The following is a 144,179-nucleotide window of genomic DNA, read 5'->3' on the forward strand; positions in this document are numbered from 1 at the left end:
TGTTCACTACCAAAGGCATCAGACCAAACGATCACAAGAAAATGATCAATGTATAGTTCCCTCTAGTGAAATGCTTACATCTTGTCGAGCTACATATTGATGGTAACAGCTTCGTGTTGATTTATTGATGTGATATCTCTTCACCATTAACAATGTGATATCTCTTCACCATTAACAATGTGATATCTCTTCACCATTAACAATGTGATATCTCTTCACCATTAACAATGTGATATCTCTTCACCATTAACAATGTGATATCTCTTCGCCATTAACAATGTGATATATCTTCATCATTAACAATGTGATATCTCTTCACCATTAACAATGTGATATCTCTTCGCCATTAACAATGTGATATATCTTCGCCATTAACAATGTGATATCTCTTCGCCATTAACAATGTGATATCTCTTCGCCATTAACAATGTGATATCTCTTCGCCATTAACAATGTGATATCTCTTCGCCATTAACAATGTGATATCTCTTCGCCATTAACAATGTGATATCTTTTCGCCATTAACAATGTGATATCTCTTCACCATTAACAATGTGATATCTCTTCACCATTAACAATGTGATATCTCTTCACCATTAACAATGTGATATCTCTTCACCATTAACAATGTGGTATCTCTTCACCATTAACAATGTGATATCTCTTCACCATTAACAATGTGATATCTCTTCACCATTAACAATGTGATATCTCTTCACCATTAACAATGTGGTATCTCTTCACCATTAACAATGTGATATCTCTTCACCATTAACAATGTGATATATCTTCACCATTAACAATGTGATATCTCTTCACCATTAACAATGTGATATCTCTTTACCATTAACGATGTGGTATCTCTTCACCATTAACAATGTGATATATCTTCACTATTAACAATGTGATATCTCTTCACCATTAACAATGTGATATCTCTTCACCATTAACAATGTGGTATCTCTTCACCATTAACAATGTGATATCTCTTCACCATTAACAATGTGATATCTCTTCGCCATTAACAATGTGATATCTCTTCACCATTAACAATGTGATATCTCTTCACCATTAACGATGTGGTATCTCTTCACCATTAACAAAATGTGATATCTCTTCACCATTAACAATGTGATATCTCTTCACCATTAACAACTGTCTGTCTCACAAGTCGTCTGGAGTTTATATTTAGAGGATACGACAATAAATGCCAAGAGACAATTTGACGAGCTGAATCAAAATATGACACTGGATTGTCGGGGTCATATAACCGTTTCACAAATAAAGTCTTTGCAACATTTCTGAGATATTTTCTTGCATCATTCTCATTTATTTTGATGTAAGGGAAAATAATTTGAAATCGTTTAGCAACATCACGTGATACGAGATAAACTTAAGATTATCTGTATGTTGATTCGTTTGAATATGACCACGAAACAAACCTGCCGGTGAATCGGATATTAGTCTCTGATGTATCCGATTTCACGCGCAAAGTCTCTTCAAGGCTGAGGATGACGTCAGCTGAATGACAACAATTAATTCCCTAATTATCTTAAAAGTTTTATTCCGATGTGAATCTTTAAAATCCTCTTGAAGAACATCTCCATATTGATAACTTTCGTCTTCAACGACAAACTGGACGTCCTCCAAAAGTCCTAGCAAGAAAACAAGTTGTACATTTTGATCTCTCAACTCTCTCCTCGTTTGTCTTATGATTATCCTGTTTTTCCAGGACGAGAATACATCATCATAAATATCTTGGAACTGTCTCCGTGGAAATTGTAGGTAAATACGATTACATGGATGTGGGTTCGTCCGGGGTGCACTAGCCAACAACGTATCTACAAGAAGATTATCTATGGTCAAATTAACAAAAGAATTGTTTAGTTCCTTGTTTGTAATAATATCTATCATAGATTGGTTGAGATTTAAACTTTTCGTCGTAGTCTCCGACTTTCTAGTTGAACCAGTTATATCAAGCTGACTATCGTTAACAGAACATATTTCAGGTTGCGACGATTTTCCTAGAAAATAACAATCCACGCCAGGGTTTCTCATTTTACTTTGCGCATGCTCAAACATTCGAGGACAAGCACAAGCAGGAACCCGAATACTTCCATAGTTAAACATGTCCTGATAAACAGGACTATCACCGGAAACTGTCTATTCCAGGTCTATTGAAACTTCGATGGAACAGACACTATACTCGAACGTGTCCTTCTGGATTCAAACAAAAATGAAAATCCATCAAATAAATGCTTTTCATTCCTGCTACAAAGTCCTAATTTTTTTTTCTTTTCGGACGAAAATCTTAAAAATACGCTTCTTAACTAAACATTATTTTAAAACAAAATACAAAAACATAAAATGCTTGTCCGTTTACATATCTGAAAATGGACTTGTATATAATTCAGCTACAGAGCACGCGCAGCCATCATATGGATTCAACTTGCGCTGTTAATTTGTTTAACGTTTTATTTTTACTCCTTAGTTATTCATTTACTTATTTCTACCAGCTGAACACGACCTAAGATGTAAAATATGCCTTCGGCGAATTAATTATCGACAAAGAGAATCCTTAACACCAACATAACGATATTGTTCATTGTTTTCTACTAAAACTTGTGTAACTGTTCCATGTTCTATATCTATATGTGATTGTTTGTAATTTACTTGTCTGTACTGTCGTTATTACTACATGTCCAATTATATATTTCCAGTAATACGCAACAAGTGGACCAAACTGTCCATATTACTTACTAGACCCTATATATACATATATGTATCATAAATAGTAAATCTAAGTATGGTAAGATGTGTTAGCATATTCGATCAATTAGTAGGGAACTTATACGTTTGATAGCATTAAATATAGACTATGTATTCAACACTGTAATAATGTTATAACGCAATTGATCAACCAAAACTATCTCGAGTTCTTTGTGTATGGTTTAAATCTTTATTAATTTGATATCAAACCGAGATATAGATATGTCAATGCTTGTCTTAATACTATCAATGCTAATTAAACTATCATAAATATACCACTTACCTTTCTCACTTGTAATGGCGAGAGAAAATTTCTTAAAGACGGTAAAATATGTCATCAATATTTTAGAAAGAAAAAAAAAAATCACCGTGAAAAATACAATTTTTTTTTCGCAAAATCACTCAGTGTATATTGATTTACAATTATTGTATTTCTATATATATATATATATACCCTAAACGTAAGCTATATACACACAAGACTATCAAAAGATTCTTGTGGAGTTATCAAATATTCAATCATACTTAAGTATTCAATGAACTCGGTGAGTCCAAAATTTATCACCACCATCTGGGTATTTGTCAATATTACTGTATTGTCCCCCGATGTCTTGAATCAGTGCACATTGTAACGCAGTGAGGAGTAAGAATCATGTGTTATGTTAAAACAATTTGATTCTGAGTGCCGTTCCGCCTGGGTTCTACGTAGTTATTCGATTGGAGGATAAACAATAGCTTAATACCACATCAAATATATTAACCCCTACACCTAAGTACACGTTATGTCAGATAAATATATTCAGAACGATTATGTTTTTATGTTAACCTCTACACCTAAGTACACATCAGGTCAGATAAATATATTCAGAACGGATAGGTTTTCATGTTAACCTCTACACCTAAGTACACATTAGGCCAGATAAATATATTCAGAACGGATAGGTTTTCATGTTAACCTCTACAACTAGTACACATCAGGTCAGATAAATATATTCAGAACGGATAGGTTTTCATGTTAACCCCTACACCTAAGTACACATTAGGTCAGATAAATATATTCAGAACGGATAGGTTTGCATACATGTCATCAGACATCGTTATAGACTTTCCTTTCCCTCTCTTACTGTAAACCTTCAAATTTTAGTGCCTATCTTATTTTAAACTTTATTCTCGCTAAAATAATTCCACTAATTAATGATAACGCTAATTACACTTTATTAATATTGTTACTGTTAATACGTATTTTGGTTGTATTGATTCACCATTGTCTTGATCTGCTAAAGTTCAATTATGTTTCGGAAAAAGATACTGCATTTGACTATTTGGGAAGTATCACAAATCAATCGTTCCACCTAAAATTAGTTTTAGACATGTTCCCTTGGACGTCAAGGTTACGTGTTAAATGAGAGGACTGTAACTAAACTAAAAGTTTACAGTTTTTTCCTGTCAGGCAACCAAATAGATGTACCATAAATGATCGGCCATGAAATAAGAAATAGAGGATATCTAACAGTGTCTTCAGTAATACCAAATATATTTCACGAGTGGGGCTAATATTTTGATATTTTTCACGAGTGCGCAGCACGAGTGAAAAATATCAAAATATTAGCCGCACGAGTGAAATATATTTGGTATTACTGAAGACACTGTTAGATATTCTGTTTGTTACATTTTTTTACCAACGAAAAACCTACCCCGTATGCTAACTAGGCCTAATGTAAACAAAAAAAGTAGTTTCCCCTGTCCAGGTGCTGACATATATGTCGGGTTTTCTGATTGGTCAATTATTTTGGTATTTTCTAATCATTAATTTGATTGGTCAAATCAGCAAAAGTGATATTTTTCACTAGATAGTGAAAAATATCACTTTTATAGAATGAATAATTTTTTATATTTCACTGGTAAAAAGGTAATAAAATTATATCTTCATATCAACGAAATATAACACTAACTCTTTAACAGAATATAGATTTGGAGGTCCTCGAAAGCAAAAGAATAATGAGAAGAAGTGTTCATATTTATGTATATTTATGTCAAAACTTGCCAGTTTTACGTTCTCGTGATTTGAGAATGGGTAACTAGATTAAGCATGTGACTAAATTAATTAGCAAATGATGTATTTTTCATATCAAGGTAACTACATCATAGAAGCCATGCAGATGAACCATTTCTGTGAAAAAAAAATAAAACAAAATACTAACCATTATTCTATTATTCTATTTATTCATTTATTTGACGTAAAAATGTGATTTATACGCAAATTAATCCAACTTCTATCATTCAAACCTGCATATGTAGTATCCGAGTCACTATAGAACATGTTCGTACCCTCTAGTTGTCCATAGTATCATCATGATGTCCCCACAGTATGGGATGATTGTATTTTAGCTTTTCTTATTACTTTTATTCTTTCTTTGGTAATATTACTTTTAAGTAGTTCCTTAGAGGATATGCAGTATTTTGTGATAATCTTCGCAAATGATTTATCCGGGCATTCTGTCACAACATCAAGTTGTGGAGGATCAACAAATATCTGGTCTTCCTTTGGCTTTATTTGTAACTTCCGCGCTACAAACCCTAAATACACATCACTTCGTCCAAAATACTGAACGAATGGAAAGGCAGCTTGGAACTTCCACGCTACGTCCGCGGATACTACGAAAACCCTTTCATTGAGAAATGATGGGAAACTTTCCATGGGGTAAATTTTACGTGACATGAATAATCTGGAGTCCGAATCACGTGTTGGATAGGCATTTTTAACCAACTTCCCGCGAAATATATCTGATGATTGCTTGCTTGGCAAAATTGTCCGTAAATATGTTAATGTCTTGTTAATGTCTACATTATATCCGTCTTTCACTACGACTAGAAAGTCTGCTCCACTACAGAACTTGGCTGCCCAATTAAAACCCATTATAGTTTTCACTGTGTCGTTCATGTAATCGTCCCGAAAGTCCTCCTGAATAATGTCCCGATACTTCCGGCTTTCTTCGTCGACCAAAGACTGTTTGGAGCTCCCCATCCCCAAGAGAAACACTTTCCTAAAGTTAAAATCTCGATGAATGCCCCATAGTTTTCTTAGGTACAATCGTTCTTTAACGTTGATCGCGTGTGACTTAAACAACATCAGTACATTTTTAATGATCTTATCAGAGTGACGAAAGGAACATTTGTTCGGACGGTGGATGTAATTGTAGCGATGAAAATTGATCGGAAGAATGGTGGGATCTTTATGACGAAGAAGTACATCATTGACCAGTTTTGTCATGTTCACCATCAAAGGATAGGTGAAAGTTACGTTGTCAACTAGGAATTTTCCATTGGACAAAGCTGGTTTCAGAAGAAGTAACCTACGTTTCCTGTCGGCGATTTGACAATTCCGGACACAAGTTCCGCCGGGTCGTGTGAACATTCCTTTGCTAATGATATGTTCGAGGTGCTTGAAAAATGGGGATCGTATTTCGGATGAATAGACAGTTTTTTAGCCACTATACCTAAATACACATCGTCAATTCCCAAATACTTTACATATGGAAAAGCTACTTTAAACTTCCTTGACACATCTTTGGAAAGTAAATATGCCCCGCCTCCAATATATGTCGGGAAATAATCGTATGGATATTCATGAAAGCTCGTTCTCCATTTAGACTTTATATTCCGCTCCGGCTGGGCCGCTACAGCTGTTGTCCCAAGGTAAACGCCAGTTTTATTTGTCTTAGAAATGTCCCTTATGTACTTAATCAGTGCGTGCGGCTGCACGTGATAGTCGTCATCCAGGAAGAACAACATGTCTGCTTCCCAACAATACTTCGTTGCCCAGTTATATGACATGACGGTTTTTAAAGTGTTGTTCATGTAAGCGTCCAGAAAATTCTCTTGGACAATGTCATTGTATTGTCGTACCTCCTCGTCCACCAGAGCCTGGTATGACCCGTTATAACCTAGCATGAACACGCGCCACACGAACGGGTCATGTAAATCTCTCCACATTGCCCTTGCGGCAGCCCTCAGCTCCATATTGGACACGGCCGATTTTATGAGCACTAATACTGTCCTTGTGCTTTTGTTATGTGGCGGAAAATGACATTTTGGAGGAGGATTGATGAAAGTGTATGGGTGAGGATTAATCTGCCTGTACGGTATTCGCTGTTTGAACAAAATGAGATTATGTACTAGGCGTTCCAAATCTATATCCATAGGATAGGAAAAACTGTCGTTGTACGGTAAATATTGACGATATGTTTCGTTAAATACTTCATCGTCATCTGACTTTTCAAACATCGTTGGCAGCGGCAGAGTCATGTCATCAAACCTTTCATCATAAAAACTTTCATCCAGATAGTCGCCTGTCTCTTTCTCTAATACAATATCTGTATCGTTATTTTCTTTTTCACTTGTTTCTAATGTTTTTCTAAATTCTTTTTTGATAGTTGTTTTTCCGGTTACTATTATGATATCGGTTTTTTGAATCATATAAGAAAAATTAAGTAGTAATCCGAGAAATCCAAATAATAAAACGGCAAAGAATACACCAAAGAGGTTTCGAATGTTGAACTGTTGTACTAGCAACACTGAACGTTTTAGCTTGTTGCTGACCGCCTTGATCATGTTTGTCCTCTTCGGTATTTCTTACTTTGAACACTTATTTCAGCAAGTGTTTAAATATCTGAAATCAGCATATCCCTCTTACCAATAATATAACCTTGGCCATTCGACTGCATCTGTAAAAACAATATCATAAAAGTCTTGTTATTGTTGATGATTTTAGATTTAATGTTGACTAACGTCTGTAAAGTCGATTTTGTGAAAAGCATATGGAAACAACATTTTTACCAGAACTCAAGTAGATGAAGCTACGGCAAAATTTGAACAATGTATATGTACACAGATACCACTGAGCGCTAAAAGGATAAGATATAAGTACAGATCTGGAAGAGTAAGTGTCTTCTGTTTTCATGACAAAACCTGGCGGATAAATCTTGGGTTAAGGAAAAGTAACTTGTCATACTAACGAAAATGTCGGTATACATTATATACTGAAAACCTAAAATAACTGAATAAGAAATGATACTATAATTCAATGATGAAAACAATTTAATGGTTTAATGAATGAATAAATCCACACATTTTAAACACTACTATTCAGTGTAACACGACCAGTAGAGTGATAATGGAGTTATGTTTACAAGCCAATATTTAATGGACAAGCCGGTATGTCGTGGTAATTACCTATACACCAGGCCAACAATGAGTTTATGTGCTATACTTTAAGGCGAGATAAGCAGTCGCTTAACTATTACAAACACATTGCCTTAAAATCACATTCAAGTAATAACCAAGATTTGTAAACAAATCCCTTCAATTTTTATTATAACGAGACATGAAACTGGTACATGCTTTTAATATACTGTGATAATTTTACACATGGTGAAATGAGTTATATTCCTTTAACACTTCAGAACATAGAATATATTAATTATATATTACTAGTAGTAACTGTTTCCTTTATTCAATATTTCAAAACATCAGAAACACATAAGTCATGTAATTACACTTAAAGATATATGACTCTGCCCCCCCCCCCCCCCCAACGACAAATATTACCCTGTCAAAAACTAAATAGAAAATATATATACTAATTAAACTCATGTCAACACTAACACTTGTCTTTTACGTTTATAACGAAGTATTTCTTACCGTTTTTTGTACTTGTTGTCGTTGTTCCCATTAGGTAGTAAACAGTTGTCAGCACTGGACTACCTATTTACGTACATAGGTTGTATGTGAGTCGTGACATGGGTATTGTTATTAGAACGGTATCTGTTGAATATCTTTGCTTCCATACAAAAACAGATCCTTGCTTAATCACTCGAAAGATTATAGAACACAAAGTTATACCTGATTGTAGCCCGAGTGTCCTTTGGCCCTGACACCAGATATGGTGTCAGAGCCACAGGAAACTCGAGATAACCTTAATGTAGTTTCCGAAGACAAAAGCACATGTGATACATTAAAACATCCTTAATCAAATTTCGTTTTCTCAGTCTCTGATTAATGAAGACCCTGACTAACTCGAAGTGAAAAAATCATTGCGGACCAAATTTAGTATCTTGTAACATCCATTGTAGTTTTAGGAAGGTACTCCAACATGACAAAAACTAACTCTCCTCTCTACCCACAGTTGTCGTCCCTTGTACTCTCTACCCACAGTTGTCGTCCCTTGTACTCTCTACCCACAGTTGTCGTCCCTTATACTCCCTACCCACATTTGTCGTCCCTTGTACTCCCTACCCACAGTTGTCGTCTCTTGTACTCTCAACCAACAGTTGTCGTCCCTTGTACTCTCTACCCACAGTCGTCGTCCCTTTTACTCCCTACCCACAGTTGTCGTCCCTTGTACTCTCAACCAACAGTTGTCGTCCCTTGTACTCTCTACCCACAGTTGTCGTCCATTGTACTCCCTACCCACAGTTGTCGTCCCTTGTACTCTCTACCCACAGTCGTCGTCCCTTGTACTCTCTACCCACAGTTGTGGTCCCTTGTACTCTCTACCCACAGTGGTCATCTCTTGTACTCTCTACCCACAGTTGTCGTCCCTTTTACTCCCTACCCACAGTTGTCGTCTCTTGTACTCTCAACCAACAGTTGTCGTCCCTTTTAAACCCTACCCACAGTCGTCGTCCCTTTTACTCCCTACCCACAGTCGTCGTCCCTTTTACTCTCTACCCACAGTTGTGGTCCCTTGTACTCCCTACCCACAGTTGTCGTCTCTTGTACTCTCAACCAACAGTTATCGTCCCTTTTACTCCCTACCCACAGTTGTCGTCCCTTTTACTCCCTACCCACAGTTGTCGTCCCTTGCACTCTCTCACATCAGGACACAATCGGAGAAAACCCCTCGAACGTTTTCGTCATTCTTAGGAATAGCAAAGATGGCAATTTCCTGAAGAATGACATAAAGCCCTTAATATTGATACACTGGCTAAGACAGGCGTACACATGAACACACTGTCCTATTTTCTCAATATATTATACTGGATTTATTTTCCAGCCTTGCGATTCACTTATGTATGCTATATTTAGACGAATTCTCTGGAATGCAATGAAAGATGTCACACTGCCGATAACGTGTACACATTTTGTCACAGGAATTCAGAAAATGACACCCACGGAACGAAATAATAATAAACACCAACAAACGAAAAGATTACTAGCGTCCTAAAATGATCGCTTATCAGACAGAATATAGAAGTAGAAAACGGTAGAAAAATTTCGGGTGCAATTAATTATTGATTCACTTTGAATTTAAAAGACTAGCACTTTACAACCCTCCGTAAGTTTGAGTTTCTCCTTTAGTAAGGTGTGATAGGTAAGGTATACAAATATTTTATAGTTAAGGATTGAATAATGTTATGTTGAAGTGTATGGGGGTATAAACCTCAATAGGTCTTGAGACAAATTTTATGAACTGTTTCGCAGTTCATAAATTTGTCTCAAGACCTATTGAGGTTTATACCCCCATACACCTCAACATAACTTTATTCAATCCTTATATTTATATATTTTTGATATTTTGTACAATATTTTGTCTTTGAAAAATAGGCACTTGTGCAAGTTTACCCACAGAACTTACCGAAATGTACGTCATCACTCTTCGTCTACATATGGTTAATACTTTCAGGATTTCTTTCGTGAACAAACTTAATAGCGAATTAAAACAAATATTAGTTTTAAAGGAATTTATTTCATATAAATATGATCACTTTTGAAAAGGAATTAAAAAAATATAGTCCAAGCTTGACAAATGTATTCCTACGCCGGACTTGATATAGTTCATTGAAAAATGACTCGAGTTAACTGTGGTAGGTTCATTGAGTCTGAATTGAGTGGAAATATAAATATATAACAATGAACAATGTATATAGATCCTATTCTTGTAATGATCATAATCACTCCTTTGTCGGAGACGTGACACTTTTAAAATTTATTCACTCGGCATTTTCTAGGTAGTATCTGTATGTGTGTTTTAATCCAGAAAATCTTATCATTAATGCTCGGAATGGAGGATATTTTCATAAAGGATTTAAATAAAGGAACCTATGATCAAGGTCGAATGTGAAATCGGAGGTGTGCAATAGAAAAAAAATAGCAAAGTTGGACGAAATACTTACATGCAGCTTTCGTCCTTTTTCGGGTGCTTCAGTTAAGGTTATTTTTCCAAGGATGTCATAAATGCACAGTATCTGGTGACTGTGTAATTAATATATGGGTAAAAAACATTAAACTGATCACAAGCACAATCATGAGTATGCTTATCCTCATAGAAATTTCGTAAGGAATCAGCTTTAGTTTGTTGTCTATGTAAAGTTCATTTATAGATTGACCAATATGTCAATTAAAAAAACTAATTATAGCATACATCACACACTTTGACTTAAAAATCATATTTGCTTTTACTGCGAAATCTAAACCATTTTAAAGAAATACCTACTACATACAATAATCATTGGACATGTACCACACCTATAGGTGGCTTACATTTGGACACTCTGGGTTTACACCAGAATTCAATCAGCGCAGCTACAACCTACACAGTTTTACTGAGCTACAACCTACACAGTTTTACTGAGCTACAAACTACACAGACAAAACTATTAGCGAACTGATCACTTGAATTAAACTTGTTAATATATTCACATCCGTTAAGGGAAATAAATATTTACTGTTCAGTTTCCGCCTGATAATGCATAACTAATTAAAATAAACATTTTTCCACTCTGTGAATTATGGGGCGCCGTTTTACTATTTATTCCCATTTGGTGATATCACCTATTCAATCAGTGATATCACCTATTCGAATAGGTGATATCACTTAATGAAACGAATAGGTGATATCACTTATTCGAATAGGTGATATCACTTAATGAAACGAATAGGTGATATCACTTATTCGAATAGGTGATATCACTGATTGAATATTCTTAAGTGATATCACCTATTCGAATAGGTGATATCACCAATTCGAATAGGTGATATCACTTATAAAGTTCTTAAGTGATATCACCTATTCGAATAGGTAATATCACCTATACGAAAAGGTGATATCACTTATGAAATTTTATAAGTGATATCACCTATTCCAATTGGTGATATCACCTATTCGAATGAGTGATATCACTATGGGGCGCCGTTTTACTATTTATTCCCATTTGGTGATATCACCTATTCGAATAGGTGATATCACCTATTCAATCAGTGATATCACCTATTCGAATAGGTGATATCATCAATTCATTTTTCAAATAAGTGATATCACTTATTCGAAATGGTGATATCACCTATTCGAATTGGTGATATCACCTATTCGTTTCATTAAGTGATATCACCTATTCGAATGAGTGATATCACCTATTCGAATGGGTGATATCACTTAATGAAACGAATAGGTGATATCACTTATTCGAATAGGTGATATCACCTATTCGAATAGGTGATATCACTTAAAAAAGTTCTTAAGTGATATCACTCATTTGAATAGGTGATATCACCAAATGGGAATAAATAGTAAAACGGCGCCCCATAGTGAATTGGTCATTTCATGATTAATAAATCAAAATTTGAAATTAATAAATGGAAACCGTACCACTGTCCAACTTAGCAGACTTTAAATACGCTAAAGTAACGTTGCTGTTACACCACAAGCTAGTTACCTCGCTGTTGGTCACGCTATCTGGTTTACAATGGAGGTCGATCTATATCACCACGGGTCGCTGGACAGGTCAGGATAAGGTGATGATATAGCAGTCGAATACATGTCCAATAGAATATACTGGCTTAGTGTCCTAGCTAAAAGCCCAGAGCACTAAGGAAACTGGCACTACTTACGTAGAGATATACTGGCTCCGTTAAAAACAGAGGACGTCTAACACACGTGTGGTCCCGCGGCCGACCAGGTGTGAAGAGACGCTTACACGGTTCACGGGGTTGATCTTTACCTGACACGGGCCAGTTGACCGTCACGCACTTCCGGCGGCGTAAACAATGTGGTCAACTCGGCCCGAGACACTACATTCCTCCCAACTTTATAATGAAAGTCCTTGATGGTCGGAGGCTTCGTAATGGTAATATAAAGATCTTCCGAGTCCTGATCAAATTCCTATATAAATTGACTCTGCACACTAAAAGCGTTGCCATGAAGTCACTCGGGGTACTACTGTTGTTTGGTTCCTCCAAAATGGAGGAATAAGTAGGGATAAAATCCCTTTTGACAGTAAAATCCTAGGTTAAGGTTTGGATTGTCTCGAAAAAGACACACCACCCTGTAAAATACATGGGTGTAATCCTGACCTTGATGGCAATGATATGATAAAACACCATCTGAGTTTACCAACTTTTCTATTCCACCAGTAGTACTTAGCTTCTCCTTGTCCAGGTTCTGATCCATCCAGTAGATATTTCCGGATAAACTGGAGGTCTGCATCTTTTCCTAATCTGGAGCTGGTTGTCTAGAAGCGCTATATCGAAACTTGATCCATCCGTGTGATCTGTCATCTTTAAGTCCACTGTCATGTCTACCACAATCAGGATGTGGATAGTCAAGGAAAACCGAGGAAGCCGTATTTACCTGATGACTCCCCGGAGTTTGACTCGCAGAAGGTGTTTGGCCAATACAAATGGCCCTGTCATCTTTAAGCCGACTGTCATGGCTACCACAATCAGGGTGTGGATAACCAAGGAAAACCGGAGTAGCCCTATTTACCTGATGACTACCCGGAGTTGACTTGCAGAAGGGGGTTGGGTCGAACTGGCATCTTTAAGTCCACTGTCATGGCTACCACAATCAGGGTGAGGATAGCCAAGGAAAACCGGAGTAGCCCTATTTACCTGATGACTACCCGGAGTTTGACTCTCAGAAGATATACTGGCATGCATGTTCAGGGGACACTCAAGGAAACTGGTAGGCTTATTTTCTTTACCGGCAGAGTTACACACGGAACCAGCCGTGGCACTTTCGTACGGGCGTTGATCGCTAGCAGGAAAACTGTCATGAGTGCCTTGACATGCAAGATAACTGTCATGTTCACCTGGAGGGTGAGCAAGGTAACTCGAACAACTCAAGAATGAATTGACCCCTGGCATGAGTGTCGAGTTGATTGTCCATTTAGGAGGCTCTATAGGGCTAGAGTCCCCTAACCGGTCTTGCGGATCTAATGTGGCCACATTGTTGGTACCTACAAGGTACCCCTTATCACCGCAAGTCTTACTTCCCGTCAGGGCGGTTACGTCGTCTACTTCCAGTGAGAATTCGCCCCACTGTCTGTCAGCACGCTTACAATAATTGCAGCCTTCACAGGGCAAGTTTTCAGGCTTGATTCCAGCTATGTACGATGGGCATGGAGTCAGTTCATCCGGGATTCTGGAAAGCGCGTCCGCATTTCCATGTTTGGTTCCGGGTCTGTGTTTCACAATCATATGGTATTGAGAAAGTTCTTCCATACATCGTGCGAGCTGTCCCTGCGGCTCCTTAAATCGTAACAGCCATGTTAGACTTGTATGGTCCGTCCCGACGGTAAACTGTCTACCTAAAAGGTAGTATTTAAACTGTCATGTAAATCTCACAATACTAAGCAGTTCCTTCCGAGTGGTGTAGTATCCTTTGTTCGGTTGTAAGAGGGAAACTGCTAAAAGCAATGACTCTCTCAACCCTGTCTTGTACTTGATTAAACACCCCTCCAATTGCTACATCCGAGGCATCTCTATCTAAGATGAATGGATCCTTACTTAGTATCGGGCAACAATAAGATGGGAGGTTCTGTCAGCGCCGCCTTCTGTCTCTTGAAGGCCTGTTGCTGTTCCAAGTCCCAATGAAATTTGTTCTTTCCTGTGAGATTATACAAGGGTTGAGCTAACTCGGCGAAATCCTTGAGTAAGGTACAGTGATAATTCACCTATCCGAGAATCCGCTCCATATCTTTAGAGGACGCTGGTAAAGGGCAATTAGCTACCGTATTGGTGTCTGTGTCAGACATCGCTATCTGGTCCTTTCCGGCTATTCGACCTTAAAACTTGACTTCCGGTTGGAAAAGTAGACACTTTTTTGGTAATGTCTGAATCTTTCCAACGTTTCTCTCAAATTATCGAGGTGTTCCCTGAAGGTGTGTCCTAATGCTAGGATGTCGTCCAAAAAGACTGTTTTCCAGGGGAGACCCCATAATGCGAGATTCATTGCACGAGAAAATGTGGCGGGAGCGTTAGTCAGACCAAAACCTATACGAACATGTTCAAATAATCCGTATTTTGTAAGAAACGCTGTTTTCTTTCGGTCCGTGTCCTTAACCTTGATCTGCCAATACGCGTTTTTGGCGTCCAGTTTTGAGAACCACGAACTTCCAGCTAGAGTGTCCAAACAATCCTCTACTAGTGGTAATGGAAAGGTGTCCTTAACAGTGACATCATTGAGCAACGCATGGAGCTGTCCTTTTATCTAACGAATACAGGTGCCGACGCCCACTCCTCCTCCCCAGCGAATGATGCTGGCGTACGCCGCATTCGCTGCTTTACAGGCTTGGCGTCGCTGGTGTCTACTGCATGCTCAATTTTGTCCAAAAAAAACTCCCAGATCAAATTCATTCTTAGCGAAAACGTCCGAATAATGACGGAGAAGTTCAACTAAGTCCTTATACTGTGGAGATGCTCGGGTACCTTCCCAGTATCAGTTGAGGTTTTGGTTTAGTCTGACTCGCCAACATCACGATGTTATTATATCATTTGCATGCCTCTGAATATGTCTGGCGCTTATATCGGAGCGAATAAAATCCGCTGTTTCGGGTTAAAATAACCCCGAACCTCAAAAGCGTTAGCTAGTATTTCCCCTTTATTATAATGATCCTAAAACTGTCGCCTAAATTTACCAAACAAACGACGGCTTAGTATTGGCATTACGAACTGTACGGGGTACTAGAAGATCCAAGTTCCCATTAGACTTATTAGAAAACAATTGGGTTGGATTTGTTTTTATTCAAAAAATAGGCATACAATAATCACAAAATTCCACCGTAAAAAATACTCCGTATTATAAAATAACACTGGAATATGTGGTTAAGAATAATGTTGTGCAATAAAAATGATACAAATTTAATCCTCGTATTATAAAATAACACACAGGAACGGTATCATGAATTTGTGAAACCACGTGACTGCTGGCTGAGGAACAATTCGATAAAATCGTAATTGAAACCACAGAAAAATCAGGAAAACTGCGCAAAAATTGATAAACACATGATTAAAAGAATATAATGCATTAATTTATCAATTGCTAGCCAATACTTCTGACACCATTAAAGTAACGTTGCTGTTACACCACAAGCTAGTTACCTCGCTGTTGGTCACGCTATCTGGTTTACAATGGAGGTCGATCTATATCACCACGGGTCGCTGGACAGGTCAGGATAAGGTGATGATATAGCAGTCGAATACATGTCCAATAGAATATACTGGCTTAGTGTCCTAGCTAAAAGCCCAGAGCACTAAGGAAACTGGCACTACTTACGTAGAGATATACTGGCTCCGTTAAAAACAGAGGACGTCTAACACACGTGTGGTCCCGCGGCCGACCAGGTGTGAAGAGACGCTTACACGGTTCACGGGGTTGATCTTTACCTGACACGGGCCAGTTGACCGTCACGCACTTCCGGCGGCGTAAACAATGTGGTCAACTCGGCCCGAGACACTACAACGCTATAGGCCCTATAAAGTATGTTACCGAAACAACATGGTTACCAGGGAAACACAATTAGAATAACTAGGCCTAAGTCTCATACTGTACATGTAACTAAAAATGACTTGAGACGAATTTCGACGTAGATTATTTACTCTCTGGTATTGGTTATAGATGTTTACTTCATTAATATTTCGTTGTTTTAAGTCATTCTTCTTTCAATTTTGTTTGTAAATATGTCTAAATTATTGAAACTTTCCATTTGATACTTATTTAAACAAACAAAATAGCATTAACTCAGGTTTTAATTTTAAGATTGAAATCAGGTTAATAAAGTCGATAAATTGGGTCTTTGACTTTATGGTATTTAACTCCTTTAGCTGGATGTTAAATCATAGACTTTCCGCCCCAAAACCATTTCGCCCTATACCATTACCAGCACTTTCGTTTGATTTTATTGTTGTTTTGGGACGAATCGTCTGAAAATGGCGGATTTCGTGCATGTGCGACTTCCGGTTATTGTTGAAATGGAACTGTAAACTGTTATTTACTTTGATCTACAGGTCACGCAAACATCGTCATGGCACACTGGACACCAAACCAATATTTTCAGTCTGTAAGTAAAACAACATAAATGTGTCGGCGATAATTTAGCCTAAGTTGATCTGATTAGATTGTACCATCAGACAACCCTCACACAACGTTTAATATTTTCATTTTTCATATTTGCATGTTTTTTTTTCTGCCGACAAGTGCATTATATGTACTGTTCAGTATCGATTTATCTACCTACATATATCAATCATTGGCTGAATTTCAACTCCAAACATGTAGTAAAAAAAAATGTGCATATGGACGGAGGAAATCTAGTAGTAATTATTTTAAACCATATACTAATTTAGTATATATAAGTCTCTGACCAGAGTGATTATAATGTGACATTTGGTAATGCTTTACACTGACCACAAGGGTATGTCTAGTCTTATATTGAAAAATAGCCAGAAATACCTATATATTAATACTTAATATAACTGTATCAATGATTATGTATCATTTTGAGTCTGGTATAGAGGACTTGAACCAGAAATAAACTTGACTTAACTTATAATAGGTATTTCTGGCAATATTTAATATAAGACTAGCCCTGTGCACTGACGGTTGATGTTCACCAAGAACCGCCTCCAATCGTATTTATAATACACTGCAACCATTTATATTTCAGATGGACGATGCACTCTCAGAAAAGGATGGTGTTGTGTGTGCAGTAAGTGTTGGAGTCTTCATGAAACAAATGTAAACAAATGTAAATTAGATCACAGAAAAGTAAAAACCAGTGTATCAATCCTAGGCCTCTTAAGTAATCAAATCATATCAAAGTTTTATTCATAGTCATTAAAAAAACAAATCAACATCAGCACTAGTGAGCTATTAAAACCGACTTGTACAGTAAAATACATACACAGTTACATAATAAATTGAAACATGAAAACATTCAAGTATGGCATACTCAAATCAAATTATGATAATAATTTTTAGATAAAACATTCATTTAAATAAAAACATGTAATAATTTACACTATTAAAACCCTTAGCTCGATCACCTTACCAATTAAATAAATTTGACTGATATTATAATGATAATTTTTTTTCACAAAAATTTTATTGAATCAATTAAATCAATGGGTATTGGGCAACAGGCAAATGCTGATATGAAGACCTCTCCCAAATAACTATATAATGTTATAATGATAATGTTTGTTTATGTAAAAGGAAGCAACTTAAATGATAAGTTTTATAAAATGGATGTAAAAGACATGTTTTAGACAATGTGGCACAGCCAGAGTTTTCTAAGGGTTGGGGATAGCCCTATCAGCGAAGTCTGTTCTGGCTGTCAACACTTAACTCATTAATTGAAATATTTTCTAATAAAATAGTGTGATGGTTCATGGATATTGGCATTTCAGCTGCATACATGTATATAGTCCAATAGCTAGCTTTTATGGCTGTGCGGTTGAGTGTCGTGTCTGTGTACCGAAGTTAAGCAACGTCGAGCGTGGTCAGCTCTTGGATGGGTGATGATGACTACTCCACTGTCTGTACTCCCGGTGCACGTTACATTTGGTAGCAGCGAACAGGTCTGGTATCCTGTAGGGTGCCCTCGGACAGCACGGGAAGCACAATGTTCCTGGAGACTTGTTGGTGACTGGGGGGGTCTGGTCATGAGGTGGCACCACTATACCCTTGTGGATTTGCAGTATGCTGGCAGCATGTTTCAAATGTTTAATTTATGCTGCCAGTACGCTGCAGGCTATAGCAGCATGCCAGCAGCAAGGTCAGGGGTGCTGCAATGGCCATGCTCCCAGTATGCTGCAACCAAATCTCACTTCTGGTTAATGCAATCTGTTGCAGACTAAATCCAGTCGATGATATTCGTGTTTAACATTTTCTATTGCATGTTTTTATTGCCTTATATTGTAAACAGATTACTTATACAAATATATAAACTTAGTATAGGCCTACTTGTACACTGCACATTATACATTATGTTACATACATGTTTTCCTAAGCAGCCCGAAAGACCAGCTGCTTATGTGCTTGCAAATTTTGCATGAGGGCTGTGTACAAGCGAGTGTCACTGATGTACACAAAAAAAAAAAGTCATGTACATGATGGAGGTAATTGATGTTGATGCTGTCCAGTTTGGTGATACAATAACATTCGTCTGTTACTAATTAATTAATGCTCCTGGTACGAGGTATTACATTTTTAGTATGTGGACACACATCTAGACACTTCCACATTGTATTGTTTTAGCATGTGTAGTCCTACTGTACAATAGTTTCTCAATCGGTCTGACTGACGTCACGGATACGCTTATATCAATTAAATGATGTTAAATCAGTTTCAGATGTTGTGTTTGATATTTCTATTGATACAGTTTCACTATATTTTTTTTTTTTTTCATTATTTTTGATAGATTTTTTTTATATCATCACACCTAACTTGAAACAAAAAGTATTTCTGGTACGTTTGAACAATATGATCTTGCTTATGTTTTAGGCGCATGTCAAAAATACCAGTGAGAAGGATCGAGGTACATCTGTGTAGCTGCTTTGATACCTGGTGCCTCTAATTATGAAAATAACGAACTGAAATTCATCTTTTAGCGACAATATGTGTATATCCTAAAGTACAATGCAATTAATACAAGGTTCTTTTATGTGAACATAGACCATAAATACTTGATCATAGTATGCTGCTTGCACAGAATATTGAAAAAGTTTTGACATTTGAGACATATAATTACAACTACGAATGTCATGCAGCCCATGAGCTTTACAAAAGCACATAATCATGAGCTTTCAATATACTGGCAGCATGATCAGATTCCTGGCAAAGTTTTAGCAGCATACTGGCAGCATTGTCCGTCATGACCTAAAATGATCTATGTATATGCAGCACATTAGCAGCATGCATAGATTTTGGCCAAGTTTTAACTGTTTCAGGAGTGTTTCCTAGTAAGTAACTATTGGTGTCTTGTTTTAGGAGTGTTTACTAGTAAGTAACTATTGGTGTCTTGTTTTAGTGGTGTTTTCTAGTAAGTAACTATTGGTGTCTTGTTTTAGTAGTGTTTACTAGTAAGTAACTATTGGTGTCTTGTTTTAGGAGTGTTTACTAGTAAGTAACTATTGGTGTCTTGTTTTAGTAGTGTTTACTAGTAAGTAACTATTGGTGTCTTGTTTCAGGAGTGTTTACTAGTAAGTAACTATTGGTGTCTTGTTTCAGGAGTGTTTACTAGTAAGTAACTATTGGTGTCTTGTTTCAGGAGTGTTTACTAGTAAGTAACTATTGGTGTCTTGTTTCAGGAGTGTTTACTAGTAAGTAACTATTGGTGTCTTGTTTTAGTAGTGTTTACTAGTAAGTAACTATTGGTGTCTTGTTTTAGTAGTGTTTACTAGTAAGTAACTATTGGTGTCTTGTTTTAGGAGTGTTTACTAGTAAGTAACTATTGGTGTTTTGTTTTAGTAGTGTTTACTAGTAAGTAACTATTGGCGCTTGTTTTAGGAGTTACTGTCCTTTAACCATCCTCACATTGCCAACCCGCGCCTACAGATAGAACATCCTGAGTCGGCTGTTCAACGAGTGTTTGATCCTCCATGTGATGAGCTTATTGCAGCTCATTTACGGTAACTTGAACTTTGTATTTACTCACATTGGAAGACATTAGAATTATATACCCAGATTATATATAGTTATTATAATTATATACATGTAATATAATTATGTACATGTTTTCATATACATGTATATTCTTCATGTTAGAAAGTATTTAAGTCGTAATCACATCCAGTGTTGCTTAACTTACAAATTAAATCTAATATTGTTACACAAGGTCTTTTCACTTAAATGTACAGGTGTATATATAAGTACACCTATAGCTGTAAATTTAAAACAAAAAATCATATAGTAAATTAATATACCGTATTTATTCTAATAAACGCCCCCACCCTAATAAACGCCCCCCCACCCCCCACCCTTTTTTTGGAAAGAAAAATTCCTCAATTCGAGAAAAAGAACTTACCGTGGCACAGTTATATATCCATCCACATGTGTCCAGAGGTAATTATTTAAAGGATATCCAACATAAAACTAACACAAACCACAAAACAAAGTTTGTCACTTAGTTTTACAATGTTTTGGATACATATACACATGTTTCATGGTGTGAAATGGGTACATACAACAGATCTCACAACTTACCGACTCTGAAATTTTGATCTCCATTAAACGCCCCCCCCTTGGAAAAATGTCACGCCCCTGGGGCGTTTATTAGAATAAATACGGTACCAATGTAGTTTAACATTTTCATGTAGCATTATCTGGTGCATACATGGTATTTAAAATATGATGATGTGTAAAAATCTTTGATATTTATAACACATTTAGGTGTCATAATGTCTATTCTTACGATATTTGTTTCATTGTGAATGTTAATCTATAATAGAATAAATAACCTTTTGTGTTGTGTTTTTGCCAGGTGTTGCTGGGCTGTGTCGAATCATGACTTCATTGAGGCTTATGGTTGCCAATCCATAGTGGTGCAATATCCTTTATACCCAGGAAACATAATTACAAAGTGAACGTTTGAGATCAAACCTTTTTAATTAGAGTTTCAGAAGAAAATACACTCATCAAGGTCATAGTTTGTTTTAATTTGTGGTGGATACTTTTACCTGTAGGCTTTTTATTACCTTCCAACTTGGTCCAGTCTTTGTGTAAGGTCAAGGGTCAGGAGAACTTAAGATATCACCTAATTCATTCAAATTTGCAAATTCTTTACTCATGAAGACCATTTTAATGAAACGTGTCATATTATGCCTGAATTTAAATTTAATGAAATATCAACCTTCAGGAAGATTGATTCTGTCTGAATTATACATTTAAATCTATAAATTTCATTACTAGTTACATTTTCCATGAAAATATGTTTATGAATCTTTTTAAAAGATGGGTATGATTTGGGTACCTTACACAATGTAAACTAATTATATAAGGCTTTGTATGTGAAATGTGATGCCTGTAGGCTTACATAAAACTAGTCCTCTAAAACCCAGGTTATGTTTTTTTTTCTTTTATTTTTATGTCATGGCATCTTTTATTACAATATTCTATTTGTATTTACAATTTCTGGAAAGATATTCACTTAACTATTGCACAGCATTTGTTAAGCTGTTTCAAAGTGTGAAAGAAGAGAACTGGCCACTTTCCATTATGTTTTCTGTTTGTCTCGACCTCAGACTATTCGCTAATAGCGTAAGTTGTATAGGAAATTATACTGTATATGAGTTCTAAATGGAATTTGAGGACCATGATTGTGACTCTAGATTGATTTCCTTATTTCTCTTTACTTAACCTGTAAGTTAAAGTGTTTGTTTTTAAAATATCATTGACTTGACATGCAATGGGTACTATGGGTATTCCCTGTCCTTGTAAGATGTGAAAACTTGACACAGGGCAATATGTGTGTATATGATAGATAACACTATTGATACCTATGACAATTCATTCCAAGCTGTCCTGAGAGGTTAATTCCAAATTCATTGGAGACTAATTTTTTTCAATTAAACTGATATTAAGTAAAATATTCTTTTAGTATAACGGTTTTGTGATATTTTCATACAGGCAGATCTTCAGGCAGTGAGGAAAGGGAAAGGAAAACCTGGTGAGAGATTGGAGAAGTCTGCCGAGCTCCTCATGTCATGTTTCAGGGTGTGTGCTAGTGATAAGTATGTGTGATTTCACAGCCATTTTGGTATACAGTCTAATCTGTCTAAACGACCATCTCTATTTAGCGACCCTCTGTTCTAAGCGACCATTTCAATTCCTCCCGAGCGTTTTCGCTATATATTTTAACTCTATTAAGCGACCCTCTGCTTACGCGACCAGCGACCACAATTTTTCGTTCCCGTGATAAAAATAACTCTCCAATAAGCGACCAAAAGTCTCCAAAATGCCTTACATTACCATTTTCGCCTTAATAACACCCAAGTAGTTTTACTTTTCTTGCAAAAGGACGGGAGATGAGGCGAAGTGACCGTCTGGAATTCTGACGAATATGTATTTGTGAGGTATAAGTAGCAATCTTTGGAGGGGTGCCATATTGGGTATTTCTGTGCCCAATCAGTGATGACGCTAATATTTTGCAAGAAGATACTTCAAGGTCAGCTACATATGGTATGATATTCAAAACATCAGATTTTTTCTCGGCTCATAGAAATTTCAGAGGTCAAAAGTCACAGGGTGTAAAATGCAAGTTTCATTTTTTGGGCTGATACAAATTCAATATTGAAGCAAAAATGATATTTTTGATGTTTCTGTTAAATATTGTGTCAGGTTCAGAAACACAATTTGACAAAAATGTAAAAATACCTAAACAAAATAGGTCACAGTGATATGATTTTACATCTTGTCGGTTTTGGTGGCAAATACTTTAGAAAAATTACCAAGACACTTCCAAAAAATCGCCCAGTAGTAAATTTTCAACAGTAATTTTGCCCAGCATCGGTATCAAAATCTATATTTGGCAAGTTGCTGACCCTTCAGAGCCCTGATGGTCTAATGAAGAGGCCTCAAACGGCCTGAGGGCTGAGGCGGGTCGGATCACATAGTGCATTTTTAGCATCACTAAGTATTGATCCTGAAAGGGCGATGCTGTGTGGATATACCCAGTAATCTGGTTAAACCCGACCCCAGGGTCTGAGGAGGCCGGGGTCACAGAGTGCATTTTTAGCAACATTTCAGCTTATAAGCCACATAAGTTTGATTCTGATTGTAGTAACAATCAACAATTGGTGGGATTATCATCTATACTCAGCAGATTTAATTGATAATGATGGTAATGTTACAACTTTTTAAACGAGTTGAGAAGTCTTAAACATATCACAAAGTCAGCAAATTAAGTTCTATGGCAATTTCAGATGTATGGAAAAGGTCTATACGTAACTATGGTAACAATACATTTCAAGAAACATATAATAGTACTAGACTTATCAGATCTCTTGTTAACCCAACTACGACTTTTTATTCAAAATTCTGTTCACCTGTTCTCTCTATAAACCTAAAAGCTATCGAAAAGTGGTCTCAATGCTTACAAAATCTAGATATTGATTGGAAATTTATCTATTTGATACCAGGAAGCTGTACACATGATGTAATTTTAAGAAATTTTCAGTTCGAGGTAAATCATATAATGTTTGTTACAATTATACTTTTCTTTATAAATAAGGAGTAAAAGATAATAAGAGGTGTACTTTCTGTAATTGTGATGATGAAGACTTGTATCATTTAATGTGGCAATGTATTCTATCAGGTTAATGTGATTTGGAGAGTTTTCAAACCTGCTTCATGAAACATGTAATATTGCAATTGAAATTGACAAAAAGGATGCCATTTTACATTTTTGTAGGTTGTTCTAGCAATTATAACAATCTATTAAATTGTTGTTTTTTTATAATAAAATGCTACATATAATATATAATTATGTAGATGCTTTCCTACCATTCCTTTGATAACAGCTGCTCTATAATATTTGAAACGTCAGAGAGAAATAGAAATAACATTTTTTCAGCATTATAGATACAATAAAATTCATATTATAACTCAAATGGTAACCAATTGAAAATTTATTAAGTTGAACATGTATCAACAACAAGATACATGCTTTAACAATGATTAATATAATACAGTGGACCCTCGATAATCCGGACGCCGATAGTCAGGAAAACTCACAGTCCGGACGGAAATGCACGGGAACGGATTTCCGTAACTTTTTTTTGGACTGGGTACGAAGGTGTTCGGATTATCGAGGGTCCACTGTAATACTTTTATGTTTTGTAGTAAATTACAGATGTATGAATATGTGTGAATCAAAAGAAGTAATTGAAGAATATACATTGCAAAAAGAAAATTCTGAAAATTTGGTTAATGCGTCATAGTACATTTTACTTTATATTGAATGTTGTAATGTCAGTTTATTTCAGTTGTTTAATGGGTCCATTTTGTCTCGTCTTGGTGAGAAAATTGGTGAACTGGGAAGGACATTTTCATGCAACTTTTTGGAATTTAGCTTTAATAGGAAATAATTTCAATTGGGAACTGTCAACGGCCCAAAAAGGCACTCAGAAAAAGACATATTTACTTAATACATTTATTGTGAAAGGCTCTGTTCTTGATGCAGAATATATTCTGTAGAGTTTTGTTTATCGTACTGCTACTAAAGATGTGACCTAGACATGCTCTTTAGTTTTCAACAATTTTGAAGTGCCTTATCATTTTATGTAAATTTTACCACTTCTAAAAAATTAATTCTTCACAAAACCTTTCTTGTCGTGGCAAACTATTTTAGATGTTAGCTACTGATGATTGTTTATTTCTGTCTGTTTTACAGCCGAGCTTCAGTGGAGGACACAAAAAAGTGGGGAATGCTGAATCTTGTGAACCAGTTGTTTAAGATATATTTTAAGGTGTGTTAATCAGTATATAGATCTTTTATATAAATTAACACATTAAGGTTAAAATTTGCATTCAGTACAACACCAGTCTTGATTTATGAGTGAAAGTTTGCCCATTAAAAAAAATATTGTAAATAATGTATGCGAAATTCTGAACTAATTGATAAAAATAGATTTTTAATTTGCACTTCTCTTCAATTGTCTTAAAAGATACCCCAATATGAAGTATTGAAAGTGTGTTGCAGGGGATTAGAAATTACAATAAGTCAGGGCGTTAGATTTTATCCACCTGTCGTTCTAAAGATAGTTGATGTTATGTTGTTGGTTTATACAATTTATTCATTGTTACAATGTAGTAGACGAAAGATTTACAACACCTTTGATTATTGTTTGTAGATTAACAAGCTTCACTTATGTAAACCATTGGTGCGGGCCATAGACAGTTTACCTATCAAGGACAGGTTCCCTCTGTCACAGCAGGTCACGTACAGGTAAATACAGATATATACTGTATCGGACACGTTACTCCCAATTCATTAAGTCTATAAAGCCAACACCCCAAAGCTATGGTTTTAACGACAATTTTAAAGTTGAATGATAGGAATACTGATCTTCTTATCCTCTAACTCTGATGATGGCCTAACCATCCAAAACATGTACAAAATCCTTTATATTGAGACTGCATCACTTAAAAACACTGCATCACTATCAGTATATTTACTGACTTTATATTTGTACTTTCCTTTGCCAAAGTTACAATAGTGTAGTTAAGTATCTTGGATTTCTCATCAGTATAGAGTTTCACTATGTTGTTTGATTCTGTTTTAAGTAAAGATTCCTTACCCAGATGAACAATCACTTCGCTGATTATCTTTATTGAAAACGCAAAAGAGACCGTCTGTTCGGGTTGTATTTCTGGTTTTTGTTGGGTTCTTTTTTTTCTGTAGAACCACAGACTTCACTGACTTGTCCAAGTCTATGTAGCTGAGCTTTATAAAATACCTGTGGTTTATTGAAAACATTGCACATCAAACTCCAAGTAACCCAAAACTTGTGTGTTAGATAAAATATGGACACCATGAACTAATAATTATATATGATTATGTAAATATGTGTCACCATATCGATAGATGCAAAGAATTCATTTTACAGAAATGAAAGGGCTATTTTTCTTGCATATTGATATTTAACTGATGTATTGTGTGGAAAATCAGCAAGGGAAACAATGTTTTTGTATTGTATTCATAGTTTTTTCATGGTCAAATGATTGCTGTTTTCAATTGGTATGTTCATAAAAAGAATCAACACTCAGAATATAAATATAACATAGTAATACAGTGAAAAAGGAACTCACCATCTGAAGCACCTAATCACCTAGCCAGAATACCAGCAGCTTATACCACTGCATCACATCCATCTTTTTAAAAAAAGAAAGTTTCAAATGTGCATGATGGTTGGCCTGATGCCCTTACATATACATGTGTATATATAAATATATATAGATAATAAATTGTTTTTATCCTTACGGACGAAATATAAAAGTAAAATAAAAAAAACAACTCTCCGTTAGCGCTTTCGTCGCGTCATGGCGACTCTTCAGAATTTCCTTTAGCGCTTTCATCGCGTCATGGCGACTCTTCAGAATTCTGAAGAGTCGCCATGACGCGGCGAAAGCGCTAACGGAGAGTTTTTTTGTTTTATTTTACTTATATATATATATATGATAAATTAAGTATATTACTTGCCCTACTTTCATTATTGTAAATGTCAAATCAAACTTTTATGATATAATGCTGTTTTATTTTGTAGATACTATGTTGGAAGGAAGGCTATGTTTGATAGTGATTTTAAGGGTGGTAAGTCATCAGAATACAGACTGATAGTAAGATTATTTCAGCCTCTGGGGATGAGATAGAAATAAGTCACAAGTAATCTGTTGTGATCTCATTTTGTCCTGCATTGTCTGTCATACATCATAAACTATATACATTTTTGACTCATGATATTGGGCCAGAAGCATGCTTGGATAAAAGACGACAAAATTTGTTCAGCTGAATGACCTTGACCTACTTTCAAGGTCACATGGGTAAAATATGTGAAAATCTTGAAGCAACTTCTTCTCAGTAACCAAGAGGCCCATAGCCTTGATATTTGGCTAGTTTCATGCTGGGATGACACACAGGTCAAATAGGTTAAACTCAACTTCTCAATAAGCAAGAGGTCACTGCCATGATATAGAGCAATGGCAGGCTTTGATAACACACTGAAAAGATTGTTCATTTGAATGACCTTGACCTGCCTTCAAGGTCACATTGTCAAATGTATTAAATTCTTAATTTTAAAACAAGAACAACTATCTGTATGTATTTCAGAATTCAGGTGACTGACCATAAAGGCCTATGGGCCACTTGTTTTCAAAAACAATGTAATATGTATTCATACAGTATGTATTAATTTTTGGGCATGATGGGTGTGGCCAAATAGGGAAATTATAGCAATTCTTTTAATTATATGGTCATAAAATCTGCTTTAACCATTCTATAATGTCCGAGAGGAAAGCATTGTGGCGTTGGACATTGTCACATCAGAACAGGAAAATATTACACGTCTGAGGACATTTTTACATGTTACAGCGGATGAATTCCTTTCCTATGCTTTTGAGCGCTGCCATCGAGCCAGTAAGAGAAACAAGAGGATGACTCTGATCTATCTGTTACCTGTCAAGATGTTGTTGGTAGGTTTAATGATGTGATTAAGTAAAGGGCAGAACAAATGGGATATAGCATGTTATCCCCATATATACATATATACCTATGTTATCCCCCATATATACCTATGTTATACCCTAAATATACATATATACCCCGGTACCTAATATGTTATCCCCATATATACCTATGTTATCCCCATATATACCTATGTTATACCCCATATATACATATATACCTATGTTATACCCTATATATACATATATACCTATGTTATAGTGTTGAACATGATACAGTCACGCTAGTATCCGCCTTTGGCCCACGTTTGCCGAAGGGTTCATTGTGGTTTCTCCAGTTACTAAAACATTATTCTTATTGTATTTTATTGTATTTCCAGTACTTCTTATATATATTATGTGATTGTATTTGTAATTTTTTGTGTTTTGATAAAGGGGCGGATTGCCTCGAAAATTTAACAAACTTTATTGTTTACACTGTTTGAATTACTTCTTTGCCCCATATAATCATTACAAGTAATTCGTATCCTCCATACATTTATGTGAGGATCCAGTGTTATCTGGATTATACTGTTCATATTACTTCTTTGACACCTATGTTATACCCTTTATATACCTATGTTATCCCCCATATATTTACATTCTGTGTTGCATTTGTCTATATGTGAGAAAGCTATCGACAGATAGTGCCTATTTTTGCATATTTTAGGTTGGGGAATGAGAGAAAAATACTCAATCATATGTGGTTTATGTAGGATAGGGATATTTCACCCTCTGGGTCACAAAATGTGGTAAAACCCTCGGCAGAGCCTCGGGTTTTACCACATTTTGTGACCCCTCGGGTGGAATATCCCTATCCTACATGACCACATATGATAGAGTCTTATATTATATATGGGGATAACATACCCATATATACATATATACCTATGCTATCCCCCGTATATACGTATATACCTATGTTTTCCCCCATATTTACATATATACCCTTGTTAAACTTTGATAAAATCAGTTATCAGGAACCGGGACAGTTTCACCCATGAGTATATATATGAACAGTAAATTTGTTTACTTCATTGTAAACTTAAATGATTGATACATGTAACATATATCAGGCTGTCAAGACTCGATAAATTACTTGTATGTTCTGTAATTCAATAGGGTCACATGCCAAAGCAATCCCTGCTCCAGAAATACGACTTAATGCAGTTCTACGACGTAGCCAAGGCAGTCAGGTAAGACAGTATTTAGATATCTAGTAGTTACAGTACTAGTGACCATGTCACCCAGACAGTATTTAGATATCTAGTAGTTACAGTACTAGTGATCATGTCACCCAGACAGTATTTAGATATCTAGTAGTTACAGTACTAGGGATCATGTTACCCAGACAGTAGTTAGATATCTAGTAGTTACAGTACTAGTGACCATGTCACCCAGACAGTATTCAGATATCTAGTAGTTACAGTACTAGGGATCATGTCACCCAGACAGTATTTAGATATCTAGTAGTTACAGTACTAGTGACCATGTCACCCAGACAGTATTTAGATATCTAGTAGTTACAGTACTAGGGATCATGTCACCCAGACAGTATTCAGATATCTAGTAGTTACAGTACTAGTGATAATGTCACCCAGACAGTATTCAAATATCTAGTAGTTACAGTACTAGGGATCATGTCACCCAGACAGTAGTTAGATATCTAGTAGTTACAGTACTAGTGACCATGTCACCCAGACAGTATTTAGATATCTAGTAGTTACAGTACTAGGGATCATGTCACCCAGACAGTATTTAGATATCTAGTAGTTACAGTACTAGTGACCATGTCACCCAGACAGTATTTAGATATCTAGTAGTTACAGTACTAGTGATCATGTCACCCAGACAGTATTTAGATATCTAGTAGTTACAGTACTAGGGATCATGTCACCCAGACAGTATTTAGATATCTAGTAGTTACAGTACTAGTGACCATGTCACCCAGACAGTTTTCAGATATCTAGTAGTTACAGTACTAGTGATCATGTCACCCAGACAGTATTTAGATATCTAGTAGTTACAGTACTAGTGACCATGTCACCCAGACAGTATTTAGATATCTAGTAGTTACAGTACTAGTGACAGTGTCACCCAGACAGTATTTAGATATCTATAGTTACAGTACTAGTGAACATGTCACCCAGACAGTATTTAGATATCTAGTAGTTACAGTACTAGTGAACATGTCACCCAGACAGTATTTAGATATCTAGTAGTTACAGTACTAGTGAACATATCACCCAGACAGTATTCAGATATCTAGTAGTTACAGTACTAGTGATCATGTAACCCAGACAGTATTCAGATATCTAGTAGTTACAGTACTAGTGACCATGTCACCCAGACAGTATTTAGATATCTAGTAGTTACAGTACTAGTGACAGTGTCACCCAGACAGTATTTAGATATCTAGTAGTTACAGTACTAGTGACCATGTCACCCAGACAGTATTTAGATATCTAGTAGTTACAGTACTAGTGACAGTGTCACCCAGACAGTATTTAGATATCTAGTAGTTACAGTACTAGGGATCATGTCACCCAGACAGTATTTAGATATCTAGTAGTTACAGTACTAGTGGAACATGTCACCCAGACAGTATTTAGATATCTAGTAGTTACAGTACTAGTGACAGTGTCACCCAGACAGTATTTAGATATCTAGTAGTTACAGTACTAGTGACCATGTCACCCAGACAGTATTTAGATATCTAGTAGTTACAGTACTAGTGATCATGTCACCCAGACAGTATTTAGATATCTAGTAGTTACAGTACTAGTGGAACAAGTCACCCAGACAGTATTTAGATATCTAGTAGTTACAGTACTAGGGATCATGTCACCCAGATAGTATTCAGATATCTAGTAGTTACAGTACTAGTGACCATGTCACCCAGACAGTATTTAGATGTCTAGTAGTTACAGTACTAGTGATCATGTCACCCAGACAGTATTCAGATATCTAGTAGTTACAGTACTAGTGATAATGTCACCCAGACAGTATTTAGATATCTAGTAGTTACAGTACTAGTGGAACATGTCACCCAGACAGTATTTAGATATCTAGTAGTTACAGTACTAGTGACCATGTCACCCAGACAGTATTCAGATATCTAGTAGTTACAGTACAAGTGACCATATCACCCAGACAGTATTTAGATATCTAGTAGTTACAGTACTAGTGGAACATGTCACCCAGACAGTATTTAGATATCTAGTAGTTACAGTACTAGTGACCATGTCACCCAGACAGTATTTAGATATCTAGTAGTTACAGTACTAGTGAACATGTCACCCAGACAGTATTTAGATATCTAGTAGTTACAGTACTAGTGAACATGTCACCCAGACAGTATTTAGATATCTAGTAGTTACAGTACTAGTGACCATGTCACCCAGACAGTATTTAGATATCTAGTAGTTACATTACTAGTGAACATGTCACCCAGACAGTATTCAGATATCTAGTAGTTACAGCACTAGTGATCATGCCACCCAGACAGTATTCAGATATCTAGTAGTTACAGTACTAGTGACAGTGTCACCCAGACAGTATTCAGATATCTAGTAGTTACAGTACTAGTGACCATGTCACACAGACAGAATTTAGATATCTAGTAGTAACAGTACAAGTGATCATGTCACCCAGACAGTATTCAGATATCTAGTAGTTACAGTACTAGTGACCATGTCACCCAGACAGTATTTAGATATCTAGTAGTTACAGTACTAGTGACCATGTCACCCAGACACTTTTCAGATATCTAGTAGTTACAGTACTAGTGGAACATGTCACCCAGACAGTATTCAGATATCTAGTAGTTACAGTACTAGTGGAACACGTCACCCAGACAGTATTTAGATATCTAGTAGTTACAATACTAGTGACCATGTCACCCAGACAGTATTTAGGTATCTAGTAGTTACAGTACTAGGGATCATGTCACCCAGACAGTATTTAGATATCTAGTAGTTACAATACTAGTGACCATGTCACCCAGACAGTATTTAGATATCTAGTAGTTACAGTACTAGTGGAACATGTCACCCAGACAGTATTTAGATATCTAGTAGATACAGTACAAGTGAGCATGTCACCCAGACAGTATTCAGATATCTAGTAGTTACAGTACTAGTGAACATGTCACCCAGACAGTATTAGATATCTAGTAGTTACAGTACTAGTGGAACCATGTCACCCAGACAGTATTTAGATATCTAGTAGTTACAATACTAGTGACCATGTCACCCAGACAGTATTTAGGTATCTAGTAGTTACAGTACTAGTGACCATGTCACCCAGACAGTATTTAGATATCTAGTAGTTACAGTACTAGTGGAACATGCCACCCAGACAGTTTGTAGATATCTAGTAGTTACAGTACTAGGGATCATGTCACCCAGACAGTATTTAGATATCTAGTAGTTACAGTACTAGTGACCAGTGTCACCCAGACAGTATTTAGATATCTAGTAGTTACAGTACTAGTGATCATGTCACCCAGACAGTATTTAGATATCTAGTAGTTACAGTACTAGGGACCATGTCACCCAGACAGTATTTAGATATCTAGTAGTTACAGTACTAGTGACCATGTCACCCAGACAGTATTTAGATATCTAGTAGTTACAGTACTAGTGGAACATGTCACCCAGACAGTATTCAGATATCTAGTAGTTACAGTACTAGTGAACATGTCACCCAGACAGTATTCAGATATCTAGTAGTTACAGTACTAGTGGAACCTGTCACCCAGACAGTATTTAGATATCTAGTAGTTACAATACTAGTGACCATGTCACCCAGACAGTATTTAGGTATCTAGTAGTTACAGTACTAGGGATCATGTCACCCAGACAGTATTTAGATATCTAGTAGTTACAGTACTAGTGACCATGTCACCCAGACAGTATTTAGATATCTAGTAGTTACAGTACTAGTAGAACATGCCACCCAGACAGTTTGTAGATATCTAGTAGTTACAGTACTAGGGATCATGTCACCCAGACAGTATTTAGATATCTAGTAGTTACAGTACTAGTGACAGTGTCACCCAGACAGTATTTAGATATCTAGTAGTTACAGTACTAGTGATCATGTCACCCAGACAGTATTTAGATATCTAGTAGTTACAGTACTAGGGATCATGTCACCCAGACAGTATTTAGATATCTAGTAGTTACAGTACTAGTGACCATGTCACCCAGACAGTATTTAGATATCTAGTAGTTACAGTACTAGTGGAACATGTCACCCAGACAGTATTTAGATATCTTGTAGTTACAGTACTAGTGGAACATGTCACCCAGACAGTATTTAGATATCTTGTAGTTACAGTACTAGTGATCATGTCACCCAGACAGTATTCAGATATCTAGTAGTTACACTACTAGTGGAACATGTCACCCGGACAGTATTTAGATATCTAGTAGTTACAGTACTAGTGATCAAATGGAGTAGCCTATTTAAATCATCTTTCTTTGTAAATTAACTTTGATAATAAATGTATATATATCAAGAATGTGTAAATTTGTACCAAGATTTGTAAGGAACAATAAATTTGTATTCATTACGTAGGTATTGAAATGTGAAAAAGGAAAGTTTATATTTTCTTTTCTGAAGTGAATGTTTTCTGAAGTTTTGCTCAAATAGAGAATAAGAATCAGCAGCAATTATAATTATAAAATGGATTATAAATTGGGGAGTTTGACTTCATATTGCTATCTTGATTCTGTTGTTTGTAAGATACAGAGAAAGCTTATATCTATCACCCACACATATGTAGAGGAATATAATCACAATATTGATAAATATCATTTCTGAACAGTAATTCAAAAAAGAATCTAAATGCCAAAAATTCTACACTTTGATATGATGGTATACTGTTATATGTACAGTAGTTAAGGGGATAACCAAAATCCCTGCAGTCAAAATCAAGGTAACTGTGTGTTTGATAGAATAGGAAAATAAAGTATATACTGCCTATAATTGTAAGATAATTTCTGGGTCTTGTTGACCAGTCATTACTCTCATTCACATACTAATTGGCTTAAAAAAAGATAATCAACTTCTCGTCCCATCTACTGTCCAGGTTTTAGGGATGTATTCATGTTTAGCCTAACAGGACAAAGTCTTAGTTTTAAAAACAAATCCATCAACTACGACTTTGTGTTATTAAATGAAGCCATCCTTAAATGATCATAGTTGTTGATAGGATGTTAAGAACTGAAAAACCAAAAACTAATCTGCTAATGCCAACTCCTGAATCCAGGTATCTAAATGTAGTATTGAAAAGGAATGCTGGTTGCCGACATGTTTCGGCCTTAGGTAGGCCGTCCTCAGAGCCCCACTCGATTTGCACTCTTCTAAGAAGAGAAGCCTTCTAAGAAGATCGTATTCTGTTATATGTGAATCGAGTAAACCGGGAGAATATAACCCGGAATAAACAAGTTTTTAAGTTTTCTCAAACACTATGACACAAACACATGCATGTATGTGCCATATATACTTCTCTAGTGAAACTCATCACTCGCACACTTAAAACAAGGTCGCCGCCATCTTGGAAGATAAATCTTCCAGCTTCGAGACGGAAGAAGTAGAAGATCTTCCTGAAGCAGTAGAGCTTCAAATCGAGTGACCGGAAGACATATTCTAGAATGAGAAGAGTGCAAATCGAACGGGGCTCCGGGCACAGCTTACATAGTACAGTGTTACATGATGTACAGGTAGTGGTAAGTCTTATAGTGGTAAGTCTTACCACTAACTTGACATCATGTAACACTGGATTTAGGAGTTAGCACTCTTCTTTTTATTTTGTTATTTACCTGGATTGTTTAAGAGGCCTCTGTATCTACTATGGATCCTCCTGGAACCAAGCGATGAAACAAAGCATCTTTTTGAACTCTGCAGGACGTTGGTTCTTGGAGAATTTCTCCTTAGGGAGAATTTTCTCTTCTGATTTTATTAATCTGCTAATGTTTCAGCTCTGGGAACCTGTTACTTCTAAATGAAGCACTGGAGAGGAATGAAGCTTTTTTTATCAAGTGTGGCATTTTTCTCATCCTGGAGAAACTCAAAATCATCACATATAGGAATCTCTTTAAGAAAATGTAAGTTAGCAGTTTTAATGTTCATAGTTATGTTTATCTGGGAAGCAGTTAAAACCATGAGCTGAAATGAATTCGGGTACTAAATTTAAACTATGACATCTACAATTAGTATTTCTACATTGTTTTTTCATTACAACAGATGCAATTTTTATTAAGTATTTTTGTTTTTCATTACATATTTAAAGAAGATGCAAGTTTTATTTTGTATATTATACTCCAAATATATACATGTATACTAATGAGATCCAACTCAAATTTGTGATAAGTTTTTTGCTGGTTTTTGTATATTTTCTCAATTGATTTGGATTTCAGTTACCTACTCCTAAACACTCATCAGATACCAGTAAAGGCCTTTACAGCTGCTCTTAGGATGATGGAGGTAAGTATGGTCTACAGTCAGGACCGGGATTGGTAAGTATGGTCTCCAGTCAGGACCGGGATTGGTAAGTATGGTCTCCAGTCAGGACCGGGATTGGTAAGTATGGTCTCCAGTCAGGACCGGGATTGGTAAGTATGGTCTCCAGTCAGGACGGGGATTGGTAAGTATGGTCTCCAGTCAGGACGGGGATTGGTAAGTATGGTCTCCAGTCAGGACCGGGATTGGTAAGTATGGTCTACAGTCAGGACCGGGATTGGTAAGTATGGTCTCCAGTCAGGACCGGGATTGGTAAGTATGGTCTCCAGTCAGGACCGGGATTGGTAAGTATGGTCTCCAGTCAGGACCGGGATTGGTAAGTATGGTCTCCAGTCAGGACCGGGATTGGTAAGTATGGTCTCCAGTCAGGACCGGGATTGGTAAGTATGGTCTACAGTCAGGACCGGGATTGGTAAGTATGGTCTCCAGTCAGGGCCGGGATTGGTAAGTATGGTCTCCAGTCAGGACCGGGATTGGTAAGTATGGTCTCCAATCAGGATCAGGATTGGTAAGTATGGTCTACAGTCAGGACCGGGATTGGTAAGTATGGTCTCCAGTCAGGACCGGGATTGGTAAGTATGGTCTCCAGTCAGGACCGGGATTGGTAAGTATGGTCTCCAGTCAGGAACTGGATTGCAGTGTTAGTACACTGTACCTAGAATTACTTTATTCCACGAGTCTTCCTGTAAAAGAGGTACTTCAAACACCCTCTTTCAATCCTACATATATATTCATAAAATATTTACTTGTCTTAAGTAAAAAAAGAAATAGAGCAATTCTAGTGAATTTGGCCTCAATGTGACCTTGACATTGCACATACAGATAAGCAATTACATAATGCTTTTGTCATCCTACATATACCGGTACATATAATTCAATGCCCTACTTACTTTACTTAAAGAAAGTCAGAACTTAAGCTTCATAGACAAATAACCTTTCACATTGTCGATTACTTAATTCCATTTGAGGATGACCTAATTTCAAAATCCTGTAAAAGGTAAACGTGTTTGCAATAGACCTGCTATAACTGTCAATAGACCTGCTATGACTGTCAATAGACCTGCTATGACTGTCAATAGACCTGCTATGACTATCAATAGACCTGCTATGACTATCAATAGACCTGCTATGACTGTCAATAGACCTGCTATGACTGTCAATAGACCTGCTATGACTGTCAATAGACCTGCTATGACTATCAATAGACATGCTATGACTGTCAATAGACCTGCTACATTGTATGACTATCAATAGACCTGCTATGACTGTCAATAGACCTGCTATGACTATCAATAGACATGCTATGACTGTCAATAGACATGCTATGACTGTCAGTAGACCTGCTATGACTGTCAATAGACCTGCTATGACTGTCAATATATTGCAAATCTATATTTTTACAGGTTACAGATATTGATGATGACGAAACATCATGCATCATCGCAAATCTCATCTATGAGGTATGTGTCCAAAATTTAACCACTACTAATGAGAACTGTGATATATCTTCATAACATTTAATTGAAAATCCAGTGTAGAAAGAAATATGCTAAATCAAAATGGGAAATAAAAAATGTTAGTATGAACTTCTTAATTACATGTAATTTCTTTCCTATTAGGGTTTTTTTCCAAGTGTGTTAAAGAATTTCTTTCAATAATGTACAAATTGCCCATAATAAACATACCGTATTAATTATTGCTTAATATGTTTTATTTTCAGAACAAGATAAAGGGCTACATTTCTCATCAACATCAGAAACTTGTGGTCAGCAAGCAGAATGCATTCCCTGTTCTAGCATCAGTGTTGTCATAGTTATGCAGACAAATAAATCATCACTATAAGCAGCACTGCTTACAAACAGCAACATAGCTTGACAGGTCATTGTTGTTATTATGGAGACCCAGCCAACATCTTAATTCCATGTTCTCGGAGGAAGCCATCTTGTTCAAACCTGGAATAGTTACAAGTTTAAAAGTGCCACATAATATTCTGACTGACATGCGCTATAGTATCATTGTATAGCTAAACTACCTTTGCTAATGTGATAGTCTGAAGCTAATTAAGCTGAATCTTAGATGGATGACCAGGCAACTGCAATAGTGAACACGAACTATTGACTTTTGTTGTATCTTCATGACAATCAGGGCTGAAGTTGTAGGACACATTTGAAGCAATGTGTCGCGTTTGTGTGAAGATGGTATACGTACAGATATACAGTGTACATGTATCAAAAGTTCTAGTACAATGTATTAGAATATAAAGAGTGGGCGTCAATGGATGGTATCACTTGTATGGTGGAAGTCGGTTACGAATGTTTGTATGTCTTTACATTGAGGATGTATATGCTATTTGATTTACATGTAGTGTACAATGTAAATGTAATAAAATTTGATTAAAATTAATATTATAATTCAGTGTTTTCATTTATTTCTAAATAATATTCATGAGAGTAATCAAAGGTAAATTTATGCATGATAAATTTCATTTCGTTCGTGTATGGAATGAAGGCAAATTATCAATGCCATATTTTGTTTGGAGTCGATCATGATGCAGTTTATGACGAGAATAAACTCGTCCACAAAGTTATAAGTTAACCTGTGCATGAGCAGAGTTAGTTAGTTTGCTGTGTTTATCACTCCATGAACAGTCCGAGCCCCACTCGTTTTGCACTCTTCTAAGAAGAGAAGCCTTCTAAGAAGATCGTATTCCGTTATATGTAAATCGAGTAAACCGGGAGAATAAAACAAAAAATAAACAAGTTTTTAAGTTTTCTCAAACACGGTGACACAAACATGTGCATGTATGTGTTATAAATCCTTCTCTTGTGAAACTCATCACTCGCACACTTAAAACATGGTCGCCGCCATCTTGGAAGATAAATATTCCAGCTTCGAGACGGAAGAAGTAGAAGATCTTCCAGAAGCAGAAGAGCTACAAATCGAGTGACCGGAAGATATATTCTAGAATGAGAAGAGTGCAAATCGAACGGGGCTCAGTCATTTTTAGGCAGAATCTCCTTGAAGTAGTTGGTGACTACTTCCCTGAACAACACACAGAAGGCCTGTTACATCAATAAGGGTAAATTGTCTTGCCCAAGGACACAACCATGACAACACAGGCCGGCCCACAGGGGCTTGGCACGATTTTCCAAATGATATATATATATGTATTATAGTGTTATATATATGGACCATCATTTGGAAAATCGTGCCAAGCCCCTGTGGGCCGGCCCGTCTCTCAAACCAATACAGGTAGGAAGTGTTGAACCATTCACCTCGGATCTTCACCTGAGGTCAATGCAGCCAGTACTTTAGCCGGCCAAGCTAGCATGGCCCTTGCATCACTCACAGGGGCTAGTAACGATATAAATGGGGAAAAAATGAAAAATAAGAAAAAAAAGTACGCAATACATAGCGTACGTTTTTTTCTTATGTATTGCGTACGTTTTTTTCTTATTTTTCATTTTTCCGCATTTATATCGTTACTAGCCCCTGTGCATCACTAGAGAAAATATGCTCAAAAAGAGAATTAGGTTGGTGAAAGTGGAACCACTAAATAAGCCTATCAACAAGCATTAAACATGTCTGACTTAATATCACACATGGACATGGAATGTTTCCAAATGAGATCATCATGCTTACCATATTAGATTGGCCCCCTGTTTCTAGAATATTGAAATTATATATAAAATTGACTATTATGATTTTGGTATCTAGGATATGTCTGATTCTGGAGACTGGTCAATGCTGATGAAGTTTACAATTTTCTACTCGGGACTGTAAAACCACAAACTCGGCATGAGTCTCACCTTAGGAACATCACGCCCCTGATTATCACTGACTGGTCAGTATCTGATGACATGTATTCCACTCCCTTTACTGACCAAACAGCTGGCGTAAACTGGTAAATGGTCGAAAAATAATGAAAGATTTAAAATGCCGGATAACCACTCTCTGAAGGCAGACAACAACGTCTAATTTTATTTTTTTTAAGTTACTCACGGCCTAGTGGCCATACCCGAAGACTCGCTGATCCAGTATAACACCAGACAAACTAGAAGACAACACCGCCAGACCATCAAAGTACCTAGTCGCAACACCGATACATATAGAAAGAAACATCTTTAAAAAAATATAAACGGCATAGTTTAAATGCTGGTGTTTATAAATATAAAACTGCTGGTGAAATAAATGAACGAACTAATGTGTTTCAGCACAGATAACAAAACGATATCAGTTTGAATCATTTTGATGATAATACTATGCGCGTAGCCAAGTTATTTTGTATGTGTATGCAGAGAAATGCAATGAGCGTATTATGATATACAGTTACGTGTTTGGACAATTTACACAAGTCCGTCATTTAACGATGTCCGAATAGTTACGTTGTTCTGTTTTCTGGAAACAACGAGCCTTGTACAGCATTTAGAATGATAATTTGTGTTGACTTTACCTTATTTTGCACGCTTTGAATACGTTTACATAATGTCCGAATATGTGTTCAATAACCATACGTACATAACCATAAACCATTCATATTCAAATATGTAAATGAGATATTATCTCCAATTTTCACTATTCGCTTATTCACTACATGTACGTTTAATAATAGAAGATATAGGCGCTTATTTTACTTTTCTTAATTGAGAAAGTATCAGATTATTTTTTCTACAAGTTTCATGCAATTTGTGCCGAAATACACACACACACACATATTTGAAAAAAAAAATGTCTCGTTGTGTATAATTGTTAAAATGGAATGAGTTAAATTATAATTCTATGTTGTATTGTGTTTCGGCATATTATTATCGTGATAACATATCTTATATAAGATAATACGTTTTAAGGGATAGGAGATCTAACAATGCTATATAGTTTACATTCAGCACGTATCTGAATAAAGCTGTTAGATTGTCTGACATGTGTAAAAGAGCTTTCAGATCCCCATTTTCTTCGTAGAATCAATTGTAATCTACTTTAACCTGAAATGATTTTACATGTACGTCTAACTGCAAAAAAGCAAATACGTGTACTTGAGACATATTTAAAAATATAATCTGTTTAGTATAAAAAGAGATAATCTGAATTGTATATAAAATAAATATGTATTGTAAAAAGGAATGGTAGGAGAGATAAACAGAAGAAAATTAGGAGAATTTAGAAAGTAATTGTCTCTATTTTGAAGGTACAATACCAAATAGACTGATTGATCAAGACAAGAGAGGTGAGGGACGCCAAACCGGAATCAAGTTAATAATCATTTAGTAGAGTAGAGTAAAGTTACAAAAAAATATTATTGAATTATTCTATTTTTTTCTTTTAATTTAAGTTTCCTATGTTTATTACTTAACGTTTTTGTGAAAACTTAATGTAATAACAACATAATTGTACTGACTATTACTTACGCTTAGTGTAATGAAACTTTTTTTTATTACATTAAGCGTTTAAACAGCAATATTTATCGAGTGAGCATTCCCGTATTAACTATCGGACGGGTATCCCCGTATCAACTACAGGACGGGTATCCCCGTATCAACTATAGGACGGATATCCTCGTATTAACTATAGGACGGGTATCCCCGTATCAACTACAGAACGGGTATCCCCGTATTAACTATAGGACGGGTATCCCCGTATTAACTATAGGACGGGTATCCCCGTATTAACTATAGGACGGGTATCCCCGTATTAACTATAGGACGGGTATCCCCGTATTAACTATAGGACGGGTATCCCCGTATTAACTATAGGACGGGTATCCCCGTATTAACTATAGGACGGGTATCCCCGTATTAACTATAGGACGGGTATCCCCGTATTAACTATAGGACGGGTATCCCCGTATTAACTATAGGACGGGTATCCCCGTATTAACTATAGGACTGGTATCCCCGTATTAACTATAGGACGGGTATCCCCGTATTAACTATAGGACGGGTATCCCCGTATTAACTATAGGACGGGTATCCCCGTATTAACTATAGGACGGGTATCCCCGTATTAACTATAGGACGGGTATCCCTGTATAAACTATAGGACGGGTATCCCCGTATTAACTATAGGACGGGTATCCCTTATTAACTATAGGACGGGTATCCCTGTATTAACTATAGGACGGGTATCCCTGTATTAAATATAGAACGGTGTCCCTGTATTAACTATAGGACGGGTATCCCTGTATTAAATATAGGACGGGTATCCCCGTATTAACTATAGGACGGGTATCCCTGTATTAACTATAGGACGGGTATCCCTGTATTAACTATAGGACGGGTATCCATGTATTAACTATAGGACGGGTATCCATGTATTAACTATTTCCGTTTTTAACTGCATATCTGCATTTACCGCTACATTGACCAATCACATACTTCATCTTGACCAGTAACGCCACCTGTCGCGTCATTTCCGGGGACAAAAGATACGGCTATGCCGAAAAATTCATTTGTACCATCGACTATAAATGACTGGAATTGTGTTACCACCAAATGTACACAGCAGGATAAACCAGGGACTCTTATTATACGTCCCTGGATAAACGAACAATTTTAAATTAAGGCTGCCCTCGTAGCTATATATAAAGCTACTAAAGAACATATGCACACTCGCCACCCTGTATAAATTTTACTCGGAGTCAATATCCAGTACAGATACAGATACAGATACAGATGAAGCTGCAATGTAGATAAGTGATGAGAACAGGATGATTGTTGAGAAATTTATTGAAATATGTTTTCTTTATTAAGTCGGGAGGATGAAGGGAATTGAAATTTCTTGTTGTGAAAAAGAAAACAAAAGAGAGAATAAGTCTGTGCAACTCCAGGCAATTGTATTTTATATTTAAATTTCCCGCCAAAACACAATTCTATAATATATATCAACAGTTCATTAATTTGGCGTATATATCTCTTACCGTTATCGCTCCTATTAATGTTCGTATGTATTGACATTAAACACAGATCCCCTTTATGTAAATTAGCCTTGCGATTTCCATTATGTAAGTGGAAATCTAATAACTATAGGGGCCTAGTGCGTCCCGTTGAAATTATCCCCATTCCGTAAATTCAACAAAACTTATCAATGATGGCGGACACGTCGGCCCTTCTTGTCAACCAGAGAGTGATACGGGACCGTTTGCATGCGTGGGAATCTACCACTGACTCTAAAGCTCCACTCACAGGCACACAGAAGGATGTTTTGGTGGAACTGACATCAAAAACTTCAGAAAGACATTTCCCTAAAGATGTCAGTACTTTCAGTCTGACCGAGACTAACCGGCCCTCATACTTGTAACTGCTCAATATACTGTCGCGTCCACATCGCGGAACAATAGATCTAGATTTTACTCTTTGATTACTCGTTTATCTGTCAATGTTGATGGATAAGAGTGTGATAATATTTTTGCATGTGTTTAATATTTCCTGGAAATCTGTGCAAATGCTTGGACTGTGCAAGTCTGGTACATGTACCGTACGTCCATGCGCAATATAAAAATTCCATCACAGTGAAACTCACCAATAGCAAATGCAAATCCATCAACATCACTAAAATATAATTATCTTCACCACCACCACCACCACCACCCCCCCCCCCCCCCCCTTCCAGTATTAATTATAGACTGTAAGTCTTGACCACGGATCCTTTGTGGATGTTTATAGAGCTGTACAATGTAGCAGGACTGGACTGGGTCGATTATCGGTGACCAGGTAGCTCAATTGGTAGAGCATCCGGCTACTGTTCGGAGCTCCCGGGTTCGAACCCTGGTCTGGCCGCTACATTTTCTCCTCTCCTGTTACAAAATTGGCGCCCAACTAAAATACCCACGGTGGTGGTATATATGAAATACCCACGGTGTGTGTCTTCGAGGGCGAAGACTTGAAAAAAAGGAGGGAGGTGTGTAGCAGGACTGGACTGGGTCGATCATCGGTGACCAGGTAGCTCAATTGGTAGAGCATCCAGCTAGTGTTCGGAGGTCCCGGGTTTGAACCCCGGTCTGGCCACTACATTTTCTCCTCTCCTGTTACAGAGCCTTATGTTTCACTGCTTGACTAGGATATTTAACATTCTTGTTATAATTGCAGGCATATCAATTCTTATATCAAACCACATTTTTGTATTATCAGCTGCCGGAGGATGAAGTTTCATTTTCAATGTCCAAAACCCCTCCTTCCCAGCTGACTAATGACTCCCAGGGACCTAAGAAAAGTGCCTTGTCAAATGATGCAGAAAAAATTGACACAGCTCAACAGGTAATAGGAAAATAGTGATATGTGTATAGCAGAACTGGACTAGTTAGGGTAGAACCCAGAAGGCAGGGGTAGCTCAAATGGCCAGAGCTTCAATCTACAGTAGATGTCATCCTTGCATTCTTTTCTGTCTTACTGCATATGTACTGAATATATTTTGATTAATTTTAACTTTTTCTGTGAATAGAAAATTCTTTACTGGTAAAAAGCATTCGCAGTTGATTATGTTTCAGTTTTTCTCCTGGTTCTCCACTGTTGAAGAGGACATAGAGAGAGATGAGGAGATACCATACAGGTGAGAAAAACTGTTACTTACCATTGATAATTTGGTAACTGAGGGTTGGAAGAATGTGGGTGTGAGAGTCATTTAATTTACAGACATTACAAACAGTGTATACGGTAAACCTCCGGTTAGTTCGAACAAAATTAAATAAATATTGACGAACCTGTTCGAATTATTCGAAATTATGCTTCAGAAAATAAGCGTGAGTTCGAACTATTCGAGTCAATATCGGCGAAAATCTCGGCAGAGTAAAATCATTAGACACAAACACATCCATCGTAAATCTGATACGTAATAACGGCGGCCTGAACAATGGCACATTTATAAGTAAGTAAAATGATAGTATTTTATTTAATTCAATGTTAATTGATCGTTAAACATTCTTCATTCCGTGATACTTATGATGGTTATTGCACGAAGCCGCTTGGTTAATGTGTAGCTACAGTAGGCCCCAAAACAGTACAGTACACGTTTCATTTGTGACACTAAAGTTAAACATTTGAACAGTATAATCTTTGCATGGTTATATTTTTTATCTGAATCAGAAACTATCGCAATATTATTGTAATAAATGGTCTCTTTAATACATCAAAAGCAGTCTACATATAACCTGTTGTGTTTACGAAAACACTACTGTAAAAATAGGCAATATTATATGTTGGTAAATTTAGGTCAGAACATCAACATTTCTTCTTTTAAATATGCCCAGTCGTATTATCTACCAAACATAGTTGATACCTGCAAAATTATCCATCACTAATTAGGACACCTGTGGATTGTTTTGACTGGATATAAATACTTTTCACGTCACTCAGCACGATCGGTCAGCCGATCCTTTAAAACTTTATCGCAAGCGACACCTCGCGTGGCCTGCTTACCTAGCGTGAGGTCGCAGGTTTTCAGGTAATACCTTGATTGGCAATACTTAAGAGATGTCCAGTCACAATTAAATAATCATAATGCTAACTAAAGATAACACTAGTTATATGTGAAAATACACGGACGATTTCTCAGTTTGCCATATAGCGCGAATACAAATATCGCATGTTATTTATACATTGTCGGGGCCTAAATTTGCAATTGGCTCTCTCGTGTGTGGTGTATTTTGCAATGTAAAAAAACTGAATTAACGCTAAAAAATATGTGGCATATATTAAATCACAGACACATTCTAAGCTAATGATCACGCATACAATCTAATAACCTAAATGTGCTTGCTGATCAAATTTAAATCTTGTCATTTTTTCTGGGCCAGTCATCGGGGCTGAGTCGTCGCGAGCTTTCAATGGAGTTTGCCGAAAAAAATGTTACTTTACGTTCTTCATTTGACAAGTTCGAACTATCCGAAATGGTGTCAGTCATAAACTGCCAGAGTTCGAACTATTGATAGCTAAAAAAATATTGTTTTTCTAGGAAAAAATGTGTGTTCGAACTATCCGCGTGTTCGAATTAATCGGAGGTTTACCGTACATTATTCTGTAATACAATGATGTCAGTTTAACTCAACTGTAAAAATGTGATGTAAAATTTACAGACGTTACATAGAGGAGTTAAGGGAGTATCAGAAGCAGTGTGATTCAGTCTTGGAAGAAGTAGGAACTGCTCTAGACTACCTTTGCAGTCTCCAGGCCCACTATATCCACGTATCCACAAAGACAAATGCTCTCCATGACGCCTGTGAACATCTGTTGGCTGAACAGGTAAGTCAATATGCATTCATCATGTACGTACATGTATTTCAAAAAAGAAACTGCTTCATAATTTCGGAGAAAGTAATCCTACAATAATGTATACGTAAATGCTTAGAAAACAAGATATATATTTATAGCCAATAGTCACCATCACCGTGTATAAGCCAGCTGTTGGGGGGGGGGGGGGGGGGGGGGGGGATTAATGCCATAGAGGGGTAAACATTTCCAATGGAGGCAGACACCAGGCAATGGCAAAGTAAATATTTCTCCAGATATTCAACTTATATCATTGATTTAACTAGCGCACAGACCGCAGCAAGGAAAGCACTTTCACCAGAACCAGATGTTTCATCTTTTCTCAAATATTTCAACAATATCCATTTGGGATGAAATGTCCTGTTCCGGTGAAAGTGCATATATATTGAATATCTGGAGAATTACTTACTTTGCCACTGCCGGGTGCCTTCCTCCCCCCTCCCCCCTCCCCCTATGGAACTCAGTTGGTTTATACACAGTGTACATGTACCAGCATATATTATTTTTGTTTTCCATTAGATTATAAATCTACATTATTATTATCAATACAAATGTGTTGGGTATTTAGAGACAACTGTGTTAAATGTACCTCGTATTTACTTGGATATCCAATCATAAGACAACATTACCCATGTTTCATAATTTGTGCTTGCAGACAAGACTTATCAACACAGCAGAAAACATTAGCAATAAATTGTCATACTTCAATGAACTGGACCGAATATCTTCAGTAAGTGATTTTAGAATTGTGTTTCAGGTTTGATTATGAATTGTGTTTTAATACATGAATACAACTCTAAATCCTTGATTAATTATTTTTTTTTGAAAGTTTTTCCTGACTTTGAGGGGAAATTGTCACCTGAAGGAATTAAGGAATTTTTTGTGCTGGAAATGTGTAAAATGAGGGGAAATGGTGCTCATAGATTGATGGATTTCATGTCTGTACAGGAAAACATAACCAGATTTACAATAAAGATTTCAGGAATTTTGATGACTTTTTCATTAAGGTGTGTGGGGGGGCATACACAACTGGGAATGGTGCTTTAGGCAGGAAAAACAATTCAAGGCATAAGATAAATTGGTCTTGTCATCATGAAGTGTATGCCCCCTCACATATTGTCATACTGTAAAAGTAATTGTAGTGTACTTTAGTGGAAACAGATTATGGTGGAAGGACACATTGACACACCATGTTACTTATCATAGATAGCTATGACAAATGTGCTGAAATCAAAGTTAGAGCATCATGCAATCAATACCAAGAGTGACTAAAAATACGTACATTGATTATTATTTTACAGTTACTATGTTCAATTGATTAACCTGCAATGTATTTCAATATGAAACATGATAATATTAGGTTTTCCCTTGTTTCTACATATATTATTATAATATTGAAACTTTTTCAATGTATAGACAATGGCTTTATTTCTTGTTTCAGAAACTTGGTTCACCCACCCTGACTGTCACCAATGAATCATTTGTGCCCATGTTGTCTCGGCTAGATGAGTGCATTTTATATATCTCCAATAATGTAAGTAGAAAATATTCCACAATATCATACTACATCAGTTATACATATATACTGCATCAGTAATACATTTATACTGCATCAGTTATACATATATACTGCATCAATAATACATTTATACTGCATCAATAATACATTTTATACTGTCCAACAGTAGTACATTAAAATTTGTATACTGCATCAGTAGTACATTTATACTGTCAATCAGTTATACATTTATACTGCATCAGTAGTACATTTATACTGTCCATCAGTTATACATTTATACTGCATCAGTTATACATTTATACTGCATCAGTAATACATTTATACTGCATCAGTAATACATTTATACTGCATCAATAATACATTTATACTGTCCATCAGTTATACATTTATACTGTCCATCAGTTATACATTCATACATGTATCAGTAATACATTTATACTGTCCATCAATAATACATTTATACTGCATCAGTTATACATTTATAAAGCATCAGTAAAACATTTATACTGTCCATCAGTAATACATTTATACTGTCCATCAGTAATACATTTCAAAAATATTCTTCTCTCCTCTCAGGTATGGTAGAATCAAACATTCTTCATAGAGTCTTAAGATGCTTAACCAAAATTGTGAATTTCATCACCCTGGGGTCTCTTGTTTGCCCCTGGGGAGGGGGTAAACTTTACTATAGTTTATATAGGGAAATCACATTTGAGACTTTTATTTGTTAGATTTGTATTGGAATTCCTTCTAATTTAGTTAACATTATCAGCATGGGATGACAGTTTGATGGTATGCACATGTTGGCCCTGACTGACCGCCAGGGGCTGATGGGTGGGGCTAAAAAGGGTCAAATTGACTAAAATTTAAAAAATCTTCTTCTCAAAACCCACATAAAATAAAATGTAATACTCTTCATAGATTGAAGAGTCTTAAGGTGCTTTACTTAAATTGTGAATTTCATGACCCTGGGGTCACATGTTTGCCCCTGGGGAGGGGGTAAACTTTACTATAGTTTATATAGGGAAATCACATTTTTGACTATTATTTGTTGGATTTGTATTGGAATTCATTCTTTCTTGATTAACATTATCAGCATGGAATGACAGCTGAATGGTATGCACATTGTTAACCCTGACTGACGACCCCTTGGACTGATGGGTGGGGCCCAAAAGGGTCAATTAAATTGACTGAAATATTCAAATCTCAGGTGACTGTTAAGGCCCATGGGCCTCTTGTTCTTTTATTCAGACATTAGTTTTCACCTCTTATTATATTTTCAGGCACGCTGTAAGGAATCAGCAATTTACCTCGCCAAGTTTAGACACTGCCTTGCTCGGGCTTTGAACCTGATTAAGTGTCATGTGGTTCACATATTACAAGTGGCTACACAGCAAGTCCAACCCACTAAGGTCAGTGTAAGTTTAGACTTGGATATTGTTATTATCTCACTGGTTACGAGTAACCGTGAGCTAATGCTGTACCCCCGGTGTCCGTGTCGGCGTCTGCGTCCCACCCTACTTTAAAGATTTTGGGATCAGTTTTTGTAAAAAAAGTATACACCTCACACCCTTCTAATTTGGTTCATACATTCATTAGAGGTCTAGGAGTGACGTTTTTGCAAAATCATGCTGAAAAAAATTGTGATTTTTTCGCATTTTACCATTTTGTGGACTTAACTTTTTTAGCACCAAAATCCACTTTAAAGTTACCAAAATCCACTTCAAAGTTTTTGGGGGTAAGTCCAAAAGTATGCATCTCATACCCTTCTAATTTGTTTTATACATTCATTAGAGTTCCAGGAGTGATGTTATGGCAAAATCATGCAGAAAAAAATTGTGATTTTTTTTGGCATTTTACCATTTAGTGGACTTTTTGGCACCAAAACCCACTTTAAAGAATTTGGGGGTAAGTTTTGGAAAGCTTGTAAGTCCACACCCTTCTTATTTAGTTTATACATCCATTAGAGGTCTAGGAGCGATATTATGTGACATACAATTTCAAAATGACATGCTTATGCATACATAAAAAATGAATGTATAGTGTGATTGCTGCCACCGGTGAGCTTTCGCAATCATTGATTGCACTTGTTTTTAAGTTGTTTCGTTGGTTTGCATAGTTACTTCAAAAAATATTTTGATATATTTACAGGATTCCGTCAGTATTGGTGATAATGCTTTTACATTATTCTATGGAAAGTTTCGAGCTAATGCTCCTCGTGTGAAATCGCTGATGGAGGAGCTGGAACAGAGAGTAGATAAAAGTTCCGAGTAAGTTGCTACTAGGTGATTCTCATTGAAAATGTAACATTTGAATGTAAGATTGAAACCCCTTGAAGTCCACTTTTTTTTACATGCAATAAAAGAAAGCATAAAATTTGAATGCAGCAGAATTTGAAAATTAAAATATTATCTGCGTTCTTGAAGCTCTGTTTATCACACAATGTAGGGGTGACAATGTCTGATGTTCAATCTTTGAAACCTGTATGATTTTGAAACCAATATGAACTATTCACATGATTGACAGATATGTACAGATACTGGCTGACTGTCATCAGTGCTACTTCCAACAAAGAGAGGTGTTACTGGGACCGAGTGTCGCATCAACTGTCACCGATCTGGCCACCAAACATACCCGTGACCACTGTGCTCTGGTTAGTGTGTACAATATCTAATAAGACAATAAGACCACTCATATCTATCACAGTTCAGTAAAAATTCAACAACATATTCCACATACTTATAAATGGTCATGCAATAAACCCACCTCTCCTTAGAGACAAATGTGTTGTGTTCCTGTGGTTATTTAAGCATTGAACGGCTTTCAAGCGCGCTTCATGGAATTTGCCTCTGTCCAGTTGGCATTCATATTGACTATGAATGCCAACTGAAAGCCGTTCAATGCTTATATTTACCATCTGCGATTTTTTATTTGTCGTGCGATTTTTTTTTTGAAATTTTCAAATTCAAATTTCAGTTGGCAGTTCATAAGCTGGTGAACTCGCAACTGAATTGGTAGGGTTATATAGTGGCAGTGCCATACAATGGTAAATATAACAGGATAGATACAATATGTAATGGCAATGGTGGTCATGTCTTTGATCAGTAAAACTCAATCATGATATATATATACTGCTACATACAGTAGGAACGTCGTTAACTTGAACTCGGAAAACTTGAATACCCCGTTTAACTCGAAGTACTTGGTCATTCCCGACCGAATTCTGTCTTTATCCTTATAAAAAGAACTCGAAAAACACAGATAATACGAAGTGAAAATTAGGTCCCAACAATAAAAATCTTATTTGAAATAATCCAATAACTAAAATTATCGTTTTTGAGTCTAACAATGTGATCGATGGTTTGCTCCAAAAATGACAACTCGCTTAATTTGAAAACTTTAAATTTTCTCTTAGTCCTGTCGAGTTGAAGTTAACGAAGTTCCACTGTATCTAAAAAAATCTTAGATTGTCTCCATCCTAATTGATTAAACAAAACAAATAGACCAGTGACTTTTGCTGAGTTCATGCATTTTCTGAAATCTGGTTCACTTTGCCGATGATTTGTGATATCAGTACTAACATTCATTGACCTTTCATATCAGCTAAAATTATTGTTCATGATGTGCCAGGGTGAGTATTGTCGTTTACAGTTACCATTTGTGTGAACATTATATCTCGCATTACACTTCTACAATTATATTCTGAATTCTTGAAGGAAGAATGTTTTTGCTCCTGATATTGTTGTTTACATGGTTTATTCATGGTCTTTATTGTTTTCTCTGCAGATGAGAAGTGGATGTGCCTTTATGGTCCATGTATGTGAGGATGAACATCAGCTCTACTTTAACTTCTTTTCCAAACCAACTCCTCGGCTAGAGTAAGTAGTCAAGAATTTCACCTCTGAAAAAAAACCTTCAGAATCCCATTTAAAAATTTATTCTATTTTTCATTCATCAAAACATGTTGATCATTATTATGTGTGAAATCAGGTTTACTATTGTGACTACTCTGTCTCCCACAAATAGTGATTGTTTGTAATGTTTTGTTGTGCTGCCTTTGATGTGGAGCAATTTTTTTCACTGATTTGCTAATGCATTCATATGCCATTTAAATGCCAATGTGTTGCTAATTGGTATTGGTATAATCATACTAAAACCTCTACAGTTTGTTTTGGCATTATCCAAACATAAATAAAAGTTATTTTCTTTTAAGTTATTATTTTGATATCTAAAATTACTTTTACACTGTGAAGAAAGAAAGAAAGCAGAAAAGAAAATGTTAAGCAAAGAGAAAATCTAAAATTACTTAATTTTCATTCCTTTACTGGCTTCTGCTACCATGCAAGGTGAAAGGGCTTGTGGACATAATAACTGAAAAATGAGGGATCTGCTGATGTTCATTAAATGTTCTCCTTTACCATAAACAATGTATATGTATATATGTATGTAAACATTTTGTTTTTATAGTGTAGGGCTTGATAAGTAAAATAATTTCATTATCAATTCTGTTGTTTGGGGCCGCGGTGGCCGAGTGGTTAAGGTGTCCCGACACTTTAACACTAGCCCTCCACCGCTGGGTTGCGAGTTCGAAACCTACGTGGGGCAGTTGCCAGGTACTGACCGTAGACCGGCGGTTTTTCTCCGGGTACTCCGGCTTTCCTCCACCTCCAAAACCTGGCACGTCCTTAAATGACCCTGGCTGTTAATAGGACGTTAAATAAAAACAAACCAAACTGTTGTTTCAATAAAACCAAACAATCATAGACTGCTTATTTACTACAAATGGAATAGTAAAACTTCTAAAAGTGTTTCAAAGTTTGCCACAAAAACTTTGTACTTCGTAACATTCCCATAAAATATGATTAATTGTCTCCCTTTCTGTAATGCAAAACGTACAGAGAGGGTTATTTGTATAAGATTTATCTTGTAAATATAAGAGTATTTGTTATAATGTGATGGTCTATTCAAAACTGTAAGCCATTGAAGTTTTGTACTATTAGTTACCCTGAATGGAAGACAGTTTATCTTTTACCATGTATCATTATTGAATTCAAATATAGTTCCCCATTTAATTTGAGCAGATATATTGGTATTTTTTCTAATGAGCACTTTATAAAAGTCTTGAGATCCTTTTTTTTCATTTTCAAAATGATTTCAAGACCATGATGGTATGATTGGATATTGCAGAACTTTGTTTGGAATCTGATCATTTTTAAGATAATTTAAAAAGGCCTTTGTACTTTTTAATAATCCATGGTACTGGAGATCATTGGATATATGTCGCCATGTAATTCAGAAAATTCATTCAAAAAAAGAATGAAATGATTTAACCTCGACTAGATCATCAATTATCACGGTTCCTTTTTCTTAATAAGCCAATTGTGAAAAACAATTTTTTTTTCACCTACAATTACATAATTGTACCATAAAGGTGATTTAAGCACAGAATTAATCATCAATCTTATATAGCTCCTCTCATCTAAGTTTGCTTGAAAAATTTGTTTATTACAGCTGATGTAAATTTGTTTGAAGTATTCGCTACCAGAATTAACCACATATAGGAATATTAACTTGACTTTTCAGGTCACCTTAGACGATAAGTCTCAACTGACCTATATATTCTAATCGCCTTTTGTCCGTCATTGTGCGTCGTCCGTCCTGGATTGTCCGCCTGTTAACAATTTACATTTTCAACTTAGCTTCTTCTCAAAAACAGCTGAACCAAATTTAAAGAAATTTGACAGGAAGCTTCCATGGCCAAAGGTCAACCAAAAGTGTAAATTATATGGTCCCAGTTCCCCAGTGGCCTGAGGGGCGGGACCAAAAAGGGTAAAATTGTCTAAATTCCAAAAATCTTCTTCTGATCTCCTAGATATGGTAGAATCAAATACTCGTCATAGATAGAAAGATAGAAAGCTAATTACAACGACAATATTGACCCTTGTTGCTTCAGCAAAAGTAACCATCTCCATGATGACATGATATGTACAGTTAAGATGCACACATGCTATTGTAGGAATTCCTACTCGAAATGGTTACTTGCTTCCAGTCCTCCATGTAGCGTATGTAATATAAGGGAGGTAACTGGGAAGGGTACAGAACCAGTCTAAGAAACTGGATTTTCCTCCCAATTTTCAAAATCATTAATATAAATTGTTCACTAACCCAGCAAAAATATCTTATTGCTTTGTAGGCATGCAGCCATTGTACTCCCCTGTTTTTACATTTTTATGTTGTTATATGTTTGTTTTCAGTGAGATGTTAGAGCACCTGTGCAACAGTCTTTATGACATGTTCCGGCCACTTATTATCCACATCAACCATTTAGAAACACTCTCCGAGTTATGTTCCATTCTCAAGATAGAGATGTTGGAGGAGCATGTACAGAATAATGGTAAGGAATCCAATATGTCCCAGTAATGTACCATCCTCAAGATAGAAATGTTGGAGGAGCATGTACAGGATACTGGTAAGGAATCCAATATGTCCCTGTTATGTACCATCCTCAAGATAGAAATGTTGGAGGAGCATGTACAGAATAATGGTAAGGAATCCAATATGTCCCTGTTATGTTCTGTCCTCAAGATAGAGATGTTGGAGGAGCATGTACAGGATAATGGGGAAAGGGGTAATCTTTTTCTGCTTCTTATCAAAAGCACTTAATAGAACATGATAATGTAAAAATGAAAGCACTTCATAGACCATGATAATATAAAAATAAAAACACTTCAAAGACCATGATAATGTAAAACTTTCAGAACTCCAGAATTATTTAAGCTTCAAGCATGCATAACAGAACCAATAATATACTGCAATGATGACTAAATTACAATTACATGTATTTGATACTGGCTAATCTAGTTAATCTTAGTAATTCAAAGCAGTCTTACACATCAGACAAGTAAGAGTTGACCACTGAATTGGATTCAAGTCAAAGTCGAATGGTGCTCCCTATTAATGGTGCATCGCCATTGGATACCTATACTTTGCGACCTATGACAGAAAATAGAATTTTTAAAAATCTGGATAATAACCCCAGGCACTGCTCCCTAACTGTCCCAATAAGTCGTGATATAGTCCTCTCATAGCCAAATAAATAAGTAAACGCACTTCATTAAAATCTATTGCAGTCCAAGAGCTGGGAGCATTTGAGACGATTTGTAAACAGATGTTGATGGACGTACAAGAGAGACTCGTGTACAGGACGTATATCTGTATCAAGGCAGACATCCTCAACTATAAAGCTGCTCAGGGAGACCTGGCCTACCCAGAGAAGCTGGAGATGATGGAGGTTTTAATAGATTTTTATATAAACATGATGTTTGACATGTACATCAAGTTTGCTGGTATAAGCATGCTTGACACAGTAATAATTCACAACAGTGGTGTCCTTATAGATGGCGAGACAGATAAAAAATAGCAAGCTTTGAGAAAATTATGTCTGTAAGTTAGTCCTCTACTAGAATGTCCAAAGGGCTGTATATTGTTAGTCTGGTACTACTGGATAGGAGTGTGGTATTTTATTGTCAGTCTGGTAATACTGGATAGGAGTGTGGTATTTTATTGTCAGTCTGGTACTACTGGATAGGAGTGTGGTATTTTATTGTCAGTCTGGTAATACTGGATAGGAGTGTGGTATTTTATTGTCAGTCTGGTAACACTGTATAGGAGTGTGGTATTTTATTGTCAGCCTGGTACTACTGGATAGGAGTGTGGTATTTTATTGTCAGTCTGGTAATACTGGATAGGAGTGTGGTATTTTATTGTTAGTCTGGTACTACTGGATAGGAGTGTGGTATTTTATTGTCAGTCTGGTACTACTGGATAGGAGTGTGGTATTTTATTGTCAGTCTGGTACTACTGGATAGGAGTGTGGTATTTTATTGTCAGTTTGGTACTACTGGATAGGAGTGTGATATTTTATTGTCAGTCTGGTACTACTGGATAGGAGTGTGGTATTTTATTGTCAGTCTGGTACTACTGGATAGGAGTGTGGTATTTTATTGTCAGTCTGGTATTACTGGATAGGAGTGTGGTATTTTATTGTCAGTCTGGTACAACTGGATAGGAGTGTGGTATTTTATTGTCTGTCTGGTAATACTGGATAGGAGTGTGGTATTTTATTGTCAGTCTGGTAATACTGGATAGGAGTGTGGTATTTTATTGTCAGTCTGGTAACACTGGATAGGAGTGTGGTATTTTATTGTTAGTCTGGTACTACTGGATAGGAGTGTGGTATTTTATTGTCAGTCTGGTACTACTGGATAGGAGTGTGGTATTTTATTGTTAGTCTGGTACTACTGGATAGGAGTGTGGTATTTTATTGTCAGTCTGGTACTACTGGATAGGAGTGTGGTATTTTATTGTCAGTCTGGTAACACTGGATAGGAGTGTGGTATTTTATTGTCAGTCTGGTAACACTGGATAGGAGTGTGGTATTTTATTGTCAGTCTGTTACTACTGGATAGGAGTGTGGTATTTTATTGTCAGTCTGGTACTACTGGATAGGAGTGTGGTATTTTATTGTCAGTCTGGTACTACTGGATAGGAGTGTATTTTATTGTCAGTCTGGTAATACTGGATAGGAGTGTGGTATTTTATTGTCAGTCTGGTACTACTGGATAGGAGTGTGGTATTTTATTGTTAGTCTGGTACTACTGGATAGGAGTGTGGTATTTTATTGTCAGTCTGGTACTACTGGATAGAAGTGTGGTATTTTATTGTCAGTCTGGTACTACTGGATAGGAGTGTGGTATTTTATTGTCAGTCTAGTACTACTGGATAGGAGTGTGGTATTTTATTGTCAGTCTGGTACTACTGGATAGGAGTGTGGTATTTTATTGTCAGTCTGGTACTACTGGATAGGAGTGTGGTATTTTATTGTTAGTCTGGTACTACTGGATAGGAGTGTGGTATTTTATTGTCAGTCTGGTACTACTGGATAGGAGTGTGGTATTTTATTGTCAGTCTGGTACTACTGGATAGGAGTGTGGTATTTATACAATTAAAGGTCACTGTTTTGTCCATCAGTCTGTGCTTCACTCTGCCTGTCTCACGTTACCTTTTTATATAAATACTCCAAATGATATGTTAGGACTTGACAGTAGAATGTCACCCTATGAATTGGGTCCAGTGCAATAATCCATGCAGAGTTATTGCCCCTTGTTCAATAGAATCATATTTTCTAGGAGAGATGTACCTCATGGGTTTTGTGTGTATTGAAATTTGGTCAAAATACAGAATTACCAGTCAGGTACTTTAAATTTTCTTCAAAATTGTTTGGAGGTGTTCTTTGGACTAAGATGTATGGTTGCTTGTAATACTCTAGATTATTCATCTTCATCAGCTTTGTTTGAAGATCGTAAGTTAAATTTCATTTTTTTAAATTAAACTGTAAATCTATATAACATATTGTTTCTTCAGAGCATAGCGGAGGGTATTAAGAATACCCAAGAAAGTTCAAGGACATCATCTACATCCTCCACAGGTGAGGGTCACAGAAGGTCATTGTCAAATGTCTCCAACACAAGTCTGGAGGTAGCCCAGATCACGGACGGGGAACATAAGGAGATGGGGCCACCTGTAGGAGGAGGCGACCCTCAACACCCCCAGGGTATGTACTGAACTGATGTGGAATGATAAATTCTGGTCAAGCTACATCAAGCAGTACAGAACAAAACAGTAGAAGATGAGCTGATGTTACTGCAGTAGAACCCCACATACTTGAATACCCCAAAAATAATTGGGAATTAACCAGTAAATTAAATCAGTTAAAATATGGTTGCCATTCGAATACCATTCATTTCATACTTATTTTTCCAGCACTCTTCTCACAGCTTTTAAGGTCACCTGAGACCAAGTCTCCAGTGACCTATTCTAATCGCCTTTTGTCCGTCATCGTACATGTGTCATGCGTCCTTAAACAATTTACATTTTTGACTTCTCCTCCAAAACAGTCAAACAAAATTCAATGAAATTTGGCAAGAAGCTTCAATGACTAAAGGTCAACCAAATTGTGAATTATATGATCCCCACCCCCAGGGGCCTGAGAGGCGGGGCCGAAAAGAGTCAAATTGATTAAAACTTAAAAAAAATATTCTTCTTTGCTCTCAGATATAGTGGATTCAAAAACTCTTCATGGATGGAAGGGTCTTAAGGTGCTTTACCAAAATTGTGAATTTCATTACCCAAGGGTCTCACATTTGCCCCTAGGGAGGGGGTAAACTTTACTATATTTTATATAGGGAAATCACACATTCCAACTTGGTTAATATTATTAGCATGAAATGACAGTTTAATGGTATGCGCATATTGGCCCTGACTGACCCCTAGGGGCTGATAGGCGGGGCTAAAAAGGGTCATATTGACTGAAATTTTAAAAAATCTTCTTCTCAAGACCCAAATAAGGTAGAATCAATTCATCAAATACTCTTCATAGATAAAAGGGTCTTAAGGTGCTTTACCGAAATTGTAAATTTCATGACCCTTGGGTTCAATGTTTGCCCCTAGGGATGGGGTAAACTTAACTATATTTTATATAGGGAAATCACCCATTTGACTATCATTTGTTAGCTCACCTTCCCCAAGGGCCCCTAACCATATAAAGCAATGCTGGGCATCAAGAGATAGACACAATCCTGATGAGCCTGGAGTTCATTCTGGGTTATTTTGAAGCGTAACCATATATAGCATTGTTAGACATCAATAAATAATTAGTTATCAACAAATGGAACATGAACATTATTTTGACATTTAAATTTGTTCAAATCAACCAGGTGAGCAATACAGGTCCTCTGGGCCTCTTGTATTTGAATTGGATTAATTATGTGTCACTAGCTTTTGTGCTACATTAGGATTTACTTTTCTAACTTAGTTGGGTTTGTAATTGACATTTATATACACATGTATAACTTTGATTTATATTAATGTAATCTTCTGTAACATATACATGTATTCCTTAAACAGAAGTGTTTTTTTAGCTAGATATATATGCATGAACATGAGAAAACCATTAATCATCAGTTAATTCCAAACTATAATCTCATAGAAAGGATTAAAACAATACTGATTTATGAAAAATTCTTGGTTAATTTCGCTGAAATATTTTAGATCTAAAGGAAAGATATGTTAGGTAGGAACCTCAATGTACCATTCTGTATTATGGTTATATAACTTGATTTGTTATGTAGGAACCTCAATGTACCATTCTGTATTACGGTTATATAACTTGATTTGTTATGTAGGAACCTCAATGTACCATTCTGTATTACGGTTATATAACTTGATTTGTTATGTAGGAACCTCAATGTACCATTCTGTATTACGGTTATATAACTTGATTTGTTATGTAGGAACCTCAATGTACCATTCTGTATTACGGTTATATAACTTGATTTGTTATGTAGGAACCTCAATGTACCATTCTGTATTACGGTTATATAACTTGATTTGTTATGTAGGAACCTCAATGTACCATTCTGTATTACGGTTATATAACTTGATTTGTTATGTAGGAACCTCAATGTACCATTCTGTATTACGGTTATATAACTTGATTTGTTATGTAGGAACCTCAATGTACCATTCTGTATTATGGTTATATAACTTGATTTGTTTGGTTATGTAGGAACCTCAATGCCTCTCTCTCCTGCTGATCTCCATGGTATGTGGTATCCGACAGTGCGCCGGACACTGGTCACTCTGTCCAAGCTCTACAGGTGTATAGATGTAAGTACACAACTTGGCTTTTTACATAACAGTAATTACCTTCCCTGTCAAATTAAAGTAGATTCAGAAAATAATTACTTTTCCACGGCCCTTCCTACATTTTTTTTCTTTTAAGCTCACCTGGTCTGAAGGACTGTTGAGTTGATACTGTGGTCAACTTTACACTACTAGTCATGAATTACTGAGCAGATTTCAACCATTCGGTGTGGAGCATCAGAACCAGTTTTATTTTTCATAAACGGTAAACGGCCTGAAAGGACGGGGCGAAGCAGGGGAATTATGTACCGAAAAAATGCTTCTTCTTGAGTAGGAATTAGAGGATTTGGTCCATATTTGGTCTTAACTCTTTCACCACTGTAGTCCGTAATGAACTCCTCCAGATCAATGGATAGTAGAGTCTACTAAAGTAACATAGGGGTGAAAGGGTTAAGTATCCTTTAAAAGGTATAGTGGAACCTTTTTTGTATAAATGGAAGGTCTGGTTCCCCAGGAGCCTGTGGGGTGGGGGCCCAATAGGGAAAGCATAGCAGTTACTTTAAAATAAATCTTATCAGTATATAGGAATGAATAGATTTGATCCATATTTGGTCTGAAGCATACTTGGGTGAAGGGGAACCAATTTTGTATAAGCAATGGGCTCTCTAGGGGCAGGGCCAAATAGGGAAAATATTATAGCAAATTCTACAAAATCCTACTTCTGCAGAAATATAGAGTGTTTCCCTATATTTACTGCCATATCCAACTGAGAGAGACAGACCCTCTGGCTTACCTGTCAACTCTCAGAAATTGAAATGTGTGAGAAAGTGCGTGAACAACATTTTCGTCTCTTCAGCTGACTTGTATTGTCACTTTGCTCATTATTAAAATCATTTTGGATAGTATTTTAACATAAAACAAGGACACGACAGTCTCTTAATAATTATATAGTTTATTTAAAGGTAAATAAAAACAAGACAACACATCTAAAAATACTTTAGCTTTTCAATGTATCATAACAATTCTAGTTGGATGTAATTCAATAGATAATAATGAGATTCATACAAACCAAACTATAAATAAATAAATTTAATTATGTGTTTCTAAAAACATTTTTTTGAAAATATGATCCATAATCTCTTTATTAACTTAATATGTTATTCATTCAAATTCTTACTAAACATGTAACATTTCAAACGCATATAATTATTACTCATACAGTGTAAATGCACACATTCTGTTACTTTCATTTTTTAACCAAAACTATTGTGCAGTTAAAAAAAAACCCAGAAAACAACGACTATTCATTCCTACAGATACAGAACATATTTTGATCAATTTCATATTGTGTCGTTTTTATAACTCGGGGAGGAATAATCATATCTTCAATCACCTATGTTTGTTCTTTTAAAATGTACTCGATGGAACTGATTTATTTGACTTTTATATCGTTATTTTTCCGTTTGAATAGGTCGTTATGATTGAAACATTCTGGAAGCCATACATCAAATTCTAAATTTTGCAAATTATTTTCCTACCATGGTCAACTTTGAAGTGTTTCTTGCATACATGGCAAAACACGAAGTCATTTCCCTTATCAGAACGGCTGATCCAGCTGAACTCCTTTTCCCAAGCAGGTTGATACTTTGATGCATACCTCTTGTTCATCTTCGGCGGGGTAATCATCGTCAATAAACATGGATAACCGCATAAATAAAGTTTTGTAAAACTCAATCAGAACAAAGCCATGGAAGCATGGGTCCGAAACGGAACATTTTTTCGTACTGGAAAAAAAATAAAGAGTTCCAAAGGGAGATAAATAGGCTTGCAATGCAATCAATTTGGCAGGATTTTCAAAATTTTACCGTATGTCGTCAGAATACGGGGATTTCGGGGGATTTTACATATGTGGGAAATTGCGATAACTGATATAAAATTGCTGGGGAGAAACGCCGTCCGCCGCCGTGCGTAAACTTTTCACATTTCAATCTTCTTCTCAAGTTCCACCAGTGGGATTAAGCTGAAAACTTTGCCTGAAATGATCCTGAGATGATCCTGACCAAGTGTTGTTATTTTTCGGGTCGGTCCGAAATCCAAGATGGCCGCCATAGCCGCCATCTTGAAAAACACATTTTAAACTTCTTCTCAAGTTCCACCAGTGCTGCTGGGCTGAAACTTGCCAGAAATGATCCTGAGATGATCCTGACCAAGTGTTGTTATTTTTCGGGTCGGTCCGAAATCCAAGATGGCCGCCATAGCCGCCATCTTGAAAAACACATTTTAAACTTCTTCTCAAGTTCCACCAGTGCTATTGAGCTGAAACTTGCCAGAAATGATCCTGAGATGATCCCGACCAAGTGTTGTTATTTTTTGGGTCGGTCCGAAATCCAATATGGCCGCCATAGCCGCCATCTTGAAAAACACATTTTAAACTTCTTCTCAAGTTCCACCAGTGCTATTGAGCTGAAACTTGCCAGAAATGATCCTGAGATGATCCTGACCAAGTGTTGTTATTTTTTGGGTCGGTCCGAAATCCAAGATGGCCGCCATAGCCGCCATCTTGAAAAACACATTTTAAACTTCTTTTCAAGTTCCACCAGTGCTGTTGGGCTGAAACTTGCCAGAAATGATCCTGAGATGATCCCGACAAAGTGTTGTTATTTTTCAGGTCGGTGCGAATTCCAAGATGGCCGCCATAGCCGCCATCTTGAAAAACATATTTTAAACTTCTTCTCAAGTTCCACCAGTGCTATTGAGCTGAAACTTGCCTGAAATGATCCTGATATGATTCCGACCAAGTGTTGTTATTTTTTGGGTCGGTCCAAAATCCAAGATGCCCGCCATAGCCGCCATCTTGTAAAAAACATTTTAAACTTCTTCTCCAGTTCCATTGGTGCCATTGAGCTGGAAATGGGTGAGGATGTCAAGGAAGGGAAGCCAACATAGTGTTGTTATTTTTTTGGCGTCGTAAAAACTTTGACATTGCAGCAATATGGCGGCCATTTTGTAACATGATTGCGCAATCATGGTTTTCCTGAACAATGCCTATTTCAAACTTCTCAAATTCCACCGGTGGGATTCAGCTCTAACTTACCAGAAATTATCCTTAGATGGTCCAGACCAAGTGTTGTTATTTATTGGGTCGGTCAGAAATCCAAGATGGCCACCATGGCCAACAGTGTTACTATATACATGCTACAGAGAATGCATACTACAATAATATAAGGGTTTTAATTTAGAGTCAGATGACTGTTAAGGCCCCTGGGCCTCTTGTTAACTTATGTTATTCAAACGCATATAATTATTACTCATACAGTGTAAATACACACATTCTGTTACTTTCATTTTTTAACCAAAACTATATTGTGCAGTTAAAAAAAACCCAGAAAACAACGACTATTCATTCCTACAGATACAGAACATATTTTGATCAATTTCATATTGTGTCGTTTTTATAACTCAGGGAGGAATAATCATATCTTCAATTACCTATTTGTTCTTTTAAAATGTACTCGGTGGAACTGATTTATTTGACTTTGATATCGTTATTTTTCCGTTTGAATAGGTCGTTATGATTGAAACATTCTGGAAGCTATACACCAAATTCTAAATTTTGCAAATTATTTTTCTACCATGGTCAACTTTGAAGTGTTTCTTGCATACATGGCAAAACATGAAGTCATTTCCCTTATCAGAAGGGCTGATCCAGCTGAACTCCTTTTCCCAAGCAGGTTGATACTTTGATGCATACCTCTTGTTCATTTTCGGCGGGTAATCATCGTCAATAAACATGGATGACCGCATAAATAAAGTTTTGTAAAACTCAATCAAAACGAAGCCATGGAAGCATGGGTCCGAAATGGAACCTTTTTTCGTACTGCAAAAAAAAGAGTTCCAAAGGGAGATAAATAGGCTTGCAATGCAATCAATTTGGCAGGATTTTCAAAATTTTACCGTATGTCGTCAGAATACGGGGATTTCAGGGGGATTTTACATATGTGGGAAATTGCGATAACTGTTATGAAATTGCTGGGGAGAAACCTGTACAATACGGAGGGGTTGGCAGGTATGATCTGGGTCTCTTGTTTGTTAATTTTGATTCTGTTGGACTTCTATCTTTCTGGCTCACTTATCTACTTATATTTACATACTTATATTTACAGAAGACAACATTCCAAGGTCTCTCTCAGGAAGCACTGCAGTCTTGTATACAAAGTTTACAGAACGCAAAGGAGGGCATCATCAAACGAAAGGTCTGTTTTAAGAAGATGAAATTTGGTCTGGAGCATCATTGGTCAAAGGGTCATCTAGACACACCGTATAACCCAGATTATATCCGGATCATCTAGACACACCGTATAACCCAGATTATATCCGGATCATCTAGACAAACGGTATAACCCAGATCATATCCGGATCATCTAGACACACCGTATAACCCAGATTATATCCGGGTCATCTAGACACACCGTATAACCCAGATTATATCCGGGTCATCTAGACACACCGTATAACCCAGATTATATCCGGGTCATCTAGACACACCTTATAACCAAGATTATATCCGGGTCATCTAGACACACTGTATAACCCAGATTATATCCGGGCCATCTAGACACACCGTATAACCCAGATTATATCCGGGTCATCTAGACACACCATATAACCCAGATTATATCTGGGTCATCTAGACACACCGTATAACCCAGATTATATCCGGGTCATCTAGACACACCATATAACCCAGATTATATCCGGGTCATCTAGACACACTGTATAACCCAGATTATATCCTGGATCATCTAGACACACCGTATAACCCAGATTATATCCGGGTCATCTAGACACACTGTATAACCCAGATTATATCCGGGTCATCTAGACACACCATATAACCCAGATTATATCCGGGTCATCTAGACACACCGTATAACCCAGATTATATCCGGGTCATCTAGACACACCGTATAACCCAGATTATATCCGGGTCATCTAGACACACCGTATAACCCAGATTATATACGGGTCATCTAGACACACTGTATAACCCAGATTATATCCGGGTCATCTAGACACACCGTATAACCCAGATTATATCCGGGTCATCTAGACACACCGTATAACCCAGATTATATCCGGGTCATCTAGACACACCGTATAACCCAGAATATATCTGGGTCATCTAGACACACTGTATAACCCAGATTATATCCGGGCCATCTAGACACACCGTATAACCCAGATTATATCCGGGTCATCTAGACACACCGTACATGTATAACCCAGATTATATCCGGGTCATCTGGACACACCGTATAACCCAGATTATATCCGGATCATCTAGACACACTGTATAACCCAGATTATATCCGGGTCATCTAGACACACCGTATAACCCAGATTATATCCGGGTCATCTAGACACACCATATAACCCAGATTATGAAAGTGAAAGCAGTGATAGGCGGCCGATGACAGATGACAGACTTACGTTTATGTCTGGAAAAACAAAATCGAAAGTGTGGCTGCACTTCAAACAAGCCCCAAACTAAACAAGGCGATATGCACAAGTCAATTAAGTAACATATAGTCTACTTTAAAAAAGAAAAAAATGGAATTGTAAACATTTATTGAAATGGTATCAAATGTGGAAGTTTTCTTTAATTTCATTGGAGGTAAAATACGTATACTGTTTACCTGCTATTTATATACCTAGTAGGCTAGTATCTACATCTTAGTGGTAAATTAAAGAACAACAAATTACATGTCACAGAGCACATGATTATAATTTGATTTAGATCACTGCCTCTTCTTGGGATCGAACTTGGGACTTCTGGCTTAATTTGTCTAGTCTCACTCTCAACCGATCACGCTAAAGAGAAGATCTCTCTAGCTGAGCGGTATGTTGCGGCTATTATTTACCAGGGTTATATTCTCCCCCTTCAGGAAAAAACTCATCCTCGAGTTTCCAGGGGTAACAGCAATGCTTGCATGTGGAGCAAGACTGAGTATTTCTTCCGAGTCCCTACATAGGCTCCAATGTAGCAGAGCGCATGATCAATTTAATTTAAATCACTGCCTCTGCTTAGGGTCGTACGCTCAACCGAGCTAAAGAGAAGATCACTCTTGCCGAGCGGTTTATTGCGGCTAGTATATAACCACGGTTACATACTAATTACAGCTTACTATTAATATTGACATTGGATCTATGAATATAGATGGAATTGATATCTAAATTTGAAAATAATTGTCCTTAAAAATTGTTATCTTCGTTTTGAATAAATAAGTAATTTTTAAAAGTTCATCAGTCTAGATTTTAATATTTCACTATTGATCAAAAAATTTTAAAAAACACAAACTAAATAGGAATAAGCAATTTTATTTACAAGATATTGAAAGACATTCAACACTTCCAACAAAAATGAGCAGACATTCATGTATTTGCAATACGTTTCTTGTATCAGTTTAGCATATCACAATACATATCATAACATTTTGACCGTTCCAATACCCAGGCCTGTTAAGTATAAGTTGGTTTTAAACACATTTGTTAAGTATAAGTTGGTTTTAAACACATTTGTTAAGTATAAGTTGGTTTTAAACACATTTGTTAAGTATAAGTTGGTTTTAAACACATTTGTTAAGTATAAGTTGGTTTTAAACACATTTGTTAAGTATAAGTTGGTTTTAAACACATTTGTTAAGTATAAGTTGGTTTTAAAAACATTTGTTAAGTATAAGTTGGTTTTAAAAACATTTGTTAAGTATAAGTTGGTTTTAAACACATAAGTGCAAATTTTGAACTACTTATAATAAGTACATTTATAAAAGTTAGTTTGACACACTAAAGTATGAATGTTAAGGACATGTACTTAATAAGTAGAAGTTGGTTTGAAAAAAATAAGTAAAATGTTTGTCATGATTACTTAAGTAGAAGTGTGTTTGAAACTTGAAGATGGTTAAAACCGTTATTAACATCAGGACACTTTAAAGCATTACATTCATCAGTACTGTGAAAACCATTATATCCTGTTGGAATGTTTAATCATGTTGATATCAGTTTAATTTGTATTATTGCTTTATCTCAAATATCACCTCTTACATCTGAATAATGCCTCTTTCAGTATTTTCAGTACTTCGATTTGTTTTTTATTTTAATACATGTGTAAAGTTCAGATGAATTAGAATTAATTTTTTTCTTTTAATTCTTGATAATATTGATTTTCCAAAAATTAAAAGTTTGTTAATGAAATGAAATAATTTACAAAAAAAGCTGCTGGAATATATACCTTTGATAAGATACCAACATTCAAAGAAAACTTAAATTTAGAATTTTAAACCCTTTAAGAAATTGGTGTTAATTTGCCTTGTCTTTTCATATTCCAGAATGTTTTAGACGGGGAATTGTTCATCATCAAACATCTTCTGATTTTACGAGAACAAATTGCTCCCTTCCAAGCCGATTTCTCTATAAGAGAGACTTCGCTGGATTTCAGTAAATTCAAAGGTGGGTATATATATATTTTAAATGGTAGAGTGCCACTGCTTTTATATTTAGTTATATAGTATATGATTTATTTTTCTTATTGTTTTATTTATATATAGATTGTTTTATTGAATTTCTAACCTAATGGTGTTGAACATTATTTCGCTTTTATCTTTATTTCTGATTAATACATAATAAGGTTTTATCTGCATGACATTGTATATAATAACAAATGCCAAGTCTTTCATCTTGTTGGCTAAGATACATTGTAAGAAATACTTAATGATTAAATTCACCAAAATCTTCCACTGATAATCAATAGAAATATGTGAATTCTTTGTGATCATTCTTTACTTTCTACTAGTTTTGCTTGTTTCTTTAAATATTCTATAATTTAAGACTGCAATTTTCTTAATCATTATTATTAAATCCATAATCTATAGTCGGACTTGCGTATCATTCGGTAGTCAATATGGTGCTCTTATTTTCTCACTGTATTTAACATAAAGTGTGACATACGGGGTCAGTACAATATATACTGACACAGATATTGATAGTGTACTCGTTACAACGAAATGTATTGTTGGCATTTCTGCTTAACTGATTTAGATACATGCTGGCTTTAAGTGCAAAAAAGACACTTTAGAGGGCTTCATTTTTTTTATTCCGATATATCTAATGATGGATTCTAACTTGCTAAAGTTTTTTTCTTTTTTTTTTTCTTTAAATTTTCTTTTTTTTTCACAAACATTCTCATTGCAATCTAAATCAGTATGTTAATAGTTGAATGTTTGTCTTTTAAAAATCTTCATGTAAAATATCAAGATATGCTTTCATTTGGTTGTTTTTGATTTTTTAAGTCAGGGATGTACATACAGGGATTGGAAAGTGTCTCTATCTGTTAGTAACAATGTAGCGAAATGACATCGAGTTTACTACACTACCTTATTGTGAACCACTGTTCTCCAAGAATTCTCGTCCAATCGTTTCAATATTTGAATCTGTAAAAAGCTGAATAAATTCCACTTGCTCAAAAATTTCCATAAATAATCACTGATTTTACATAATGGCCGCTAACTGTTCATAGTAAATAGCAAATATTATCGAAATATACTACCTTTATTGTGAATATTTTTCTCCAAAATACTTGTCCAATCTTTTTCATTTACGGATTATTAAAAAGCTGAATAAATTCCATGTGCGCTGATAAAGGTTTTGAAACATACTTATGTTATGAAATTATTAAAATTTAAAATCAAATATAGTATCTTCTTTAGCTGTGAAATTATTAGTATTAAAATCAAATATTAAAATAGTATATTCTTTAGCTGTGAAATTATTATAATTTAAAATCAAATATAGTATATTCTTTTGCAAGTTTTCTCCAAAAGTACTCATCCAATTTTTTTTCATTATTGAATCAATTAAAAGTTGAATACATTTACATTGCTTGCATCAAAGTTTAATAGCAAACAATTTTGAAAAAGTTAAACTTAATTTTATGGTTCACTACAAAAATACAAAAGCTCCAATGTCAGTCTCCAAGCTAGTGGAGTCTCTAATCCCTATATGTATGTCCTTGGTAAAGTTCAGATGAATTAAGGTAGTTGAGAATGTTTGTCTGGAGTTTTGATTAATACTGCTACCCATTATTTATTTACTGTACAGACCTGAGTTTATCACAAGCTGGGCATAAATTTCTGGGTAACTATTTCCTGCTTGTCTTCTTTTAATAAACGCTGTGGAAATTTTCGATTTATTGAGAACAGTGTTCAATCATTTTAACTTTCCTTGTTGAAAAATACTCCCCTACCCGTATCTTGAAATTCAAAGATCTGTTTCCGCGTTTGCTCAGCAAAATGTTTTGGTATTTTATCATAATTTCTCACATTTTCTGTATAGACTCGAGCTATTTTATGACCGTTGTCATAATGGTTCTTCAGGTTAAAAGGAATGTTTGCTGATGATGATGACCACAAAATCTGTCTACAACCAATTATTGTCTTCTCACTGTTAAAGTTATTTGAAATTATTTACGTGTCTTCAACAAATTACACTTTTGTTTTTGTATTATTTTATAATTTTTGATCTTGCAAGTTTTGAAAATGATATCAAGTCATTTGTATCATTGTTGAACACTGAAATCAATAAGTTTGTGAATTATTCCATGGTTGACATGCTGCCTTTCTGGTGTGTTATCTCCCCTTGTCTGTGTTGTTTACATGTATATTTGTCTATGTTATCTCCCCTAATTGGCTGTGTTGTCTACTTTGTCTGTTTTATCTCCCCTTGTCTGTGCGCATTGCCTTCTTCAAAATCCAAGGGCTGCATTCTCAATCTCATATGTTACCCCTGGGATTTCGAGGGTAGTTCATTGTGAGCATCCCATTTATACAGTAGCATGGTGCCGGTTTCCTGTTATATTTCAATCAAATCAAATTGCATGTCTTTATTTAAAATTTCTACTGATGTTGATGTCTCAAGTGACCTTTTCTAATTGCCTTTTGTTCGACGTCGTCCGTCGTCTGTTCGTAAACGATTTACATTTTCAACTTCTTCTCTATAACCAAAAGCCCTAGAGACCTAATATTGGGCCTATAGTATGCTGAGGTGAAGGGCTATCAAGATTGTTCAAATGAATGACCTTGACCTTCATTCTAGGTCACAGGGGTCAAATATACTAAAATCTTTAAATGACGTCTCAATAACCAAGAGGCCAAGAGACCTGATATTTGGCATTTAGCATGCTGGGGTAAAGGGCTGCAGTTCACAAGATTGTTCAAATGAATGCCAATGGATGACCTTCATTCAAGGTCACAGAGGTCAAATATGCTTAAACTTCAATGGAGGTGGACAGGTGAAAATAATAGTTGTGCACATTTATCTGTACATATTAACCAAGAAGCCTAGAAACTTGATATTGCCTATAGCATGCTGGGGCAAAGGGCTATAATGATTGTGTGATGAATGAGCATGACCTTGACCTTCATTGAAGGCCACCAGGCTCTAATATGCTAAAATCTTTTAAACGTCTCCTTGATGACCAACACACATAGAAACAATATATTTTGCCTGTATCATGCTGGAGTGAACACATTGACCTCATAATCAAGGTCACAGGAATCAAATCAAGATCGTTAAGGCCCATGGGCCTCTTGTTTAGATTTTTGACTGAAAACCTAAAATTAAGGCCCATGGGCCTCTTGTTTAGATTTTTGACTGAAAACCTAAAATTTCAAATTGAAAAAAATTTTTTTTTTGTTGAGTTTTTTGATTTTTGATAGAAATTGCAAAATATCAGCTTTCCAAAACACTTTTGAGCTTTTAGATTTTCAGGTTTTAAAACAGACATCTAAAAATCTAAAATCTCAAAACAGTTTTGAAGGTTGAAATTTTGCAATTTTGGTCAAAAATCTGAAAATCTTTAATCTTTATTGAATGATACTGATTTGCAGATCCCAGACTTGGAAAGTATTTGTAATATAATTCAAATGCATGTGTAATCACTGAAATATCCAGGTAAGCAATATCTGGTCTCTGGGCCCCTCTTGTTTTACCCAGGATGCATTTGTATGATTGTCATACACTAGCTATTGGTGGTAACTGGTTATTAGGTCTCATCACCAACTTTGATTAAATCATGTACATATGTAAGTCTATAGTCTGATTGACAGCACATATATTTATAGTTGATATCACATGTAGACTAACACCTAACAACACATATATTCATAATGTTAAATGTTTCAATACTCACCTGTAGTAAACTGATAGTGTTGAATGACGTTCTGTCTCTGTAAGTCCTTTGTTTTATCAGCTCACCTGGCCTGATGGGGACATTTTCATAGGAAGACGGTTTATGTTATGACTCTTCTTGCATCTATCATCTTTTCCTTTAAACCTCTTCAGAAGGAATAGGTGTATATTTTCATAGTATTTTACTTCAGAAGGAATAGGTGTATATTTTCATGGTATTTTACTTCACTGAATCTGAAAGTTAGGAAAACCATGACTCATTTTCATGGTCACAGGACTATTATCTTAAAATAATCTACTTTTTCTGAAGAACGGAAAGACTTAACAGTCAGGATATGTTGCTAGTAGCCTGCAAGCATTGAATGATATTATCTTTACTCATTGTCAAATAAGTGAAGTAAAGTATATCAAAACAATATTTATGTTCAGTGAACAATGCAGATCTATTAGGCCTTTTGTTTCTACAAACTCCTGAACAGTTAGATATAGAGGTCATGGACTAGTCATTTTGTCAACTGCATTTTGCATCTTCAATGTATGATGTCAGGACCAGTTCTACACTACCGATACCTCTGTGTCTACAGTACGATATATGACTCATTATATCTATGACCTATGACCTCTCAATTTTCTACAATTTTCTCAGCCATGCCTCAAAGTATGTTAGTGAATGTATGAGTAGCTACAGATCAAGTTTTACTTTCATTCTGCTTGATCAATTTTTGCAAGAGATATATATGGCCCTTAACTTGATCCATAATTTAGTTTTCACATTTTTCTCGGCCAAGCTTCAAGGCATGGTGGTGAAAGTTGGTATGGAACTTCAGTATGAGTAGCTACATATCAAGTTTCAATTTCAGGGTTTTTGGATCAAGGTCAAGATAACTGTTACTATTTTTGGAAGAGGCCATAGGGGACTTGTATTGCTTCAGGAATACATTCAGAATGCTTGTTGTGTCTACATTATGACATATATGACATAATTCAATCTACATTATGACATGTAACCTCATTCTATCAATAGTGTGACCTATGACCTCATTGTATCGATAGTATGACCTATGACCTCATTGTATCTATAGTATGACATGACTTCATTGTATCTATAGTATGACCTATGACCTCATTGTATCGATAGTATGACCTATGACCTCATTGTATCTATAGTATGACCTATGACTTCATTGTATCTATAGTATGACCTATGACCTCATTGTATCTACAGTATGACCTATGATATCATGATATTGTATTTTCAGTATGACATATGACCTCATTTTATCTATATTATGACATATGACCTCATTGTATCTACAGTATGACCTATGACCTCATTGTATCTATATTATGACATATGTCCTCATTAACATATGACCTCATTTTATCTAGAGTATGAAAATCTATACCTACTTTGCATTCCTACAATTATATCTGCTAATAAAAATACAATGTTTTTTCTGATGAACAGATCTAATATCTACCTTCAGGTGCTGCTTATGGACTTGTAAACAACAAATCAAAACTGTTTGCCTTAAACAGTACCAATGCATTGCTACAGTTTATCCTGGAGGTAAGGTTTAGACTTCAAATTATAGACATGATATTATACTTATTTCAGATCTATACATATGATTTAGATAAGGTAGAATCGAGATACATTTAATTAAGATTCACACTTTCATACATGTACTTTTTGTGTCACCTGCAAAGAGCAGGCGACATAATGGTATCGCTAGTTCGGCATCAGTGGCAGTGCTGCGGCAGCATCCACAGACCTTTCCTTTCGATAAGTCAAGTTCCCTTGGCCTCATCAGACTAAATTTCCATGTAGTTTTCCTTACCACAAGTGCTTGAATGGAATTGTGTTCTTACTGATCCAAAGGTCAAAGTTCAAGGTCACTGTTTCCTATAAATAGAAAGATTTGTTTCCGTACAATAACTCCAATTCTCTTGGGCTGAATCAAACTAAAATTTTATGCTGTGGTCATTAATCAAAGAGCCTGCTCTATATTGCTGAATTCAAGCATAGTGATGCTGGTCTTGCTTACTTTTAACATTACACTGTATTTCATGAAGTGAAAATGTATCTTTTAAATCATAATCACCCCACCTTGCTTTAGAATTCTTGTTTTCTGAAGAACCTGGTAGACAGATTTGATCGTAACATTAAAGTTTTAAGGTTTTCAAATGAGATTTGAAGATCTGAAGAAAAAATCAGAAACTTGTAAAGAAAAATTCCAATTTGATTTTGTAGGGAACCCCCCAGGTGACAGAATACTTTGTTGATTCTAAGAGAGATGTTGATCAACAGTTAAAGAAGAGTTGTGAGGATTTCATTCATCACGTGACCAGCCTGCTCACAGAACCAGTTCAAACATTTCTGTCCCGTGTAAGTAAATAATTAGTTCACAAATTTGTGAGAGTGCTGAAGTAGAATCAGTAAGTAGAATCAGTAAGCTACAGGTTTGGGTAGTGTGGTGATTGGATATTGATGTTTGATGTTCATTTTGATGATGTTGATGTGTGAGGTTCGTTTAATTTGATTATTTTGATGTTTGAAAGTTATAATGTTCACAGGCCAGCGTGGTTATCAGCATGAAGACTGAGGAGCCCATCAGGAATGTGTCACTCCGACAACAGCCCTTCGCCACGCCTGAGAAGTTACACGATGTTATGTCAGAGACATATCGCAATCTCAAGACTCGCCTTCCAACGGTCCAGCGTTCAATGTCTCTGTACCTAGCTAACAGAGACACCGAGGTCATTCTCTTCAAACCAATTAAAGTAGGTCAAAGTAGTTCTCTTCAAACCAATTAAAGTAGGTCAAAGTAGTTCTCTTCAAACCAATTAAAGTAGGTCAAAGTAGTTCTCTTCAAACCAATTAAAGTAGGTCAAAGTAGTTCTCTTCAAATCAATTTAAGTATATCAAGATCATGTTGTTTTTTCCAAATAATCCTCTTTATTTTGGACTAGATTAACATTAATTGTACCCTGTGTAATTATCATGTGATACTTGTAGGTGAATATACAACAGACATACCAGCAGGTACACAAGATCCTGGTTGATAATTACACTGAAGAGGACAAGCAGATTGTGGCTTCGCCTAGCACTGAACAGGTATGTATTGGATCATCTAGACTCACCTAGTACTCAACAGGTATGTATTGGGACATCTAGACTCACCTAGTACTCAACAGGTATGTATTGGGACATCTAGACTCACCTAGTACTCAACAGGTATGTATTGGGTCATCTAGACTCACCTAGTACTCAACAGGTACGTATTGGGTCATCTAGACTCACCTAGTACTCAACAGGTACGTATGGGTCATCTAGACTCACCCAGTACTCAACAGGTACGTATTGGGTCATCTAGACTCGCCTAGTCTCAAAAGGTACGTATTGGGTCGTCAGGACTCACCTAGTACTCAACAGGTATGTATTGGGTCATCTAGACTCACCTAGTACTCAACGGGTATGTATTGGGACATCTAGACTCGCCTAGTACTCAACAGGTATGTATGGGGTCATCTAGACTCGCCTAGTCTCAAAAGGTACGTATTGGGTCATCTAGATTCACCTAGTACTCAACAGGTATGTATTGGGTCGTTAGGACTCACCCAGTACTCAACAGGTATGTATTGGGTCATCTAGACTCACCTAGGACTCAACAGGTACGTATTGGGTCATCTAGACTCACCTAGTACTCAACAGGTATGTATTGGGACATATAGACTCGCCCAGTACTCATGTTTATTGAAGTTTTTCTTTTTTGTCTGCAAAATCTCCAACATTTTCTGACTGATTCCTTCGAAAATTGGTTGGTTTAAAATTGTGATTTATTGTGCATCCCAAAAAGAATTTTTATTAGGTCACCTGAGACAAAGTCTCAAGTGACCTATTCTAATCCCCTTTTGTCCGTCGTCGTGCGTCGTCCGCCGTCTTCTCCAAAACCCACACACCAATTTCTATGAAATTTGGCAGGAAGCTTCTATGGCTAAAGGTCAACCAAAATTGTAAATTATTTGATCCCCACCCCTCAGGGGCCTGAGGGGCGGGGCCAAAAAGGGTCAAATTGACTAAAACTTCAAAAATCTTCTTCTCTACTCTCAGATATGCTGGAATCAAACACTCTTCATAAATGAAGGGTCTTAAGGTGCTTTACCAAAATTGTAAATTTCATGACCCAGGGGTTTCACATTTGCCCCTGGGGAGGGGCTAAGCTTTACTATAGTTTATATAGGGAAATCACATTTTTGACTTTAATTTATTTTATTTCGATTGGAATTCATTCTAATTTTGTAAACATTGTCAGCATGGGATGACAGTTTGATGGCATGCACATGTTGGCCCTGACTTACCCCCAGGGGGCTAAAAAGGGCCAAATTGACTGAAATTTCACCAATCTTCTTCTCTACTCTCAGATATGATAGAATCAAATACACTTCATAAATGGCTGGGTTTGAAGGTGCTTTACCAAAATTGTGAATTTCATGACCCTGGGGTCTCAAGTTTGCCCCTGGGGCGGGGCTAAACTTTACTATAGTTTATATAGGGAAATAACATTTTTGACTTTTATTTGTTTTATTTCTATTGGAATTCATTCTAATTTTGTAACCATTGTCAGCATGGGATGACAGTTTGATGGCATGCACATGTTGGCCCTGACTGACCCCCAGGGGCTGATGGGCAGGGCTTAAAAGGGTCAAATTGACTGAAATTTCAAAAATCTTCTTCTCTACTCTCAGATATGATAGAATCAAATACACTTCATAGATGGCAGGGTCTGAAGGTGCTTTACCAAAATTGTGAATTTCATGACCCTGGGGTCTCAAGTTAGCCCCTGGGGCGGGGGTAAACTTTACTATAATTTATAATTTCAAATTTCAAAAATCTTCTTCTCAAGACTGAAATAAGGTGGAATCAAATACTCTTTACAGTTTGAAGGGTCTTATGGTGCTTTATTGAAATTTTAAATTTCATGACCCTGGGGTCACAAGTTTGCCCCTGGGGAGGGGGTAAATTTTACTATAGTTTATATAGGGAAATCACATTTTTGACTGATTTGTTTTGATTTCTATGGGAATTCATTCTGGTTAACATTTTCAGCATGGAATGAAAGTTTGATAATATGCATATGGTGGCCCTGACTGACCCCTAGGGGCTGATAGGGGGGGCAAAAAGGGTCAATTAAATAAACTGAAATATTTCAAATCTCAGGTGACCGTTAAGGCCCATGGGCCTCTTGTTCAACTATTTTTCGAAAGGTTACTGTCGTCAATTTCTGTCAAAAAGTTAGATATTGACTTTGTAGTGAAAAGTGAGATTTATAGCCTGCCAGATAGCCACTGATGAGGTGATGCTAATCTCATTTTAATGCAACATATAGTATATAGCACTATATGGCATACACTATATATTGTTCAGCTCCAGATTATTGATTTTAAATAAGTTACAATATTTTTGAGAGCATTGATATCCTGCCATATGAAGTCCTAACAATCATTTTAATTTCATTACAGATAAATTTATTGTTATCAGCATCCAAATCCTGAGGAGACTACAAAAGCCAAGTTTATATCTGTGATACACGTCCCCTACAGACATTACAACAAAGGCCTGGTGTTTGTCAGGCATATCCTTATATGGACATTCACATGCTTGCCATGTGACTTAATTATGATGTCTATCACATCAATTATAAATGTAAAAACTATGTTAACCATATGATCTGATGATAAATCTGGGATGATCCTAAGATGGCTAATTCACAAACTTAACTGTACATGTATATGGTAGAATTCTCAAACATGTTTCATTTATCAGTAATCATGGTGGGCTCTCAGACGCTTGTTTTATTATTTGGGATTTTGTGTGTAGATCTTATAATTTTAAGACTTTTAAATGTGATCATATCAGCCTGCAGCATAAGTTGATGATTATACACTGTATATCTTTGTATATATTTAAAATTATTTATATTCAACACAGTACAACTAGACAGGAAATTTAAATCTTTACCTTCGGATCAACACAACATAGTGCATATGGTACATTGTGATAATAATTAGATATATAACATAGTAAAACAAATGACAAAGGAAGACAATTATATGACCTGACCGGGCCTCAAACTCCCAATCTACAGCAACTTATCGCCTGGCATGAAATACCTGCATCTTAAACCACTGCACTACATCCATGTTCTTAACATAATGGTGCAGTGATGGTTGGCCCGATATTCTGATTGTGATTGTATTGTACCAGGCAGGTTTCTACACACCTACAGACAGGTGTCTACATACCTACAGACAGGTGTCTACATACCTACAGACAGGTGTCTACATACCTACAGACAGGTGTCTTGATACCTACAGACAGGTGTCTACATACCTACAGACATGTGTCTACATACCTACAGACAGGTGTCTACATACCTACAGACAGATGTCTACATACCTACAGACAGGTGTCTACATACCTACAGACAGGTGTCTACATACCTACATACAGGTGTCTACATACCTACAGACAGGTGTCTACATACCTACAGACAGGTGTCTACATACCTACAGACAGGTGTCTACATACCTACATACAGGTGTCTACATACCTACAGACAGGTGTCTACATACCTACAGACAGGTGTCTACATACCTACAGACAGGTGTCTACATACCTACAGACAGGTGTCTACATACCTACAGACAGGTGTCTACATACCTACAGACAGGTGTCTACATACCTACAGACAGGTGTCTACATACCTACAGACAGGTGTCTACATACCTACAGACAGGTTTCTACATACCTACAGACAGGTGTCTACATACCTACAGACAGGTGTCTACATACCTACAGACAGGTGTCTACATACCTACAGGACAGGTGTCTACCATACCTACATACAGGTGTCTACATACCTACAGACAGGATTCTACATACCTACAGACATGTGTCTACATACCTACAGACAGGATGTCTACATACCTACAGACAGGTGTCTACACTACCTACAGACAGGTGTCTACATACCTACAGACAGGGTGTCTACATACCTACAGACAGGTGTCTACTACCTACAGACAGGTATCTACATACCTACAGACAGGTGTCCATGACATACAGACAGGTGTCTACATACCTACAGACAGGTGTCATAGACATACAGACAGGTGTCTACATACCTACAGACAGGTGTCATAGACATACAGACAGGTGTCTACATACCTACAGACAGGTGTCTACATACCTACAGACAGGTTTCTACATACCTACAGACAGGTGTCTACATACCTACAGACAGGTGTCTACATACCTAAGACAGTGTGTCTACTACCTACAGACAGGTTGTCTACATACCTACAGACAGATGCCTACATACCGTCAGACAGGTGTCTACATACCTACAGACAGGTGTCTACATACCTAGACAGGTGTCTACATACCTACAGCCAGGTGTCTACATACCTACCAGACAGGTGTGTCTACATACCTACAGACAGGTGTCTACATACCTACAGACAGGTGTCTACATACCTACATACAGGTGTCTACATACCTACAGACAGGTATCTACATACCTACAGACAGGTGTCTACATACCTACAGACAGATGTCTACATACCTACAGACAGGTGTCTACATACCTACAGACAGGTGTCTACATACCTACAGACAGGTGTCTACAGACAGGTGTCTACAGACAGGTGTCTACATACCTACAGACAGGTATCTACATACCTACAGACAGGTGTCATAGACATACAGACAGGTATCTACATACCTACAGACAGGTGTCATAGACATACAGACAGGTATCTACATACCTACAGACAGGTGTCTACATACCTACAGACAGGTGTCTACATACCTACAGACAGGTGTCATAGACATACAGACAGGTATCTACATACCTACAGACAGGTGTCTTGATACCTACAGACAGGTGTCTACATACCTACAGACAGGTGTCTACATACCTACAGACAGATGCCTACATACCGTCAGACAGGTGTCTACATACCTACAGACAGGTGTCTACATACCTAGACAGGTGTCTACATACCTACAGCCAGGTGTCTTGATAACTACAGACAGGTGTCTACATACCTACAGACAGGTGTCTACATACCTACAGGCAGGTGTCTACATACCTACAGGCAGATGTCATAGACATACAGACAGGTGTATCAGACATACCAATCAACAGAAGCATATCTATGTCAGTATAAAAATAAACAGATAGAGATGTCTAGAAGTGCTGACACACTTTGATTTTTTCGAGATATGAAAATGGAACAGAAGCTGTGTATAATAATATCAGTATATAAGCCTACTAGTGTGGATGCTTTGTTGTCAAGTACATTTGTATCTCGATTTATTGTGATTTCCTTTGTTTGCCTGTTATACTAAGTTATTCAAACAGTAAATGTCTAGACTATCAATATTGTACTGTTAGTAGTGCAAAAACCTTTTAGTGCTGTATATAATTCCAAAGATTAGACCAGAATTAACCATTTTGGTATTTGATTAGGTATTCAAATAGTCATACAAAAACCAAACATAGATATTTGTAAGTTCAAGAAATAAAAATTGATCAATTTGATGTCAACTACTAGCAAACATTATTATAGTTCAGTTTAGTGACTCCTGGTTGTATGGGAAAAAAATCGCTCATTATATTCTTCAGGAGAAGAATGAGCAGAAAAAGCATCACCAACAAACATTTCTGCTATTATATAATAATATTCATTATATTTAAGCGTGAAATTAGAGCATGTGTTCATTAATGTGAAACAAAGAGTTGCTTCCCACATTGAAGCATTATTATAAAAATGGAAACATCTGAAACATCTTGATAAAATGATTCTGTCAAATTAACACAACAAAGGGTGCTTTAGCTTAATCACAGAATTAGTGAAAATATCATTTCTTATTTTCTCCTAGACCTGTGTGTGAGTGTGGGTGTGTGTTTGTGTGTGTGTGTGCGTGTGAGTGTGCGGGCGGGCGGGTGGGTTGGTTCCTTAGAATAGGCAGGTAGGAATAGTGTAATTATAGAGTATGATTGTTAATACTTTAAAGGATCTACAGTAACTATACTTATTTGTGTACATTGCTTGTGAATGATTTTCTGTTCGTATTTGAACAGATTGGTAATAGAAGGACCACATTACTGAAGGGTACATTTCAGTAACAAGTGTGTTGATGTGTACTCAGTGATTTCAATGTCCAAGATAGTATTTACAATTTCGTGCAACTGTTCTGTATTCTTTACAGTGGGTGAATTTTGATAATAATTATGCTGGGAAAATTAATTAAAAAAAAAGAGAAGACATTTTTTGTTTGAATTGTTTGTGTTAACTCTAGAGAAGTACATGTACTAGCTGTATATTAACCTATAAAAGCGTAAGTTTTTTAATCCAGAGAGTCTTGTCATCCCAAGATCTGCTTGCTAATATTGATCTATCACAAGTTCCATTAGAATGCCTCCTTATGGTACCGATCAAGATCGCTTCTTATCATATAGAAAGATAGTTCTATGTATAATTGATCTTCAGTTATCTGATAATGCTACAGACTTTATGATTGATCTTCTGTTATCTAATAATGCTACAGACTTTCTGATCGATCTTCTGTTATCTGATAATGCTACAGCCTTTCTGATCGATCTTCTGTTATCTGATAATGCTACAGCCTTTCTGATCGATCCTCAGTTATCTGATAATGCTACAGCCTTTCTGATCGATCTTCTGTTATCTAATAATGCTACAGACTTTCTGATCGATCCTCAATTATCTGATAATGCTACAGACTTTCTGATCGATCCTCAGTTATCTGATAATGCTACAGCCTTTCTGATCGATCTTCTGTTATCTAATAATGCTACAGACTTTCTGATCGATCTTCTGTTATCTGATAATGCTACAGCCTTTCTGATCGATCTTCTGTTATCTGATGGTGCTAAAGCCTTTCTGATCACTCTTCTCTTATGTGATGATGATCCAGCCTTTCTGATCGATCTTCTGTTATCTGATGGTGCTGCAGCCTTTTTTTTATCGATCCTCAATTATCTGATGGTGCTGCAGCCTTTCTGATCGATCCTCAATTATCTGATGGTGCTGCAGCCTTTCTGATCGATCCTCAATTATCTGATTGCGCTACAGCCTTTCTGATCGATCCTCAATTATCTGATGGTGCTGCAGCCTTTCTGATCGATCCTCAATTATCTGATGGTGCTGCAGCCTTTCTGATCGATCCTCAATTATCTGATGGTGCTGCAGCCTTTCTGATCGATCCTCAGTAATCTGGTTGCAGTCGGGTTTTTTTATCTGTTATCTGATGGTGCTACAGCCTTGATGATTGATCTTCAGTTATCTATGCTGCTACAACCCTTTCAATCTGTCACCAACGTTAAAACAATCTTGAAAACAAGTGAAAAATGTGAAAACTTCATTTTATAGAATGTATACACAAGTAACCAACACTATCCATACATTGAATTGTAATATAGTACGATTCATTCCTCTTAGATATTGTTTCAATGCAGGTGGATTGGTATACAATGATAAGAGAAAAAAGTTATTCTTTGGAAACAAATCTGTGTTTTTAGGTCACCTGGGCTTTGCTTTGAGGTCTCACGTTCGCCCCTAGGGAGGGAGTAAAATTTAATAAAGTTTATATAGAGAAATCATAATTTTAACCGTGATTTGTTGGATTTCTATTGGAATTCATTCGAACTTGATTAACATTATCAGCATGGGATTACAGTTTGATGTTATGTACATGTTCATCCTGACTGACCCCCAGGGGCTGATGGGCGGGGCTAAAAAGGGTCAAATTGACTGAAATTTCAAAAATCTTCTTCTCAAGACCCAAATGAGGTAAAATCAAATAATTTTCATATAGATGGAAGGGTTTTAAGGTGCTTTAATACGGGAAATGTAGAAAAACAAAACAAAAACAAAAAACTTTAAATTCTTGTTCTTTATCAGGGAGAGTCAGTTAAAAAGAAGGAAAATATTTGAAATTTAACTTAAATCAGAGTATTTTGCCATACTTACTGAAATATCCAGGTGAGCGATGCAGGCCCTCTGGGTCTATTGAATTAAGAAATTATTTCAAATTCATCATTTCTGGAATTTTCACATGGTGAGACACTGTGATGTGCAGAGGTGTGATAACTAAATAGCCAAATATCGAGATCAAGGTCACTATTATTTGTTCACTTTGCCCAAACAGCAGTGTCCGTCAACATTTCCTTTAAATCACAAACATTATTGGGCAAAGGAGATCATATGTATGTTGTGTATAAACGGAGGATGTGGCTCCCTTGGGGTGGGAGGTGTTGGGCTCAATAGGGGTAATAGATTAAAATCCTTTTAATCACTCTACCGGTACTAGTCCCAATTAACTGCATGGATTTTCGTAAAAATTTGTCTGGAGCATTATTGGGCAAAGGAGATCCAATGTTTTATGTATGGACGGTATGGCTTTCCTGGAGATTCAATACTGTGCTTACAAGGAGAGTGTCTCCTGTTTTATGTACGGACGGTATGGCTTTCCTGGAGATTCAATACTGTGTTTACAAGGAGAGTGTCTCCTGTAAGGCAGGAGAGAGGGGCCCAATAGGGGAAATATAGAAAAAAAATCCTTCTTCTTTAAGACTGACATAATTTAGTTTGAGCCATTATAGGGAAAACATTTGTTATATATTTTAAATCAGACTTTTTATCTTGATTACTGAAATGTCCAGGCGAGCAAGGCTCCTTGTTAAAATAGAACTGGTGTCCGCCCTTCCATCATATTTGTCTCGGAAGAGCCGTCCTTAACTGACCTAAGCTGTTGATAGGACGTTAAACAAACCACTTCAAACCAAAGATTTGGAAGATTCATTTAAATCTTTAAGTCACCTGCATGGTGTCTGTCGGACGTCTGTTCTCAAAAAGTAAAAGGCCCAGAGATCTGATAATTGGCCTGTAGCATGCTGCCCAGAAGGGTTTCATGTGTGCAATCCACATAATTCTGTTGATCACAAGCCATATCTAAGGCATCCCATATCAGCTGAAAATTAAGATGAGTTAATGCTGTCGATCATAATATTTTGATGACGAATTAATGGACCAATCAAGGGTTTGTGTCCAGTATCCTGACACAAGTATATCCAATTACTTAGGTGGTTAATGTACTAGCGGTATGTTAATGCCAATTCGCTCTTATCCGTTTCTTCAAATGGGACAACAATGGAAGAGAGGTAACTTTTTGCAACTAATTATGATGAGATATAAACGTTTTGTAACCCTCCTGCAGAGCCAGGAAAAGAATGTCTTCTGCTTCTCGCTGAATGTACCGGGCCTGCCATCGACGTTTTTTTTATAGAATCCCCGAGAAGGCCCGACAAAGTTTGTGAAAAGATATGACCTTGACCTTATTCAAAGTTACGGGTCAAATTTACTAAAAAATTCAAGCGACTTCTTTTGGTTCCTTTGATGGAGCCCACAAATGTTGGGATGATATACAATGTCAGAAATCAAATTGTTCAAACATAAGAAGTAAATTCTTTTTTTGATAACCTGAAAGATTAAAAATGAATCTCTTATGATTAAACGATACACATAAAAAAGTAAATTCCAGATGAGCGACATAGGCCATTATCGGGCCTCTTGGTTTATGCGACGTCTGTTTCGGGAACATTGTCTCGGAGACTAAAAACCGCCATTGTTGAAATTTAGCATTGGAGTTTGCGAACAACAGTCAGGCGTTGGAATAACTGCCGGTGCTTTTCCCTTTACCAGTGTGTATTCTATCATATTCTATTAAATACATGTATGTCCTCCATATTACTATGGGAATTGCGAAGACTGTGATATAGGCCGCATGCGATGCACTCAGCAAGGCACATTCAGTATGGACTCATCAATATACTATTGAGTCAGTGAGCTTGATTTGTTTATCTAAATCCCCCAGTGTTCAGCTTTCAGTATATATTGAAGTGCTTATTTCGATTGATATTTTTCTCTAATAATCAATTTGGATTTCGCCTTGGTATTTAATGACGGCAAGTTTGTCCATGTCCGTTTCTTGTACACCCGTAATCACAATTGAAGCAATTAAAAATGATATATATATATATATACTGTATAAAGTAAAGTAAATAAATACATAGAATAGCAAAGTGAAAATCAGGCCTTAATTCGAATTTAAAAGCGATGGTTTTAGGATGCCGGAAAGTTTTACACGAATGCATTTCTAAAAGCACTCGCAACGAGCAAGAGCCCTACAAACAACACGACATTCCATTTATGTTGTTATTAACTTTGTTTTATTCCCACTGATGTGGAAAGCAGGTCAGAGTTTAATGAAAAAATATAACTATTCACAGTTTGTTAATGTCCCGTTAAAATCTTGAATGTGGCAGATACAAATGGTCCCTCATCACTGCCAAGTAAGGCTTGGTCCTGTTTCAGGTAGAATTTCCAGTTTTGTCCAGTCGATGTTGATTAAATCCCTACACGACGTAGTATAGTTTCTCTCGGGTTACTCTGATGTAGAGATTTGTGTCCACTCATTGTTAACTAATGCTTTGTACGACGTAGTATAGTTTCCCTCGGGTTTCTCTGATGTGGACATCTATGTCCAGTTTTGTCCAGTCTTTGTTAACTAATGTTCTGTTCGACGTAGTATAGTTTTCCTCGGGTTTCTCTGATGTGGACATCTATGTCCAGTTTTGTCCAGTCATTGTTAACTAATGCTCTGTACGACGTAGTATAGTTTCCCTCAGGTTACTCTGTTGTAGGGATCTAGACTCGTATTCATCTCCTGAAATCACCTGGAATATAATTTATTAATCAATACTAAATATTTCTAATCGGAGCAGAACAATATAGTCACAGAACATTACACTGCAAACAAAGAAAATTAAGACACGATATAGAAGAGAATATATTTGAATATATCCTCTTGAAATAGTACAAGAAAAATAAGATTAGCGTAAACGTATTCTGCTTCATCGACGACTCCCCTTTTGTACACGGTATTCCTTCATCGACGACGCCCACTTCATCACGACACCCTTTTATCGACGACGCCCACTTCATCACGACACCCTTTTATCGACGACGCCCACTTCATCACGACACCCTTTTATCGACGACGTTCCTACATCGTCGACACCCCTTTATCGACGACATCCCCTTCACTGACGACGCCTCTACATATACAATGCCCCTTGATAGGTGACGTCCCCTCATCGAAGACAACCCTACATCGACGACGCCCACTTCATCACGACACCCTTTTATCGACGACGCCCACTTCATCACGACACCCTTTTATCGACGACGTCCCTACATCGACGACGCCCACTTCATCACGACACCCTTTTATCGACGACGCCCACTTCATCACGACACCCTTTTATCGACGACGTTCCTACATCGTCGACACCCCTTTATCGACGACATCCCCTTCATTGACGACGCCTCTACATATACAATGCCCCGTGATAGGTGACGTCCCCTCATCGAAGACAACCCTACATCGACGACGCCCACTTCATCACGACACCCTTTTATCGACGACGCCCACTTCATCACGACACCCTTTTATCGACGACGTCCCTACATCGACGACGCCCACTTCATCACGACACCCTTTTATCGACGACGCCCACTTCATCACGACACCCTTTTATCGACGACGTTCCTACATCGTCGACACCCCTTTATCGACGACATCCCCTTCATTGACGACGCCTCTACATATACAATGCCCCGTGATAGGTGACGTCCCCTCATCAAAGACAACCCTTCAACGACGACATCTCTTTATCGTCGACGTCCCTACATCGTCGACACCCTTTTATCTACGACGTCCCTACATCGACGACACCCCTTCCTTTATCTACGACGTCCCTACATCGTCGACACCCCTTTATCTACGACGTCCCTACATCGTCGACACCCCTTCCTTTATCTACGACGTCCCTACATCGTCGACACCCCTTTATCTACGACGTCCCTACATCGACGACACCCCTTTATCTACGACGTCCCTACATCGTCGACACCCCTTCCTTTATCGTCGACGTCCCTACATCGTCGACACCCCTTTATCTACGACGTCCCTACATCGTCGACACCCCTTCCTTTATCGTCGACGTCCCTACATCGTCGACACCCCTTTATCTACGACGTCCCTACATCGTCGACACCACTTTATCTACGACGTCCCTACATCGTCGACACCCCTTCCTTTATCGTCGACGTCCCTACATCGTCGACACCCCTTTATCTACGACGTCCCTACATCGTCGACACCACTTTATCTACGACGTCCCTACATCGTCGACACCCCTTCCTTTATCGTCGACGTCCCTACATCGTCGACGCCCCTTTATCTACGACGTCCCTACATCGTCGACACCCCTTTATCTACGACGTCCCTTCATCGTCGACACCCCTTTATCTACGACGTCCCTTCATCGTCGACACCCCTTCCTTTATCTACGACGTCCCTTCATCGACGACGACCCTGCATTGACGACACCCTTTATCTACGACATCTCTTCATCGACGAAATCCCCTTCATCGACGACGCCCACTGAATCACATTCTCAAAATGAGAACTATATGAACATATTTCTGATCGAGACTTACCTTGTAGATACACAGAGGGGTGAACGTTCCAGATCCAGACTCGAACCTCGCACACAACCTCATATCCGTCCCTCTTGCGCCTGTGTTCACTTTCCCTGTCCACAACGAAGAATTGGAATCTGATTTTTCCAGATGGAACCAACCACCACTTGTTACTACGGCAACATCGTGAGCCGCGTTTAGTTGTAAAGAAAACTCTACCTCTGATTTGGAGGGAATTTGACCGGAAAGTGGAGAATGAAGACAGAAATCAATTGGCACATCATGAGTCCTGCTCGGAAATGGAGCCCAGTTAGCACATGGAACCTCCGCAAGGATTAGAGCATTGTGCCAGCACGCCGTGGAACCTTTCAACGATTCCACGTAGAGAGAAAAGAGGTAGGTACCTATCCTTGGAAGAAGAACTGTACACGACAGAAGCTTGTCATCAAGATTACATTTTGTGTAAATTGTCATGTCCATGCAGTCCCTTCCCAGAAGTCGTAGCTTTATGAAGCTATTTGCGATTTGTTCGTGGTCAAATACAGGTTGGAGTACCAATTCCCCTGTAGCGGGAGCTTTAGAAAAAGCCGTGAGCCACTCTTTCTGATCGAATCCTGCATTTAAACCTGCCCTGGTGATGCCGAGCTTGTTACCTGTGAATCCAAGCGGAAGTGTAACATCTGAGGCCTGACTCCTAAACTCGAGCAGATAGGAGCAGACGGCAACTATAGCGCTTCGTATCTTCTGACAAATGTTCAGCACGTATTGTCCAGGGCCTGGCGAATGCACAAGAAAGTGGATAAGACCATCAGCCGCCCAGAAAAATACGTACCTGTCTAGAACCTCTTCATACTGTTCTCCTCCTGTCAGTATTACCATTATATCCTCACTATCACAGTCACTTGTCATTCGGAATTTCAGGTGCAAGGCTGATCCTTCACAGACGATAGATGAATCAAAACAGTTCGCAGGGGACAAGCCAGCTTTCAATGTGTCGGCGCCTGGTCCCCATTGATAACGCCCTTGGGATAGAGACGGAAAAAATGTTAGATCTCCAGAAAGCTTATTACATTGTATTTTATACGAGCACAAATGCATACACTTGTAGGGGTGCTCCAGAATATCCAATCCGTATATTACAAGGATGAATTCACCTGTATGAGGCGGAGTAATACGAATCACTAACTCTGAGATGTCAGATATTCGAGTTTCTACGAATGTGCTAGAACAGTTCTTCGGTAGACTGATCTGCACCGGATTGCCCTGGTATAGAAGTTTCGCTTCGAACAGAAGTTGATTCCGTTCTGGGTAACGAAACAACACCGTTAACCTCTCGCCATCACACGAGATGTTGTACCTGTCATGACTGTGAAGTTGAAAGTCATAGTGGAAGAAGTGGGGCGTCAATACCACCATATTGTCCCACTCTGACCTACTGACGGGACGACTTAGTTGTTGCCAGTAACGTTTCTGCGGCAGATGCGTTTGAATGAAGCACAACGGACTCACAAGCCACGAGGTACAGAATGATGGTCTATACACCTTCCACAAATGCTTCTCGTCCCGAAATGCACTGCGTCTCGTGGTATCAATGTACTTCCAGATGTCGTTTAGCAGTACCGCCGACCAAAGGGACAGCCTGGGCTTATGTTCGGTTCCGTCAACTGCTATGTCAAACTTGTGATATCCGCTAATGGTTGCAGTCGGTATATCCATGGATCTAGAACAATTTGTAGAATTCTTTTATCTATCATAAATAATGACATCGTATATCTTTTCATTTCTACTAATACATCAATATAAATATAATCAGTTACTAACAGACATGTTGTTTGTTACCGTGTCCTATTTCCATTGATCAAAGCTGCATTACGCCAGTTATGTACAATATATTTATATTAAATGGGAAAAGAGGAAGTAGGTCCTGCTAATATATAATATACATGTGTATAGAAAACTTGACGAATGCTAAATTTTTCGAGAAAAAAAAACAAACTCCGTTTTCTTTTCTTATTAGATTATTTGTAAAATATATTGCGTTCAGATAAGTAGACATGTAGGCAGTACTTGATGATTTGATATATTCTAAAAACAATAAACATGCACTGAAAAGAATGCACATCATACCTGCATATATAGTTGAAAACGTGTACTCGAAGTATGTCCTCTTCCATCCACCCATTCGTCATTTCTCCAATCATATCCTCTAGTTCGTCCCTCCTCGAGAAATGGACCAATGAAAAAACACATCCTATGATTGCTACATTATCAGTACAAGACGTCTGGATTTGCGCAAGGACATCCTTCAGATTGACGTTCTCCTGTTATAAGACAGGCATAGAAAAAGGTTATTTGCTGGTAGCATTGTATTTAACGAATTTTACATATGTAGTTCATCTGAGAAAATTCCAGAAATTTTAGCCTGGACATAACTGCAACAATTTCTTTTTAATTTAATTTGATTTGATTGTATTATTATTATCATTTGGGAAAATATTTTTGTCCTAATTTGGGTCAAGAGAAAAAAGATAGTGATCATTAGTTTCAACAATAGCAGGATAGATGCATTGAAAATATGGCATATGTGTTTAATTTTTTAGAGGATTTGTTTCAAAGTCGATATTGAATGATTTTCCCGATATTGAATAATTTTCCAATTCATGAAACTTGTATGTTAATAATATGAAAGGATAAAACAGCTAACGGAACACTTTTGTGTGCAATTGTCCTAAGCAGAATGCCATATAGTTAAGATATCTGGAAATCATGACAAGGTTGATAATGATGAGTGAACCGTTTTAATCTGATTGCTAAATATTTTGGCATGAATTACCACAATGGTATAGTCATTATGATTAATGGGAATTAAGATTCAAGTATCAAGTATGTCATAGGATATGATGGAGGAGGGGCATTCTTTAAACTAAATAGTCTTAGCTAAGAGGGTATCACATTCCACATTCTCGTTGACCAGTGAGAGACACTCTCCATTCAAGGAGGTTTTTACCTCATGAATATTCATAGTAATGTGTAGTATTTAACACGTCCACAAATCGACATCTTTTAAAGAAAACATAATTTGGTGGGAAAGTGCAAACAGAACTCAATGCATCTAGCCATTAACAATATGGGTTGCTAGATACCCTTTTAGCCTTAGGCTATTTAGTTTAAAGAATGCCCCTCCTCCATCTTATCCTATAGGATACTTGGAGGAGGGGGCAAAGCTCTCACTAAGCCCTCGGCTTACGAGGGTATCACATAGCGATTTTAACACTATCAACAAAATAAAGTAACAATGTAATATCAACATCTGAGCCATGCCCTGACAACTTGGTTAACACGTAACCATCAACGTTCATCTCGTCATTAACGTCAACGGCCTTAAACAGAGATAGCAAAGACAAAACAGTCCACATCTCTGTTGTAATATGTATTGAAGGTAGCTGCTCTAGACCAATCTGCTTTATACAATATATCACTGAGTTTGATGACTGACAAAAATGCAACAGAAGTAGTACTTCGGTAAGAGTGTGCTTTAAAATGTGTAGTGTCAATACCAGTGAAGCGTAGAACCTCCTTCAGCCACCTGGCGATAGTAAATGTACTGCTGGCTTTGAGGCCAACAATTCTTTTAAGATAATTCTTTTAAACTCTGACAACGCATAGTCTTTTGTCAACTTGGTAACTGGTAAACTCCAGATGTCTGGCAGGCTTCCCTAATTTGGATGTCTTTTCCAATTCAACTATTTCAAAAGTAACTTTATTACCAGACACCTTCATGAAATCAATATCAAGGTAATGTAGTTCTTGTGCTCTGGACGCTGATGACAAAGCTACTAAAGCCACTAATTTGAGAGTAAGGAAATTTAATGAGAGCTGCTTGAGGGGGTATAATGTTCGTAAAAAATCCTTTACTACTGAAACATCCCACGTGTAGGAATACCTTGGTTTAGGTGGTCTTGGGTTGTAAAACCCTCTCATCAGTCAAGAAATATGTGTAGACCCCATGGACCACTTCCCTCCTAATAGAGGTAGAGTTTGAGTTAACGTTATGGCTACTGATGACAGAGTAAGATAAGCCAGTCTTAAACAGGTAAGATAATCATTACCGGAGCTTCAGACGGGAGAAATAGATCAATTTTCCTGAAACAACACAAGCTACTCCACTTTCTCCAAGCCTGCTCATACTGTTTATTTGTTTATTGTCCCCAAGACGATCCGATGTACAAGACAACGTCTCTTGAAAGACCTTGAATCCTCCAAAGTTTCCCTGATACAGTGCAGGCGTCTAGACCGAGGTGTCTGCTCATTGGATGGACTTCTCCGTTGTGTGGTAATGTTAACAGGTCTCCGTCGCCATAATAAGAGGAAAGGTTGTGTCTCTTCACTTACTATCTTAACAATTATTCTACTCAACAATCCAAATGGTAGGGGAAAATGTATGGTATGTAATCTTCCCATGAAACTGAGAATGCATCCACTATCAATGCCTCTGGATCATAAGACCAGGCAGCATAATCAGCACATCTTGCATTTAATCTTAGAAGCAAACAAATCAATATTTGGTTGACAAAAATGTGAACAAATCCTATCAAAAATTTCACTTTTGAGCATCCATTCTGTGGTCTGAAAATTAAATTATCTGTACATACAGGAATAAACAGCGGTCAAAACACCACTCCCAATTTTTTTTCTAGCTATTATATCATGTTTAATATACTGCATGCCACCCCATGCCATTAATATAGGAAACTGCTGTAGAATTATCTGACTTAATACCTATGCTGAAGTGAGATTCTTTAGAGAAAAAATGCCCTGATTCTGAGAAAACTGCCTTAAGCTCCAAAAAAATAATATGATATCACCTTCAGACCTAGACCACCTGCCTCCAGCAGAACCACCAGTGCAGTATGCCCCCCCCCCCCCCCCCCCCCCCCCCTTGCAGGGATGCATCTGTTTCTATCCAAACTGCAGGGGGGTGCTTGTCTTATTGATTTATCATTTAATACAACAATATTTTGTCTCCACCAACAAATCTCTTGTACACTCTGTTAAGTTAAAACCAGGAGTGAGTCAAAATCATCATAGTTGTGTTTGAACCACTTGATCTTGTCCCTTTCTAAATGTCTATAATGTGAGGGCCCCGATAGGATTGCATGGAACGCATGGACTAGGAGCCCAATGAGTGAAGCCAAATAAAGCTGAACTTTCGAACTTGTCACATGACTCAATGATTTTATCTACCTTTTCCTGTGGAAGACAAACCTTAAATTGATCAGTATCAATACCAAGTCCAAAAAATACTATTCTCTTTGTTGGAATCAATACTGATTTTTCAGTATTATCAGTATAACCTAGATTTGTCAATTGATCTACCATTCTCTGTGTATTACTGACGGAACAAGAGTCATCAATGTAATAGGCAATCTAATACCTGCTTTCCTGAAGTCAGCATATACAGGTTTCAACACCTTTGTAAATACTCTAGGAGCTGAATACAACCCAAACGGTAAAACCAAAAAAACTATAAAAAAAAAAAACCCTGCTCTTTCCATGAGAACCTTAGGTATTTTTGATACTCCGGATGTATAGAAGTAATAAAATAAGCATTATTCAAGTCTATTGACGTTAAAAAATGACCCTTTTGAATCAAATCAAAATAATTTTAATATGTTCCTGTTTAAAACGTTTATTTTCTACAAAAGCATTTAGTCCATGTATATTGATAACTGGCCTAAATTTCCCATTCTTTTTAGGAACAATGAAAATGTTTGATATAAATTGACCTGGCTCTGGTTCAACTTCTCGTATAGCTCCCTTCACTAAGGAGCTAAGCTAATTTTCTTATCAATAATTGTAATCACTCGCAGCCATCTTTAATTTTGACTATTGCAGGTTGCTCCAGCTATATTGTACTATACCAGGTTACTAATTGTTCTGAAAGAAGAGTGAAAGAAGGAAAAAGAAGAGAAAAGGTCAATCTTTCATTTGACTGATATAGATCATTCAATGATGGGCGCCAAGATCCATCAGGGATCTCTTGTTTAGCTCTGAAACGCGTGAGAATAAGGGTCAAGTTGTTTAATTCTGGCGGAGTATTCTCAAGGCAATAATTCAATCTTGCAGTCTACAGTCATACACTGTTTGTATCGGTATTGTCGTGGAATCTTTCTTTACGGCATGATGCGGAATGTAATGTAGCAAGGTATGTGACGATCATTGTTATCTTGAATAGCGTCAACTTTTTCTATAACGCTGCGTTCCTCCTGTTCTTGTATTGTTTCCAAAGATTTTAAGCATCTCTGGCTCGCGAGCTAAAGGGCGAATAACACTCTCTGTGAGACTTTTTGCAATCTTCTTATTTGAAGGTAGTTCTGGACACTCATCTTTCCATGGTATTTTTAACGTCAGGGTGCCTTTGGCACCTGCTGTTATAGGCGTGGTGGGGAAATGTTGTTACTGATAGATCTGTTCCGGCTAACTATTCCTCTTTTCTGTCATACAAATGATATACATCCGCAGCCTAATATAGTTCCTATTTTGATAGCAATTATTGACTTAATTTAAGTGATGTAAACCGTGTTTACTCCAATAATTTAAAATGAAATGTGAATACTTGGTGTTCTAGACTATTTTAGAGTATAAATATCAACCCTTTTCCTCGTCAGTATATGCAATTTTGTTGGCGTAGGATTACGTAGTCCTGTCTCGATACTGCCTTGAAAACGAAAGTAGAAAAATCAGTTTGATCGCCGTGGAAATTTACATGCATTCACAGAGAAACGTTCCACATCTGTTCATCCTGAGTTCATATGCAGGAACATTTGATAGCTTAAAACCAATCCTATTTACGTAGTCAAATGCACCCGAGCATTCCACGAGATAACTTCAGCTGTCACGTGACTCATCACTAGTCGGCCAAAATGGCGGTTATGTCTACTGTAACTAAACCAACGACCGTTCGCAGTTTCATATTCATTTGTATGTCGCTAGAATACGCAAGAAATATGACCAGGAATTGAGGGCAAGTTGTAACAAACTACATTGCCGTTTTTCGTGAGGATTTTATTAAATAAGGTTATTATTTGTTGTTTGAAAAGAATCTAATGATTGTGATCCGTGACTGATCATGATGTACTGGCGTCGGTGTCAAAACTAGATATGTCTCGTCGGACAACGCGACCGCAGTTTTCTATCGGAGTGAAAATGTGTTACTACGGGTCATAAAATAGATGTTTGATAGGCCTTATTAATAACTTATAGTATAAATAAATTCGGCTGTTTACATCTTGGATTTTATCTTTAGACCGATATGTCGTTCAGTTGATTCTTTTTCAAAGTATACAAGCAGCTTTACTGATTCAGGAGTATATCAATAATCTTCCACAAGCATTAAAGAAATGGGAAAAGAACTATACTCAGCTATTGTAAAGTTGTCAGCTGATATATATGTTATACAAGTTTTCTTGAATATATATAGAATAGGAATACCAGGGCCAGATGAAGACATTTCATCTGATACAAATGTAACTGTCTGACTATAAAATCCAATTTTAAATTTCTTATAATATGACCTCAGACCCTGACGTTTCTCAGGGCCTTTGGCCCTTTGATTGATACGTAGCGTCCGTCGTGATAAGAAATAAAATGCAAAAAAGGAAACAAATCACTCGCTGTAAATTACAGGCCCGTCAGTCTCACATCAGTTGTGTGCAAAACAGTGGAAACACTCGTAGGAATCACATAGTTAAACAAATGAAAGCCAACTCACTTTTCTGTAATAAACAGTATAGATTCATATCAGACAGATCGACAACTCTTCAACTCCTTACTATCTTGATAAAAGGACCATGGAAATATTGTCGATTGTATTTATACTGATTTTCAAAAAGTGTTGATACCATACCGCAAAAGAGATAATAAGTTCAAAAACTAAAAGCATATGGACTACATCATACAGTAGTAAGTCTCTGAAAATATACTCATAACAGAGTTCACGAATGAAGAGGAAAAACAGCGTCTTAATATGTACTGTAAATGTGTGGAATAATTTAGCAGAAAATGTAGTATGTGCTTATTTTCAAAAATGAACTTGACAATTATTGAAAAAAAAACGATGATCTATTTTACAATTTCAGGACCAGTTTATGAACCGTAGTGTCGTTACATTAAAAAACTATTATTATAACAATTACCATGTACGGAGTTCAACAACGTACGGTTTAAACCGCAGACGAAACTCAAAGTCACCTTCATTACCTTACCTTGAGCGACCTGGCCTTTAGATTTGATACGACAGCCTCGATCCCACATGTGACCACCGTTTCCTGTGCTATGTACGGGTGTGGGAGCGGACGACCCGAGTCGTCGCGAGGAGGTACATCTCTATTTTCCTCCCATGACTGCTGAGCTGTATGAAGCACTTTTGGTGTTGGAAATCTTTCAAATAATCCGTTATTTTTCTGACTGGCTTTCTCAATTGCAGTCAAGTAGTCTCCAGCCACGTCAAACTCGGTACTGTCTACCAAATCGTCCAATGTGTTTGATATCTTTTCGTCCTCATGGCAAGCTACTGTGTTCTCGGTAAATTCACTGCCCGACATACCTTTTTCACTTAATATTGTTTCTTTTACGACATTATCCAACAGTTCACTGATCAAAAACGTAACGATTTCCTTCCCAAATTCATCACTTCCGCGTGGTGTCACACATTCAGTAGATTCTGCCGATGTGACGTCGTCGGTGTCATCATCAACTCCTTCAGAGTTCGTGGTAGATTCAGGTGTACAATTATCTTCACAGATAGAATCAAATGCTTGAATGACCTTGGCATTTTCCGTTTTTGAAGGATATAGTCCCACATAAGCTGTGTTAATTGGTGGAACCACCTGTTCTATAATGATACCCTTTTCTCTACATATCAAATCAGACCACGTTACTTCACCTCCTGTGGCGGCAATTTCCACAACCTGATGACGCATTAGTGGCACGTCTGTCTGACTGAGGGCGTCATCGCCAATCAGTTCTTCTGCGGAACAGTCGATATCTGGGGTCAGCGAAGGGTCACTCACCTGCAACAGAATATTGGTACTATAGAATGGCTACTCCCCTTGAAATAAAGCGAAACGAACCGAAACAATTTCATGTAATGGAATACAGAAAGGCATTGGCACCCCAGTGGTATTCAGTTTAATTCACATATAACGCTACACTTTTTTCCAGTCTCCGAAAACTTACGGAATATAACTATAGCAATGTTTGTTTTAACCGCCATTGATGATTATAGATCTCATGTGTACTTGTTTTCCACTTCACTTTGATCGCCTTATGATACTGCACAGGAACAGCTTACCTCTACTATAGTAATCGATAATACGCGTTCGCTGTAATCAGTCTGCATGAGTCATGAATTATTCGTAAAAGGTATTCGATAATTTCCTACTGCTTGAAAATCCCCCAACGGCACCGTACATAAACACATATTCCTCTTTAAATCCATCTCAACACTCGTTTTGTGCATTGGAGAACTCTTAGCTTAATTATTACTGGAAATTGTTATATGACCCCTTAAGACAAAAATATTTTCCTTTTTGCTGTGATTTTCGAATACCATAAAGTCAACGTGAGCCTGGCTATATAGATCCGACTTTACTAAACCTCGTTATATAATGGGGTGTTTCTATTGTGCATTTTTGCGGTAACAAAGTCGTCCAACAATTTTTAATTTAGCACCAAATGCGGAGTGTGAAATGGATGTCATCGTGGTCGAAAGATTTAGAAAATGCTGCCTCGTGAAAGGGTTCTTCTTTTCCCAACCTGGGTCCTTATTTGTAAATATAACACACATTTATACAAGAGGGGTCGGTAATTTTAACTAGATCAGTTTGTACTACTCATTTTACGTCCATTTAAATTAATGAAATCATTCAGTATCATTCCATGATCGATGTATCACTGTCAATAATATAATTACATTCCCACTCAGCATTTCACAGGTAAATTCCCATTACAAATGGGTATACAATCTTAAAACGTATATTGATTCATTTCAAGCTTTGTATTATCAATGTACGGGGGCTGATTGGTAAGTTGTGAGCATCATATTGAAGGATTTGAATTTTGCCGGACATATTGTATTATTTTTCAATCTAAAGCCACAATTGTAAATGGCAGTCATGGCAATGACAGACTCGTTCATCCTAACAGATTTTGTCTATTTTGCAAAAGCCGATTGTCTTGTTAACTTTAGAGTGCTATCTCGTCGATATAAACTAACCAAATGAGACCAGTCCTTTGGTACACAGCCCTATATAGTCAGAGAAAAGTAGGACTTAAAAAGAACATCCTTGAGTACCTCCTTCAATTCGAGGTTCACAACATATCAATCAACCATCATAGCATATACGTTGCGTCCATTCTCTGTGAACTCACAAAGTGTGTTACACTTAATGTCTATGATCGTAATTAAGCGTCTAAGCTCAACTAATACGATTTATATACATATGTACAAGGAACTTCCCGATACGGGGTCTTCCCCGAACACCAACCCTGGTTAGGGTGGGATGTTTACATAGGGGTTAAGGTGTGTTGATAGGGAGTTATAGTCTGTTACAGAAATGTTCTCAGTCTAAGAACACAGGTATATCAGAACACAGGTAAATCAACTCACCTGATAGGTGATCAGAACATCATTAAAAGCTGTTAATGATTGCCAAGCTGTTTCAGAAATCGTGTATAAAACTGAAGTGGACTTTGGAAAATCATCATATTTTGCTCCGATATTTGAATTATCAACATCTTGGCATACAAATGTTCTGAATCTTGAATTGTAAAAAAAAATGTACCGTTAAATACTTTTGAATCATATTTTCTGTAAAACTTTAACATTTTGTTAAATTTATTAAGAAGTTGATATAATTTGTTTTTAGATTTAGTGTAAATACTTAAGAAATACTTGTATAGGATTGTTCAATTTACATCTTTTATATTATTGCAGCCTTGTATCATTTTTTGTTGTATAGTGTAAATATACTGAAACGAAAAAGAAACGCAACTTCAAATTGTAGGTTTAATCAAATAATACTTGTGAGCATTATGTTTAAATTTCATATGTAATAGTTAATATTGAATATTGATGTAACATCCTTTAAATGTTTAGAGATTTTTAAGAACAGGTCACTTTGCTAGAAGGTCATGATTGGTAGTACCCTACGTGAATCCAAGTTGAAATGGCAGCAGTTTTGAAACCGTGCCCTAATATCGTGTGTGTCCTCCTCGAACAGTTATCACATCTCTAATTCTTTGTTGCATTGAGTTCATCAGGGCATTGACTTTCCGTATTGGAATGTTATTCCATTCTTGGACGAGTGCATTTGCTAACTGAGGGAGGGTATTTGGGGGGTTACGGCGATTTCGAATTCTTCTGTCTAATTCATCCCACAAATGCTCGATTGGGGACAGGTCGGGGCTATATGGAGGCCAATCTATAGGAACAATGTTCTGTGTCGCAAGAAAGTCTCTACAGACTCTTGCAACGTGTGGTCTCGCGTTATCTTGCTGAAAGGTTAGATGATGCTGCCTAACAAACGGCACAACATGGGGCCTAAGGATCTCATCCCGATAGCGTACGGCCGTTAAATTCCCATTGACTATCACCAAAGGCGTCTTCAAACCATGGGAGATTCCCGCCCAAACCATAACTGATCCACCCCCAAATCGGTCGTGTTCCAAAACACAGGCGTCAGCAAAACGTTCGCCTCGACGCCGGTACACACGTTGACGGCCATCTGCTCGAAATAACGTGAATCGAGATTCATCGGTGAAGAGCATAGACCTCCAACGTCTCATAGGAAAACGTCTGGGCATATGTGCCGTTGCCCATTGCATACGACGTGCTCGACGTTGCGGTGTTAGTGGTAAACCAACGTACTGTCGCCTTGCACGCAAATTAGCCTCACGCAGTCTGTTGATCACTGTTTGGGGATGAATTCGACGGTTATGATTACCAATCGTATTCCTTGCCGTTTCAGCGGCCGTTAATCTCCTGTTACGCAGGTGTGCCAACCTAAGAACCCGGTCTTGACGTCGCGACGTTACGCGTGGACGTCCTGATCTCGGCTGGTCATCGACTCTTCCTGTTGCGTTAAGACGTGAAACTAATCGACTAATAGTCGATTTGTGAACTCTGAATTGTCGAGCGACGTGAAGTTGCGTGTTTCCTGCCAGAAGCATCGCTATAGCACGTCCTCTATCAACCTTTGATAACCGTGGCATAATTGTAAAAGGAATTATTGTTTGCAAAAGTATTGGCGATGATGTGGCTCAATGTTAGTGATGAATTGATACTGGTTTGAATGAAAAAAGAACGCATATGTTTGTACAGGCACGGTTTTTGATGTTTTTACCGCGCCGGAAGTGCATAGGTCTCTAGTCACACTTGGGTGATTTTGAAGATTGGTATGGGTGTTAGGCAGGGTGCATGTTTATTTCCGCGATTTTTATACAGATATGTATATTTAATACAAAATTAATCACAATTTTCCATGTTGCGTTTCTTTTTCGTTTCAGTATATATATCTGATTATTAACATTTGAATTGGCATAATTACTGAATCTTAAATTCATACTTTTTCACTGCACAGGAATTGTATATTAGTTAGACTGTATTTCTTTCGTATTGATTAACTGTACGCTTTTCAGATTTGTATTTATAATTAAGTTATTGTAGAATTATTGTACAATTCTTTAAAAGTTGCATCTGTTTCTGATTTAGTGAGGAGGAATAGTTTTTGTTTATATTTTAACTTGCATAGAGTTATAGCTATACATATACTGTATTAGGTTTTTTTCATATGTGTTATCATATAATACTGTATAGATCGGTTATTGTAGAATTAATGAAATATTCTTGTAAAGTTGTATCTGTTTCAGGTTTGATTAGTACATATTTTCTTCGAATAGCTGTACATATGTTTTTTTCAGATTTAGTTAGATTATCATATAATTACTCTATAGATCAGTTATTGGAGAATTATTGTTATATTCTTGTAAGTGTGTATGTGTTTCAGGTTCAGTTAGTAGTAATAGTTTTTGTTTATCATACACGGAATGGCGAACGCTAAGGTCAACGTTAAGTTCATCATCAACAGAAGAGCCGGACGCAACCTTTCACATGACGGCTTCATCTACAGACAGATTCACAGAAGTGGTGACAGGACCTTCTGGATATGTTCAACATCCGGATGCTCAGCCTCTCTTTCAACAGTGAACGACATCCTGATACCCATACTTCTTACCCAGCTAGTGTTGTTGCCAAACAGATAATGAACCAGATTACCGACCGCTGCGTAGATTCCGTAAGATCGATACCCTCCATCTTCGACGAGGAACTAAGTCGACTTTGAGATAACGACTGGAATGAAACCTCCAGAGCTATGGTCCACCATCTGCCGACGTTCTATATTGCCAAGTCGTCACTTTACCGAGCTCGCCGTAAGCAGACTCCAGCATTACCAAAGACCATGGCCGACATCAACTTAGACGGAAAATGGACACAGACATCCACTGGTGAACCATTCCTGCTTTTTGACGACGATAAAGGCTACAACAAAATCCTCGCATTCGCTACATCAGAGAACCTCGCCGTCCTTGCAGCTTCTGGCGTTTTCTTCAGCGACGGCACCTTCTACACATGTCCTTCACCGTTTCATCATATATACAGCATCCATGCACAGATTTACGGTATTATGACTCATATCATCTACGCACTACTTCCCGGAAAGAGCCGGGCCATCATCACCCGATTCTTCACCTTACTGCAGGAACACATGACACATTTCCACATTCCCTACCAACCGACTACAGCTTTCGTCGACTTTGAGATCGCCGCTCACAACGCCATCAGAAGTGTCTTCCCTGGCATCGACATCAAAGGCTGCTTCTTCCACTTCACCCAGTGTATATGGAGAAAGGCCCAGTCAACCGGACTTCAGATGCTGTACCGTGCCAACGACGACGTGAGACTCCTAGTCCGCCGAGCTGCTATGTTGCCACTCATTCGTTTGGAACGTGTTGAGGACGTCTGGTTCCAGGCCCTAGAGGATGCGGAGGATGCTGACATCCCTCACCCTATCCTGCCATTCACCGATAATGTGACGGAACAGTGGATAGACGGAGATAGACAAGCATGGAACCACTACCTGACTGAAGGACCTCGCACAACCAACCACCTCGAGGCCTGGCATGGAAAACTGAAGAGACGAGGACCGCTACCAAAATGGAACCATCGACATCATGATCTACGCCGACTCAGCATCCGAGCTCCTGCATCTTGGTTAGAATTGACCCATCGACATCATGACCTACGCCGATTCAGTATCCTAGCTCCTGCATTCCCAAAGCATAGTTTTCTTCACATTAGTGTTGTCTTACAACTTAAAGTGATATCTTTATATCAATATTCATAATATTCCGTAAATTGATTATATATTTGTATTGTACTAAAGTAATACAACGATGTATAGGTAGTATTTTAAGGTCAAAAATCATTTTTCATGAAAATAATATTCAGTTATAATTTAAAATTAATCTACTATATTTGTCTAACAATACTTAGTTGTTTTTTTGTATTTTGTTTTGTTTTTTATTTTAGTGTAGTTGTATTTATTTATATATATATATTTCAATCTAATATTGTCATTATAAATAGTAATATATATATTTAGTACTTTGAATTAAGAAAACAGCTTCTGATTTTTATTTATTCTTTATATATATATTGTAATCTGATATTGTTTCTATTGATAATAAAATATATAGTTAGGCATAGTGCATTGAAAATTTGATTTTTTATTTATATATCATATTTATATAATATTGTCATTTCATTTTTATTACTAGTAAAATCATCTATATGATAGTGCTTTGTATATAGAAAACTATATCTGATTTATTTACCTGAGTTGACCCTATTTTTTTACCTGAGTTAGTATTCCATATTGAAACAGACTATAACTAAACTTCAAAGAACGTCCTACAATACACCTCCCTTTGTCTTCACCAGAGTTGGTGTTCGGGGAATGAGCCCCCGATACAATTACCCGACGGAGATAACTTATCTGTGTTTTATTCTCAAACGCGTGAATAGATTACAATCATATTTTTGTATAATAATAGCTAATGACATGCTGAGCTGAAGGATTTTTCGTGACATTCCCGTTATATTATTATCCCTTTGACCTTTATCAATTATAGGTAGATTCTTCATTTTGTATGTGAACGATGTACATAGTTCGATATCTATCTTACGTACGTCGGACTGACAGTAGTAATCTTAGTTGACTAAACAAACACGCCCACCTACAGTGGCAAATACATGTAATTGCAATAACTAAGTTACGCTTGTCTGCACACAATCTTGCTATAGAAGTTGGTAGAAGTAGAAATATTGACAGGAAAAATAGACTTTGTATAAACTGTACTCAAAACGAGGTTGAGGATGAATTTCACATTTTACTTATATGTCCTAAATATTCAGAGATAAGGAAGAAATTTATCAAAAAATATTACTGGTACAAACCTTCTGTCTTTAAAGTTTTAAATTTACTGAATTCAAATAAAATAAAGGAACTACACAGATTAGGTAAATTCATTATACACGCAAATAAACAGAGAATGATGTAATATGTGTTTTTATTATGTTGCAAATGTATTGATAAACGTATATATAGATTAATCGTAAATATTATAATGTACCTTATGTAATATGTATATCATAATGTTAATGTTCATCTTCATATGTTATCCTCTGTAATCTGTACAATATGTAATATTATGTAATATGTTTTGTACACCACTGATTGGCTGTCAAGCCAAAAGTAATAAAATGAATTGAATTGAATGTATCCACGAACATCTGTTAGGGAAATTGTTGATATGATGAGTTTCAGTTTTGCCAAAGATCTATATGTCGCGTGGCTATTTCCAAGACAGTGAAGGTGGTCTCACATTGACAACGACCACACGTCCGAAACCTTTGTGTTTATTCTTACCTGCAGCATGTACAGTAGCTTGACCACATCCACTAGTACCTGTTTATGTTTGACCTCAACTTTACCTGTTGATGTTTGACCACAACCTTACATGTTTATGCTTGACCATAACCTTACCTGTTGATGTTTAACCACATAATAGGTTATGTCGTTATTGCAACCAGAACCAAGTAGAGGACGAATTCCAATTCATCCTTATTTGTCCACTTTATGTTGATATTCGAAAAAAGATTCATTAAAAAATATTATTGGAATCACCCGTCTTCTTTTAAACTTGTCCAATTGCTTTCTGTTCACAATAAAAAAGAGTTATGTAATCTTGGAAAATATTTACAGTCAAGCTGGTTACTACGGTCGGGATTCCAACCTTTAGTATAGATCAATATCGTTTGTACGTGTTTATCTCCAGCTATACCTATTTTTTGTTCATACCCTAACTATTCATCTAAATTATGTACACTTTGTATTTAGTGTTGTATTAACGATGTTAGCTACTTATCTCTATTTATATCTATATATATATATATTGTTTGTTCATCATTTGCATTTGAACAATCCTAGATACTTATATTAGTTATACCTATTGTTTGGTAACTACTATCTATCTACTCTTACAAACTGTATTATTTACTTTTTATTAATGACTTAAGGTACTTGTCTCCAGTTATGTTTATTGTTTTGTCCACCCCCTGAATACTCTGACAAATTGTGCTTTTGTTATTAAAATCAATGTTTGCGGATGCTTTTCACCAGTTACGCTTACTGTTTTGTTCATCCTCTATAACAATTAGTTACGTATTGTATATATGTGTATGTTGATGCTTCTATGTTATACTTATGAGCCGAAGGCTTCAAGTTGAATAAACAAAACTAAACCACAACCTTACCTGTTGAAGTTTAACCACAGCCTTACCTGTTGATGTTTGACGACAGCCTTACCTGTTGAAGTTTGACCACAGCCTTATATTACCTGTTGAAGTTTGACCACAACCTTACCTGTTGATGTTTGACGACAGCCTTACCTGTTGAAGTTTGACCACGCCCAAGGCACCTGTCCCACATACACGGGATGCCGACGACCCCATCCTATCCGGCTTAATTCATGCTGCGTCTTTTTAATCGGAGAATATTCAACCAGGTGACATTATTAAATGTCCATATTATTTGAGACGTCGGACATAATTCGTTGCACTTGAGTTGAATTAATTATTTCTGGAAATCAATTTCTTTGTTTACACATAACTCCATCTCGCATCCAGATCAACTATTTGCTTGATAAAAAGACATTTTTTTCTGCATGCACTGTTAGTCCTGTCCAGTGGGAAATCTAATATTAATATAACCCATGATGTATGTGTAAGTACACTCTAATTTAAAGGTCTCAGCACACACGACATATACCTTGATTAATTTCCACAAACAAAGGGAATCTACATGTACACATAGTTCTCGTGTGTTTGGAACATATACATGAGGGTTGTAAGAATGTATTTGAGTATTATTGTTAGGTTCACGCAAAACTCGTCGATCTGTAACAGGGACGAAACAGCCACAGACAATAGCTTCTCCAAACCGGAACCTGTGATAAACGAGGGTTTGTAAAAGAATGTGTGTATTAGCGATCGCATGTCTGCGGATTCACAACTTAAAGACATGGGTATTGTTCTGACTGTAAAACAATACCATACACCTATACGTTAATGTATGTTCAATGTATATGGTCATTCACTGTAAAGCTCCTGTATACAGGGACCTGAGAATTCACGAGTCTATGTGTATTTAGATTTACCTTGTAGGTATAGCATATTTCCTGACGTAAATTAATGTACTATACACACGGGAGCCTGAAGTTGGTTCCGAGTTCCGAGTTCCGTTTAAGAAAAACTGAAATACTATGTATTAGCTTTATTGGTTTTGGTCCCAGTTCCGAGTTCCGTTTAAGAAAAACTGGAATACTATGTATTAGCTTTATTGGTTTTGGTCCCAGCTCCGAGTTCCGTTTAAGATAAACAGAACTCGGAACCAGTTCCGAGTTCAGTTTAAGAAAAACTGAAATACTATGTATAAGCTTTATTGGTTTTGGTCCAGTTCCGAGTTCCGTTTAAGAAAAACTGAAATATTATGTATTAGCTTTATTGGTTTTGGTCCCAGTTCCGAGTTCCGTTTAAGATAAACTGGAATACTATGTATTAGCTTTATTGGTTTTGGTCCCAGCTCAGAGTTCCGTTTAAGATATACTGAAATACTATGTATAAGCTTTATTGGTTTTGGTCCAGTTCCGAGTTCCGTTTAAGAAAAACTGAAATACTATGTATTAGCTTGATTGGTTTTGGTCCCAGCTCCGAGTTCCGTTTAAGAAAAACGGAAATACTATGCATTAGCTTTATTGGTTTTGGTCCCAGCTCCGAGTTCCGTTTAAGATAAACGGTACTCCGAACTGGTTAAACGGAACTCGGAACTGGGACCAAAACCAATAAAGCTAATACATAATATTTCAGTTTTTCTTAAACGGAACTCGGAACTGGTTCCGGGTTCCGTTTATCTTAAACAGAACTCGGAACTGGACCAAAACCAATCAAGCTAATACATAGTATTTCAGTTTTTCTTAAACGGAACTCGGAACTGGACCAAAACCAATAAAGCTTATACATAGTATTTCAGTTTTTCTTAAACGGAACTCGGAGCTGGGACCAAAACCAATAAAGCTAATACATAGTATTCCAGTTTTTCTTAAACGGAACTCGGAACTGGGACCAAAACCAATAAAGCTAATACATAGTATTTCAGTTTTTCTTAAACGGAACACGGAACTGGGACCAAAACCAATAAAGCTAATACATAATATTTCAGTTTTTCTTAAACGGAACTCGGAACTGGTTCCGAGTTCCGTTTATCTTAAACGGAACTCGGAACTCGGAACCAACTTCAGGCTCCCATTGGGGAGTTGGGGAGGGATGAACTGTACTTAGTCTACCTGGAGACAAATCAAGAGTTACCCCCAGTATACTTACCTTGGAATGAATTAAAATTTAAAACATACAAGTACTTTGTTTTAAACTTTTGAAACAAAATTTATATGTATTTTTTTAGAATACTTTGAAACGTTTCTTAAATATTTATTTTTGAACATGAAACGTTTGCAGTGATAAATAACATATGTAGAAAATATGTACAGCTTGGAAAATCGATTTTCTTTAGTATAAAGTGGTATGATTTTGCAAGAAGGATGCGTTTTTCTTTTTAAACACAGGTAAGAATATGTACCATCGTGTAATCAAAGGTCCCCTAAGCCCCAATTGGCCTTCCCGTATGCTTGCCCCGGTGCAAATGTAGGTTGATACAGTGTACTAATACTTGTTTTGCATCATAGGGGTGTCCTAGTTTGACAGGATTGCACTCTCTGGTCTGAGCTCCTACTTTGGTAGGATTGCACTCTCTGATCGCAGGCCTCTGCTGTAGTAGGATCGACCCTCTGTTTGGATACTCTGCTAATAGCAAGTGTGCTTTTTTAGATGTCCTAAGACGTGTACTATAAGAGAGTTTAGTGAGAGAGAAAGAGGGTGTGAGAGAGTGGAGGGTGTGGTGTGAGAGAGGGTATGAGAGAGTGGAGGGTGTGGTGAGAGAGAGGGTGTGAGAGAGTGGAGGGTGTGGTGTGAGAGAGGGTATGAGAGAGTGGAAGAGAGTGGAGGGTGTGGTGTGGCATGTGAGAGAGGGTGAGAGAGGGTATGAGAGAGTGGGAGGTGTTAGGTTGGTGTGAGAGGAGGGGTATGAGAGCGCTGGAGGGGTTACTTGCTGTGGGAGGAGAGGAGGGTTATGAGAGCGTGGAGGGTTGTGGTGAGAGAGAGGGTGTGAGAGAGTGGAGGGGGTGTGGTGAGAGAGGGTGTGAGAGGGTGGAGGGTGTGGTGAGAGAGAGGGTATGAGGAGGGGAGGGTGTGGTGAGAGAGAGGGTTGAGAGAGTGGAGGGTGTGGTGTGAGAGAGGGTGTGAGAGAGTGGAGGGTGTGGTGAGAGAGAGGGTATGAGAGAGGGTGTGAGAGAGTGGAGGGTGTGGTGTGAGAGAGGGTATGAGAGAGTGGAGGGTGTGGTGTGAGAGAGGGTATGAGAGAGTGGAGGGTGTGGTGAGAGAGAGGGTATGCGCGCGTGGCGGGTGTGGTGCGCGCGCGTCGCGGGTGTGGTGTGCGCGCGGGTCTGCGCGCGTGGCGGGTGTGGTGTGCGCGCGGGTCTGCGCGCGTGGCGGGTGTGGTGCGCGCGCGGGTGTGGGGCGCTTGCGGTTGTGGTGATGCGCGCCGGTGCGTGCGGGTGTGGTGCGCGTGGCGGGTGTAGGTCTGCGCGTGGCGGGTGTGGTCTGCTCGCGGGGTGTGGGCGCTTGGACGGTTGTGGTGCGCGCGCCGGGTGCGTGCGGGTGTGGTGCGCGTGGCGGGTGTGGTCTGCGCGTGGCGGAGTGTGGTCTGCGCGCGGGTGTGGGCGCTTGGCGGTTGTGGTGCGCGCGCCGGTGCGTGCGGGTGTTTGCGCGCGTGCGCGGTGTGGTGTGAGAAAGGGTGTTTGAGAGAGTCGAGGGTGTGGTCTGAAAGAGGGTGAGTGAGGGTGTTTGAGAGGGTGTGGGGTGAGTGAGGGTGTCTGAGCAGGGGTGTGGGACGGTGGAGGGTGTGGGTGTTGGAGGGTGGGTGGCGGGTGTGGGGCGTGGGGGTGTGTGAGCGAAGGTGGTGCGGGTGTTTTAGAGCAGTGGCGGGTGTGGTGACAGAGGGTGTGTTGTGAAGAGAGGTTGTGGTGAGAGAGAAGGTGAGTGAGGGTGTGGTGAGAGTGAAGGGGTGTGGTGTGAGAAAGGGTGTTATTGAGAGAGAAGGTCAGTGAGGGTGTTTGGGAGAGTGGAGGGTGTGGTGAGTGAGATGGTGTTTGAGAGAATGGGGGGTGGTGCGAGCAGAGGGTGTGGTGAGAGTAGAGGGTGTGGTGGGTGTTGGAGGGTGAGGGGTGTGGTTACCGGAGTGACGATGGTGTGCTGGCGTGGCGGGTGTGGTGGACGGTGGTGTGTTGAGAGAGAGGGTGTGTGAGAGGGTGTGTGAGGTTGGAGTGAGAGAGGGAATGGGTTTGATAGAGGGCGTAGGAGAGGGTGTGAGATGGGAGAAAGAAAGGGAGTGGGGGTTTGAGAGAGATTTTGGGAGGAAGGGTGAGTAAGGGGAAGGGCTGACACAGGAAAATCGAGATGTGAGAGAGGATGAGATAGTTGGAGAGGTAGTGAGAGTGGGTGTGATTTAATAGGAGTGTTAGATTATAGTTAGCCGACAACTTAAGGTAATAACTAAAAAATGAAACGACGAAACATTTTATAATACGGAACGACGGAACAAACTTTTAAATAGTAGTATTATAATAACGGAACATAAGAGGTCAGAATCCAAACCGAGACACACGAAATAAAGTTAATTGATAATTTAATAAAATTAATTGATAATTTCTCTCTGGATATTTTTCTGAAAATTGGCTTACAGCAGTTATAGTTCAAGTTGATAAAAAAGTGATGCGAATAATTTTCGTGGAATAAGCCTCCCGAGTTTTATGGCGAAACTATTTGACTCTTTTCAATGAAAGACAGATATATTGGTCAGAGCAAAACGATGTTTTAACTAATTATCAGTTTGGTAGTAAGACACCTACGTTACATAGACTATGAAGGTAAGATAACGATTGACATACATGTAGATGTAAAGTACGTTATGTAGAGTGATCATGGGAATGCTGATGTTAAATAATAATGTTATGCATAAGAAGCTAATGTAGAAAAGGTAGTAAAGGTACGATATAGGTACAGTTTATTTCCGTAACACATAAGCATTACTAAATGACATTATTTTCCATTTGTTGTAGCAAAAAAAAAAAGAAAAGTTAAATAAAGCGGTCACAGTAAAAATCGTAATAAGGAAATATACGCCATACGTGTAGGTACGCTATTAGGGTCATATCAAAATGTAAGTAATATAAGCCTATTTTTTTCATAATGATAATATGAAGTTAGCAATCAATGCGAGATTTGAATTCGATAAAAAAAATAGCACATTTCCTTTTTTTTTTTTTTTTTTTTTTTTTTACATGTTAATGATTTTAATATGTTTAATAAGAGATCACATGTGATACATTGTATGTATGTCTCTGGTTTAATATTGTCTGACTTATTAAGCCTAACCAGAGACCTATATACTAATTTTTTAGTATATAATTATCTTGCAGAGACTTGTATATTAGGTATTATACGTCCCTGGTATCTGCCCTAACTATTTGAATATATGTTTTTTGTTTTATGTTTTATTTCATCCGGGATAGAATTTTCAATTAGTTTTTTACATAAAATAATAAGTGTGATATGAAGTGCACAAGAAGTTGAATTTATATCTGAGATTTTTTGAAGATCAATTCTTTGCTGAGAAAGGAATCTGTCGTGATTTTAAGTGCCTTAATTCCGGATTTCTGGTAACCGACAGTTCCTGCTTTACATGCCACACTAAACATCCGGCTGACACTATTTTGTCGGTGTTACAGATGCTGAAAGAGAAGTAGGCCTATAAAACGTTTGATTGAGAGGTCCTACATTTATTGGATAATGGATGCCCATGTAAGTCAGTAACTACTTCAAAATGAAAGACAAATTTATGGTTTAATGAGACTGAGTAGCTACTGCGAGAGTTGTAGCGTGATGTTATTTGACAGCTGTTTTACATGTAGGCCTACTGTTAGTACTAACACAGACACAGTATACTGTTTGACACTTTAGAAAAGTGCTCCAGCGAATTGTCTGTCTCACTGAGTCATTCAATTTGGTGTTAATCGGGTTAAATGTGTTTCGCACTAATAAACTGACATCACATCCCTCCGCAAAGACGGACATCTCACTACAGACCCAACCGTAAAAGCAAACATCCTCAATCATGAATTTCAAGCCGCATTCACAACAGAACACAACAACAATATACCAGATAAAGGACCATCGCCACACCCCACCATGCCACAAATCCACATTACACGCAACGGAGTAGACAAATTACTAGGAAACATAAATCCCCACAAAGCAACAGGACCTGACCAAATACACGGCAAAATTCTTAAACAACTCAAAGACCCCATAGCACCCATACTCACAAAAATCTTCAACACTTCACTCAGCTCAGGGACACTACCACATGACTGGAAACACGCAAATGTAAACCCTATATACAAGAAAGGAGACAAACACAACCCCACTAACTACCGTCCAATCTCACTCACCTGCATCGCATGCAAAATCATGGAACACATCATCACAAGTGCAACAATGAAACATCTAGAGGACAACAACATACTCTACAACCTCCAACACGGCTTTCGCTCCTCAAGATCATGTGAAACACAACTCGCCACATTCATACACGACCTAACACTAAATAACAATACAAACAAACAGACAGACATTGTCATAATGGACTTTGCCAAAGCATTTGACAAAGTCCCACACAAACGCCTCCAGTACAAACTCAAATACTACGGAATTACAGGGAACACACTCACATGGATTACAGACTTTCTGACACACCGCACCCAAACAGTATTACTTGAAGGGAAACAATCGGACAAAGTCCAAGTCACCTCAGGAGTACCTCAAGGAACCTGCTTGGGCCCCATACTTTTCCTCATATACATCAACGACCTACCAGACTACATCAAACACAGCACTCTCAGACTCTTCGCCGACGATAGCATCATCTACAAGACAATCCAGAACATAGACGACGCACACAAATTACAACAAGACATAAACGCAGCAGGACAGTGGGAACAAGACTGGCTCATGAAATTTCACCCAAACAAATGCAATATCATATCCACCTCAAACAAACGCACCAAAACAACATATAACTACAAACTACACGACCACACACTGCAACAAGTCGACGCCAGCAAATACTTAGGACTCACATTACAGAAAAACCTCAAATGGGATACACACATCAATAACATCACTGCAAACGCCAACAGATCACTGGGCTTCCTAAAACGCAACCTGAAAATAAACTCTCAACATATAAAAGAACATGCATACAAAGCCCTAGTGAGACCCAAACTAGAATACTGCTCTTCCATATGGGACCCGCACAACACAAACCAAATCAATCAAATAGAAAAAATTCAACGCAGAGCAGCACGATACGTACAAAACAGATACCACAACACAAGTTCAGTACAAGACATGATGGACAAACTCAACTGGCCCACACTTCAAACACGTAGACTCAAGACCAGACTCATACTTTTATACAAAATCATTCACCATCATGTCGCAATAGACCCACACGGCATCATGCACCCAGCTGACCCTAGGACAAGGCAAACACACCCCTACACATTCAGACACCTATCTGCCACCAATGACACATATAAATACTCCTTTTTCCCACACACAATAACGCAATGGAACCTCCTCCCGGTGGCAGCAGTACAATGCACTACACTAGAGATCTTCAAGGCACATATACAAAATGCAGCCCTTGATGATCTCAAACACACACCATAAACACACCACCAAATGCTTTTATCTTATAGTTTCCACTAAAAAAAAATTTAAAAAAAAAACCTCTCACTGTACCCAAATCCCTGCACCTTTTCTTTTAAGAGCATTGGCAACGCCTCCCATTAGAGATCTTCAAGGCACATATACAAAATGCAGCCCTTGATGATCTCAAACACACACCATAAACACACCACCAAATGCTTTTATCTTATAGTTTCCACTAAAAAAAATTTTAAAAAAAACCCCTCTCACTGTACCCAAATCCCTGCACCTTTTCTTTTAAGAGCATTGGCAACGCCTCCCATTAGCCGTAATCGTCATTTTTGACGGAGGCTGAATGACAAAAGAAGAAGAAGAAAATGTTAGGGCGAAAGGCCAAGCGTTGTTTGGTATTTTCTTTTAATTTTGGACTTTCATCAGGTCGGGGAGAAGTCCTGATTTTACTATTATAGTGGTATTCCACTATAATAGCGATATATAGCTATATAAACAGCAGCAAATTGAAGCATTTCCACCAGAAAAGGCATACCTGACAAAAAACGAGGGTCGGTAGGTACATAATCCATGTCCTTGGACAATGGTTGTTACGATAACTGTGTTAAAAGTGAAATTCCACCTGTGCATTTTCCTGTAAAATTTCCTGTTTTGTAACGGGAAATTGCAATTTCTGTTTCATTTGCCTATTTCTTGATATATAATTCATCTGAACGTCACAACAATCTGTATATACTTTCACGTAATTTTCCCAATCCAAACAGAGCCGCTGCAACCGGAAGGGAAGTAACGCAACATTTTTTTCTTTTTTTCCCCCGACGCTGGAGATGATAACAATCATTCTGATCTATTAGAGTTACTTCCCTTTTTCCGTTCGGTTATTATAGAGATTGAAAAACGGCGAATTCACAGAAAAATGCACAGGTGAAATTTTAATTTTATTGCCGTATTGTAACAACCAAGCACGTGGATTATGTACCTATTATCAAATACAAAGCTTTTCATTTGTTTTTTGCTTTAAAGACCACTTTTGTATTTACCGAAACCACCATTTTCAATCAGAGCGGTTACCGGAATGAAGCCTGGAAATGTAATTAATCATGTTTGTGTGTCTTTGAGTGCTATTTTTGTGGATTTAATGACAGATTCATGAGAAAGAGGTATCAACATGATACCGTTATACACCTAAACATAATTTAGCGGTTTGATATAATCAATATCTGACTTTGAAAATTTGACATTCTGCGCAGTGTAAATCCACCTTAATTAGTATTTAGAGGTTACACGGCACCGATCATTTCTCGCCGTGTTATCCTCTAACATTGTTGGAGTACCTATTGCACGGCCATCTTGGAATTATGGGTCATGTAATTGTATTGTGTACTGTGATAATGATGTCAGACTGCAAATTCTCAAGGTACTCTTTTGGAAATATATTCACGAAAATGCTTATAACCATTATAGCTTATGTCCAAGATCGGCACATTGGTTTAACCCATACTACCCCTTACAAGAAAATAACATGGATATTATCTGTAACCATCCAGGAATGCACAGTTATTTTTAAAAAGTTAGAATTGTCTTTAATTCCTGTGTCACCATATATTATTGCAGTAAGTGTAAAATTCTTTTCTGTTACAACATAAAATGTTTTTATAAATACGTCGTAATAGACTAAAGTACATTTGTATGGCTACCTCAGCTGGGGTCTCTGGTCCTGTATTTTCTTGCTTAATTAAAGAATCCACATTAGGAGAAAGTCGTCAACACTAGCGTCATATACATTTTATGTACAGCTTAGAAAAGTAGTTAGAAAATCTAACATATTCAGTTTACAATTGACACTGATTTGTATAGTGAAAACATCGAATACATTACTGATAATTAGTAGAAGACAAAGTGTGACTTAATTTGGTTGAAAGTTTAAATGTGATGTTAATATAGTTCCGTTCTTTTTATCTGTAGTCTCAGGAAGTATATCTGAAGAAACGACTTCAGGGCTTTCTGGGAGAGATGCTTAAAATGGGTACTTTGAAAGGCTTCAAACACTTCGCAACATACATGAGAGGAAGGGAAGAGATGGTGATCAGTATTGTGAACGAACCACAGGTAATGATCTTTACAGGGTGTTTTCTACTTAGGCGTTTTAGGGCGGATAATGGGTCCCATTCCCAATTGAAATTATTTCATATTTAAACTAAATTCCCCATAATCTGCAGCATATATATACTCCTGAAAAAAATCTTTGCAATTCACCAATTCCATTCTTAAAATTAAGCAAAAAGAGTTCAATCCATACTGTTTTATATTCTTATTACATTAATATTCAACTTGTGTTTAAGATTTATCACATAACCAACCTTTTATAATTCTCCATAAAATATTTTTGTATTTGTCAGAACTATCTAGTGTTATATATATCCTGGAGTGTTTTTCATTGACTGTATCAGTCAGAAAATCAATAGTGACATCATAATATGGATAATGACATTACATTATGAATTGAAAATGGCTCACCAAAGTGGCTTCCTCCATTTGATTATGTCCTCCGTGGATATCTTCTCGAAATTTAATTTTTGTTTGCCAATTAGGCTCACCAAGTCAAAAACTTCAGACTCGTATAATAAAATCTTGCATGAAATGAAAACTCCATTTCAGATCCTATTTATACTTCACACAATAAAAAATTCCATTCCCAATGCTTTACACAATTTTAAGATTTTACACAAAATTTTCTGACCACTTTTCATAAGATTTTACATAATATTCCTACAATTTTACACAAGACTTTACACATCATTCCCAACTTTTTACACAAGATTTTACACAAAATATTCAGATTTGCATAGGTAATATTACTAAGATAAAGTGGACCAGCAGAAATATGTGTTTGCCAAGGAGTTAGATCACCAGTAAAAGTGTAACAGAGCGCATGATTAATTATATTTAAATCACTGCCTCCGCTAGGGATCGAACCCGGGACCTCTGGCTTACTAGTCTTACGCTCAACCGATTGAGTTAAAGAGAAGATCTCTCTAGCCGAGCGGTATATTGCGGCTAGTGTTTACCAGGGTTACATACTCCCCCTCCAGGAAAGAACTCGTCCTCGAGATTCCAGGGGTAACAGCGATGCTTTCGCAAGCAGCGATGAGTATCATTCCCGAGTCCCTACATGGGCGCAAATGTAACAGAGCACATGATTAATTAAATATAAATCACTGCCTCCGCTAGGGATCGAACCCGGGACCTCTGGCTTACTAGTCTTACGCTAAACCGATCAAGCTAAAGAGAAGATCTCTCTAGCCGAGAGGTATATTGCGGCTAGTATTTACCAGGGTTACATAAGCAAGCTTAATGAATAGCTTTAGAGGTGTTATAATGGCACTTACAGATTTTTTTTTTTCAGTTTGAGTCATTTACATTTATGTACATGTTTTATACCTGTGATGCCATAGTGATATATATGTGCTTTTTCATTATTACTATCAGACCACTCATCACACATATGTGTCAGAGTCTAGTGGAACAGGGTTTAGCTCTCCAGACAGAAGTGGCAGTCTCACTTCACAAAACCTTCCTTATGATAAGTGAGTAGGATTTGTTTTCAGGTTTAAACTTTTGTAATTTTTCACCATATAATTAAGATTTGTCCAACCATCTTTGTCTTTGTATCAGTACCTAGTATGCCTTACAATAGTTGTTTAAAAATGATATTGATTTATTGTCATTTGAATAGAAATAATTATATAATCATATATGTACTGAACTGACTTTACAGCTGAGCTGCAAGGAAAATTATGCTGTGGAAATCTAATTTAATGTGCATGAATTATCATTTTACTTTATTTCATTCATTCCTTTCATACTTATACATTGCACAGTCATACAATCATAATTTGAATGGGATTAGGAAACAGGTATTGAACATATATTAATCCTTGTGTATGATTTGTTCCAGACGTTCTCTGTTAATCTCAATGAGATCACAGATGAATTTGAGTACAGCTCCTACAGGTATTGGTCTACCCCCAGCTTCACCTAGTGATCAGGAAATACAGATTGGGGTAAGTTCTTCTGTTGTAGGTAAGACTATCGGAATGATTTTTGTTTTTCACATCTATTTGTAAAAAAAATACTGGAAAAGTATACATGTCTGTAATTTGATTTAATATGAAACCACATAAACTTTGAGTCTTGTATGTACCATTGGTACAATTAATTTTTTTAAACCCTTTAGAAAAATCCATAAAATCCAATAATTTCTTCTTTTCACTTTCTTTAAAGGGAGATAACTCCACCCTCTTCCTGGTGGCAGGTTATGCCCGATACTGCTGTCCCTATGTTTGGGTAAGATCTAACCATGAACGACTCATCAAACTGACTGGGGACTCTGCTAATGATAAGGACTGTCCACTCAAGCTCAAGACCACAAATACATGGAAAGACTCGGGTATATATTGTAGATAGCAAAGGGAGATAATCATATTGAAGTGTTTTTCATGTAGACTGTTTTTTTTTATCTGACTGCAGAATTGAAAAAAAATCTAAGGAAAAACATACACCGGTACCAGTATAAAGTATGTAGCCAGAAGAATCTTGCATATTTTTAAATGCATTCTCATGTTATGGTTTCAACATGGGAAAATATTTGTCCTTAGTTGTAGTAATTTTGGATGTTAAGGCAAAAGAGCTAGAAAAAGTCTCATGTACTGAAACACAGTTTGAAGTTGTTTTTTTTTTAATGAACTTGAGTCTTAACACTTATTGATTTGTTTGCTATAACCCTTGAAATATTATTGTTGAGGTGCCTAGGAGTCAATTATAACCCTTGAAATATTATTGTTGAGGTGCCTAGGAGTCAATGTCTGAATCTTTAAAAACAGGTTAAAAAGATGAACAGTGGGGATAGTAAAAATTCAAAATGTTTATTTCTGGATGTAGATGTCATGAGAAGCCATATAAAGATCAGACCAATGACAACCTTTGTGACAGTGGTTGCTGTAAAACAATGAAGATTGATTGTGTGATGATACTATATTTATATTTACTTCATTGTTATACTGTTATCTTAACTTGTGTCATATTTGTATATATATTTGATGCATGGCCATATATTGTAAACTAGACATTGTCTAAATATGTAACCCTGGTTTAAAAACAGATGTTATCATTATTATTGAAAATTTAAAAAGGGAGGCTGCTACTGTAATCATTGTAGTATTAAGTTATCCTCATCAAAGACCTTTTAGTTATTAAAGATATGAACAAAGGTGATAAATTGCTATCTCACTTCACAAAATAAACCCATACATGAAAAGTGAGTAAAAATTTGTTTTCATTTTGTAATTTGTGTTATTAGAATCACCATTCCAGATTGAGTTTTGTCCAAATTGTAAATCATCCATGCATATTTGGCTTTTTGTACTATCAATTTGTACAGGTAATGCTGTACTCACTTTGAATAATAGGAGAACATTATTTGTCTTTTTGTTTCAGATTTTAATGTATGGGATATAGTGGCAGAACTAGTGAAGCTGTGTTGTTACCCTGCCCCCACCAACCCTTATGAGATTGACTTTGACTACTTTGACAGCTTAACCCTCCCTGAGCAGGTGTTGGCTACAGCAGCAATGTGTCACTTTCTACAGAAGGTCTTTGTCCATGTACCGGACGATAAAGCTTATATCAGTAAAGGTATGTTCTGTTAGGAGGCATGTCTTCCATTCAATTAAGGATTGAATCTTGATTTGGTCGATTTCATTGGGTCATGAATTGAGTTGCTCTTGAGACAAATTGAAGCAGTTCATGCTGAATTTGTCTCAAGAGCAACCCAATTCATGACCCCATGAGATCGACCAAATTAAGATTCAATCCTTATATTTCAAATGTTTTTTTTTCGAATAAAAAAGTCGCTAGACACTAATGTCTCGAAGCTTGTGCAAGTCCAAATGCGGAAAAGCCAGAGGAGTTCCGGATTGTGCATGTCTAGTCGGTCGAGTAAAATAGTCCGCCATTTTAGGATTAAAAAACAGCATTATTTTGTCAAAATAGAAGTATTTAGCATATCTGGTCTTTCATAAAATACAAGAATACATTATGAATTTGATAATTTTAATAATTATTCCATGTTTATAACGACAATGTAGAAAAAGTGAATTCGTTCTACGGAAGGATTTTGTCTAGGTATTCATACGCACTGATAAATGTTAATCTGGTCAAATTCATGAGCAAATGAAACAGATTAAGTTTGGTGGTTTCATTGAGTCCAACTTGAGTAGAAATTGAAATATTATATATTGAAACAATTTTTATTGTGAGATTACATTATAAGTACCCTATCAGGAACCAAGCAGAAGAGGGGGAGGGTGCTGTAGCTTAATTTGTATTGTGTTCTTCTGTCTGTCCTTCTGTTCTTCTGCACTTTAGCTTCTTCAGCTTTTATATCCTATACTACAGTTAGAACATTGGTTAAGTATCCACTTTTATATCCTATACTACAGTTAGAACATTGGTTAAGTATCCACTTTTATATCCTATATTACAGTTAGAACATTGGTTAAGTATCCACTTTTATATTCTATACTACAGTTAGAACATTGGTTAAGTATCCACTTTTATATCCTATACTACAGTTAGAACATTGGTTAAGTATCCACTTTTATATCCTATACTACAGTTAGAACATTGGTTAAGTATCCACTTTTATATTCTATACTACAGTTACAACATTGGTTAAGTTTCCACTTTTATATCCTATACTTCAGTTAGAACATTGGTTAAGTATCCACTTTTATATTCTATACTACAGTTAGAACATTGGTTAAGTATCCACTTTTATATCCTATACTACAGTTAGAACATTGGTTAAGTATCCACTTTTATATCCTATACTACAGTTAGACCATTGGTTAAGTATCCACTTTTATATCCTATACTACAGTTAGAACATTGGTTAAGTATCCACTTTTATATCCTATACTACAGTTAGAACATTGGTTAAGTATCCACTTTTATATCCTATACTACAGTTATAACATTGGTTAAGTATCCACTTTTATATTCTATACTTCAGTTAGAACATTGGTTAAGTATCCACTTTTATATTCTATACTTCAGTTAGAACATTGGTTAAGTATCCACTTTTATATTCTATACTACAGTTAGAACATTGGTTAAGTATCCACTTTTATATCCTATACTACAGTTATAACATTGGTTAAGTATCCACTTTTATATTCTATACTTCAGTTAGAACATTGGTTAAGTATCCACTTTTATATTCTATACTTCAGTTAGAACATTGGTTAAGTATCCACTTTTATATTCTATACTACAGTTAGAACATTGGTTAAGTATCCACTTTTATATCCTATACTACAGTTAGAACATTGGTTAAGTATCCACTTTTATATCCTATACTACAGTTAGAACATTGGTTAAGTATCCACTTTTATATCCTATACTACAGTTAGAACATTGGTTAAGTATCCACTTTTATATCCTATACTACAGTTAGAACGTTGGTTAAGTATCCACTTTTATATCCTATACTACAGTTAGAACATTGGTTAAGTATCCACTTTTATATCCTATACTACAGTTAGAACATTGGTTAAGTATCCACTTTTATATCCTATACTACAGTTAGAACATTGGTTAAGTATCCACTTTTATATCCTATACTACAGTTAGAACATTGGTTAAGTATCCACTTTTATATCCTATACTACAGTTAGAACATTGGTTAAGTATCCACTTTTATATCCTATACTACAGTTAGAACATTGGTTAAGTATCCACTTTTATATTCTATACTACAGTTAGAACATTGGTTAAGTATCCACTTTTATATCCTATACTACAGTACGTTAGAACATTGGTTAAGTATCCACTTTTATATCCTATACTACAGTTAGAACATTGGTTAAGTATCCACTTTTATATCCTATACTACAGTTAGAACATTGGTTAAGTATCCACTTTTATATTCTATACTACAGTTAGAACATTGGTTAAGTATCCACTTTTATATCCTATACTACAGTAAGAACATTGGTTAAGTATCAACTTTTATATCCTATACTACAGTTAGAACATTGGTTAAGTATCCACTTTTATATCCTATACTACAGTTAGAACATTGGTTAAGTATCCACTTTTATATCCTATACTACAGTTAGAACATTGGTTAAGTATCCACTTTTATATTCTATACTACAGTTAGAACATTGGTTAAGTATCCACTTTTATATCCTATACTACAGTTAGAACATTGGTTAAGTATCCACTTTTATATCCTATACTACAGTTAGAACATTGGTTAAGTATCCACTTTTATATCCTATACTACAGTTAGAACATTGGTTAAGTATCCACTTTTATATCCTATACTACAGTTAGAACATTGGTTAAGTATCCACTTTTATATCCTATACTACAGTTAGAACATTGGTTAAGTATCCACTTTTATATCCTATACTACAGTTAGAACATTGGTTAAGTATCCACTTTTATATCCTATACTACAGTTAGAACATTGGTTAAGTATCCACTTTTATATCCTATACTACAGTTAGAACATTGGTTAAGTATCCACTTTTATATCCTATACTACAGTTAGAACATTGGTTAAGTATCCACTTTTATATCCTATACTACAGTTAGAACATTGGTTAAGTATCCACTTTTATATCCTATACTACAGTTAGAACATTGGTTAAGTATCCACTTTTATATCCTATACTACAGTTAGAACATTGGTTAAGTATCCACTTTTATATTCTATACTACAGTTAGAACATTGGTTAAGTATCCACTTTTATATCCTATACTACAGTTAGAACATTGGTTAAGTATCCACTTTTATATCCTATACTACAGTTAGAACATTGGTTAAGTATCCACTTTTATATCCTATACTACAGTTAGAACATTGGTTAAGTTTCCACTTTTATATCCTATACTACAGTTAGAACATTGGTTAAGTATCCACTTTTATATCCTATACTACAGTTAGAACATTGGTTAAGTATCCACTTTTATATCCTATACTACAGTTAGAACATTGGTTAAGTATCCACTTTTATATCCTATACTACAGTTAGAACATTGGTTAAGTATCCACTTTTATATCCTATACTACAGTTGGAACATTGGTTAAGTATCCACTTTTATATTCTATACTACAGTTGGAACATTGGTTAAGTATCCACTTTTATATCCTATACTACAGTTAGAACATTGGTTAAGTATCCACTTTTATAGCCTATACTACAGTTAGAACATTGGTTAAGTATCCACTTTTATATCCTATACTACAGTAAGAACATTGGTTAAGTATCCACTTTTATATCCTATACTACAGTTAGAACATTGGTTAAGTATCCACTTTTATATTCTATACTACAGTTAGAACATTGGTTAAGTATCCACTTTTATATTCTATACTACAGTTAGAACATTGGTTAAGTATCCACTTTTATATTCTATACTACAGTTAGAACATTGGTTAAGTATCCACTTTTATAGCCTATACTACAGTTAGAACATTGGTTAAATATCCACTTTTATATCCTATACTACAGTTAGAACATTGGTTAAGTATACACTTTCATATTCTATACTACAGTTAGAACATTGGTTAAGTTTCCACTTTTATATTCTATACTACAGTTAGAACATTGGTAAGTATCCACTTTTATATCCTATACTACAGTTAGAACATTGGTTAAGTATCCACTTTTATATCCTATACTACAGTTAGAACATTGGTTAAGTATCCACTTTTATATCCTATACTACAGTTATAACATTGGTTAAGTATCCACTTTTATATCCTATATTACAGTTAGAACATTGGTTAAGTATCCACTTTTATATCCTATACTACAGTTAGAACATTGGTTAAGTATACACTTTCATATTCTATACTACAGTTAGAACATTGGTTAAGTTTCCACTTTTATATTCTATACTACAGTTAGAACATTGGTAAAGTATCCACTTTTATATCCTATACTACAGTTAGAACATTGGTTAAGTATCCACTTTTATATCCTATACTACAGTTAGAACATTGGTTAAGTATCCACTTTTATATCCTATACTACAGTTATAACATTGGTTAAGTATCCACTTTTATATCCTATATTACAGTTAGAACATTGGTTAAGTATCCACTTTTATATCCTATACTACAGTTAGAACATTGGTTAAGTTTCCACTTTTATATCCTATACTACAGTTAGAACATTGGTTAAGTATCCACTTTGATATCCTATACTACAGTTAGAACATTGGTTAAGTTTCCACTTTTATATTCTATACTACAGTTAGAACATTGGTAAAGTATCCACTTTTATATCCTATACTACAGTTAGAACATTGGTTAAGTATCCACTTTTATATCCTATACTACAGTTAGAACATTGGTTAAGTATCCACTTTTATATCCTATACTACAGTTAGAACATTGGTTAAGTATCCACTTTTATATCCTATACTACAGTTAGAACATTGGTTAAGTATCCACTTTTATATTCTATACTACAGTTAGAACATTGGTAAAGTATCCACTTTTATATCCTATACTACAGTTAGAACATTGGTTAAGTATCCACTTTTATATCCTATACTACAGTTAGAACATTGGTTAAGTATCCACTTTTATATTCTATACTACAGTTAGAACATTGGTAAAGTATCCACTTTTATATCCTATACTACAGTTAGAACATTGGTTAAGTATCCACTTTTATATCCTATACTACAGTTAGAACATTGGTTAAGTATCCACTTTTATATCCTATACTACAGTTAGAACATTGGTTAAATATCCACTTTTATATCCTATACTACAGTTAGAACATTGGTTAAGTATACACTTTCATATTCTATACTAGTTAGAACATTGGTTAAGTATCCATTTTTATATCCTATACTACAGTTAGAACATTGGTTAAGTATCCACTTTTATATCCTATACTACAGTTAGAACATTGGTTAAGTATCCACTTTTATATCCTATACTACAGTTAGAACATTGGTTAAGTATCCACTTTTATATCCTATACTACAGTTAGAACATTGGTTAAGTATCCACTTTGATATCCTATACTACAGTTAGAACATTGGTTAAGTATCCACTTTTATATCCTATACTACAGTTAGAACATTGGTTAAGTATCCACTTTTATATCCTATACTACAGTTAGAACATTGGTTAAGTATCCACTTTTATATCCTATACTACAGTTAGAACATTGGTTAAGTATCCACTTTTATATCCTATACTACAGTTAGAACATTGGTTAAGTATCCACTTTTATATCCTATACTACAGTTAGAACATTGGTTAAGTATACACTTTCATATTCTATACTAGTTAGAACATTGGTTAAGTATCCACTTTTATATCCTATACTACAGTTAGAACATTGGTTAAGTATCCACTTTTATATCCTATACTACAGTTAGAACATTGGTTAAGTATCCACTTTTATATCCTATACTACAGTTAGAACATTGGTTAAGTATCCACTTTTATATCCTATACTACAGTTGGAACTTTGGTTAAGTTTCATCTATTGAAACTGAAAACAGCTATTTCAGGCACCCTAACCCTAACCTGCACTCGATGACTTTCTGAACAGCCAGGAAAAGGAGTTATATAATAGTGGCATTGAGGCCCTTTAACACCACTGGCTAAAGTGTATAGATACTGAAGGGGATAATGTTGAAAAATAATACAATATGTCTGGCAAAATTCAAATCCTTCAATATGAGGCTCACAACTGATCAATCAGCCCTTGTACTAATGATACTAGTATACATGTATAGTTCTTTATAGAATTATACCTACAAACACGATGATACTTTGATGAGTGAACGTACAAAACACATCTTTTGGTATATCATCTTAAGAATCAATTACATGTCTATAAGGGTCAACAGGCACGGATTATGGGATAGAAGACCTTATACCCTTTTAACTTAAAATGATAAATTTGAATGATTGACAGATTAATCACAGTAATGGACAGCATGTTTAATTGTCCCATGTTCCTTTTTGGGAGACCAATAAGGGAGATTGATGATTATTTCAAGGGAGTTTTGCCTAAAATAAGGGAGATTTGTGCGCGACATGAATATCAACATTTTTATTCAATTTTAAAGCAATAAACTAATTTTGAAAGTGATAAAGATTAAAGAATATTTATATTTATTTTGGATAATAATCATATTGTATATACAAACAACAAAAAGTTGTATAAGGTAAAAAATGCAATAAGTATACATTCAGATTCTGATGATATGAAATTATTTTTTGAATTTTTTTTTTATCTAACAAAAAGTTTTGCAGCCTGTTTAGAAAAAATCTAAATCTAAATTGAGTGCTAGCTGAACAGTTTGTATGTGGATACTTACCTGATGTTCTTACTGTATTTGTCACTAAAACTTCATACTTACACCTGAGTTCACCTATATAAAGTGGGAGTGTCCTATACCAAAAGTAGGTCACTTTGACCTACAGTACATCAAGGAAATATATTGTTTGGGCTCTATTTCTCACTCTACTTGTTACTTGAACTTCATACATTGGACACGGTTCAACCTAGGTGAATCAGTAAATCATATATCATAATGTATTAAAAGTTGGTCCCTGTCATGTGATAGATTTTGACCTTTGGACTAACTATCCACTCTAAATTGTCATTGATAAATTCATTTTTTGTAAAGAAAGACTGAAAATGGCATGCTTCTATATCCTCTCACATATTTCATATAATTTTAGTAGTTAAACTCTGAAATTTCAGTAACAATATTGAATATGAAATTTTGTCATTATTTTGCCCTCTGTTTTATAAATCCTGTCAATTATGGATTATCAAATATTTTCTTTCAGTTTTTGAAGAAATTCAGCTCCTTACAAAGTTGCACTTTAGTGCTCTACAGAAGCTTGCCAAATCAGGAGGAATACCTATATTGAATCAGCACCTACAGGCCTCCAGTCGTCGACAGCACAGAACTAGTGGATCATCAGTGTCTTCTCGGCAGCGGTACCCTAGTGATGGGTCCAAGTATTGGGGCGGGCAGCAGGCGCAGGCACCGGCCCGGGGGTATACCTACAGTCAGTACTAAAGAGGTGGTACAACTAAAGTCGGCACTAAAGGATGGACACCTATCTGACTTGGGAAGGTGACCGGGGATTAATGGATGGACACCTATCGGACTTGGGAAGGTGACCGGGGATTAATGGATGGACACCAATCTGACTTGGGAAGGTGACCGGGGATTAATGGATGGACACCAATCTGACTTGGGAAGGTGACCGGGGATTAATGGATGGACACCAATCTGACTTGGGAAGGTGACCGGGGATTAATGGATGGACACCAATCTGACTTGGGAAAGTGACCGGGGATTAATGGATGGACACCAATCAGACTTAGGAAGGTGACCGGGGATTAATGGATGGACACCTATCTGACTTGGGAAGGTGACCGGGGATTAATGGATGGACACCAATCTGACTTGGGAAGGTGACCGGGGATTAATGGATGGACACCAATCTAACTTGGGAAGGTGACCAGGGATTAATGGATGGACACCCAATCATGACTTAGGAAGGTGACGGGGATTAATGGATGGACACCAATCTGACTTGGGAAGGTGACCGGGAATTAATGGATGGACACCAATCTGACTTGGGAAGGTGACCGGGGATTATGGATGGACACCAATCTAACTTGGGAAGGTGACCAGGGATTAATGGATGGACACCAATCTGACTTGGGAAGGTGACCGGGGATTAATGGATGGACACCAATCTGACTTGGGAAGGTGACCGGGAATTAATGGATGGACACCAATCTGACTTGGGAAGGTGACCGGGGATTAATGGATTGACACCTATCGGACTTAGAAGGTGACCGGGGATTAATGGATGGACACCTATCTGACTTGGGAAGGTGACCGGGGATTAATGGATGGACACCTATCTGACTTGGGAAGGTGACCGGGAATTAATGGATGGACACCAATCCACGTGATTACAGTCTGTATTAATGGATGGACAACATGAATTGCAGTAGACATAGGTGGACTTATCACCTGACATGGGCTTTACTGTGGATTTGCTCAATAGAGAATGAGGATTATTCTAGGTCATAGGTCTATAAGTATATGTTTCAGGTTTGATCAGAAAGAAACCAACATTTCTAATATTCAGAGTCCCAGGACAATAAAATCTGGTAATGGTAGTATGTAGATTAGTCCACAATGCATTGTACTTTATTGGTGGGAATAGGTTAACAAAATAGTAGGGCGTGTGATAGACCTCAAAGTAGTAAAACTAATACAATCTAACATGGGTCTGTTCTGTGGACAGGGATATCTCTACCCGAGTGTAAGAGTTTGCCAGCTGTCAGTACAAGGCTTGCCGAGTACTGGCCAGCCAAACTCTTACACGAGGGTTGAGATATCCTTGTTCGCGTAACAGATCCATGTTTGATTATTTTTCTCACATACTTGCAAGCAAATGTAATGTTTTTATGAAAGTTTATCATCGCTCCATCTACAATGCTTCTTGGAATGTGCATCAAAATTGATGACATCATCATTTGTGACATAGTTACTCAACATAAAATGATGACGTTACGTTATAGTAAGCAGCGTCATATAGTGTGTGTCAGCTGTCTTTACCCCACTGTATGAGATTGATTTATCTTTTCCCTAGCAGCTGCGGGATAACCCTACGAGTATGTGAAAAAAACAGGGTATGTCGGAGGTATGATATACAGTGATTGTAGTTGTGTTTTGTGTATAGTCTGATGTCCAATTTTTCACATTTTGTGAAGATGTAAGATGTAGACAAGTGAGTTAGATGAATCTGTTGAAATTAAGTGACTTGTATCTGGGGTATACATGTAGGTATGTATGATATACATGTACTGCTTTGCAGTTTGCATATGTTGTATACAGATACAAGTACATTATATATGATTTAACCAGTGGTAAAATGTGTGTAATTGTTAAGAGGTTTCTTCTCTGTCTTGTAAGTATGTCGTATGTACATAACACCCAAGATTGTCAGCACACCAGTGGCTTCATTCAGTGAGGAATGTCTTTTAAACTTGACACAATGATAAAGGACTCTAATTTCTTAGGACAAGTTTTAGTTTCAGGGTTGATGGGTCAAGGTCACCATTGCTATCTTTAGAATATCCTTGTCAGCGCTAATGACTTCGTTCCTTGAGGAATTTTCATCAAACTTCACACAATTACAAAGGACCATAACATCTCAATCAGGGAGGTAAGGGCAAGGTCAAGGTCACCATTGCTATTTTTAGAAAATCATTGTCAGTGCTTTAGTAGCTTCAATCCTTAAGGGATTTTGATCTAACTTCACATGAATATAAAGGACCATGATATCTCTGACAAGTTTGAGTTTCAAAGTTGTTGGGCTCAGGTCAAGGTCACCAAAAAGCAGGTGACATGAGTGTCACTATGTTGGCAGGGGCAGTGTTTTTCGTACAGAGGTTTCCATGTGATAACCTCGAGTTCCCCCTGGGCCGATCAAACTCAAACTTCATGCAGATCTTCTTTAACAAAAGTGCTTACTTGGAATTGTATTTTCAGGTAATAAGGTTGAAGGTCAAGGTCACTTTTACAAAAAATAGAAAATTTGTTTCCTTGTGATAACTCAAGTTCCTTTGGGCCCAACAAACTCAGTTTTTCCACAAGTGCTTGCATGTGTTTGTTCTTTTACTGGTCCAAAGGTCAAGGTCACTGTAAGTGTTAATAGAAAATTGTTTCCTTGATATCTCATCAATTATCAAACTTGCTGCACAGGCGACACATCCACTTCTGTGAAATTATTGTTTTTAAAAAAAATCCTTTTCAGCAAGTTGGTTCCTTTGAGGGATTTTCATCAAACTTCAGACTCTTATTTAGAATCATATTATCTCAGACAAATATGAATGTCAAGGTTGTTGGGTCAATGTTATCATTACAATTTTTAGAAAATCATTGTCAATGCTTTAGAACTTATTCATTCCCTAAGGAATTTGGATCAAACTTCAGATGCTTGTAAAGGAACATAATGTAGCTAGTTACATGTATATCCGATATTTACAAGTTTCTGTGAAAGTTGATAAACATTTTTACAATTTAAGCAGTTCTGCTACATTGTTGAATTTTAATATTCACCATATCTGAGAGGAAACAATAAACCAATTGATCAGCATAGTCATAATTATGCATAGAAATTGCTAAGATAAGATCACCACTGAGATATATTTTGCTTATAGTATATGTTGATATATAACAAGATATTTATGACATTATGAATGACATTTATATATATATTGCATTTGTTGAATTTCCAGGCTTATCAAGTTTAATATATTTGTTCATATCCGGTAGTTTTATTTTGAAGAAAGGTTAATTGTAGTACATGTAATACCAGGTATGTTCCTTGGTCAGTGTTGTGATGGAGATTTAGTTTTTAGGATGAGTGCTAAAGGTCAGATTGATGTGTACTAGTATGTTTTTACATTTATTAGCCCACCATCATCAGATGGTGGGCTATTCAAATCGCCCTGCGTCCGTGGTCCGTGGTCCGTCCGTCCCTCCGTCCGTCCGTAAACAATTCTTGTTATCGCTAATCCTCAGAAAGTACTGAAGGGATCTTTCTTAAATTTCATATGTGGGTTCCCTTTGGTGCCTAGTTATGCATATTGCATTTTGAGACCAATCGGAAAACAACATGGCCGACAGGCAGCCATCTTGGATTTTGACAATTGAAGTTTGTTATCGCTATTTCTGAGAAAGTACTGAAGGGATCTTTCTCAAATTTCATATGTAGGTTCCCCTTGGTGCCTAGTTATGCATATTGCATTTTGAGACCAATCGGAAAACAACATGGCCGACAGGCAGCCATCTTTGATTTTGACAATTGAAGTTTGTTATCGCTATTTCTGAGAAAGTACTGAAGGGATCTTTCTCAAATTTCATATGTAGATTCCCCTTGGTGCCTAGTTATGCATATTGCATTTTGAGACCAATCGAAAAACAACATGGCCGACAGGCAGCCATCTTGGATTTTGACAATTGAAGTTTGTTATCGCTATTTCTGAGAAAGTACTGAAGGGATCTTTCTCAAATTTCATATGTAGGTTCCCCTTGGTGCATAGTTATGCATATTGCATTTTGAGACCAATCGGAAAACAACATGGCCGACAGGCAGCCATCTTGGATTTTGACAATTGAAGTTTGTTATCGCTATTTCTGAGAAAGTACTGAAGGGATCTTTCTCAAATTTCATATGTAGGTTCCCCTTGGTACCTAGTTATGCATATTGCATTTCGAGACCAATCGGAAAACAACATGGCCGACAGGCAGCCATCTTGGATTTTGATAATTGAAGTTTGTTATCGCTATTTCTGAGAAAGTACTGAAGGGATCTTTCTCAAATTTTATATGTAGGCTCCCCTTGGTGCCTAGTTATGCATATTGCATTTCGAGACCAATCGGAAAACAACATGGCCGACAGGCAGCCATCTTGGATTTTGATAATTGAAGTTTGTTATCGCTATTTCTGAGAAAGTACTGAAGGGATCTTTCTCAAATTTCATATGTAGGTTCCCCTTGGTGCCTAGTTATGCATATTGCATTTTGAGACCAATCGGAAAACAACATGGCCGACAGGCAGCCATCTTGGATTTTGACAATTGAAGTTTGTTATCGCTATTTCTGAGAAAGTACTGAAGGGATCTTTCTCAAATTTCATATGTAGATTCCCCTTGGTGCCTAGTTATGCATATTGCATTTTGAGACCAATCGAAAAACAACATGGCCGACAGGCAGCCATCTTGGATTTTGACAATTGAAGTTTGTTATCGCTATTTCTGAGAAAGTACTGAAGGGATCTTTCTCAAATTTCATATGTAGGTTCCCCTTGGTGCATAGTTATGCATATTGCATTTTGAGACCAATCGGAAAACAACATGGCCGACAGGCAGCCATCTTGGATTTTGACAATTGAAGTTTGTTATCGCTATTTCTGAGAAAGTGCTGAAGGGATCTTTCTCAAATTTCATATGTAGATTCCCCTTGGTGGCTAGTTACGCATATTGCATTTTGAGACCAATCGGAAAACAACATGGCCGACAGGCAGCCATCTTGGATTTTGACAATTGAAGTTTGTTATCGCTATTTCTGAGAAAGTACTGAAGGGATCTTTCTCAAATTTCATATGTAGGTTTCCCTTGGTGCCTAGTTATGCATATTGCATTTTGAGACCAATCGGAAAACAACATGGCCGACAGGCAGCCATCTTGGATTTTGACAATTGAAGTTTGTTATCGCTATTTCTGAGAAAGTGCTGAAGGGATCTTTCTCAAATTTAATATGTATGTTTCCCTTGGTGCCTAGTTATGCATATTGCATTTTGAGACCTATCGGAAAACAACATGGCCGACAGGCAGCCATCTTGGATTTTGATAATTGAAGTTTGTTATCGCTATTTCTCAGAAAGTACTAAAGGGATCTTTCTCAAATTTCATATATAGATTCCCCTTGGTGCCTAGTTATGCATATTGCATTTTGAGACCAATCGGAAAACAACATGGCCGACAGGCAGCCATCTTGGATTTTGACAATTGAAGTTTGTTATCGCTATTTCTGAGAAAGTTCTAAAGGGATCTTTCTCAAATTTCATATGTAGGTTCCCCTTGGTGCCTAGTTATGCATATTGCATTTTGAGACCAATCGGAAAACAACATGGCCGACAGGCAGCCATCTTGGATTTTGACAATTGAAGTTTGTTATCGCTATTTCTGAGAAAGTGCTGAAGGGATCTTTCTCAAATTTCATATGTATGTTTCCCTTGGTGCCTAGTTATGCATATTGCATTTTGAGACCTATCGGAAAACAACACGGCCGACAGGCAGCCATCTTGGATTTTGATAATTGAAGTTTGTTATCGCTATTTCTCAGAAAGTACTGAAGGGATCTTTCTCAAATTTCATATTTAGATTCCCCTTGGTGCCTTGTTATGCATATTGCATTTTGAGACGAATCGGAAAACAACATGGCCGACAGACAGCCATCTTGGATTTTGACAATTGAAGTTTGTTATCGATATTTCTGAGAAAGTACTGAAGGGATCTTTCTCAAATTTCATATGTATGTTTCCCTTGGTGCCTAGTTATGCATATTGCATTTTGAGACCTATCGGAAAACAACATGGCCGACAGGCAGCCATCTTGGATTTTGACCATTGAAGTTTGTTATCGCTATTTCTGAGAAAGTACTGAAGGGATCTTTCTCAAATTTCATATATAGGTCCCCCTTGGTGCCTAGTTATGCATATTGCATTTTGAGACCTATCGGAAAACAATATGGCCGACAGGCAGCCATCTTAGATTTTGACAATTGAAACTTATTATCGCTATTTCTAAGAAAGTGCTGAAGGGATCTTTCTCAAATTTCATATGTAGGTTCCCCTCGGTGCCTAGTTATGCATATTGCATTTTGAGACCAATCGGAAAACAACATGGCCGACAGGCAGCCATCTTGGATTTTGACAATTGAAGTTTGTTATCGCTATTTTTCAGAAATTGCTGAAGGGATCTTTCTGAAATTTCATTTGTAGGTTGCCCTCTGTGCCTAGTTATGCATATTGGATTTTGAGACCAGTCACAAAACAACCTGCCCAACAGGCAGCCATCTTGTATTTTGATAGTTGAAGTTTGTTATCGCTATTTTACAGAAGGTACTGAAGGGATCTTTCTCAAATTTCATATGTAGGTCCCCCTTGGTCCCTGGTGTTGCATTTTGGGACCAATCTGAAAACAACAGACAGCCATTATCACTAAATCTTAAATTTCATATATAGGTTCCCCTTGTTTGAAAAGTACTAGAGGGCTGTTTATGAATTTACACAGATTAGTAAGACTTAGAGGAAGGGAAAAGTAGAGAAAAGATCAATCTGACATGGAACCTATAAAGATCATTCAATGGTGGGCGCCAAGATCCCTCTGGGATCTCTTGTATATAATTAATTTTTCTTTGATTTCATATTAAATACTCAAATGTGATTGGTCGAAAAATTCTTTTCATTCTTCTATGAAAGAAATTCCGAGAATGGCGTGAAAAATGTGACGTCACAATACGGCAATTGACGTTGCGTATTAATTTCAGAAAAAGTATCCCATTTAAAATCAGTAAAATTGTACATGAAACATGTTTTAAGTTAGAAATTCATTTTCAAAAATTAATTATAAGCGTTGATGTCAATTTTTTTTTAGTTTCATCGGGATATGAAACAAATTTTGTTTCATACCCCGATGAAACTAAAAAAAAATGACATCAATGCTTAAATATATATATAATGTATTTGAAGTATCCCTCAACATAGACTTGACATCACATTTTATCATTGAAGATTACAATTTGTAGGTCTTGGTACAAAAAAAATATACATGTATGTCTGCTTTGGGGATATATTTTGTTTCTCTAAGGTCTGGGGGTAAAATAACTACTGGTCACATTTCAAAAAATGAAATCATAGAACTGTCCTCTTGAAACCTGATATTTCCTAGGGGTAGCTGGTTCTGCGGTTTGGTGAACTTGTGTTTTTGTTGGGATTTCCATAGCTTGGAATTTTAGTTTTAATATGTCAGCATTCATGATCAAATCAGTTTTATCCAATAGATATAGAAATTGAAAATTATTTATATCCTTCAAATGATTTCCTCCAAGAGGATTTCCTCAAAACTTTTCCTGATTTTCTCAAATATTCGACGACCAATTAATAAAATAAAAAAAATAATAAAAAATAATATGTGGGATTATTCATCCTGCTATCTAAATTTGCATCTACATTATATTGTAATAAAGAATTATTACATCATCTCATGTACAGATATTGTACTCTTGACTAATTCATCTTTCAAAGTGTAAGTAAGTAGAAAGTGAAAGAAGCTTCATTTTGTTCTGATGCAGTGCAGTCTCGGAAAAAGAATCTCGCTAACATTTTATCAAAGAATTTTGTATTACAATATAGATAGGGAATACATGGTCAGTGTCTTAAAATATAAGCTGTTTTTAGGCAAGGGTAAGGAAAGACGAAATGGTGTGCCTATAAACTGCTGAATACAGCAAAAATATATATGGCTGGTGTATTCTGATAATGTGGTGCCTGTTGCAGGATAAATGTGTGTATATGATTATGAAATTACGATTCTGGATAAAACAATACAATATCATGTATATATGAACTTTGATGTAATCAATGAGATGATATGTTTACATATGTACCGGTAAGTACAAAATGAAACTTCACGCTGAGTTATTTCATATGCAATGTAGTAATTATGATATGAACAATTCAAATAAATTTCCTTGAATTTGCCATTTTACTTGCTTTTATAGTTTTTAGGCCGCCATCATAGATGGTAGCTAAGGCTTTTCAAACTGCCTTTCATCATTGTTCTATCCATCATTACATCCCTCCAGCAATGCCAGAAACAATTCTTGTTTCTTAAGGTATGAAAGAAGAGCAGCAACTCCAGAGTCCAGGTTTGAAAATGATCCTGCCGACATGTTTCGGCCTACTAGGCAGGCTGTCATCAAGGCACAATTTATTAGTGTGACTGTTACATTTTGAAGCTGAATAACAATAGAGGTCATGTGACTAACAATGGACAACATGATGACGTCATAACGTTACCAAGGAAGAAGTAAGTTTGTTCACTATTTTTTCAGAAAATACTGACGGGGGAATCATCTCCTTAGAGGGAATGATCTCCTTGGAACATAATGGACACGTTTTGAATTAAATTTAATCACAGTACATTGCCTGGTTGTAAAGAGATGTACAAAATAATCCATATTGCTACAATTCCATTTACATGCATTTAATCCTGGAATAAGCACACTAAGCTGAATAACGACTACAGTACATGACCTTCTTGGTGGGAATTTACACCTAGGAGACATACAATTGGTTATCTCCAATTCCAGACTACAGTAAAGAGGATGTAGGATCATTACATTGTATTTGTATTAGCTTCACCTGGTCCGAAGGACCAAGGTGAGCTTATGCCATACCGTGGCGGGCGTCCGTCCGTCCGTCCGTCTGTCGTCCATCCGTCCGTCAACAATTGACTTCTTCATAACCAGCGGTCTGAATTTGACCAAATTTGGATCATAAGCATCCCTGTGGGGTGGGGACTCAAAATTTTACAAATGGTGGGGCTGACCCCCCAGGGGTCTGCAGGGCGGGGCCAAAAGGGATCAATTTTGCTCTATTAATATTAACGACTTCTTCTCTGAAACCGAGCGAAGGATATTGCTCATATTTGCCTGGTAGCTTCAATATGGGATGGGGATTCAAAATTGTTCAAATGAAGGGGCTGACCCCCAAAGGGCCTGAGGGGCGGGGCCAAGAGGGGTCAATTAGGCCTTATTGATAGAAACAACTTCTTCTCTGAAACAGAGCAATGAATATTGCTCATATTTTCCTGGTAGCATCACTTTGGGTTGGGGATTCAAAATTGTACAAATGGTGAGGCTTTCCCCACGGGAGCCTGAGGGGCGGGGCCAAGAGGGGTCAATTTGGCTAAATTGATATGAACAACTTCTCCTCAGAAACCAAGCAATAGATATTGCTCATATTTGACTGTGAGCATCCCTTTGGGATCCGGATTCAAAATTGTACAAATAGTGGGGCCGACTTCTCCTGGGGCTGAGAGGCGGGGCCAAAAGGGGTCATTTTGGTTTAAAATTGATATAAACAACTTCTCTGAAACTAAGCAATGGATATCACTCACATTTGTATGGTAGCATGGTCATGGGAAGGGGATTAGGGTTGACCCCACCAGGGAGCTGAAGGGGGTGGGGGGGGGGGGGGGGCAAAAAGGGTCAATCTGGCTAAATGGATATGAACAACTTCTTCTCTGAAACAGCTCATATTTGAATGGTAGCATCCTTTTGGGTAAGGATTCAAAATTTTATAAAGGAAGGAACTGACCCCCCAGGGTGCAGAGGGCGGGGTCAAAAGGGGTCAATTGGTTTAAACAACTTCTTTTCTGAAACTTTACAATGGATATCACTCACATTTGTGTGGTAGCATGGGGTTGTGCCAAAAGTCAATTTCATTTCATGGATTAATGCACTTTTGGCATAAAAACCTCACATACCCATATAAAATGCCTATGATATATTGACATAGCAATACCAGTGACAAATATACTTAATCATCATTCTTGTTTCATATCTCATGAAATCCAGGTGAGCGATACAGGCCCTCTGGGCCTCTTTGATGTGACCACATTGGAAAGGGTCTTTAATTAATCTAGAAAAGGTAACTTCTTTTCTTCGTCCGTCCGTCCGTCAACAATTGACTTCTTCTCCATAACCACTGATCAGAATTTGACCAAATTTTGTCAGAAGCATCCCTATGGGGTGTGGACTCAAAATTGTACAAATGGTGGGGCTGACCCCCCAGGGGTCTGAGAAGCGGGGCCAAAAGGGATCAATTTGGCTCTATTAATAAAAACGACTTCTTCTCTGAAATCAAGCAAAGGATATTGCTCCTATTTGCCTGGTAGTATCGCTATGGGGTAAGGATTCAAAATTGTCCAAATGGTGGGGCTGACCCTCAGGGGGCCTGAGGGGCGGGCCAAAATGGGTCAATATACCTATATTGATATTAACGACTTCTTCTCTGAAACCAAGCAATGGATATCGCTCATATTTGCCTGGTAGCATCCCTATGGGGTGGGGATTGAAATTTGTACAAATGATGAGGCTGACCCCACGGGGGCCTGAGGGGCGGGGCCAAGAGGGGTCAGTTTGGCTAAATTGATATGAACAACTTCTCCTCTGAAACCAAGCAATAGATATTGCTCATATTTGACTGAGAGCATCCGTTTGGGGTTGGGATTCAAAATTGTACAAATAGTTGGGCCGATCGTGACCTCCCTTGGGGCTGAGAGGCGGGGCCAAAAGGGGTCATTTTGGCAGAATTGACATAAACAACTTTTTCTCTGAAACTAAGCAATGGATATCTCTAATATTTGACTGGTAGCATTCCCTTGGGTTAAGGATTCAAAATTAAACAAATGGCGGGGCCAACCCCCTTGGGGCTGAGGGGCGGGGCCAAAAGGGGTCAATTTGATTAAATTGATATAAACAACTTCTTCTCTGAAACTAAGCAATGGATATCACTCTCATTTGTATGGTAGCATGGTCATGGGGTGGGAATTCAAAATTGTACAAATTTTAGAGTTGACCCCACCAGGGTGCCGAGGGGTGGGGCCAAAAGGGGTCAATTTGGCTAAATTGATATGAACAACTTCTTCTCTGAAACAGCTCATATTTGAATGGTAGCATCCTTTTGGGTAAGGATTCAAAATTTTATAAAGGAAGGAACTGACCCCCCAGGGTGCAGAGGGCGGGGTCAAAAGGGGTCAATTGGTTTAAACAACTTCTTTTCTGAAACTAAGCCATGGATATCACTCACATTTGTGTGGTAGCATCCCTATGGGGTTGCGCCATAACTCAGTTTCATTTCATGGATTAATGCATTTTGGGCATAAAAACCTCACGCACCCATATAAAATGCCTATAATATATTGACATAGCAATACCAGTGACAAATATACTTAATCATCATTCTTGTTTCATATCTCATGAAATCCAGGTGAGCGATACAGGCCCTCTGGGCCTCTTGCTTATGCCAAACCATAGCATCAGGTGTCCGTCGTCCGTCCAAGGAAGCACCCCTAGGTGGTTGGGATTAAAATTTCTACAAATGATGGGACTTACCCCCTTGGGGCCTGAGGGGCGGGGCCAAAAGGGGTCCATTTTGCAATTCTGATATTAACAACTTCTTCTTTGGAACTTGACAATGGATATTATTGGTATTTCATCAGTAGCACCCCTAGGGGATTAGGATTCAAATTTATACAAATGATGGGGCTGAACCCCCAGGGGCCTGAGGGGCGGGGCCAAAAGGGATCCATTTGGCACTATTGATATTAACAACTTCTTCTCTGGAACTAAGCAATGTATGACATTGCTATTTCAGCAGCAACATTCCTAGGTGGCTGGGATTCAAATTTATACAAATGATGGGGCTGATCCCCAGGGGCCTGAGGGGCAGTGCCAAAAGAGCTAGGTCAATTTGGCAATATTGATATTCAAAACAACTGTTTCTCTGGAACTAAGCAATGTATGATATTCATATTTCAGTGGTAGCATCCCTAGGTGGCTGGGATTCAAATTTATACAAATGATGGGGCTAACCCTCTCAGGGGCCTGAGGGGTAGGGCAAAAGGGAGCAATTTATTTATATTGCTATAAATGACCTGTATTTTAGAAACCATTTAGATCCCCATCCCATAACCATATATAGCATTGCTGGGCATCAAAAGATAAACATGTTGCAGTTCATATTGTAGAAATAGCCCTTGGGGTCTTTCCCCACCCCTGAAGACTCATTTCCTTTGTTACATCTTAGAAACCATTGAGATACCCACCCCATAACCATATATAGCACTGCTGGGCATCAAGAGATAAACAATATCCTGTTATAAATCTAAGCCCTGGGGTCTTTCCCAATGCATAAAGACTTAGTTCCTTTGTTATATCTTTGAAACCATTAAAATCCCCACCCCGTAACCATATATAGCATTGTTGGGCATCAAGAGATAAACAAAATAATGACAGAAAAATAGGCCCAAGGGTCTTTCCCCATGCCTAAAGACTTAGTCCCTTTGTTATATCTTTGAAACTGTTGAGATCCCCACCCCATAACCGTATATAGCATTAATATTGTTAGGCATCAACAAATAAATTTATTAACAAAATGAACATGAACATTATTTTGAAGGTTGGTCAAATTAACCAGGTGAGCGATACAGGCCCTCTGGGCCTATTGTTGATATAGAAAATAAAGTCATCCAGACGAAATATTGAAATATTATAAAAAAAAAAAACCAAGAAATATCTTTAAAAAAGATAAACGGCATAGTTTAAATGTTGGTGTTTATAATATAAAACTACTGGTGAAATAAATGAACGAACTAATGTGTTTCAGCACAGATAACAAAATGATATCAGTTTGAATCATTTTGGTGATAATACCATGCACGTAGCCAAGTTATTTTGTATGTGTATACAGAGAAATGAAATCAGGGGTAAATGAGTACCGTATTATGATATACAGTTAAGTATTTGGACAATTTAAGTCCGTCATTTAACGATGTCCGAATAGTTACGTTGTCCTGTTTTCTAGAAACAACGAGCCTTGTACAGCATTTAGAATGAAAGATATAATTTGTGTTGACTTTACCTTATTTTGCAGCTTGGAACACATTTACATAATGTCAGAATATGTGTTCAACAACTATAGTCCATTGGGCAAAGCAATACCTTTCCTGTGGGAAGGGCTGTAAAAGAAAGTAATCAAGACCAAAAACCTGAGATCAACCTTGTATTTAAGTCGCGTTACCGTAACACGACTTTTTAGGATGATCATTGCGACAATGGGTGATGTTAATCCATGTATATATAAAAATACGGTTGTAGTTATAAAAGTTCCAGTAAAGTCGAATTGAATTTAATATAAATGAATCTTTCAGCTGTACCGGTGGTCATAACATAGAACGACATGTGTTCTAGAGTTAAGTTAAAAGTTGGAATTATAACGATTATCATTATACTCAGATAGGGGTTGATTGACGAGGATTATATTAATGTCCTTGTTCCGGTTATAACCAAACCTAGGACACTCCCTCAGATAGGGGTCAGAGTTCAGAAGCTTAACTACCAGGGAACTGTGTTCATGTGACAACTCAGGCTTTTTTAAGTTTCATAAAATTTTATTCAATATTTACAGATAAAAACGTCATTCAATAATTGAAAAGTAATATGGAATCAACATTGTAATTATTATCAATACATAACTCCTTTAAAAAACAAAAACATTTAAAATAAATAAAGCACAAAAGCATCGATGTAATTATAAAAGAAACAGATCGGATACCAGTTTACCCTCTTGGATGGAGCAAAATATATTTGTAGTACACCAGTACTCATAGAAAATCATCTGGGGAAAACGGGAAAAATCAGATTGCATACGCATACAAATGTTGTTAAGAAAATGGCAGACAAGAGAATTAGAAGTAGGTGACTTTTGGTACAATTTCTTGGAACAACGGATAAACCAAATCGATGAAAGGGATTCTGCCATTAAATACAGAACAAGAGACTTTACTTTTAGAGTGAGACCCACAGGGGCATGAAAACGCCAAAGCTCTGAATCAGTAGGGACCTTTCCATCTGAAATCTGGTGTACCCAAGAATTAACTAATGCAACTAAAGGTTGAATAAAGGAGCATTCATAAAATAAGTGCGAAATGGTTTCAAAACCATCACAAAATGTACAATTTTTCGACGCATAGGCACCAAATTTGTACATGCGAAAATTAACAGGTAATATTTCATGAACAATTTTAAAAACTACATCCCTAGAGCGGGTATCCAAAAACTTGTTGCATACATTCAGAAAAACAGACTTGAAGTCAACTAATGGAAAAAGTCTTATAACACGTGGTGCCTTAACAATGCCAGACAATATTTGTAAATAAAAATCTTTAGTCGACGATGACTCAAAATTACTATCCGGAAAATCCGTTTTATACTTTTTGAACAGTTCATACATACAAGTATAAAAAGGGGGACACCACTCACTAGGGAAATTATTATCAAGAGAATAAAAATCACGAAACTGAATAGAGAGCCAATACATAGTAAAAAATCTCCACTTGGCTTCAGACTGTTCACAAACAAATTTTTGACAGTGCCTCAGCCGAATAGCTTGTAGTTTTACATTAATATTAACAATAGAGAGTCCACCACTAGCAGGATAACCATAAGCTACGGAGCGCGCAAGTGGCTCCGCCCTGGAATTCCACAGAAATCTAAACAGCGTTCTCTGATAAAGTGCCAAATAATGCCTAGGCATTGTGACAAAAGTACGAACATACCAAATTTTACTGCACGCAAGGACCTTTATAATAATTGATTTTTGTGTCAAAGATAAATTTCGCATTTTCCATAAATCTATGGTCCTTGAAAATTTTATAAAAACCGGCTGCCAAATCTCGTCAGGGGTAATATTATTACCTACCAAAACCCCACAAATTTTATGCTTCTCTATCCAGCTTATGCCAAAAGGATGATCAGAACGAGATTTCCACTTCCCCAACCAAATTCCCTTAGATTTTAGCCTATTCAATTTAGCCCCTGACGCCTTGCCATACAAATCACACCAGAAGAATAGTTTTGAATAGATGAATGGGTGCAGCAAATGCCAGTACTATCGTCAGCATAAAGGGATTTTTTTGCAGACTCAGCGGAACCCGGAAGTTTAATACCAATAATGTCGGGGTCATCACGAACTTTTTTAGCGAAAGGTTCCAAAACCAAAATGTACAAAAGGGGAGACAAACTACAGCCTTGTCTTACCCCACGAGTGATGGAAAAGGGTTCAGAGATAAACCCATTAACAATAACAGAGGAAACTACCTCATTGTATAGAATACTTACCCATTTGATGAAATCAGGGCCAAAATTAAATGCATTTAGAACCTTAAATAAAAACTTATAATTTACTCTGTCAAACGCTTTCTCTTGGTCTAGAGATATAAATGAGCACTTCAAGTCTTTCTGATTAACATAATCAACAATATTACGTAATAAATGGCAGTTATCAAATATAGACCTTCCTTTAACAGCACAAGTTTGATCAATACCGACCAGCCTGTCTATAACCTTACTTAATCTATTAGTTATAACCTTCGATAAAATTTTGTAATCCACATTCAGTAGAGAAATTGGCCGCCAGTTTTTCATATTAGAGGAATTATTTTTATCCTTACACAATAAAGAGATATAGGATAACTTCTGAGAGTTAGAGAGTTCACCCTTCTCAAAAATGGAATTATACAAAGAAACTAGATGATCACTAATTAAATAAAAAAAAGGTAAAATAAAACTCCTTAGTAAGACCATCGCAACCTGGTGACTTATTATTGGACATATGCTTAATAGCGAAAAGAATTTCGTCCTTCCTTATAGGACCCTCACACATCAAATGATCGAGTTGAGATAACTTAGGAAGGCCTTCACAAAAAGTATCTGCTAAATCTAAATTTATGTCTTCCTCTGTAAAGAGTTTTAAATAAAAATCGCGAAAAGCATCTAATATGCCCTTGGAATTCGTCACAGAAGACGAATCAGGTAAGTCTATTTTCTCAATAAACCGTTTCCTACCTTTATCAGTCTCCATCTTTAAAAAGTAATGCGAGGGTGTTTCTGAAAAATCTAAAAAAAAAATTGCCCTAGACCTTACCATAGATCCCCTAAAACTCTCCGAATGAAAATCAAAAATTTGCTTTTTAATACACTTAACCTGATCAATAAAATCTCCGGGCGACTGCCTCTCTAAAATACATAAATTATTATACTTATCTTGTAAACACTTCAAAACAGAACGCCTGACTTTAGCCTTACACTTACAATATTCAACAATGAAAAATTTAATTACATATTTACAATGGTACCAACTCTTCTAAAGAAACAAGTTTATCTTTAACTAAGTCCTTCCAAAAGTCTTTAAACACTATCTGAAAAGCCCTATCTTTCAAAATACTATTATTCAATTTCCAGTAATAAGGCCCAAACATTGGCTCCGAAAATAGTTTAATTTTCAAAAATACAAAATCGTGGTCTGAACCACCAGAAGGAAAAACCTTGTTTCCCATAATAAAATTTTCAAAACTGAAGAAATATAAAAGCGATCTAATCGACACGATACACCATGACCATGCCAAGTTGTAGAAATAAGACTAGGAAATAGATAACGAAAGGTTTTAAATAATTTAAAATCGCGACAAATGTTACGCAATAGTATACTACCCGAGACCCCACGCTGTGGGTTACCACCAATCTTATCGAGAGAAGTATTAGCAATACAGTTAAAGTCACCTGCAAAAATAATCGGCCTTCTACAGGAAAAATGATGTGTTATATTTTCAAAAAGCAGCTTCCTATCTTCTTCACCATTTGGCGCATACACATTAATAATTCTATACTCGCTATCAAAATATTTAAAATCAACAAACATAACTCTTCCCTCTCTATCTAAATCAAATTTTTGTAACTCAACATCAATAAAAAATAATACAGCAGTGCCCCTACTTTTACTAGCACCAAAATTCCATATAGCTTTACATTTTAAAAACTTTCAATTCTCTTACCAACACTCAAATTGGAAACACGAGTTTCTTGTAACAACACAATGTGTAGAGTGAGGGTACCTGATTTCGTACACTTTTCACACATATTTGCATTTTTTTCTCAAATGCATCTAGAAGTAGATTTTATCTACATCGACCTAGAAGATGTACACAATCTGCGATATTTTTGGTAATGTGACGTCATATGCGCAGAAATGCACTGCGCAGGGGATCTTTCCTTTACCATTCTTTACTTCCGTGTTTAGCGGCAGTTGGGAACGTGATTTCGTACACCCTTCAAATGTGTGATTCTAAGTAAATATGGCAAATGTAAGTATATGCAGATTTAATACAGCATATTTTAATAAGGTCTGCCGATTTTCAAACAACAGAAATGTTTTTTGAAAGAAATATGAATTTTTTAAAAAACGTGTCACTTTTTGTGATGGCATTGATCCATTCTACTTTCATTTTAGATAGAGGTTCATGAGTTTGTAAAGTGAAAAGTACTCATTTATCATATTAATGTTATCAACCAAACTAAAACAATACGTCAATGATTTATTATTCACATATTAACTCTAAAAGCATGTTTATTCATTGTTCACTCAGCTGTAAATAATTTGTCAACACATTGTTTTTTTAATGCTCAGATTCACTGCTCAGATCTGCAACTGTTGCATAGCCAGGGAGCCCCAGTTACACAACTCAGATCCAGCTGGACCTGTTCATCATGAGGCAAGCACTCGTAATGGACCCACCGAGTGCAGTCGTCGCACCCAAACCATGTCAGACTGTTAGTGCCTGTCATACAAACTTCACAAAGTGTCTGACTGTCAGCTTCATCAACAATATCCACACAATCAACTTCAACAGCGTTTTCTTTTTGAGCTTTCTTTGACTTTTTACACCTATTGTCAGCTTTACATTGACCAGCTACTGGGGCTGTCTTGGTACATTCATCAACATCATGAGTGATGACCCTGGCATTTTTACAGACAGACTTGCGTTTACCTGTGACTTTCAGTTTCAGTTTTGGAGGTTCTCGGAGAACAAATTCCAGTTCCTCATTGATCAGACCCATCTTCACAAGCACATTCTCTTCTTTGGGTTTCCCACAGTTGCATAGATGTGAGGAGCTGTCATTTTGTGCTTCATCAATAGGGAGATTGTCTGTTGACGAGGCCTTTTCCCTGTTTACAGATGGGAGTACAACTTTGTGTGCATCAAAAGGAGATATGCCAGTAGCGGAAAAAGATGCAGATATGTTGGCTGGTGGAATTTTGTTGAGGGCCAAATGATGTAATTTCGGGAACTTGTGTCGAGGAATTGTTTTCATGCCAGTATACCCTAGTGAGGTACACATTTTGGCAACATTTGCTTTTAGAAGATGAAAGACACCAACATCTAAAGGTTGCAGTAAATGAGTAGAATGTGCTGGAAGACAAAGAAGGTGAATGTTGTTGGCCTTTGCGATATTTATGACTTGTTTGGTGACATGGGAATTGTGGTTATCCATGATAACTAATACTGGACGGGCACGGCCACACTGTGGTACAAATTCCTCCTCAAACCATTTTGAAAATATATCATTGTTAATATATCCACTCTCTGTGCATTCAAAGCTCCATTCCTTGGACAGGCCATCTCGAAAACTCTCCCTTGGCTTACACTTGCTGAAAATGATCAGTGGAGCAATACATTTTCCTGATGCTGATACAGCCAAATTCAGGGTAAGGTGACCTGAAATCCCAAATGAAGGCTGATAAGGATGTTTTGTTCCCTTGGGAACAACTACCTTTTCCTTGCAAAATTCTTTACCAGAGAACCCAGTCTCATCAAGGTTATATATTTGTGATGGTTCATCTGTTAGTTCAAGTTTGAGCAATGAGTCCTTCAGTAACTGGAAATAGTCACTAATCTGGACTGATGTCAACTCGCTCCTGGACTGTTCAAGTGGATGGGGAGTTCTGAGTGACAGGTCTTTGTGCCTAGACATGAAATTACGGATCCATTATTGGAGGGGCCATTCTCAGGATTGAGTCTGGTTTGTTTTCCATTTGACTTGGTGATGTCAATAGTTAGTTTTTTAATGACTTTACGGCCTATTGGAAATCCAGAAGAATTCATAAACTTTATATAATTTACAAGCGATTGTTCGTCTTCAAAAGACAGAGTATGAGTTCCCCGAATTTTTGTATCAATTTGGGAATATCTGCCATTTGCATGGTCATTTATGGTATTAAATGGTATTCCTGTTTCAGATGCTGCAAATCTAAGGGATTTCCCCCTTTTCACCAACGAAACCGCCTTTTTAAATGTGTTTGGAGAATATTTCTGATAAGACTTGGGTCTAAAATAAAAATTGAAAAAAAACACATTAATATTTGGCTTATTTTTTTTTATGTTTGTGGGAATATAGCAACTACAATATATATATATTATAAGAATTATTTGGCTGGAATTGTTATGAACAATTTTAAAGCTCCATACAGCTTTTAAGACCAAAAATCAAACAATTATGTCAACCATTTTCGGAATAATGAATGCTCCCTACGATATCTGCCCTGTCGATGATTGGACCTGTACGTCAATATACGCTGTTATTTAGATTATTGGAGCTTCTTATTAATTTTTTTTAATGAAAATGGTAAAACATTATCTTATTTCAATAATCTCAAAATTGTCACAGGTCAGCTGGCTAGATTATATTTCTAATTATGTTTTTAAGTTACCTGGGTCCCATTCTGCAGACGACAATATGCAAATCCTAGTTTCGTTTTGAATTATTATGTACAAAATCTTTAAGCTCATACTGTTTATTTTTAGATAAAAACCCTTTACAATTCCATGTGATAATATTTATTGCATCATTTGTATTAATCATTATTTTATTTTTCAGGACATCAATACGGGACACAGGTAAAAAACAAAAACAACAACGCAGGCTCCGACACCCGAAAAGTAAGTATACAAAACGCGCCAAGGATTACCGACACACGCGGCCGACACGCGCAGTACCAAATAAATTCAAAACAAACAGCGAGGCACAACGACCATTCACAAACCCGAATAGGAACGAAAACAATAACGCTTCGACTATAGCGCACTGTATGACAGTGGTGACTACTGAGCCGGA

General features: G+C 37.0%; 4 protein-coding genes across 6 annotated transcripts; 3 read left to right on the top strand and 1 right to left on the bottom strand.

The window, feature by feature from the left end:
* Positions 1 to 16,906: 16,906 nt before the first annotated feature.
* Positions 16,907 to 38,205, top strand: LOC117342293 (PCI domain-containing protein 2-like). Its single transcript, XM_033904394.1, has 15 exons — positions 16,907 to 17,105; positions 17,712 to 17,753; positions 20,555 to 20,676; positions 21,528 to 21,593; positions 22,207 to 22,303; positions 22,673 to 22,776; positions 25,437 to 25,512; positions 25,897 to 25,991; positions 27,310 to 27,356; positions 28,134 to 28,234; positions 29,387 to 29,460; positions 35,254 to 35,379; positions 35,692 to 35,758; positions 37,198 to 37,254; positions 37,515 to 38,205. Exons 1-15 carry the CDS (start codon positions 17,070 to 17,072, stop codon positions 37,605 to 37,607), a joined length of 1,203 nt encoding a protein of 400 aa, XP_033760285.1. The 5' UTR covers positions 16,907 to 17,069; the 3' UTR covers positions 37,608 to 38,205.
* A 4,668-nt stretch (positions 38,206 to 42,873) lies between these two features.
* Positions 42,874 to 76,433, top strand: LOC117342505 (conserved oligomeric Golgi complex subunit 3-like). Of its 2 annotated transcripts, XM_033904679.1 has the most exons (22): positions 42,874 to 43,039; positions 43,918 to 44,043; positions 44,274 to 44,335; positions 45,858 to 46,023; positions 46,706 to 46,780; positions 47,492 to 47,584; positions 48,853 to 48,981; positions 49,721 to 49,839; positions 50,096 to 50,222; positions 51,356 to 51,447; positions 53,824 to 53,963; positions 54,700 to 54,860; positions 56,993 to 57,182; positions 59,196 to 59,296; positions 63,436 to 63,525; positions 66,658 to 66,778; positions 68,426 to 68,461; positions 72,001 to 72,083; positions 72,768 to 72,902; positions 73,091 to 73,297; positions 73,533 to 73,631; positions 76,037 to 76,433. In XM_033904679.1, exons 1-22 carry the CDS (start codon positions 42,875 to 42,877, stop codon positions 76,067 to 76,069), a joined length of 2,550 nt encoding a protein of 849 aa, XP_033760570.1. In that variant the 5' UTR covers position 42,874; the 3' UTR covers positions 76,070 to 76,433. The 2 variants fall into 2 exon arrangements, with proteins under 2 accessions (XP_033760570.1, XP_033760571.1); XM_033904680.1 differs by lacking the exon at positions 68,426 to 68,461.
* A 7,435-nt stretch (positions 76,434 to 83,868) lies between these two features.
* LOC117341866 lies at positions 83,869 to 99,426 on the bottom strand. The gene is made up of 5 exons (XM_033903727.1): positions 99,370 to 99,426; positions 94,417 to 95,223; positions 88,280 to 88,473; positions 86,171 to 87,872; positions 83,869 to 84,342 (listed from the first exon to the last, which is right to left on the bottom strand). The coding sequence occupies exons 1-5, from the start codon at positions 99,424 to 99,426 to the stop codon at positions 84,259 to 84,261; spliced, it is 2,844 nt and encodes a 947-aa protein (XP_033759618.1). The 3' UTR covers positions 83,869 to 84,258.
* A 9,248-nt stretch (positions 99,427 to 108,674) lies between these two features.
* On the top strand, positions 108,675 to 125,762 carry LOC117342167. Of its 2 annotated transcripts, XR_004535754.1 has the most exons (8): positions 108,675 to 108,803; positions 112,692 to 112,835; positions 114,216 to 114,313; positions 114,685 to 114,790; positions 115,011 to 115,176; positions 116,223 to 116,420; positions 123,631 to 124,310; positions 124,654 to 125,762. XR_004535754.1 is itself a non-coding variant. In XM_033904179.1 (7 exons), exons 1-7 carry the CDS (start codon positions 108,792 to 108,794, stop codon positions 123,864 to 123,866), a joined length of 960 nt encoding a protein of 319 aa, XP_033760070.1. In that variant the 5' UTR covers positions 108,675 to 108,791; the 3' UTR covers positions 123,867 to 124,343. The 2 variants fall into 2 exon arrangements, 1 of the variants encoding a protein (XP_033760070.1); XM_033904179.1 differs by lacking the exon at positions 124,654 to 125,762 and having other exon boundaries at positions 123,631 to 124,343.
* Positions 125,763 to 144,179: the final 18,417 nt, after the last annotated feature.

This window comes from Pecten maximus, chromosome 14 (assembly GCF_902652985.1).
Source record: "Pecten maximus chromosome 14, xPecMax1.1, whole genome shotgun sequence".
Classification (NCBI taxonomy): domain Eukaryota; kingdom Metazoa; phylum Mollusca; class Bivalvia; order Pectinida; family Pectinidae; genus Pecten; species Pecten maximus.

Coding starts and splice junctions, on each gene's coding strand:
- LOC117342505 (XM_033904679.1), top strand. CDS start 42,875: ATGATGGCGGACACGTCGGCCCTTCTTGTCAACCAGAGAGTGATACGG. Junction 47,585..48,852: donor TTTTATATATCTCCAATAAT/GTAAGTAGAAAA, acceptor TTATATTTTCAG/GCACGCTGTAAGGAATCAGC. Junction 57,183..59,195: donor CGACCCTCAACACCCCCAGG/GTATGTACTGAA, acceptor TTGGTTATGTAG/GAACCTCAATGCCTCTCTCT.
- LOC117341866 (XM_033903727.1), bottom strand. CDS start 99,426: ATGTCGTTCACTGTTGAAAGAGAGGCTGAGCATCCGGATGTTGAACAT. Junction 88,474..94,416: donor TAAAGGCCAGGTCGCTCAAG/GTAAGGTAATGA, acceptor GTCTTATAACAG/GAGAACGTCAATCTGAAGGA. Junction 84,343..86,170: donor CCCCTCTGTGTATCTACAAG/GTAAGTCTCGAT, acceptor ATTATATTCCAG/GTGATTTCAGGAGATGAATA.
- LOC117342293 (XM_033904394.1), top strand. CDS start 17,070: ATGGCACACTGGACACCAAACCAATATTTTCAGTCT. Junction 25,513..25,896: donor TGTTTAAGATATATTTTAAG/GTGTGTTAATCA, acceptor TATTGTTTGTAG/ATTAACAAGCTTCACTTATG. Junction 37,255..37,514: donor TCGCAAATCTCATCTATGAG/GTATGTGTCCAA, acceptor TTTTATTTTCAG/AACAAGATAAAGGGCTACAT.
- LOC117342167 (XM_033904179.1), top strand. Junction 114,314..114,684: donor CAAAACCTTCCTTATGATAA/GTGAGTAGGATT, acceptor GATTTGTTCCAG/ACGTTCTCTGTTAATCTCAA. Junction 116,421..123,630: donor TAAAGCTTATATCAGTAAAG/GTATGTTCTGTT, acceptor ATTTTCTTTCAG/TTTTTGAAGAAATTCAGCTC.